Source organism: Budorcas taxicolor, chromosome 2 (assembly GCF_023091745.1).
Source record: "Budorcas taxicolor isolate Tak-1 chromosome 2, Takin1.1, whole genome shotgun sequence".
Taxonomy (NCBI): Eukaryota; Metazoa; Chordata; class Mammalia; order Artiodactyla; family Bovidae; genus Budorcas; species Budorcas taxicolor.
In genome coordinates, this window is record NC_068911.1 from 124,063,219 (window position 1) to 124,207,397 (window position 144,179).

Below are 144,179 nucleotides of genomic sequence, written 5' to 3' on the forward strand. Positions count from 1 at the left end.
AGCATTTGCAATAAAATCCAGTGCCTTCCTCCTTCCCTGTAGCGCCCTACACCCTCTGATCTTGCCTCTTTCTCCTGCACATCTCGTCCCTCTTTCTCCATGCTCCTCCGTGCTCCACACTCTGTAGCCTCTTTCTGTTCCTCAGGTACCCCCAGCTTTTACCTGCCTGCATCCTAAGAATGTGTATGCTCTTCCTGTGTTCCCAGCTGTGGAATGAACTTGCCTCTTCTCATTCTTTAGGTCTCAGCTCAGATGTCATTGCCTCAGAGAGACCTCTGACCATTTCTTTCAGTTACTCTATATCACATTTACATTCTTCACAGCACTTGTTAAATCTGTCCTTCATTATTTACTTGACTGTTTTCATCTCTCCTCACAACCGAGGGACTTTGCGCTGTCTCATCTCGGGTTCCGTGAGAGAATTAAGCCTAATGCCCGAGGCATCTGTGTATGACTTACCTTCTCTCCTGTTTCTCTAGAATGGCACTATGTACTATCCTTGGGAGAATTGAAAAGATAGTCAAGCAACTCACTTTGTGTCTTTAGGGCTCAGGGAGGAAACCCTAATTGCAAAAAGCAATGCCTTTTTAAATAAACAGCGCTGGGATAAGGACTCACAAGTTAAGTCAACCATTCAGACTTCAGCACAGGCTCCAAACCTTTTGAGCCAGAATTGAGGGCGAGGAGGATTAAGAACAGCTGTATTCTGAAAGATGTGCGTGAGAGCACTACTTCTCCACACCCCTCAAACTTTTCCATCTCCACCCTGTGTGGATGGCCTCTGGGGTTCTTTCCATCTGCAGCAGCCTGTGAGACGTCTAAATGGATGACGGTCAAGCCTAAAGTCGGAGAGTGTTGTGTGAGATTTTTATGGGGCTGGGAGTAGTAAAGGCAAAGAGTTTAATGAAGGGGAATTAAGGGTACATTTCAGGAACATTTGATTCATCTGCGAGTAAACAGATGCTTGGGATGTTAGGCACACATAAAACACCTAAATTAAAGGGAAGTTACAGTGAGCTAGTGGACAGTCTGATTCCAGAGCATTTCTATTGTGTTTGAAAGTCATGAATGAGGTGAAGTAGAAAAAACGTCCTATGTTTGAGCAGTGGCAAGTGTGTTTTGATTAATCAGTTTGAAGTATAATATTTGAGACTGTTCCACAATTGTAGAGTTTGGAGGATTATAGAGGAAGTTCTAGCTTTCAGGCAGATCAAGCAGCAAAGGAAAGAAAAGAACGAAGTATTGCTCTATATTTCCTTTGGTTCAAACACTGAATCATTAACAAATATTTGTTAATACTAAGAGGCACACTGTGGTAGATTTTAGGGAAATAACTGTGAACCAGGCGTTCTTGGTCCTTGTACATACAGAGCTTGCTTAGAGTCTAATGAAGACAGATGTTTGCCAAACATTTACAACCAAGGTGGTAAGAGTGGTGCTGGGTGAGGTGGAGGATATGGAGGAGGCATGATGTGAGCTGAGCCCTACACGTGTGTACCTGCATGTGTGTGTGTGTGTGTCTGTGTGTGTGTGTGTTGGGCAAGAAGGCTTTTCAAAGCCTGAAAGATGTGTGAATGTTACTGAGATGAGAGGGTAGGTGGGTTGGGTTTTGAGATCTGAGAGGATACAGCAGAGGGAGGCAATAGTAAGTATGAGCCATCAAAGAAACTAAAAGTAGTTCAGTCTTATGTATATTTTGAAGGATTAGAAGCTATTGTTGGGGAGAAACGTTGAGAAATGAATTGAAGACTGAGAAGAGACTAGAGGATATATGATTTTGGAAAGATCTATTGAGAATTAGAGCCTTCATCCAGAGCTGGGATTCTTAACTAATTTTTTTGTGCCGTGGACCCCTTTTGGCAGTCTGATGAAACCTATGAACTCTTTCAAAAATTAATGTATTTTGTTGAATAAAATAAAACACATAAGATTAAACAGGAAAACAACTACAATGAAACAGATCAAAATATTAATACCAACTTTGCAATAAGTAATATAAATGCTTCTTTATTAATGGCATCGAGTAAGATCTAGCAGTAGGTCTGGATGAATGCAATTTCAAAATTATGCTTAGCATAAGCAATATTTTGAGATAAGTGTAACAACTGTAATGTGACAAAAATGTGGTGTGATTTATGGTTTGTTATCTTTACTCTTAATTGAAGGAAACTCTAAGTTTCTGTTTGAAGTTTGGGAAAATAAAGCTCTCACTTTGCCATTCAAACTCCGGAATTCTATGTTTACAGCCAAGTTACAAACTGTCAACACATGGTGCCACGAGCCCTTTGAAGATCTTAAGCAGGAAGGTAAATGATCTGATTTAAGTAAAGCCCTCTGTCTACGTAGAAGGCCACCCGGAATTCATTGTTGTATTTACTCTAAGGATATTTTCGTGAAATCTAGCAGTAGGTCTGGATGAATGCAATTGCATGATGTTTTTGTAGTGTCCTCTTTGTGAGGACTCTGGTGGAAAAATATTCTAGGTCTTACACATCCATACACATACAACTGTATGGGTTTACCGGAAAAGGGTGAATTTTATTATGTGTAAATTATGCTTCAATGAGCCAGACTTTTAGAACTGCAGTCAGTCAAATCAATCAGTGTTTACAGTTCATTTGGAAAAAGTAAAAAGAGTCGGACCGAAATTGGAGTGTGTGCACATGGAGGGCAGTTTGCTCAGTCTGGACAATGATTGTCTGCTGCTGGAACTCCTAATTCCGTGCCTGCTATTGCAGGGAATGCATGGGCCCCCTGCACCATCTGAGGGACAGAAAACCCCCTCAGCTTTCCCAGACGTGGCTCCTTCTTGATGGTTCCTTGGGGAGCCTTCCTGACTACATTACAACTTGAAGAAATCCACTGGCAGCTGCCTTCTTTAACCATTTATTCCAGATAAACACATTGCTATTGAGTACAGTTGGTCAAAGTGTGTGTTGACATTATAAGGAGTTTGCAATGGAATTAGGAAAATGGACATCTGTGATTGGTCTTGGATGGTTGAGGGGAGAAGTGAAAATAATTAATACTTTGAAAATAAATTTACATTTTGCTTCTATACATGCTGCTTATTTGCTACTCAGTTCAGTTCAGTTCAGTCGCTCAGTCGTGTCTGACTCTTTGCGACTGATGAATTGCAGCATGCCAGGCCTCCCAGTCCATCACCAACTCCCGGAATTTACTCAAACTCATGTCCATCAAGTCGGTGACGCCATCCAGCCATCTCATCCTCCGTCGTCCCCTTCTCCTCCTGCCCCCAATCCCTCCCAGCATCAGGGTCTTTTCCAATGAGTCAACTCTTTGCACGAGGTGGCCAGAGTATCGGAGTTTCAGCTTTAGCATCAGTCCTTCCAATGAACACCCAGGACTGATCTCCTTTAGGATAGACTGGTTAGATCTCCTTGCAGTCCAAGGGACTCTCAAGAGTCTTCTCCAACACCACAGTTCAAAAGCATCAATTCTTCAGCACTCAGCTTTCTTCATAGTCCAACTCTCACATCCATACATGACCACTAGAAAAACCATAGCCTTGACTAGATGGACCTTTGTTGGCAAAGTAATGTCTCTGCTTTTGAATATGCTATCTAGGTTCGTCATAACTTTCCTTCCAAGGAGTAAGCGTCTTTTAATTTCATGGCTGCAATCATCATCTACAGTGATTCTGGAGCCCCCCAAAATAAAGTCTGACACTGTTTCCACTGTTTCCCCATCTATTTCCCATGAAGTGATAGGACCAGATGCCATGATCTTTGTTTTCTGAATGTTGAGCTTTAAGCCAACTTTTTCACTCTCCACTTTCACTTTCACCAAGAGGCTTTGTAGTTCCTCTTCACTTTCTGCCATAAGGGTGGTGTCATCTGCATATCTGAGGTTATTGATATTTCTCTCGGCAATCTTGATTCCAGCTTGTGATTCTTCCAGCCCAGCATTTCTCATGATGTACTCTGCATAGATGTTAAATAAGCAGGGTGACAATATACAGCCTTGATGTACTCCTTTTCCTATTTGGAACCAGTCTGTTGTTCCATGTCCAGTTCTAACTGTTGCTTCCTGACCTGCATATAGATTTCTCAAGAGGCAGGTCAGGTGGTCTGGTATTCCCATGTCTTTCAGAGTTTTCCACAGTTTATTGTGATCCACACAGTCAAAACCTTTGGCGTAGTCAGTAAAGCAGAAATAGATGTTTTTCTGAAACCCTATTGCTTTTTCAATGATCCAGCGGATGTTGGCAATTTGTTCTCTGGTTCCTCTGCCTTTTCTAAAACCAGCTTGAACATCTGGAAGTTCACGGTTCACATATTGCTGAAGCCTGGCTTGGAGAATTTTGAGCATTACTTTACTAGCGTGTGAGATGAGTACAATTGTGCAGTAGTTTGAGCATTCTTTGGCATTGCCTTTCTTTGGGATTGGAATGAAAACTGACCTTTTCCAGTCCTGTGGCCACTGCTGAGCTTTCCAAATTTGCTGGCATATTGAGTGCAGCACTTTCACAGCATCATCTTTCAGAATTTGAAATAGCTCAACTGGAATTCCATCACCTCCACTAGCTTTGTTCATAGTGATGCTTTCTAAGGCCCACTTGACTTCACATTCCAGGATGTCTGGCTCTAGGTGAGTGATCACACCATGATTGTCTGGGTCATGAAGATCTTTTTTGTACAGTTCTTCTGTGTATTCTTGCCACCTCTTGTTAATATCTTCTGCTTCTGTTAGGTCCATACCGTTTCTGTCCTTTATCGAGCCCATCTTTGCATGAACTGTTTCCCTTGGTATGTCTAATTTTCTTGAAGAGATCTCTAGTCTTTCCCATTCTGTTGTCTTCCTCTATTTCTTTGCATTGATCGCTGAGGAAGACTTCCTTATCTCTCCTTGCTATTCTTTAGAACTCTGCATTCAGATGCTTGTATCTTTCCTTTTCTCCTTTGCTTTTCACTTCTCTTCTTTTCACAGCTATTTGTAAGGCCTCCCCAGACAGCCATTTTGCTTTTTTACATTTCTTTTCCATGGGGATGGTCTTGATCCCTGTCTCCTATACAATGTCACGAACCTCAGTCCATAGTTCATCAGGCACTCTATCAGATCTAGTCCCTTAAATCTGTTTCTCACTTCCACTGTATAATCATAAGGGATTTGATTTAGGTCATACCTAAATGGTCTAGTGGTTTTCCCTATTTTCTTCAATTTAGTCAGCAAAAAAAAATATTGTGTAAATGTGGTCTAGATTCCCTTCACGTTGCATTTCCATCTCATGCAGCATACCCTATCCTGATCTAAATAGGTATCCCTAGGAATTCCCTAACAGAACCCTATTACTCCCACAAAGATGGTTTTTGGAATGTGAGACTCACACCCCTAAGGGTGTGAGTCTTTACCCTGGAGTCAAGAACTTGATTTTGATTTTCTGAATCTAAATTAAAAAGTCACTTATTGGACTCATCCTTACTATGATTTCTGCCTCTGTTATGGGGAGGAAACTACAAATGTTCTTGTACATCAACTAAGGTGGCTGTGACCACATATGAAACCTTGACATTCTTCTGCCAGGCTCTCTGTTTACAATCTTTTCAAAATTTCTTCTGAAATAAGCTAAGAGTCATCATACTTTTAATATTTTCCACAGAATAAAAAGCTCCTGCAGCATTTTTTGATATCTAAATCCAACTATTTATGAGTATTTCCTGGTAAGGAATTACCTCCTTAAAGATAAAACTATAATGTTCATTTTATAGTTCTAAGGGCTTCCCTGGTAGCTTAGACAGTAAAGAATCGGCCTACAATGCAGGAGACCTGGGTATTCTTGCCTGGAAAATCCCACAGACAGAGGATCCTGGCGGGCTACGGTTCATGGGGTCACAAAAAGTCAGACATGACTGAATGACTAATACTTTTGGTTTCACTTATAGTTCTAAATATTTCCTCCACTTCTGCTGTCAATTAATATATTTGAATTTCAGAGAACTTGGCTTGTGGAGAGAAGTAGAGACTGGAAAATGCACCTTGAATTAGCTTGTGGTCCTACATCAAACTGACACCTTCACCCAAAGAATACTGTCAAGAGCTTGCAAAAGAGTAAGAGGAGTGGCCTTGGGACAGGTGCAAAGTTTCTCCCATAGAGTAATCTAGGATCATGTGGGTGGGTATAAAGGATCAGAGATAGGATGGAGCTCAGTTGTGTCCAACTGTTCATGACTCTTTGGACTGTAGCCTGCCAGGTTCCTCTTCTGTGGATTTTTCAGGCAAGAATTCTGGAGTGAGTCATCGTTTCCATCTCCAGGGGATCTTCCTGACCCAGGGATCAAACCCACATCTCCTGCATTGCAGGTGGATTCTTTACCTACTGTGGCATTGGAGAAGTCCAAGGGAGAAGGCAGGTTATATTAAAAGCTTTTTTTTCTTTGAAATCTTCTCCATCAAACATTAGCTTCTTCTTGTTTGACCACCTAGAAGATGGGAAATGGGTGAGAGAACTTAGAGAGGAGTCCCCCACAAGGAACTGTCATCTCTGACTGCAGTCAGGGTTTACTTTGGACACCAGCCTCAGGACTTTAGGTAGCTGGTCATGGCTGATACTTCAGTATCAGGACTTCCTCACCTGGCTCAGCAGCTTCTCTGGAGCCTGGAGACATGGAGAGCTCCCCAGGGCCCAGGCACTGGGAGGGCCCACACTGTTACTAGGGTCAGCAGCTGGGCAGTGGCACCACTAAGCATCCAGTCCCGGCAAAGGAAAGATCAAAGTAGATCTGTAGCCCATATACATATATTATCATTCAGTCAACCACTCCCTTCCTGCATCACCAAGGATGGAGCACCTCATCCTAAATTCCTTCCTCCAGGCTCAAGTTGGATTCATGAGACCAGAGACCATTAGAGCTGGGAAGGACCATAGCCTACCTAGTCCAACCTCTTCTAGAGGTGAAGAACATACAACCCAGTGATCAAATTACTAACCAAGGCCAGTGTTGTTATTTTCGTCTTGGTCTTCATTTCATGGGAGTTTTACCCATACATCTGCTTTCAGTGTAATTTGCCTGAGATTTGCCACCATGGATGACTCTGGATCCTTCCCCCTAATAGGAGAGGTGTCCCTGGCAGTGATGCCAGCAGCTGTGAATCCTGAAGCTGGAACAGTGCTGACACGGCAACCAAGAGGCTTCCTAATTCACCTGGGAATTGCTGCTGTTAATGCCCTGTTGTTGCTTCCATCTTGTATCCAGTGTGATGACTCTTACTTGCGAGAACTCAGGACATTCGCTTATTCAGTTTCCATCAAGCCTTCCTGCTGGTTTGTGAGTAATGTGTATGTGACTTTGTTATTTTTCACTTATTGTGCAATCTTTGCACTTAAATCTTCTAGAGTCAAAATCATAAGTAACACAACAGAAAAAAAAACCAGAAATGAAACACATACAAATGAGTCTTTCATTAATATTATATTAACACTTGTTTCTTAAAGTGTTTTATCTCACAAGTTTATCAGAAGCTTGGGTCTCTAGCATTTCAATGACATTCCCATTTGGGTGTATCATAAGAATGAGAAGAAAGCTTCATATTTAATCATTTCCTAGAAACTGGTATATACAAAGCTGAAGAAACCAGATATGATTGTCGGCAAAGATCAGTCTTTAAAACTTTTTCATTAGCTTCCTTCTTTTGAGTGTCAAGAGTTTATCTTGTCATTCGGCAGAATAGGGAGACTTCATCTAAAATTGAAAAATGAAAAGAACCTTTGAGCAAACTATTGTTTTGCAAATATGTCACCGTTTCTTAGGTAAACATTCTCTTGTCTACTAAATACATACTTTACTTCATAATCTTTCTCCCAATTAACTACAGTACTTGCAAAAGTAACTGAGGTTGGTCAATCTAAAATAAAAGGCATTTTTTAAATAAATAAAAGCTATTTTTAAGAAGGCCTATTCATCCTACAAAAACATAATGAAGAATTGAGTGTAAAATGTAACAAAAGTTCTCTTATAACTGAATGATTTAAGGATGACTAACACTGGAGAGTAAGTTTTTCATCCCTGGAAATTTTCAAGAGAAAAACTAAACACCACTTGATTTATAGCCAGATATAAATTTCTTGGGGCTCATGGTCTCTGCAAGACGCTATTATTCTGATGTACATGCATCCTCATGTAATTGGAGTTTTGAACTGCTTGACAATATTGGGGGACAATAATAGACTGCATCCTAGAGCATATAGTTGCATTTAACACTATGATTTAGTTCTCAAAAAAGCATTTTTATGCTGCTATTGATTGTTGTTCATATACTACTTGAAGAAGCTCCCAGGACAGGACAAATGAGGCAATAATCAAGAAAAATTGGCATTTTTGGTGCTTGAACTGCTAACATAAATATTATACTAGACTTACATATCTAATGACTGATATGTGTTATCTTATAAAGGGGGGACAGTGGTAGGGACTGGTGGGGCTGATGGTGGAAGTAGGGATGAAGTGTACTTAGGTGGGGAGGTATACAGGGATATTTTGCCTTTGGGCAGCTTTTGATGGGAGACCTTAAAGCAGTTCAAGTCAGCATAGGTGTCTGCTTTCAATGCCCACAGTAAGAGCAACACATAGAACCATATAGACATCCCTTGTATTAGGTCCATGAATCAAGGCAAATTGGAAGTGGTCAAACAGGAGATGGCAAGAGTGAACGTTGACATTCTAGGAATCAGCAAACAAAAATGGACTGGAATGGGTGAATTTAACTCAAATGACCATTATATCTACTACTGTGGGCAAGAATCCCTTAGAAGAAATGGAGTAGCCATTATGGTCAACAAAAGAGTCCAAAATGCAGTACTTCGATGCAATCTCAAAAACAACAGAATGATCTCTGTTCATTTCCAAGGCAAACCATTCGATATCACAGTAATCCAAGCCTATGCCCCAACCAGTAACACTGAAGAAGCGGAAGTTGAATGGTTCTATGAAGACCTACAAGACCTTTTAGAACTAACACCCAAAAAAGATGTCCTTTTCATTATAGGGGACTGGAATGCAAAAGTAGGAAGTCAAGAAACAACTGGGGTAACAGGCAAGTCTGGCCTTGGAATACGGAATGAAGCAGGGCAAAGACTAATAGAGTTTTGCCAAGAGAATGCACTGGTCATACCAAACACCCTCTTTCAACAACACAAGGGAAGACTCTACACATGGACATCACCAGATGGTCAACACCGAATCAGATTGATTATATTCTTTGCAGCCAAAGATGGAGAAGCTCTATATAGTCAGCAAAAACAAGACCAGGAGCTGACTGTGGCTCAGATCATGAATTCCTTATTGCTAAATTCAGACTTAAATTGAAGAAAGTAGGGAAAACCACTAGACCATTCAGGTATGACCTAAATCAAATCCCTTATGACTATACAGTGGAAGTGAGAAATAGATTTAAGGGACTAGATATGATAGATAGCATGCCTGATGAACTATGGACAGAGGTTCATGATATTGTACAGGAGACAGGGATCAAGACCATCCCCATGGAAAAGAAATGCAAAAAAGCAAAATGGCTGTCTGGGGAGGCCTTACAAATAGCTGTGAAAAGAAGAGAAGTGAAAAGCAAAGGAGAAAAGGAAAGATATAAGCATCTGAATTCAGAGTTCCAAAGAATAGCAAGGAGAGATAAGGAAGTCTTCCTCAGCGATCAATGCAAAGAAATAGAGGAAAACAACAGAATGGGAAAGACTAGAGATCTCTTCAAGAAAATTAGACATACCAAGGGAACAGTTCATGCAAAGATGGGCTCGATAAAAGACAGAAACGGTATGGACCTAACAGAAGCAGAAAATATTAAGAAGAGGTGGCAAGAATGCAAAGAACTGTACAAAAAAGATCTTCATGACCCAGATAATCACAATGGTGTGATCATTCACCTAGAGCCAGACATCCTGGAATGTGAAGTCAAGTGGGCCTTAGAAAGCATCACTATGAACAAAGCTAATGGAGGTGACAAAATTCCAGTTGAGCTATTTCAAATTCTGAAAGATGATGCTGTGAAAGTGCTGCACTCAATATGCCAGCAAATTTGGAAAGCTCAGCAGTGGCCACAGGACTGGAAAAGGTCAGTTTTCATTCCAATCCCAAAGAAAGGCAATGCCAAAGAATGCTCAAACTACTGCACAATTGCACTCATCTCACACGCTAGTGAAGTAATGCTCAAAATTCTCCAAGCCAGGCTTCAACAGTATGTGAACCGTGAACTTCCAGATGTTCAAGCTGGTTTTAGAAAAGGCAGAGGAACCAGAGATCAAATTGCCAACGTCTGCTGGATCATCAGAAAAGCAAGAGAGTTCCAGAAAAACATCTATTTCTGCTTTATTGACTATGCCAAAGCTTTTGACTGTGTGGATCACAATAAACTGTGGAAAATTCTGAAAGAGATGGGAATACCAGACCACCTGACCTGCCTCTTGAGAAACCTATATGCAGGTCAGGAAGCAACAGTTAGAACTGGACATGGAACAACAAACCGGTTCCAAATAGCAAAAGAAGTAAATCAAGGCTGTATATTGTCACCCTGCTTATTTAACTTCTATGCAGAGTACATCATGAGAAATGCTGGGCTGGAAGAATCACAAGCTGGAATCAAGATTGCCAAGAGAAATATCAATAACCTCAGATATGCAGATGACACCACCCTTATGGCAGAAAGTGAAGAGGAACTAAAAAGACTCTTGATGAAAGTGAAAGTGGAGAGTGAAAATGTTGGCTTAAAGCTCAACATTCAGAAAACGAAGATCATGGCATGTGGTCCCATCAATTCATGGGAAATAGATGGGGAAACAGTGGAAACAGTGTCAGACTTTATTTTGGGGGGCTCCAAAATCACTACAGATGGTGATTGCAGCCATGAAATTAAAAGACGCTTACTCCTTGGAAGGAAAGTTATGACCAACTTAGATAGCATATTCAAAAGCAGAGACATTACTTTGCCAACAAAGGTCCATCTAGTCAAGGCTATGGTTTTTCCAGTGGTCATGTATGGATGTGAGAGTTGGACTATGAAGAAAGCTGAGTGCCAAAGAATTGATGCTTTTGAACTGTGTTGTTGGAGAATATTCTTGAGAGTCCCTGGACTGCAAGGAGATCTAACCAGTCTATCCTAAAGGAGATCAGTCCTGGGTGTTCATTGGAAGGACTGATGCTAAAGCTGAAACTCCAATAGTTTGGCCACCTCATGCGAAGAATTAACTGATGCCAAAAGACCCTGATGCTGGGAGGGACTGGGGGCAGGAGGAGAAGGGAACAACAGAGGATGAGATGGCTGGATGGCATCACGAACTCGATGGACATGAGTTTGAGTAAATTCCGGGAGTTGATGATGGACTAGGAGGCCTGGCGTGCTGCGATTCATGGGGTCACAAAGAGTCGGACAGGACCGAGCTACTGAACTGAACTCTATTATGCTCATGGGTTTGTTCTGACAAATGTGTTTTCTCACTGCCCCGGCATATCTTCACCCCCCTTTAATTCACACACCATCTTCACTCCTGAGAAATGCCCTTGACAGCAGTGAAAAGAAAGGGAACATACTGCAGTTTCGATTGTTGTGGGACTCAGGTTTTCTCTCAGCACTGCATATACACTTGGCGACATGGGAAGAAGGTCTGATGGAGAATGTGGCTCTGTAGAATCACTTCGGCTTGAAGAGGTAACAGAGTAAATATTGAAGAGGATTAAACATAACAGCTTGTGGTGACTTACTGTGTTAGCAACTGTTAGGGCCCAGAGGAAGCCACCCCAAAATGTGCCTCAGTGGCATATTGGTTATTTTGAATTAAATGATTTAAGTTACTTTAAAAAGATGCAAAGCAGGAGGGACACTCAGACCCTTGTCTCTGCCTGCTGGGAAGCAGGAACTAAGTCTCTTCTGTGAGAGGTGCCCTCCCAGTTCTGGAGGTAGAAGAACATCCTTTTTGCTAGAGATAGGGGATTCATTTGGGCCTAAGATGCCTGTACAAGCCTGGACCTTGTTACTTCTTTAATTTAATATCCCAGACCCAAACTCTGTTTAGATTCTTTACTACTTGAGCACCCAAAGCGTAAGTATCTTTTTCCTGTCAATTCCTCATAAAGTTATTGATTTTTTGGTGTGCAAAAAGTATAAAAGCTGCCTGTTTTGGCCACTTCTTAAGTCCCATTTCTATGAGAATTCTATGAACATCAATTAAAATGTTTTCCTTTTTCCTGTTAATCTGCCTTGTATCAATTTTATTATTAGTCCAGTCACAAGAACTTGAGGGGGTAATTTCTACCTCCCCAAAAGAACCTTTTTAGGGTTTCTTTTATTGTGACACTGAGATTATTGAATTTCAAATAATTCATCATTTGAAAACAGAGCACTCAGCCCACTAGGGAATAAATGGCATATGAACTGAACTGAAACGGCAACATTAGAATTCCTTCATGATGGACTGTGGTATATCCTAAAGACTTATGGGTTAAAGAAAATGGGACATTGAGCATTAAAATGCTTTATTCTAATTTAGATGTATGCTGTTTTATCCTTAAGTTCCCAGCTTTTTCGATAAGTTTAATAATAATTATCTTATATGTGGCTAAGATTACTTACATTGTTGAGATGGGGATAAAAACAGAAGGGACATAACCTTTGTCTCCCTTTTCTGTTGGTCTTGAAACTGGAAAAGAAGAGCATGTTGGGGGAAAATATTATTATTGATAAAATTATAAATCTACAAAAGGTTCAGTAATGCTAAAAGGAAGAGAGATAATATAACTGTTTAGTGATTCACGTTTTTCAGTTGAATAGATGAAACGACATTTCACATGAGCACAAAATGTGCAAGAAGAGAAAAACAAATCTCTTGGCAGGCCTGATCTAACTTCACATATTAATGGTCTGAAATAAGTGAGCAAAATTGGGAATCAACTATATTACCTGTTCTCCATGTAGTATTTAAGTTTAATTATAAGGACAGATATATTCATGGATTGGGGATTTATAGCAATGCAGTTCTTTTCATTAAAACTGACTCCAATTATAGTATTATAATGACACAAAGTTTTGAAGCACAGACTTCAGTGTTAAAAGTACAATATTACTGCATTGTAGTAGCAGTAATATTGTGTGCAATCCTCACCCTCAAATTTCTCTGGTTTACTCTATTGATCCAGTTGTAAGGACCAACTGTAATTTTTCAAGTGTAATCTGTTGCATTGACATTTATTATTTCATTTGATCAGATATAGAAACAATTAAAAGCCTCAAGGTTTTTGTGGCTGTTGTCTTTTGCTAGTTTCAGAAGGGGATGAAGGAGGGTGGCAGCAAGTCACTGCCGTGAGTGACAACTGTGCCATATTCCTCAAGATGATGCTCATATATTAAGTTGCTATGGATGACTGTTTTAATGTCTTGTATATACTTCTGGGCTTCCCTGGTGGCTCAGACAGTAAAGAAACTGCCTGCAATGCAGGAGACCTGGGTTTGTAACTTGGGTCTGGAAGATCCTCTGGTGAAGGAAATGGCTACCCACTCTAGTATTCTTGCCTGGAGAATTCCACGGACAGAGGAGCCTAGCGGGCTACAGTCCACGTGGTCACAAAGAGTCAGACGTGACTGAGTGACTGACACGTTCACACATTCACATATATACTTCATTTAAAGAAACAGAATGGTAAACATATTACAATTCGCTAGTTCGTGAATGTTCTTTTCACGTATCCAACAAATATTTACCAAATGCCTATTTTGTCCAGGTATTGTTTTCAGCCCTTTACATACAACCAGGAAAGGCAGGCATGTCAAGACTTGTTATTGATAGGCTGGAAGGTGGGGATGAAGCATAAAGACCCCCTTGTCCCCTCCCTGGCAAAGGAACAACAGTCTCTGAGTTGTGAGACTACAGTAAGTAGAAAATACAAAGCTCATCAACTCTGAGCTTCTTTTGTAGGAAAGGAAAACAGCCTTGCCTGACTTTTAACAGCTTTCTAACCATTACTTCTTCTTTCTTTTCTCCTCCCCAGGCATAGAGGTAAAATTAGTGCCACTCCTACTTTAGAAGGGAGAAAAAGGAAACTATCTGTGGCTGAGAAGCTCCCATAGCCATGGTGAAGTCTAGCTACTGATTACTAACCACTCTGCTAGCTGGACAATCCCTGCTGTTCTTTTCAGGAACTGCTCACACACTACTTCATGTCTAAGGCTTGATCTTATAATGATCAAAGTCAACATAAAGAGAGGAACTTCATTTACTTTACTCCAATCTGAGATTGTTCTCCAAAATCTTAAGAAGAAAAAGCAAATGGAAAGAACCTAACCTTCGCATGGCTGGGAGCTGTAGTGTTTACTGAAGGCTTTGTCTTTGGGAATATCAGGATAGAGGTACTTCAGAGGGTTTTCAGGGATGTTTTCAGCCATAATAACCTTGTAGTCTCGAAGGATGTCAGCAAACGGCAGGGCGGACAGCCGGCCTTTGTTGTAGGGTTCCACGGAATGGAATCTTACTTCTCCTGGAAAAAGAGAAAACAGAGGTAATATTCAGGATCCTGCAAGCATTCTTTGTGGCCATTTTTCCAGCCTACGTTCTCTTCATGTCACTGGTTATAAAACAAGGCCAGCCCTTCTCTACATCTGTAGAATACAGATGGCCACACGATAGAGGACACCCACATAGGCTGTGAGAAAGTCATGCTACATTCTTCTGGAACAACCGTAACAATTAATATTCAAACCCACCAAACACATGAGAAATAGAACAACAGGCCACACACTTCTGAAGATGGAAAGACCAATAACCAAACTCAATGCTAATTTCACATGAATAAATAATAGTGAGCATGTACCGTTTTCAGAATGGTCCACCCAGGTGAAAGTTATTCCTCCAAGGTGGCTTTCACTGAATCTTAACAAAAAGGTCCCAGGCATTTTATCCTTTAGTAAGAGTCGTTCCTTTTCTTTGCTAACAAAGCCCATGATGTACCTAAAAATAGAACATGGCACAGTTTCATCTGATCAAAGAATGTAATTTGTTGCATTCACAAAGAACAGACCTGGATTTATTTTGATATAATCAAAAGTCAATAATGTCTAAAATACTCTTATACAGATTAAATATCAATATGTGATGAAGAATGTAAGAAACTGCAACTATTTTCCATTCTATGACACTAAATATGCTTATGAAGGAAAGAAAAGAAAAAGTGACTACTGTAAACAAAGAAGCTATGAACAGTGGAGTGCATGCATCTTTTCAGGTTAGAGTTTTTGTCTTCTCTGAATATAAGCCCAGGAGTGGGAATGTTGGATCACAAGGAAGCTCTATTTTTATTTTTTAAAGAAATCTCTACTATGTACAACAGTCAAGATATGAAAGCAACATAAGTGACCATCAACAGACAACTGGCTCAAGAAGATGTAGTATAATATATATATATATCATATATATAAAACATATATATGATATATATACATACGATGCAATCTTAGCAATTTAATAAATGAAATACTGCCATTTGCAGCAACATGGATGGATCTAGAGAATATCATACTAAGTGAAGTAAGTCAAACACAAATATTATATGATATCACATATGTGCAATCTAAAAAATAATATAAATGAATTTATTTACAAAACAGAAACAGACTCACAGATATAGAAAACAAACTTATGGTTACCAAAGGGGGAAGTGGGGTGAGGGGAGGGATAAATTAGGATTTATGTTGGAATTAACATATACATACTACTGTATATGAAAGAAATAACCAACAAAGACCTATTGTATAGCACATGGAACTATATGCAATATTTTGTAATAACATATAAGGGAAAATGATCTAAAAAGGAATATATATGTACAACTGAATCACTGTGCTATACACCTGAAACTAACAAGATGTAAATCAACTACTCTTCAATTTTTAAAAAACTGACAGTATAAAAATAAGAATTGAATGAATTCATAATGAAAAATATAATCTTCCATATTATTCCATGGAACTTACCCATCAATCCAAAGGGGAAGAATGTGTTTCTTAATTAGGTCTAAAATTGCTTCAAGCCAGGTCCAAAAGGTAAATGATTTACCAGGCAAGTGTTCCTATTGGAATAAACAAACATGTTAGGACAATAATTGTGTCAACAGTAATGTTGGTATGATAGTTCAAGTTACTTTTTCCAGTGAAATATTTATTTTAAATGAGAAAACACTTTAGAGGTTCTTGTTAAAATAACCTTATCAAGAAAACCCTCAAAATCTCAAATTATGATAATGGAGGCTTAAAAAAGAACACTAAAAAAAAAAATGTAAATGATACTATCCTTTCCCCATCTGTACCTTGCAGAACTTGGCCCAGGTGAGATGACCATCATTGTAGCTAGACTGGACTAAAATGAAAGAAAAGAATGAGATTGAGATTTTTATTAAACAGTTAGACTCTTCAATTTGGTGCTCAATTTGAATTGTCCTCCCCCAAGCATTTCCTAAGCACCTGCTATGGGTTTGGAGTGTATTTAATGCTAGAAACAGTAAAAATAAGATGTCATGAAAATTTTTATCCAGGAAAGAAACTCTTCGATGGAGGAGCTAAAGATAGCCTTAGGAAGTGGGTTGGTGTCTAGAACCAGGCCTCCATGAATGGATAGGATATAAATTGTCAAAGAAGGAAGAGGCTGCTCCAGTAGCAAAAATAATGTAGGTTGAGGCATCGTGGATATGAACAAGGCTTATATATGAGACCATAAGAGCAGCCTAAGAATAATTTGATGAAGATCTGAAAAAATATGGCTGCTATTTATACTATATATTTAAAAGCTTTATTCACTCATTAACAAACATTTATTGAATGCCTGCTAGTGTGGTTTATGAATTAAATAGGATCAAAAACAATATTTACATTAAGTAAATTTTGTAATGTTCCCAATTTATTTAAACATCAAGTGCTCAGATAGTAGATCCAAGGGCAACCCAGCATCCCTTTTCAGTCAAGTTTATCCAAATCACACATGACTCACTGCTGCTAATCAAATACATCTTTGGCTGTACTTCAACTAGAAATGTATACAAATTCAATTTTAACTCTTTTCTTGGTGCTAAATGTGTTCACCCTAGGTTTGTCAAAACATTCATATCTTCTAAAATTCTTTTAGAAAAAACTTACACTGTAGTCACTATATGGAGTACCAATGACTACTTTGCAAACTTTAGACATAGTCGTCAAAACTGAAATTTTCCTGCTATGAAGAATTAACTATGACCAGGCACTTCCCTGGTGGCTCAGATGGTAAAGAATCTGCCTGCAATGCAGGAGACCCAGGATTCCATCCCTGGGTTGGGAAGATCTCCTGGAGAAGGAAGGGGCTACCCACTCCAGTATTCTTGCCTAGAAAAATCCATAGAGGATACAGTCCATGGGATCCCAGAGTCAGACATGACTCAGTGACTACCACTTTCACTTTCACTTTGGGTAGTTTTTTAAATTTCAAATAAATTTCCTGACCCTGGGATCAGCTGTTTTCCAGTTGGTTAATAACCACTGTAATATTAATACGAAAGATCAAGGCACCATTAAGGCTTCACAGTACATTCAGTGGAAATGGCATAAAGAATATCCTAGAGAGTACAGTGCCAAGTAGAAAGGAAGGTACTTTAGAACTGGACAGTCCTGGCCTGCATCTTGTTTTTACTACGTAACACCTGTGGCAAGTCATTTAACCTCTGAACTTAGGTATCCTCATGTATAGAATGGATAGAATATAAACAATAGAACAATGAGTTATCCTCAATATTCTGCCTTAAGGAATTTCTGTGAGAAGGAAAATGTAGCATTTAGCCCTATATCCAGCAATATAGTAGGCACTCAATAAATTGTGATGAGCATTATTACTATTAATAGTAATATCACCCTCATTCTTTAAAACTCTTGAGTACGAGAAACAGGGGCAAGTCCTCCATATATGCCAGCTCTTACCTGTTAGCTTCTCGGCCAGCATGTTGAGCTGATCTGAGTTCAGGCCACGACCAACGTATGATGAAAACTGCCAGCTCATCACTTCCAGGAGTTGACTCAAAGTGGCAGATGGAGGATTATTAAAGAAAACCAAGTTCTGAAACAGAGTTGTATTGATGATTGTATGTATTAATCACACTGAATGTGATTAATTGCAGCTCAATATATAAGGTTCCTGATTTAAACTTTTCAGGTTAACCTAAGTTAAAAATACAAATCTATTGTCTCATCTCTGTTGTGCTTTTAAATTGACTGATTTTGTCTTTTTCTAAAGAGTTCCTGGTTCTTTGAGTCTAATGTAATATATGGTTCTATCTTATCCCTAAAGGAATCATTGGGCAGCTCTTTAACTTTCCCTGGACTATAGACTATCATCAATCAACTCATACAAGTACTTAACACTGTCCAACAAATAACTAAACAGATACTCTCTTCTGAAATAATATTAATCTTTTAAAAAATATTTATTTTTGGCTGTGCTGGGTCTTCACTGCAGCGCGTGGGCTCTTAGTTGCTGCAAGTAAGTAGTCTTTCTCTAGTTGTGAACGGGGGCTGCTCTCTAGTTGTGGCACACAGGCTTCAGCAGTTGTGGTTCACAGGCTCAGTTGCCTCAAAGCATATGAGATCTTAGTTCCCAGACCAGGGATCAATCCTGTGTCCCTGGCATTGGCAGGTGGACTCTTAACCATTGGACCACTGGACGAGGGAAGTCCCCTGAAATAATATCAATCTTAAACCAAACTTGTATCATGATATTTAATTGGTTTATCATGGGTTGCTGCTGCTAAGTCGCTTCAGCCGTGTCCGACTCTGTGCGACCCCATAGACGGCAGCCCACCAGGCTCCCCTGTCCCTGGGATCCTCCAGGCAAGAATACTGGAGTGGGTTGCCATTTCCTTCTCCAACGCATGAAAGTGAAAAGTGAAAGTGAAGTCGCTCAGTCGTGTCCGACTCCTAGCGACCCCATGGACTGCAGCCTACAGGGCTCCTCCGTCCATGGGATTTTCCAGGCAAGAGTACTGGAGTGGGCTGCCATTGCCTTCTGGTTTAGTACAAGTTATATCTTGATCAGAAGAAGCATTCCAAAGCACAAAAATAGTTAAGTCCCAGGCTAAGGAAAGGAATCCTGTAATATGAATTCATAATTAACTTGGGACTCCTGTTTTAGGATTCTCTTTTCTAATATTGTTCTAGACAAGAGGATCTTTTGTATGATCAACTGCAAAAGATCAACTGTTTATAACAGCAACTGGGTCAACAATGGCAGAACAGAAGACTTCACCTCAGATTACTGGAAAGGAGAAGGTGAGAAAGTCAAGAAAGATATTTTAAGGAAGAAGGTGGGGGAGGAATTAAGAAATCCTTTGCAATATGGGGAGAAGGCCTTTGGCAGACATGAACCAAGCTGGGCAGCAAGAAAAGAAACCAATTCAAGAGACTTCAGAAGGTGGGAATAAAAGAAGACATGGCTTTCTGTAAGAAGGAGTGAGAGACAGGAGAGGGAAGAGTAGAGAGAAAGAATTTCCTTGAACATGATGATTATATCTGGACAAATGACCAAAATGCATAGAACATAATTAAGATCTAGGAGCTTAGGTTTTGAAGCAGAATAGTTAAGAGAAGCCAGAGTTAGCTGTTATGCTGAACTCTGTAAGCTGGCTGTGCATTTACGTGTTAGGAGCTGTATATGAAATACATCTCCAGGTTCCTTATCTAAAACTAGAGCAGAATCTGAGATGCTAAAGCAGATATCTTTGGTGGCTTTCTCATAGAAGAAGGATGCTGAAGAAAGCTAAGGGTGGTGGCACTGCACTCTGAGGCTAGTCCATCTCCTTCTTATATCCTGGAATTGGATGAAATGTTCTAAACGTGTAGTTTCTAATGGAGACATTAAATCTCAGAAGTGTTGGCTGTTATTGACTTTACAGACCAGGTAACTTTTCAGAAATATTCTAGAAATAACTTTGGGAGAAATATCAATAACCTCAGATATACAGATGACACCACCCTTATGGCAGAAAGCGAAGAACTAAAGCACCTCTTGATGAAAGTGAAAGAGGACAGTGAAAAAATTGGCTTAAAACTCAACATTCAGAAAATGATTTTAAAGTCATGGCATCTGGTCCCATCTTCATGGCAAATAGATGGGGAAACAATGGAAACAGTGTCAGACTTTATTTTTTGGGCTCCCAAATCACTGCAAATTAAAAGGCACTTGCTCCTTGGAAGAAAAGCTATGACCAACCTAGACAACATATTAAAAAGCAGAGACATTACTTTGCCAACAAAGGTCCATCTAGTTAAAGCTAAGGTTTTTCCAGTAGTCATGAACAGATGTGAGAGTTCAACCATAAAGGAAGCTGAGCGCCAAAGAACTGATACTTTTGAACTATAATATTGGAGAAGACTTGAGAATCTCTTGGACTGCAAGGAGATCCAACCAGTCCATCCTAAAGGAAATCAGTCCTGAATATTCATTAGAAGGACTGATGCTGAAGCTGAAACTCCAATACTTTGGCCACCTGATGCGAAGAACTGACTCATTTGAAAAGACCCTGATGCTGGGAAAGATTGAAGGCAGGAGGAGAAGGGGATGACAGAGGATGAGATAGTTGAAAGGCATCACCGACTCAATGGACATGAGTTAGTTTGAGTGAGCTCTGGGAGTTGGTGATATAGAAGCCTGGCGTGCTACAGTCCACGGGGTTGGGAAGAGTTGGACTGAGTGACGAACTTTTCTAATGAGTTCTGTTCTTCTCACTGCAGGCTGAGAGGAAGCAAGGCACAGGACACTGTGCACAGCCTTCCTCTCTGCAGTTAATCTGACTCAGATGCAGGGCACCAGAGGATGAGAAGTTACAAGGCTGAGGCATTTTCTATGCTGTTTTCTTATTAAGCACATTAGACAAAAGGGAGGGAATGCTTGGAGCTGACTCATTATGACTATTCCTACTGCTAGGACCCGAGGTAGACAAATTCTTCCCTTTGGAAGGCACATTTACTTTGCATCAAGAAGAAATAGTTATTTACATCTGATCTATTTTCTCTAGACCTTGGTGGTTTCCAGGACGACACACTGGGGTTTTGTTAAGAGAGAATGGAGGGAAATCCTGACTCATCTTTTTTGCCACGCCCTGCCTTGGTGGTCTTAATAGAAGCTCTTTTAAGAAGTGCTTCTACTCTCTACTTCCTTTGAAACTTGAGACCAATTTTTCATCCATATCTTAAATAACCACCAGATGGCATTAGAAGCCAATTTGAGCCTAAAATGGATTTAAATCTATAATCAACTTGAAAATCTGTAGTGTTGTTAGGTGAGATTGGTGAAAATGCTAGTCACTTATTTGAAACCAATTCTCGACCTTTGTGGAAGAGCCAGTGTGGAGAGGGTGTGGCCAGAAGTAGTTGAGGAGGTAAACACAGCAGTCAGACCTCAAATTTTGGAGAAGGGATTCTCCAGAGTCATGTGAACAGAGCAACTGGATGTCCCTAGAACCCTCTGTGATGCACAGAGTTGGGAACTGACCAGACCTCAGAAATAAAGAACATCTGTATGTCACTTCTGCTAGCCAGAACTCTCTCATGGTCCAAGTATATCAGAACATGTTATTTTAAATATGACACAAGGGAAGAATCACACAACTGAATATATTGGAGTTTTGAAATAAACAACCCACAAAGATATGCCAAAATTTATACACACACATACACTCATACCTTTTGGGGCACATGGGTTTTGTTGACCATAAAACAAACCAAATGGAATTAAAGGGGGAGAAACAAGAATAGGGTCTCTACCTGGGAATCGTTGGTTGACACATTGTACCAAATGATGGATGCCCAAGCATTAGGTAACTGACTGACGTTGGAAATCATCACCACAGGTAATGAGCAGGTCTGGTTTTTTTTTAAAAGAAAGGCACAGTTATTACAGGTAGTAGCATCTTACATTGATTTTATACTTGGGTCTTTCCCCTAAAGGGCCGTCTCAAGTCAACCCCACTCCTCCAATCCTGGTGTCTACACTGCTTTGGTACTAAAATGATTCATGAAGGCAGTGGAACCATCTGAGCATACATGAGTCAAAGTACAGGGAGCAAAGAAGCAATAAAAATAGGGATCCTTTCAGAGTGCTTGGTCAGTCGGCTCCAATATCTTCCCTGATATTATGTAGATATTTTTAACTTTCTTGTATCATGTACTGCCAAAAATATAACTAGAGCTTGTATTGACTTAGCAACTTTCTTAATAAGTTACATCAAAGAATCTAATTTAAAATTTATCTCTGGAATGGATTAATATATTCAAATTATGATCTAACATCTCATTAATGTCAGTATCAGATATGGGGATTTTAGAGGGAGAGGTGCATGACCTTGGAATACAGAACACTATGGGAGACAGAGCTGCTGCCTCTATTGTCATAGCACTCAGCTTAGTACTGTTGGTGCTAACGATCTCAACCTTATGGAACAAACAGGCTTCACAGATTCATCTGGGAAACTAATCAACTTACATTAGTCCCTTCGCATGAACAGAAGTTATATTGTTTGTAGACAGTGAAATGCCCACTTGAGGAACTCAACAGCTCATGGAAGCAGACATTTAGGGAAAAGGGATGAAGGAATCTCTGGAAAATTTTATAAATATGTTCACATTCATTAAGATACAAGAGTGAAGGCAGAATGCTAAGATAATCTATTCTACAAATAGGACCATATTCAGGTGTATGAAGTTGTGTTTATCCATTCATGCACTCATTCATTCATTTACTCAACAAATGTTGAGCATCTGTTATATGTCAGGCACTGTGCTGGGCACTGGTAATGGAAGGATAAAGGTGTGATATCCTGCCTTCAAGGAGCTCATTGTTAATTATGTTCAATTTAATTCCCCATTTCTTGATTCCTTCTTTGAGTTCAGTGGTGATTGTTGTCAGAGAATCAAAACAATGTGCTATTAATGTTCCTATCATTGGTCTTTGCTCATCACACTATAAATACCTTTCTTCTGAGGCAATTTTATGTACAAATTAAAATTTTGAAATCATACATGACATGATTCAAGTATATTTATTTCTCTTTAAGCTTTCCACTGAGTATCTGTGACTCTGGGAATCCCAGAAAACAAACAAATATACAGTCTCAGCAACAAATTATTCAATATGTATTGAATTATAACGACTGAGGTTTTATCATTTATATATATATATAATTAAAAAATTATTTTTTGGCCATACCACATAGCTTGTGAGATCTTAGTTCTCTGACCAGGAAACAAACCTGGGCCCTTGGCAATAAGAGTGTGGAGTCCTAAACACTGGACAACCAGGGAATTCCCTTATCATTTATATTTAATCAGAATAATATATGCTGACTAATGAGTGAATATTTCACATATTGATTTCCTAAATTACAACAAAAATAATGAATAACGAACGTACTAAAACCTAGAAAATATTGGGTTTTCATCTTCAAATACTAACCAATTCCTGAAAATGTTATTAGTAAATACTAAATATTCCTTGAAACACCTACCTCCAAATCTATGGTCAGTCCATAGAGGCAGATCTGTGTCTCAAATGTTATGGAATGAAGCTCCTCAGTCACCATGTGACAGCCCTAAGGGGGAAAGAAATAAATTGTTATCTTACAAATGCATACACGTGTGTGCTAAGTCACTTCAGTCGTGACTCTCTGCCACTCTGTGTATGGACTGTAGCCCGCCAGGCTCCTCTGTCTATGGGAATCCTCCAGGCAAGAATACTGGAGAGGGTTGCCATGTCCTCCTCCAGGGGATCTTCCCCACCCAGGGATTGAACCTGTGTGTCTTATGTCTCCTGCAATGACAAGTAGGTTCTTTACCACTAGTGCCAACTGGGAAGCCTTCTACAAATGTGTATAGTTGTTACCTATTATTAGATGTGCTTTTATAAAAACTAACAACTTTTTAAAGTATAAAGTATAAAATACCCTCAAACATCTTCTGTTATGGAACATTCCTTATTTTAAAAAGTCAAAAGATATACAGAGTTTGAGAAATCTTCCTTTACACAAACGAATGATATTGTTTCCAAAACAATTTCTAGCTTCAACAATTCCAGCATATTTTCATCAGTTGAAATCCAGATAAGTTGCTCTCTATTTTTACTTTTGGAAATTTGTCCTTTTGACTTATCAACTATTAACAAAAGAAAGCCAGATGTGTGTAGCTATAACAAAAACAAGTCAGTATCATAATGGATTTTTTAAAAGCAATATCAAACATGGTTAAACATGGTTAAGTGGGAAAAATATGTACTTTCCTCAGCTTCTTCCAGAAACTTCAATAAAGTAACAACTGGGGTTTTGTTTACTTTCCAATAAAATAAAACTGTAGCCTAGGTCTGGGAGTGAAAGCTAGGGGAGTCTGGAGTGAGGGTGGCAGTTAGGGGCTGTGTGTTTCAGAACCAGGGGTGGAAGCATTGAGCCCCCAGAAGCTGGAGAATGAGGGCTAAACAGGAGGGGTAGTTACTAGCCTCAGCCTAGGCAATGAGGTTCCCAACTTCCCTGACCCTGGTGGGGTTTTGGTTAGTTAATACATCCAGTGCTTGCATTACTATGATTATTAAAAAAAAATGTTAACAGCTGAACCATGTAACAGTATGATTGTATTTCCATTCTTATATTATTTTTAGTTTTCCCTGGACTTATTAGTTGCCTCAGACGTTTTACTTAATCAATTTGTTTTATCTACCTGTTACTAATGTTACCCGAAATACTGAATATATTAAATAAACTAAATGCTATACAATAATATTGTAAAAAATGGGTAAAATTCATGTGTATGAAGAGCTGGTATATAAGAGCCATAGTTTAATTTAAAATAGATAACCATCAAGGACCTACTGTACAGAACAGGGAACTCTGCTCAATATTACATAACAACCTAAACAGGAAAAGAATTTGAAAAAGAATAGATACATGTATATGCATAACTGAATCATTTTGCTGCACACCTGAAACTAACACAACACTCAGGGATCCAATCCAGGTCCCCTGTACTGCAGGCAGATGCTTTCACCATCTGAGCCAGCAGGGAAGCCCCTAATCAATCATACTGCAGTATAGAATAAAAAGTTTTTAAAAAAGAGAGCCACAGCTTAATCTTTTTCTAGGAATAATTCAGAAGTATAGAAAATAAAAATATCAAGAAATATCAGTATGATCTTAACATAATATTTAGAACTCAAAAAGTGATCACCTCCGAGGAGTGGGTTTGGAGTGGGAAGGAATGGGACAAAAACTGCTGTTTTTCCCAGGATGAAATCTGACAGAAACTTGCTGTATGCCAGAACCAGCAGTACTGTCATCATCTAAGAGCTTGTTAGAAAAATAGCTTCTCTGGCCTCTTTCCAGGCCCACTGAACCAGATTCTGCATTTTAACAAGAAGCCCAGGTGGAATTTATGAGGCAATTATTCTCAATATGATGTATCCACATTGTGTTTAGTCTCAAAAGGGATGTAGAAAAATTGGAGATGATATAGAAAGCTTAAACGATTTAAAAAATAAGTCCTGTGGGAACATATGAGCAGAAGTGGAATTATCTAGATTAGAAAAGTCAGGGTGGGGTTGTGGGTGGCTGAGTCAGCTCTGAAAGGGAGCTCTTGCTACTGAATATAGTTAATAACAAGCTGGAGTCCTTTTGTGTTAAATTTTTAAAAAAAGTTCTAATATGATGATATGAATGACAACTACAAGAGGAAGATTTTATTGACAATGCTGCTGCTGCTGCTAAGTCACTTCAGTCATGTGCAATCCCATAGACGGCAGCCCACCAGACTTCCCCGTCCCTGGGATTCTCCAGGCAAGAACACTGGAGTGGGTTGCCATTTCCTTCTCCAATGCATGAAAGTGAAAAGTGAAAGTGAAGTCGTTCAGTCGTGTCCAACTCTTAGCAACCCCATGGTCTGCAGCCTTCAGGAGGGAGGTTAAAATAGGATTTGTTACTGAGAAAAACTCCTCTTTCCCTTGGGCCAGAGCATTGTGGTACCTTCCAGTGCCCGGAGGTGTAGATTGACTCAGTGAGACTGCTTCTTACAGATTAGTAGAAAGTTATGTTACTGAAAGTTCTTTCGAAAATTCTCTTAGACCACCCCTAAAATTACTCCAAACTCACCAAACGACCAGCCCCCTCCCCCAATTTACTTATTATGTAGAACTAAATTGTTCTTCCTTTGATTGACCATGAGATGAAACGGTCATCTTTAGGCACCAAGTTAACAAAAACCACATTTTTTTTTAAAACAACAGAAAATCTCACTGCCCTCTGGGAGGAGGTGTTTACACTATGCAAAGTGAGACAACAGAAGAATCCACAAGCCCATGGTCACTAACGGGTGCCACTCACATTCTCACTGAGTTCAGCGGTGGAAAGGATACAAGCCTGTGTTTGTACATTTGAACAGAACATTTGAGAGGCCTGCGGCAAGCACACAGAGGGAGATCACATACCATATGTCTAAATATTTAGCCTTTATAAATCAAGTTAACAAACGTTAAAATATGGGCTAGTCTCCTGCCTCAACAGCTAAGCTTTCACATGACCTAATTGGCCAGGTTTTAACTCCTCAAAGTCCTGCTGAAATATCCTGGCCTGGGGAGAGCATGACCTTCTGGGACCACTCCCATCCTTCTTTCTTATTCCTCTGTGAGGGGCTGACCTGACGAGTGTGGCCCTGAGGCCTCTCCTCATGCCTGGAAATGTTTGCACTGACGGTTTCATCTGTGCTTGAGAGAGCAGACCTGGGGAAAAGGCCTTGTACAGCCCTGAAAGTGGGCTTGAGGTCTTCTGGGCTGGGAATCCTGAAGCCCTGGGCTCTGGTGAGCACATGGCCTTGACTACCCAGACATCTCTCTCTGTGGGGAGGGCCACAGTGGGAGGACTGCCGAAGGGAGGCTTTGGATTTCTTATCCCTCCTTCATTCTAATCTCTGCAGTTTAATTTGTTTAATTAAATGTGTGTGTGTGTGTGTATAATAACAATTCATCATGGATATAATTCCCTCACACCTTTGGGTTATGGCACTTGTGTGCTCACTAGTCCAAGTGGCAAGAGTCTCTCAAAGTGTAAGAAATCAGGGCTCTGCAGAGCAGTGACACACAGGGTTGTCCATTAACTTTGGAACAAGACTCTGTACTTTAAATATTACTTTGTTGAACCGTAATGTGGATGGTGAGAGGTTTACATAGGGATTCAAACTAATTTCCAGTGTTTGCTTTAAACTTTTGATGCAACTGTGAGGTACATTTAGAATGCAATTCAACAAAGAAGCTGACATCAGCTTCAACATGTCTATCAACAATATACAAGACTGGAGGAGAGCAGCTCTGACAGAAGACAGGGTCATTAGCTTTCCAAGCTCGCATGGCCACCAGTCATAGTCTTTATTATTTTATCAGTGCAGTCCAAGCTAGAGACACTATTCAATCTCACATTCCCAGGGTCCATTCCTTACAGACTGAAAATATCATAGATAAGATGTACCATTAATGTTTGTATTAAAAGCCATTTCAACCATCTGAGATGATTATAGATTTAAAATATCCATAGTTTTGATATTTATATTAATGACATTGATGATATAACTGGATTGACTGTATGGCACTTTTAAAGAAAAGTACCCACTGGATAATCTGCTAAGAAAGTGAAAAACTGGCTAAACAACCTGACCAGGGCTCCACCTAGGGAAATATATGGAACCTAATGAAAGGCAGGTATAGATGTCACCATATTCTTTTTGTTACCTCTGTGCATGCATGTTGAGTCACTTCAGTCATGTCCAACTCTTTGCGACCCTATGGACTATAGCCAGCCAAGCTCCTCTGTCCATAGGATTCTCCAGGCAAGAATATTGGAGTGGGTTACCATGGCCTTTTCCAGGGGATCTTCCTGACTCAGGGATTGAACCCATGTCTCTTATGTCTCCTGCATTGGCAGGCAGGTTCTTTACCACTGCACCACCTGGGAAGTCCCCAATAGAGTAGGACATTGTTGTTTATCTTGCTCATCTCTTAACAAGCCATAATCTATGATAATGTTGCACATGGAAAACTATGTGGAATAGAAAACAACTGCAATAATCCATTCGCTTAATGAGTATTTGCTGAGTCCCTATCATGCATTAGACCCTGGCCTAAATCCTGGGAAACAATAATAAGAGGGAAAAAAATGGTACAGTCATATGAGAGAGAGATCTTAATCACAGAATCATAGGAAATAAATTTAAAGCAACAACTAATTCTCAATCCATAAAATAAAGGGAATGTATGGAAGATATTGCCAAAAAAAAAAAAATCTATGTTTCTAGTGTTATTTGTGCACCAGTCTTTGTCTTTAAAAAGCATTGCAACTACTTAAATTAGTTCAGAAGGCAATCGACTTCCTGTGAAAATGCTTGAGCCAGTTGGAGTATGAGTGGTGGATCTGTGTTTGAGAACACTGAACCTTGAAAGAACATCTGTTTGGCTATTCTGTTAAATGAAACTCAAGTCAGCCAGGCTTTACTAATAGCTTCTTTGTGCTTCATGACTTTCCACCACATAAACAAAATTACCTAACACCTCAGTCTGTGGCTAAAACTGTCATTTATCAGTTAAAGCCTACTGACAGAACAAACTCAAGAGACTGCAATTTCAGCCTCCCTGTTCAAATAGTTTCTGCCATTTCAACAATCACTCTCAAGCCAGATCTTAGGACCTCCAGGAAAGGCTGCTTCCTGGGAATGTTTATTTTATAGAGATAGACTGAAGCTTTCACCAAGTTTGGCAACTTGCTAGACGATGGATTCTTATCTTCAGCATGATTATTGCAAGGAAAAAACAAAGGTGGGAGAAAGAAGCAGTAATTGAAAACCTTGAATTTGTGACAGCATGTCAACAGATTCCTCATTCCAAAGCAAATCTTTTAAATTAAATGCATTTTGAAAAATTACCTGATTCTCTGCTGCACTTCTGAGGATTATAGAATCTCTGTCAAAGGAGTTTCAGACATTGTGTAGTCTAATGGTTCTAAAATCTTTTTTTTTTAACCCTGGAACATGTTCTTAGAAGTAAATTTCCCACCTGGACCCCTATCTGTAAAATACTTAAAATAGGGCTGATTGATTGAAATAGGGGTGGAAAGTCCAGAGCTCCACCGCTCACCAAACCAAAACCAAAGAGGGGACTTCGCTGGTCTTCCTAGCCTTCTAGGGACAGCATGGGTCTAGAGTAACTTCCTTCTTTCACCCAGTGCTCCTGAGAGGAGCCCCTGCGCATCCCGAAGTTCACTTCTGCCCAGATAATCTCAGAGTCAAACGCCAGGGGGCGCTGAAGTTCGAAAGAGGTTTGGATTGGCAGGCTTGAGGAAACTGTTATGGTATGTTCTCAATCATTTAAAGAGTATTCAATCTAACCTCTCTAAAGTAGGAGAGGAGGACGAAAGTTGGGCAAGTTGTAGGGCAGCAGGCATTCGGAGTAGACATGCAAGCCTATAAAAGGGGTGTACATAGTGGTCTGAGGTTTCATGGACCTGGACCCAGAAGAGGAACATGCTCAGTGGCCCTTAAAGGGAATGTTTCCAGCAGAACACCTGGCAGGTGGGCGGAGAAGGGATGTTACGGATTCGTAGTTTATCCTAAGCCAGGAACCACCTTTAGAGTCATTTCCGCACCTGTTACGGAGGGGGCAGCCTGGAGGGCTGATCAAGAAGCCCATGGTAGACAGCTGCACAGCACATTGCAGTTGACTCTCACACACTTCATCCTGTTTGGTCCTCACAACTACCCTATGAAGTGCAGACGAACATGAAACCATTTTATAGTTAAGGAAGTTGGGAGTTAGTGAGGTAAAGTAGCTGGTGTAAGGTCAGCTGCCTGTAAGAGGCAGAGCCATCGGCAGTGCTATTTCCACTATTGTACCAATGTGCACAGGAGATACAGGAGCAGCGAGAGTTTTCTTGGGAAGCATGATTTTAAATTCTTCTAAACTTTGTAAGGATTCTGGTGTGAGGTAGCTACATGATTTCTGAGCAGGTGGGTAAAGTGAGGAAAACAGTAGCTTAAACAGAGGAAAGAATGAGATGCTCTCCACAAACCTGCAGAGATCTTTCTTATAGGAATCCCAGCAAATGCGTGTGTGTGTGTGTGATGAGATAAAGGGGTCAAAGCAGAGTGACAACCATCAAGGCCTCTGTGTGTGTGTATGTGATGAAATAGGTCAAAGCCGAGTGACAACCATCATGGCCTCTGTGTGTGTGTGTGTGTGTGATGATATAAAGAGGTCAAAGCCGAGTGACAACCATCATGGCCTCTATATATGTGTGTGTGTGATAAGAGGTCAAAGTGCAGTGACAACCATCATGGCCTCTGTGCATGTGTGTGGGTATGTGTGTGTGGGTGTATGAGTGAGTGTGATGAGCTAAAGAGGTCAAAGCGAATGTCAACCATCACAGCCTCTCCCAGGGAAGGTTTTGTGACTCCAGAGGCAGCGTGGCACAGTGGCCAAAAGCATGGACCCAGGAGCCAGATTGCTGAGGTTTGAGTCTAAGCCCGAGCACTCAGTGCCTCAGTTTCCCTGGCCGAAACAAGAATGACACTAAATCATGTAGCTATCTCACACCAGAACCCTTACAAAGTTTAGAGGAATTTAAAATCATGCTTCCCAAGAAAACTCTCGCTGCTCCTGTATCTCCTGTGCACACTGGTACAGTAGTGGAAATAGCACTGCCGACGGTCTCTACCTCCTGGCACTGTTGAGACAGTTACATCAGTCAATGCCAGCGAAGCTGTTAGACAGTGCGATACAGAGTAAATGCCACAAAAGGATTTGTCAAGTAAGTTCTTATCAGGCTATGAACTCCTGCTGCAGGTACATAGATAAGCGATAAGCAACAGCTACTGTCTGAAATTTGAAATGAGGTTATAACATCCTGGCTTCCCGTTCTCCCTAAATTTTGGTTACTGCAATTCCTGGCCCCATGACTTTGTGAATCCCACTTAATCACCAGATCCTCCCCCACTCTTTCCTGACTCTCCTTTTGTCACCCCTAAGTTTGGCCAAGCTCCTGACTCCCATCTCATCTTTCTGAGTCCACTGCATATATTGTGTGACTTTTCAATGGTTCCTATAGCACATACAACAGCATTCAAGTCTATGGTTTGTTTTGAATGTACCGAGGAGTCATATTAAAATTCTGTCAACAGGGGGAGCTCAAAGAACAACTTAAAATAAAATTATCCAGTTCCAGCAAACTTGGGGGGGAAAAAAGAAAATCATTCTGATAGAACTGCATGATTTTGTTATTAATCAGAAAATGAGAGGAAATAAATTCAAAATGAGATAAATAGGCAGTGTTAATGAGACATTGTTTTTCTATAGTGGAAGCTGATTTACTTAGATCTCTGTCTCTAGAGAAATTCAAGTAGACTCTGATTTTACATTCACAAAGATGACAAAGTACTGAAAAATTCAGCTATTTAATTTATTCCCACTTGATTTGTTTTCCTTAAGAAGAGTTTAGAAGCCTTGTGCTTAGTAAATACTATTCAGAGAGGTCACTGCATGAAATGCTGTTTGCAACTTCGGTGAAAATTCCAAGATTTGTGAAACAGACTTTTATTTGTAATGTGCTAATGTTTTAATTAGGAAGTTTAGAAAACCGTTATGGATTTCTCTAAGGTGGGAAGAATACCCCCTATTTGTTTGGTTTATTAGAATATTCTTAAACTCAAAAGCTTTGTTCCTGTTGTATCTGGGCTGAGAAACCTGTTTGACAGTCTGCTGTAAGCCAAGGTTGTACCTTGGGAAGAAAGCTTAGCTCATCCTTGGTGGAGTGGCAAGAGAACTTTAAGACATGGGTAAGAGAATGACGAATTCTTGGAAGGGAAAAATGTAGAGCATGAAAACTGTTGTGATGGGTCTTTGTGGTTTTGTGGGGTGGGCTAGATCGGCTGTAATCGAATGCTAGATTTATAAAGTGTATTTTCTTCCAAATAATTTGAAGAAATTTCTCATAGAGTTGTAACACTAAAGCTAGGAGATTTAATCCATACCAACCATACCAGAAATAAGCCTCATTGCTTTCTAATTGCATCATGTAGGTGGTCTTACACATGCAGTTTCTCTGAGCATGGAGCATTGGGCATTATGACTCTATCTCTTAGAGGAAAAAAATGCAATATTTCTCTATCAGATCATTTGCCAAGGGTCATATTTTCAGTCACTGTCAGAATGGACTCAAGCCCAGGTTTTCTAATTCCAAATACGTAGGGGATAGAGAAATGCCCTAGTATCTGCTAAGTTGCTTCAGTCGTGTCCGACTCTATGCCATCCCATAGACGGCAGCCCACCGGGCTCCCCCGTCCCTGGGATTCTCCAGGCAAGAACACTGGAGTGGGTTGCCATTTCCTTCTCCAATGCATGAAAGTGAAGTCGCTCAGTCATGCCCCACTCTTAGCGACCACATGGACTGCAGCCTACCACGCTCCTCTGTCCATGGGATTTTCCAGGCAAGAGTACTGGAGTGGGGTGCCATTGCCCTAGTATCTAGGTCAACTAGATAGATGATTCCCAAAGCCACTTCCAATTCAGGATTTGGCAACTCTATTATTTACTGACAAACTCGAACACCTGGGCTGCATCAGTTTGTTCTTTTAATCGATTCATCCACTGAAGTGCCAACCTTAGATATACGAGTGAAGTAATTGATACCATAAAGTAATAGAACTGTTTTTCACTTGTGATTTTCACATACTGGGTCATGATGTTCCAAGACTTACCTCTTACCCGTGGAAAATGAGTGATGTTATGATATTCTATAATAATGAACTGACTAAAGAAATTACAGCAATACAATGCAACCACTTTAAATCATGTCCTCCAAGAGTAAGTTAATGGAAAACTGTTCACTTCACATTGCTATGTGATGGAAAGCAGGTTATGAAACATTGTGTGTATATATACATTTAAAGTAATGTATACATATAAAGTTTAGAATGATGTGAACCAAAACATTAACAGTTGTTTGCTTAGGAGGATGTTATATGCAATTTCTGTGCGCTTCTTTTTAAAACAAAAGTTCTTATACAGTTGGCAATTATCAAGTTTTACATTTGTAATTAAAGAAACATGAATTTGATTTTATATAAAAATACAAAGGGCAGTTTAAGAGCTTTTGCCTTTTCATACCGTTCATGAGTTTTGTAAAAATAAGACATTATAGGATTTTTTCCTAGAAAAATGCCTTTGGAGAAAACATTTCCTACCTCATTTCCTTTGTTTCCAGCACTAGACTTCATTTCCTTTGGCTGCTGTGGAAAAGGAAACAACAGTGTTTGCATGGAGAAGCATTATCTGCTAAATACCAAGTTGGTTGTACCTATTATAGCAGTTTTCTCAGTCAGAATTTTGACTTCTGGAACAGTAAGCCAGATGTCTTCTAACACACTGAAACCTAACATAGCTGCCCAGATTCAACAGAAAGAGCTTCCTGTTTCATCTCATGGGACTCCACTTCAGGAAGTTTCATTGAGATAAGGGAGCAAGCCGGTATAAGACTGTTTTTCAGCCACATTTTGGAAAGAGGAAATCATATTGGGATGTTTTAGAATATATTCAGCACTCTTCTGTACCTGGAAAGTATCATCTGAGCTAGGCCATGACGATTCTCAATGCCTATGAAATCATATCTAACACATAGGCCTGGGAAAATAGACACGGGCCAGTACGCACATGGCGTGGTGAGCTACTAAATGCCATGAGAGGAGAAGACACAAAATGTTCATGACATAGACTACTCAGTGGGAAAATAGGACAGAAAAAAAATTAATGTGTACAATCTGATCCACTTAAAAAAAAGAATATATACATATATATATTATATAGTGAAAGTGTTAGTTGCTCAATTGTGTCTGATTCTTTGTGACCCCACGGACTGTGGCCCGCCAGGCTTTTCTGTCCTTGGAATTCTCCAGGCAAGAATACTGGAGTGGGTAGCCATTCCCTTCTCCAGAAGATCTTCCTGATCCAGGGATCAAACCCAGGTCTCCTGTACTGCAGGCAGATTCTTTACTGTCTGAGCCACCAGGGGAGGTCTATATATATGTATACATACACATATACATATATATATGAATGAAAATATAAAAATAAGGATTTCAATAGTGTTATGTCAAGGTGTTGGGATCATATAGGTGGTTTTTAATTTTTAAAATTTTGCTTCGCTGATTTTCCATATTTACTTTGGTATTAAAAATTGATAAAAGCTATTATATAAAACGTAATATATGTGAAAATGCTTTGCAACTAGAAAAGCCTCATGAAAACTAAAGTTTTGTTATTTTATATTTTATCCTTCCTGGAATAGAGACTCGACCACTTTTTGGTATGTTTCTTGTCCTTCCTTTTTCAAATGACTCTTTTGAGAGACAGGTATCTCTAAGTTAAGAGCCTTTTATGGCTTCACTTATTAGCAATCATTGGCCATTAGTGAAAGTTTCTTGAGAATAGGAATTGAACTTAAGCAAAAAGAGTGCTAGTTATAAGAATGTATACGAACAAAGCTAGTGGAGGTGATGGAATTTCAGTTGAGCTATTTCAAATCCTGAAAGATGATGCTGTGAAAATGCTGCACTCAATATGCCAGCAAATTTAGAAAACTCAGCAATGGCCACAGGACTGGAAAAGGGCAGTTTTCATTCCAGTCCCAAAGAAAGGCAATGCCAAAGAATGCTCAAACTACCGCACAATTGCATTCATCTCACATGCTAGTAAAGTAATGCTCAAAATTCTCCAAGCCAGGCTTCAGCAATACATGAACCATGAACTTCCTGATGTTGCTGGTTTTAGAAAAGGCAGAGGAACCAGAGATCAAATTGCCAACATCTGCTGGATCATGGAAAAAGCAAAAGAGTTCCAGAAAAACATCTATTTCTGCTATATTGACTATGCCAAAGCCTTTGACTGTGTGGATCACAATAAACTGTGAAAAATTCTTCAAGAGATGGGAATACCAGACCACGTGACCTGCCTCTAGAGAAATCTATATGCAGGTCAGGAAGCAACAGTTAGAACTGGACATAGAACAACAGACTGGTTTCAAATAGGAAAAGGAGTATGTCAAGGCTATATATTGTCACCCTGCTTATTTAACTTCTATGCAGAGTACATCATGAGAAATGCTGAGCTGGAAGAAACACAAGCTGGAATCAAGATTGCCGAGAGAAATATCAATAACCTCAGATCTGCAGATGACACCACCCTTATGGCGGAAAGTGAAGAGGAACTAAAAAGCCTCTTGATGAAAGTGAAAGAGAAGAGTGAAAAAGTTGGCTTAAAGCTCAACATTCAGAAAACAAAGATCATGGCATCCAGTCCCATCACTTCATGGGAAATAGATGGGGAAACAGTGAAAACAGTGTCAGACTTTATTTTTTTTGGGCTCCAAAATCACTGCAGATGGTGATTGCAGCCATGAAATTAAAAGACGCTTACTCCTTGGAAGAAAAGTTATGAGCAACCTAAGAGAGCATATTCAAAAGCAGAGACATTACTTTGCCGACTAAGGTCCGTCTAGTCAAGGTTATGGTTTTTCCTGTGGTCATGTATGGATGTGAGAGTTGGACTGTGAAGAAGGCTGAGAGCCGAAGAACTGATGCTCTTGAACTGTGGTGTTGGAGAAGACTCTTGAAAGTCCCTTGGACTGCAAGGAGATCCAACCAGTCCATTCTGAAGGAGATCAGCCCTGGGATTTCTTTGGAAGGAATGATGCTAAAGCTGAAACTCCAGTACTTGGGCCACCTCATGCGAAGAGCTGACTCATTGGAAAAGACTCTGATGCTGGGAGGGATTGGGGGCAGGAGGAGAAGGGGACAACAAAGAATGAGATGGCTGGATGGCATCACTGAATCAATGGACATGAGTCTGAGTGAACTCCGGGAGTTGGTGATGGACAGGGAGGCCTGGCATGTGCTGCAATTCATGGGGTCGCAAGGAGTCGGACACAACTGAGCGACTGAACTGAACTGACTGATATATATGATCACTCATCATTACATTTAATTGATTTAGCAGTCTCATACAGAGGGATTCAAGGATTCACACAAAAAATAGAAACTGAACACCAGTATAAATTTTTGTATGCAGCTATCTTTCTGTTAACATAAATTTTATCTTTTAGAAAGTAGACCTCTTGAGGCTGCTTCAGTGGTCAACATTCAGGTGAGGTACATTCTCAATATTAATAAGCCAGGTAAGAAACATGTTTTTGGCTAGACAAGCAATAGGGTGTTTGGGAATCTAAGAACTATGTGACGAATTAGAAAGGAAGCAGGAAGAGAACTCCAGATTAAGAGGAAGTAGTAAAAACAAGAAGTAACAGCATGAGGCTGGGTCAGAAGCTTTCTAGAAATGCCAAGGCCAACTGTGTGCATCTCACACCTAAAACCATCCTATTTCCCCAAGCCAATCCTCCTAAAATGACAGAGATTTTAGCCAGACCTGCCATTATTGGGTATCAATTGGAGAGATTTTTAAAATGAAGCCAGGAATGCTTATCTACTTTAAGACATATTATCTCTGTCATCATGACCAAAATATTTTGACTAATTAAGACATATATTTAGGTGCAACATCACCATTGTTAAGAACGCAGACTTTCTGAGTTAAGGTTCAATTTTTTTTTTTTTTTACCACTTTAAATTCTTCAAAGATGGCATGTTTTATTTCTCAATACGATCCTTAATTCACATAAGAAACACTAAAGAACAAAACACATTAAATTATAAGGTCTATTAGTTTAGATGTGTCTGATTTGGAGGGGTTGGGGGGGAACTTCGGTCATTTCACTACTTAACTCACCAAATGTCGAAATTCTACAGAGAGACTCCCATTGGAAGATTCTTCAATGGACATGGCTTTGACATGAGTTCCGCAAAGTACAAATCTTCGATTGCTAGAGAGGAAATCTTAGCTATTTACAGTGGTCTCAGGTAAAAATGTATTTATGGGAACAACAAAAAAATCTAAAGTAAATGTCTTACCTTAGAGTTGAGGCATTCCTGTAAAACCAAGAAGATTCTTTAAAATGCATTATTTAATAGATCTAGAAAAAGACTTTTCTATGCTACTTTAGAGGATGAGGATAGTATATAAAATTTCATTTCATGTCTTTATATTAAAATTTATAAAGTCAGTCTTCATTTGAGTCTGTTAAATGTTTGAACTTTAAAGTCAAATATTGAAGTACATTGATACATTATGTTAGAGAAGTAAAATTAAAAGTTAAAAATTATCCTATAAAATAAGGACAGTTCTTCTTAAAAAGTCTTACTATTTCATGTTTCAAAATGGAAATTAAAAACTTACTTGTCAATTGATGCTTTCACCTTTACCTGATAATTTAGTTCTGGTAATTTTATTAGCAGTCTGGAAAAAACACATAAAGAATTAAAGATAAAAATTTTCATGGCTAAAAGCCTTTTTATATGTAAAGATTTAAATATATTTATGCCAAATATATATAAATCAAGCTCACATTATTTCCAGTCTTATGTTCATGTGTTTTGAAAATGTCAATTCCTCTTTACTTTGTCATTTTACTAATATTGACATCACCCACTTAATAGAACACATATTTGGAAAGTATTTTCATGTTGCGTTAGTTGATGTGTGTTAGATAATACATTGGCTAGATCAGAAAAATAGCTACATATTTTGGCTAAAGCCTAAATTTGGGTTAGACATATAAATAAAAGAAAAAAACTTTTGTAAATCTATTTATGTGGATTCATTTAATTCTCATATTATAAAAAAATTGTAAGCTTAGTAAAACTAAATGTTTTGATAACTGTTTTATGGTAAAATACTGAGAAAGACTAGGACTCTGATAGAATACGGAAAATTCCACTTCAAATGCATTTGCAGACTTTAAAGACATTACATGTAAGTAACAGCAAAAATTTTATAACTGAAAAAGACCTAATTTCACACAAACAAATGATTAAAGGTCAGAATAACAATTTCTTTAATTCCTTCAGGTGTCTCCTTAGCTTTCCCCAAACTTTCTAAGCTGTACCCTCTGACATAACCTCTCTGCAGGTTCAGTTTAGTTTCAAGGTATTCATTCAGTCAGTCACTCACTCATTCATTTACATATACACTCATCCCAAACATTGTTTATTCACGCAGCTGCATTGAGCTTCTTATATAAACCCAGTACAGCCCCAGGCAGTGGGAAACTGGCATAATGAAGATTAAGGAAGGAGCACAGTAGACATGGCGATACATCAAAGGAAGAAGTGTAGCTAAACAGATGAAATTTAAAGAATGGTGGTAAGCAGCTGAGTGACATTAGAGAAATATAACCATAGATAACAAACAACCCAAACAAAACAAAAAGAATGTATCAAGGTTTCTTAAAAATCCTGCCAGAACTGGTTTTGGGCTTTGGGATATGATAATATAGCTGCTGGTAGTGAGGAAGTCATATGAAGTAAGATGAAATGATTTCCCTTTTTGCCTTCCTCTCTATCCTGTATCAAGAAGGATCTGACTCACTTTAAGTGCTGATGACAAAAGGGAGTCCCATGTCACCTCTTTCCTTTGAAATAGGAGGATGAAATGCTTTGGTAGAGTGGGGTTTTAGGAAAAATCTTGAATACTAAGTAAAGGATCAGCTGTCAAGACAGTGGGGGAATTGGGTACAGAAAAGAAGAATGGGGACTGAACAGTTAGATGGAAGAGGAGGGCAGAATACCCTCGCCAGGGACTAATGGTCTATGCCTCTGGCAGTCAGTTTAAACAACATGCCAGGTGATGCCCATTCAAGGACTTCTTCCACTCAGAGTTGTTTGTTGAGCAATCCCTACTCATCTTCCCTTTTGCCCCAGAGAACATCTTAGACTGAATATATCATATACGGGTGTCTCAAGGGAAAGCAGGATATATGCACTACCCCGCTATCCTATTTCCCTTTAGTGTTACAATTTTCTGGGTTGTATAGAGATGTGGGGATGAGAAAGGAATACATTTGAAAATAAGAAAATTTTAAAAAGGAACCTGGTTTTTATTTTCTATTTTTGTATCTTAGTGTGGTGGTGCAAATTCACACAAAGGAAATGATTCAGAATTTCAAGTAGGGTTTCCGAAATGCAAATGAAAGACAAATGCCTTCCTTTAACAAATGAAGTTCCTAGGTGATGGATGTCAACTAAACTTATTGTAATCATCATTATGCCATTTATGCACATCAAGTCTTTATGCTTAAACTTACACGGTGTTGTATGTCAATATGTCTAAATAAAATGAAACTGAACTAAAAATGGAGTTTCAATAGTGCTCTGTGACCAAGGATGCTACCATGGGATCTTAACTACCATCTACCATGGCATCACAGCCTCCTGTACTGGTCTGGAATTTCAGCTTTCCAGAGATGACCTAGTGATTAGGAATTTAAAGCTTTGGGACTTAGAGATTGAGGCATGATGACAATATCTTTGAAAGTCTGAAGTCAAACTCGTTATTTTAAAAATGTCATTAGGAAAGCTGTATGTGTTAGTTTGCTCATGAAAATGAAAAGAATCACATACATAGATAAAGCAGCAACAACATAATCATTTCTCTTTAAATCAAGTACATAATAAGGATGTGCTGAAGATCATGGTGTTGAGAGTTTTCATGGAAAATTCAATAAGCTAGCTTCTGGGTGATCACAGGTAAACAATGTGCCACTATATGCCTGGATAGGATATTCGAACCTTCTACAACCTGTTCCAATCCATCTTCTCAATTCTCTCTCTCCCCGCTCCCCATGCTTATAGAACAGTGACTCCTTATTTTAGAAAGTCCTTATTTCTAATAGTGTCTCTCTCACACCCCTGCTTTTCCCTCAAGGTCCTTCCTCACAGCATTCTCTAGGCTCCCCAGTCTTCTTCTCAAGCAATCATTGGCCATTCTCTAGGCTCCCCAGTCTTCTTCTCAAGTCAATCACAAGCATTCTCTAGGCTCCCCAGTCTTCTTCTCAAGTCAATCTTCTGAGCAATTAATCCCATGTCATCTGAAATTGTGACTTCATACTTTCATGCTAATAACTCTCATGCCCTCATCTTCATTGCTCCACTCTTTATAAGTAGGGCTCTCACGTTAATATTTCTGTGGGTATTTAATTTACCATAGCTGGGCATGCAGGAGTCACTCGATAAAGAATAGTTGCCTGAAAGCCACATTGAAAGAAATGGGCCTTAGTTACACAATGACCATAGCACCACAAATATGAAACAATAGAATACATTCTGCCTACCTTAGCTTTACTGTAAACTGAATGAGAGTCTTAAGTACCATCGGCCTCTGAGGGTGGGTTGGCATGCATGGCTGTCGTTCAACCACAAATGAGCTGGGGTCAAAGGAAATAAAGCGTGTCATTTGAAAACACTGAAGACATTGACAGGCTGAAAACCACAGAGTAACAGGATGCTGTCCTCTTATAAAATAAAAATTTTCTACACTTATAAGACATTCAAACTCCCATTAGGCTCAAATCTTTCCAAGACGTCACATAAATAATTACCAAGAGATGGGAAATGCCTAAAGATTTCCGTAAGTAACAACAGTAAATAATTCTTAATTATTATATTTAGGTCAAGAATAAAAGCCCCAGTCTCTTTTTATCATAATAAACATCAAGTAGAAAGTTAATTTCATGCCATTTTTGACCTAGATATCAGGATTTCTGGTACACAGTAATATTTTTTTCTTTAGATGAGCTTATAAACATAAACATGTTCTCCACCCTTTATTTATTGAATATGTATTGATACTTGAGTAGAAATCCTAGAAATCTTTTTTTCTAAAATATGAAAAATGAACTTTGGGTGGGCAACATGGTGACTCATGAAAAACTGGGTTAGGTGGTGGAAGAAGTGTTGATGAATAAACAGTGATGAGTAAAAAAATGTTTCTGGAACTCTCTGGAGCTTTATTCACTGCACCCTAAAGCTCATTGTTTAACACTTCTCTCCCATTCCTTCATCTGAACACCAAAACCAAACCAGGGTGTCCTCCCAACTACATAGAACTAAAGCTGCCAGGAGGCATCTAAATGGATAACACTTGACTTACCCTCTTTTTTTAAGCTGAAGTATAGTTGTACAATTTAAGTTGCAGGTGTAGAGCAAATTGTTGACTTACTTCTTAAAAAGGTTGTAGATCAAGAAGGTGACTCTTTCTAGCAGATGTGGTCTTTGCAATGGGATAGGATCTCCTTCGTATGTCATTTTCGTAGATTGCTCCTCTAATTTCTCCAACTGCCTTCTGAGTTGGAACAGACTTTCTGCCAACAGTGTAAAGCTATTGAACAGTCAATGAAAAATGCAGATAGTTTTTTTTTCTACTAAACTCACTGTTTTAACTATTTAGCAAGTATTACTAAATAATTATTAAATGAATTAGTCATTTAATTCCATTAGATTAGTGACAGTGTTTTTTACATTTATTTTCCTAACACAGTTTTTCTCTAAAATGCTGATAGATGTTAATTGTTTTCAATGTTTTAAAACTTTTACCTTCAGTTTTATACAAATCATTTAGAAAATTTTGTGAATGTCTGGGTTCAAATTCCTTTGTTTTTGAAGTATTTTTATGTATTTGGCTTCCCTGAGTCTTAGTTGTGGCACACAGGGTCTTTAGTTGCAGTATGTGGGAACTAGTTCCCTAACCAGGGATCAAACCCAGGCTCCCTGCATTGGGAGCACAGAGTCTTAGCCACCGGACCACTAGGAAAGTCCCCCCAAATTCCTTTTATTATCTTTTTTAGAAGTCTATTAAACACATATATTTTAAAAAGATGGTACTCGCTAAAGGGCAAAGAGAGCAAATTTAAAACTTTAAAAACATATTTTATGAAAAAAAAATATATTTTATGAAGAATCTTACGTGTAAGAATAGTGACGGAAAAAATAATGTGACCTCCCTCCATATATATTTATACAAGTCCTAAATATTAACCAAAAGATTGTCAATGGATCTTTCTGAAGAAAATTATTTGCTTAGAGTTTTACACCTTGGATCTCACTTAAGAAATGGAGGTGGCAGCTTGGGCTGGAAGTCTGGGAAAGGGGGAGATTGAAAGACACACAGAAAGGGCCTCCAACTAAGAGGAGGCAGACGTCTCATCACACTTACCTAAGTCCATGTGCCCTGACAGCAGCTCTTTCTAGTTAAACTTTATTCCCCACAACATGGTAGAAAGAACTGTCAACCCCTTACTGAATTTGGTATAAACACCATTTCTGCTATGCTCTCTATTCCTCCCTTTATTGTTTACCTTGTGTTCACAACAACAGTGAGGTTAGTGAATCAAAATATTTCCCCAAGGAAATCAACAAATTTTAAAAGGAGCCCAGTTACTTTTCTTGAGAAGTAGTCGTGGAAGTGCAGAGCTTTTAGTGCAAGTGTGCCCAGTTATATGTGTTTTCATCGCATTGGATTGTACCCCTGGAAAGCAATTTTTGATTCAATCAAAAATTTTCCTTCTTTTTCATCATATTTTCTAATTGCTCCTTCACTCAGAGAATTTTCTTTTGCACTGATGAAGGGGAAAACCCTATAAACCGTTGTTTAGTAGAAAGGATAATATCTGTACATGATTGTACGCATGTGTACACAGGCAGGGGATGCCATGTTGTATTAACCACTTGAGATTTGTCATTTAACTACAAAAACAAATCATTTTGTTAAAAACACAAAACCAATGCTTAGTTTTATGTGGACATCTTAAGATACACATTTTACAAATGAGATACAGTGTTTGAAGCCAGTGCTTCTCATGCTCTTCAAGAAAGTGTATTTATTGATGATTTGAAAAAAATTCATTTGAGTCTTTTCAGACTGCATGTTGACATATTATATATGAGAAAATGAGCAATTCTTATGCATTCTGTAGATTTCTATAGATGCTTTATTTTTCTCCCCCAAGGAATGGGAATTCAGAACACTTAGACAATTACATCTATTTGTATTCAAGAGTTCCAGCTGCTCATAAACCATCAACAAGCTGAATGAACTGATGCTAAGGTCTAAGCCTGCCTTCTCCAGCTCAGCGACACTGAAACTGTGTGTGTACTTCCTGTGGTTTTCACTAGAAACTAAAGTCAGCGCGTTTTACCAGTTTTGAAGCTGGTCGAGCCCATTGTGGAGTGGACCTCCAATGCAGGCGATTTGCTGTCTCCTCTTCCAGTCTTGCAGCTCCTCCACCAGCATGCTGTTCATTAACAAGTCCGTCTCATTCACTATTTGTGTCATCTTACTCAGGGCTTCCTAAAAACAAAAGTGACTACTGAGAAGATTCTTATGACAGGCAACCGAAGTCACTCACAATTCAATCTAGAATACAGTCTGCCTAACCTGGGAGATAAAACTTTGGGTTAAAATTTTGACCAAATATTTTACCAAATACTACCTTCTATTTGCCATAGGACTGCCTTTTCAAATAATTTAATTATGGCAATTCAATAACATCATGAAGAAAAAAGCATGATCACAGTTAATATTCTCATAATATCTCACAGTAGCCTCATGTCATTAATATAAATATGTTGAATTTGTAACTCCTGTGACAATATTGAATCCTGTAGTCATAGAAGCCATTTATCTGCTTTTTAAAAAGCCATTTATAAATTGAATTTACATTCTTATAAATATCTTAATGCATTAATTCTTAAATGTACTGACTAAAATTTGAGCCTCTCTGTGTTAGTTTTTGGGCTTCTCAGATGGCCCTAGTAAAGAATCTGCCTGCCAGTGCAGGAGACTTAAGAGAAGCAGGTTTGATCCCTGAGTTGGGAGGATCACTGGAGGAGGGTATGGCAACCCATTCCAGTAGTCTTGCCTGGAGAACCCCATGGACAGAGGAGCCTGGCCCAGCTATAGTTCATGGGGTCACAAAGAGTCAGACACAACTCAAGCATTATAGCACACACAAATGTTAGTATTTATCATCACTTTATCTGGGTTTGGGGAAGCATAGTGGGAGAGGATAATTTTCAAAGGCTTAGGGATTAGAAGATGTGAATTTCTACCCTGGCTTGGCCACAGGCTATGTAAATTTGAACAAGTCATTTTACTTTGCTTTCTCATCTATACATTCAGGTTAATGGACTGAATTATTTCTGAGGTTCCCCTTCTCCTTAAAATTTTATTTAAAGTAGAATAAGATAGCATGCATAAAATGTATAGCATAGATTCATTATGTATAAAAGTATTAAGCTTATCTTAGGTTAAATATTTACATATTTAAAACCTGACATATGGTTGTTTAAGTTTATAATTGATTTAGGGTGAAAATAATTTTACATTTATTTGTGCTTACACAAATTCCTGCACAAAAAAGTGAAGCCAAACTTTTAGAAATAAACTATCGATTTCAGTAACTGGTTAATTTCAGTTGTGTCTCTTTTCAAAGAGAGGTAGAATTGAAATTGAGATATTTCCCCTCTTTTAAAATATTTTATTGAGCCAGAAAAATATCCTTCCTCTCATTGGGAAGAGATGAGATTGAATATGTTCAGGATTCAGTGGACTATTCTGAAATCTACAAAATTATTTAGTATGTCATTTCTCATAATAGAAACTGGGACACATTTCTGCAATAAAATTTTAGTAGTCATCAAGTAATATCTTAATTATACATGTACAGTAGAACACATCTCAGCATATTAAGTACAGCAACTAAAACAGTCATGTCTGAAATAATGGCAAATAAAAACTGGGTAAAATGTTCTTGAAATTAATGGTAGCTATAGTACCGGTACCACATAAGCAGAATAGACTCTAGAGACAGTCTGCTTTGTAAACTTAGGTAGAGAAGCATGGCAAACAGTATGATACTCTTCCTAGAAACATTGCATAAGTGGAACTGATAAAATCATTCAGCCTAAACAGAACTGATAAAATCAAAGAGCTTCTTTTCAGTAAGACTAGATATACAAAAAGGAGAAAAATAGACAAAAGGCCAAATTAGAGTTCTTCACTAGCCTTTCTTTTGAAGTCCAGGCTGTTCAGCATTTCCTGCAGAGTTAAAACTTCCTGATTCATTAGGGCACTGTTCTTGTCACCCTGATCTGTGAAGAAGAGATCAGATTTAGAGTCCTCTCCAAGGAAAAGGTCTTTGACGTGAAAGCCAAGCTGGCTGTAACCTGCCATCCTAAGATCCAGGATGTAAGAGCAGAAATGGGGCCATTAATGATGAGCTTGGAAGTAAATCCTTGACTGCTCATATTGCCAGGAAGGATTACATCCAAGCACGCCAGAGATGAACTCTCTATCTTACAAACCTTGAGAGAACACCATTCTTCACGATATTCCTTTTAGGGGCCGGTAGAGAGAAGATACAAACGTTTTTCTAATGGATTCTTTATTAGATCATCTCTACATTGACAATGACTTTGGCTGGTTGGCATGTGTAAGAAAGGAAGAGGCCTTTCTTTGTGCCCATGATTAAATCATATTGACCCCTCCTGATGTCTTGACTCAATCTCCTGCAAGGGTTGTACTTTTATACACAGTCTCATGAACTAATAATGACTAAATCCTTTGCTTTCTCTTTTTCTTTGCAAAACAAGCTAGACTCACAGTGAAACCAGAAGAAGTGGGAGTTGCAAATTAAGAAAAATCTCTGGCTGAAAAAACCCCAAATGATTTATCCTCTTAAATGGAAAAAGTACAATAAACATCATATTATTTAATTTGAACTTAAAAATGTATTGGTATACAGTAAGTGACTATATATACCAACTGTTCATTATCTAAATGAAGGCCTAACTGTTCATATACCTAAATGAAGGTCTGGAACACTGATAGGGCTTCAGTAATTGTGAAAAAAAGGCTCCTGAACAACATTGTAGCAAATTTCTCTACAAAATAGCACTGGTCTCCAAGAAGTATTTCTGGCTGTATTAATTCACAAATTCACTAACTCCTAGATCCCATGTATAGCAAACTCTTGCTTAGACAGCATTTTATCAACTCAAAACTTAATTAGCTAATACTTTTCATTCTTCACCAGCAAGGATATAACTTATTTCCCATGTATCTTTCATTTCACTTAAAACATTTCCTTTCACTTATAACCAACAAAATAAATACTTGGTGATTTAAGTGATAAAATAATCATTTTTATTCTTCATACTGCTTATGAAGTACTGAAAGATATTAAAGTAACTAATTGTAAAATAAGTTCAAAAATAATGTTATTGTTATAATTTATTTTATCATATTCTAATTCATAAAATTGGTAGTTCACATATGAAATTTAGAGTGAGGCTGCTTTCAATGAAATGTAATAGTTGATTAAATGTGCAGTTGTTCTAAACCTTTTTAAGATCATGAACCCCTTTGATAATATAATCTGACGAAACCTGTGTTGTGTGAATTTCTCCAAAGGAAAAAAAATTGTACATACAAACAATTATGCATGTACAAAACTGTACACACAAACAATTGTACATACAAATTCATGAACATACTTATAACATAATAATCAACATTTCATGGGAGTCAAGACATCCTGAAGGTGCCAGGAGAACATGTCACATCTCACCTATGCCAGGAAAAAATAATATCCTCTCTTTGAAATATTAGATAGGAAGTTAATAAGCATTTGATCACAATCATCCATATTATTTCCTTCCAGATAAATTTTAAGCTAGCATTTCAATAGTTAAGGATGATTTTGTAAATCATCTATAAAAATAATTTATATCTAATGTGTTTTTAAAAATTGTTTTAAAATAATTTTAGAATTACAAGAAGTTACAAAAAATAGTATAAAGTTCCCATATAGACTTCACACAGCTTCCTCTAATGTCTTACATAACCATAGTACAATGGTCAAAGCCAGTTGATTAACACTGGTACAATCCTATTAACTAATCCAGACCTGATTAAAATTTCTCTAATTGTTCCACTAATTGCAGTGCACTTTAAGTGACCAATCTATTATTACTTGTAAATCTTAGATCTTTGTAAATATTCTCATTCTTTCCTTATATTTCTTTAAAAACACCTAATTGTAACATTGCAGGCAGACGCTTTAAACTCTGCACCACCAGGGAAGCCCCAAACAACTTCAATATTTAACCACAAAGAAATAGTGAAATAAATTGCAGTGTTCTTACATTTTGATATTTATATAATTATTGAAATTATATATGTGGAGATTATTTTAATCTGAGGAAATATGTAAAATAAAAGTTTAGCTTAAAATACTATTCAAAAACTATGTGCAAGTTGATTTCATTTTTTGTAAATAAATCTCTATGGATGTATTTTGAACATGTAGAAAGGGCTGGAGGAAAATATGCTAGCGTTTTGATGGTGTTTTTGCGTGATTTTTAAATTTGTAATTTTTTTCTACTTTCCCAATTTCCTACAGTGAATAACATTTCTACTTTTAATTTTAAAAAATTATAGTAAAAAACTCACCTAGAGATAATATTAGTAATTTCCTGATCATAATAGACAATTATTAATCCTTTTCTTAATTATGATAATGATATTTTGATTCTACAAGAAAATGTTCTTAGCTTTTGGAGAACCATTCTGAAATAGGGGTTATTTCTCATGAGCTTTATAATTTGAATAGTTGGTAAAAAAATATATATTTATATGAAGAGAAAAGGAGGAAGTAAATTAAGTTCTCTTCTCCTGCATTCTCTCTTCAAAAAAAAAGGGACTAATTTATCAGTTCTTTCAGGAAAGAAGAAACCCTAGTCATGTCCCTTTGTGGAATTGTAGACAAAACAAAAACTTACCCATTGTCTGAATTGTTTTATACCTGTAATCAAATTCATCTTGTAGATCTTCTAAATATTTGGTGTCTTGTTCTGTCATCTTTTTACAAAAGAAAACATACTCTGTTGTTGCAATTAATCATGCCAATGAAATAATACCATCCATCATCAGTATTTCAAAATACACTGTTTAGTGCTTCCAATCTCCAGTAATATCCCAGACTAATTATATATTATAGAACCACAATTTCTAAAGAGCTAATTCCCATGAGAACTGAATATCTCTGGAAGAACCAGACTGAAGTTGCTCTTCCATTTTCTCTTCCTGAGTGTTTGTAAATTTCAGCATCTTGTCTCTCATTTCTCAGTAAATTCCAAATGATGCTACTAACATATTTTTTATAATATAGATACTTTATCCACTTAGCTCCATATAGCTCTGTATTAATGTACCAACTATCTTTTTGCTTAAAGTCTCCTTTATAAAAGGACATATATGACAATACAGTCTATATTTTTTCCTCTGAACCTCTTAGAAAATATTTATGCCTCCTCTGTGTCTCCTGTTCATTTCTGTCTTTGAGATTTTTGGTTTTACTCTTCTCCAAATCTAGTGATGTTTTTGCTCAGACATAAAGATGTCAGAATCTAAGCTAAAGGCTTTTCATATAGTATTAAATCTCATGTAGTCCTCCCAACCAGCCTGTTAGAGTGGTTATTCTTACTTCTACAGATGAAGAAGCAGAGGCTTGGAGATGTAAAGTAACTTACTTGCCTGAAGCCACATGGCTTCTCATTGATGGAGACTGGTGTGACTCCAATTTTCAGTAAATTGAAGTTCAACGCTTTCCCCAAAGAAATCTTTTCTAATATGAACATAGTGTGTGAGAGATATTTATCTTATAACCAAGTACCCCATGACTTCTGTACACAGTAACTTTGGGCACACAAGAGAAAGGTGCCTAGAATGGGGACCACTGCTCGCCTTTTCTACCATCTATAAGAGATCACTCACCTGCACACTATTTTTAATGGCAGCCACTTTGTGCTCCACATTCCTCTGTCTTTCTGAAACTGAAGAACTTTGTAAGGATTTCTCCAGAGGTCCCTGGAAAAACATTTTGAAATTTCAACATATTAAAAATTTTTTTTATATGGACCATTTTTAAAGTCTTTATTGAATTTGTTACAATATTGCTTCTTCTTCTTTTTTTTAATGTTTTGGCTTATAGGTTGCAAGGCATATGAGATCTTAGCTCCCTGACCAGGGATCAGACTTGTACCCTCTTGCACTGAAAGGCAAAGACTTAACCACTGGACTGCCAGTGAAGTCCCTGAAACTTCAACATGTTGATGAAACAGGCTTATGATGAATGTAGTATATGTAATATACTTTGAACTGAGGTCTGGATCAGTATGATATGAAATATTCTACAGCCATTAAAAACCATGCTGTAGAAATATTTAATGACATACGTGTATGTGTGCTCAGTTGCTTCAGTCTTGTCTGACTCTTTTCGACTCTTATGGACTGCAGCCCACCAGGCTCCTTTGTCCATGGGATTTCCCAGGCAAGAATACTGGAGTGAGTTGCCATTTCCTTCTCCAGAGCATCTTCCCAACCCCAGGATCCAATCCATTTCTCTTGCATCTCTTGCAGTGGCAGGTAGGTTCTTTACCACTAGCGCCACCTGGGGAGCCCTTAAGGACCTACAAGTAGTGTCAAAGTATGAAATAGAGCAAATTATAAGACACTATATGTTTGTGATCTTTGTTGCTTACGTATGTATGTATTTATTTATAAATATCTAGATGTATGTATAGACATGTAAACTCAAGCACATGTGATTGGAAGAACACATATACCAAAATATAATCATTTGTTATCTTTGAACAGTGAAATTACAGATGATTTTATGGTTAAAATTTTTTTCCTGTTTTTCTACATCAGACCCATGTGACTTTTGAGATTCTATAAGATGTGAAACTACATTATGTTGTACTTGAATTCAGAATTAAGGATGTTGAATCTGCCAGGATGAAATTTATTTTTATTTTGGAACAAAGAGAGTTTGCTAAAGAATATGTAAAAATGTTAGCCTGGTTAAGTATTAATGGAAAGACTAACCAGCTACTCCAAGCCATGTTTCTTGGTCACTCTAATAACCTATCTGAGTTTGTTCTTGAGATATAACGTTTACATAGATGGCTAGAGTTGAGAGAATGTCCATAGACCCTTCACCTTATACTTGGATAGGGAGGTATGGTTAGAAAGGGTGATGACTAAGTAGAAAATGAGTCCCAGAACCTCAAGTGGAACCCAGGTCCTTAACTTTCAATCAAATGTTCTTTCAACTATATCACATTCTTCAGATGATTTGTGAAATTGCCTCTCTCTCATTTTGGCTCCCATTATTTCTGTGTGTGTGTGTGTGTGTGTGTGTGTGTGTGTGTGTGTGTGTGTATGTATCTCCATATATTGTCTATTGCTTTGACGTTTATAAACCAGTGCTTCTTTTGTGGTAGTATGTAGTACTAGAAGATTGAGGAATGATTTTGAAGAGCATCTATTCAAATAAATGTTTCTAACTTGGCTGATATCTGATATGTGAAGAGAACAACAACAATAATACGCACTCACACACACATATATAATGACTAGAGATAAGAGGGCTACAAAAAAGGACAACTGAGAATATATGAAAATATCATATATTAGTAATAGAATCTTAATTTTCATCTAAATTTTCACTGAATCAAACTATGTTTACTTTAAAAACTTACTAACTTTAGATTCTAAAATTAAAGATGATACATTCTTATTCATATCTAAAAAATAAGAACAAGTTGTTAAAACTTCATACTTCTCTAGAAACAACCATAAACTGACAGCAAGCAAATCTGAGAATTTTTAATAGTTGAAAAAAAGATAGTTTTGTTGGATCTTCAAAAATAAATACAACATTGTGAATCACTAAATTATTCAGCATGACATTTGGAAAGCTGATTATCTACATGCTCTTTCCTTTTTAAATGGAGTATTCCCAAGGTCTTCGTTAACTCCTCTACTTATCTTTCTTGGGGACTCTGAATTCATTCAGCATAATGGGATAAAATGTACTCTAAAATATGGCAGGGCAGAGCACACTGAAACAGACAAGAAGTATTTATGGAGTTTCTATAAGACAAAATTCCTGCTTATGGACTAGTTTGGACCTGTGGTGTAAGAAACGGGGAAATACTGAAGGGTTTCGAGCAAGATTGTCCCTGAGGATAAACATGCTGAAAGAAACAGAGCCTAAATGGTACTTAGGAATTTAGCCAGGAAGTGGTTACTCTGTTCCTCAGCTGATATTGTAAGACCACAGATCAGAGTGTGAGCAGTGGAAACAGAAAAGAAGGTATAGATAAGATTCTAGAAACAAATTCTGGAAAGACTTGGTAACTATCTCAGTAAGAAGGCAGAGAAAAGAAAGCAACTATTCAAAGATGATCCCAAGAACCTTGATTCCAATTGGCTGAACGGATGATGGCACCATTAATGTAGACAGAAGAAGACGGTTGGAAAGAAGATTAGAATTTCTGTTTTAGAAAAATTGAGTTCTTGGTGAAAAGGTTGCAACTCGAGAAAGTATTACCTGAACAGGCATGTTGGCAGCAGCCAATATTCTCCTCTCTTCCCTTAAACAATTTGAAATAACCACAGCTACATGCATTGGGTTTCCATGAAATTTTCCCTGAAAAAAATTGAACAAAAACAACAAAATCTTAAACATATACATCACTATTTGAAGATTAAAATAACCTCCCAATAAATATGTGAAATTGTTTGGGATTTGTTTCAACTATCTATTCTATTATAAAGCCACAGAAACTTATATTGTGAGTGTAGACATCTATGTAACATATTGTTCTGTCTCCAGAAGTTATTCTTAATTATTAAAAATACTTCTTGAGCACCTTTGTAGGAAAGGCTCTGAACACACATTCAGAAGGATTGGTTTACCTGGGGCTTCGGATAAGTTCTACAAAATTTACTTCTTTGTAAATTATTATTAGGAACCATGGTGGTCCCAGCTGTTCATTTGTTAACTGTTCTTCGTGACTTGTTTTACACATTGTTTTTGGTCCCTGTTTGATGGTCTTTGTATCAACTAGCTCATAATTATGTCAGTATGCTAGAGCAACCCTCCAGGTGGCTCAGATGGTAAAGTGTCTGCCTGCAATGCAGGAGACTTAGGTTCGGTCCCTGGGTCAGGAAGATCCCTTGAAGAAGGAAATGACACCCCACTCCAGTACTCTTGCCTGGAAAATTCCATGGACAGAGGAGCCTGGTAGGCTACAGTCCATGGGGTTGCAAAGAGTCGAACACTAGTGAGTGACTTCACTTTCACTTTCATTTTTATGACATCTAAGCATATACATGTTTTATTACCAATGCTAATGTAAACTGAAAGCCCGTGGGCCTAATTCAGCCATAAGGCATGATGTGTAAGTTGAAATATTGTAATTCCTTCAGGAGAGCTTGTACTACAACAAATTGCCATAATATCCGTCACTGAATGACCCAGGCACTCATTTCCTTTACCTGCTAGGCTCCTATAGATGTCTCTGTTTCCTTGGTTTATAGGACTAATTTGAACAGCATCATTTTAGTCAATAGTGTTAAACTTTGTTACTAGACCTCTCCATGGTAGTATTAACAGGAAGCACAATAAATGTAAACAAATGCATTTATTTTTTTATTTAGTTTCCTTCTCCCTCCTCTCTGAAGGAGGTGCTAATTATCCACAAAATGGCCAAAAGATCAATAGTAGAAAAGATAAAATAACAAACCACAAAGTGGAAAATTAATAATCAAAAGTAGATTATACAGACTAGTAAATCAAAGGGTATTTCTGGGAAAGAAATGGGGTTATTGTTTGTAAACATTTTTATGGCCTTGACCATTGCTACAATTTTATTAGATGATGCTTTCTAATTAGCATTTCTATTGGTAAAGTTAGGGTAAACACCAAGTATCTGGTTTCATATTCTATTGCTTTCAAAACATTTTCCCCCTTTAAAATCAGAAAACTCCAAAAGAAACAAACAAAAATGAATTGACAAAAACTCTTAAGAAGTTAAAATTATCCTGTTCATTAAGCTGGGATACTAAAAATTCTGATTTCTGCATGCTAACAATTTTAGATTCTCCTTAGTTTGAATTTATTCCTGTTAAAATTTTCCTATCTATTGATTTTTCCCCATATACTTTCTATTGAACTCTCCAAGAAAAGCTTTGTTTTCTCATTTTGCCCTTATTTTCAAAATATTCCACTGAAAATAATAACGGGTTTCTCCCAGGACTAGTTTGGAGGCTCTGTTATTTATGTTAAGTTGAAAGATTTTTCTATCCAAGATCAGGAGTTCCTCTAAGATCCTAAGAATCACCACTATTTGTTTTTCTCAGTGTTGTAGAACTTCTTCATTGTTGATCATTCAGATACTATCTTTCAACATTTCTCGGCTTCTTTGTCTACATTTCTTCCTTTTTCTTTCCTACTTGAACTTCTTTTACCTTCCCTTTCACATTTCAGTTTCCCCCCTGTGAGGTTACATTATTCTTTTTTTTTTCTGCTTTGTTAAGAGCAAAGAATCACAGTTTTTACCCAGGCTATCTTTTCACTTTCCTTTTGTATTTTCCCAAAACTTTATCTCACTTAAATATATGAGATGAAAACATCTTATGGAAAATTGATCACTATAGATTCAAAACAAAATTAGCACTTTTTAAAATGATCAGGTAAATTTAAAAATTTTATTTTTTATTGAAGTATTGTTGATTTACAACGCGGTGTTGGTTTCAGGTGTATAGCAAAGTGATTCTGCTGTGTGTGTATTAAAAGATGTAGTTATGTTCACTTTTCAGTAGTTACTGTGTATATGGGCCATGGACACTCCTCTTACCAGAAAGCAACAACAAAAAACAGAAATAAAAGAACAGAAAACCAACCCCTAAGTGTATGTTGGTGGAAGGAAGGAAGGAAGGGAAATTACGCTTTTTCTAGCATGTGTGTGTTTCTCTTCTGTGTGTGTGCTGTGTGCTTAGTTGCTCAGTCGTGTCCAACTGTTCACAACCCCCATGGACTGTAACTCACCAGGCTCCTCTGTCTGTGGGGATTCTCCAAGGCAAGAATACTGAAAGGGGTTACCATACCCTCCTCCAGGGATTGAACCCAGGCCTCCCACAATGCAGGTGATTCTTTAGCGTCCGAGCCACCAAGTTGGAGAGATGAAGGGAAATTACCTTTTTTCTAGTGTGTGTCTGTTTCTCTTATGTGTAGGTATTGCAAATACTTTCTATCTCTGGCTGTCTTTTCACTATCTCTTAGTGTCAATAAAGAGAAGTTTTTAATTTTAGTGAGGTCAAATTTATTAATTCTTTTGTTTATAGCTAATTTTTTATGACTTAATCTTTCCCTAATCTATAGCCATGGAGACTTTTCCCTATATATATATATAGTAAGCCTTTAGAGTTTTTCCCTAACTGTAATTCACTTGGGGCTTATTAATATGAGTGGTCCCTTTTACTTTTTTATATACAAATATTAGTTCCAATGATATTTTTGAATATTTTAGTTTTTCACCACCACTGCTGGGTGAATTGTCATAGCCAAGTGCCCATATATGGATGGATTGGCTTCTGACTCCATTCCACCTTATGGTTCTATCTGCTTTATCAACAGACCGTCTTAATTACTAGAGTTGTATAACAAGTTTTTTGATGTCAAGTATAACAGGCTTTCTCTGCATTTTCACATAAATTTTAGAATCACTTCATCAAGCTACAAACACACATACACACAACCCTGTTGAGAATCTGAATGGCACTAAATCTTTAGATACTTGGTATCTTTATAATTGTGTTCTAATCTATTTATTTAGGTCTTCTTTAATGCCTATTATTATATCTTTCCACAGAGATCTTACACCTTTTTTTTAAGCTTATTTCTATGTAGTTGGTATTTTTGATAACGGATAGTATCTTTCTTTCTTAAGTGTTCTCACTAGTATGTAGAAATATATTTTACTTTTATATATTGACTGAATCCAGCAGTTTTGCTAAATTCCAATAATTCTAATAATGTACTTATAATATCTCTTACCAAGTATAAAAATTTATCTGTAAATTCTTTTGGATTTTTCTGCAAATACGAACCAAATCTTGTATGACTATTGATAACATTTCTCCCTTTTCCTTTATCTAATTTCCATAGAATTTCACCTTTACATTATGACTTGTTTATAAATGCATTGGTTAATTTCCAAACATAGGGATTTTCTATTATCCTTTTAACTAATTGTTATAGATTTTTTAAAAGTCTGATCAGAACAGATTTTTGAATGACTTCAGTCACAAAATTCACTGAGAATTGTTTTGTGGCCCAGCATATGGATTTTCTGTAAATATTCCATGTGAGCTTGTAAAGAATGTGAATTCTGCGGCTGTTGGGTGCAAATGTCTCATACATGTTCATTAACCTAACTTAAATTGTTTTGTTCAAATTTCTGTATCCTTGCTGATTTTTCTCTCCCTCATTAATTTTATCAAATATTGAAAATGGCATGTTAAAATCTAGTTTGTGAATTTTTCTTCTTGTGGTTCTTTCATACACATTCATACTTGTTATATATTACTAGTCAAATCTTTCATTACTATGAACTGATCTTTATCTTTAAGAATGCTTTTTGCCTTGAAACAAAAATAGTATAGGCCTAGAAGTAGGATTGCTGGATCATATGGCAACTCTATTTTTAGTTTTTGAAGGAAACTCCACACTATCCATAGTGTTCTCCATAATGATTGCACCAATTTACATTCCCACCAACAGTGTAGGAGGGTCCCCCAAATAGATCCTTAAAAGGATTAAGAGAGTGAGTTTGGATTATGTGAAGCAGTGTAAATGATAATAATTAAACACATAATTTAATTTTTCTTCAGTGGTATCATGCTGTAAATTAAGGGCATTCTGTTCAAAGGTAGCAGGAAGTTTCTGATAAATGTATATTGTACATCTTAATAATAGTCCTGTGCAGTGCATGATTCATTTCCTCCAGCCTGCTATTGTGCTGATATTTTATTCATCTATCGTGAAGCATTTGGTGATTTCTCTTACCACTGTTGCTCTGTCTATGATAGGCAATCCTTTTGCATGAGTCTCAAAAATAAAATATAATTCAACTTCTAATAGTGGGCATCTTCTTCCCTTTCTTATATCTTGTAAAGTACTTTATTGTTGCTTTCTAAGAAAACATGGAATTTAGGACCATCCACCTAGTGACAATTAACTTGCTTAACAAATATCAAACTTATGCGTTGCTGATTTGTTCCTGTCCCATCCTGCATGTGAGCAAACTCCAGGAGATGGTGAAGGACAGAGAAGCCTGGCATGCTGCAGTCCGCGGGGTCACAAAGAGTTGGACACCACTGAGCAATTGAACAACAACATTCTGCATACATGAAAACTTTGTTTCAATCCTAAATCACAGTATTATATTAATGACACTTAAACAGCAATTAAATTCATTGTCTGTATCAACAGTGCACACAGTTCAACCAAAGTGACATGAAGAGCTATGACTTAATTTTACCTCACAGGAAATGGCCATAACATTGTGACTGCTGCCTGACAGTAGTAACTAGAGATGCTGTTGATCATAAGATGCATTTCGATTTCAGAGACGTTAAAACGCAGGAAAAAGTGTTTTAGAATCAACGTGCTCAGTTGCTCAGTTGTGTCCGACTCTGTGACTCTGTGGGCTATAGCCCACCAGGCTCTTCTGTCCATGGGATTTTCCCAGCAAAAATACTGGAGTGGGTTGCCATTTCCTCCTCCATTAGAATCAACAAATGTGCTATTTTATTATTCTTGCTGCTTTTGGCTAAATTCCTTGGCTTTCCTGCAAATTTTTCTTATAGTGCCTTCCATTTAATCTCTAAATTTGACTTGTCATTAAACAATGACTAGTTTCTCTGCTCTCTTTTTCCCATATAGTCCAAAGAATACCAGAGTCAGAGGTAAAGGAAGTGATAAGGCTGCTCAAAACGATCTCCTTCATTCGGGTGGCATGAAATCTGAGATTTCATCGCTAGACTTTCAGTCTTCCCAAGGATCCCCTTTAAAATGCAAAGACATAAGGGAGAGTTAACACTGCATTTACGTAATTCCCTCTGCACTGTGAAGGATTTATCAGATGTGCTCTCTGACTTCAGCGACCTGGCGCCTGCAGGCTGAGTGTAATGGATTCCAGGGCAAATAAAAGGGGAAGTTTCAGGACAGCCTTGAAAGGAGGAGGCACAGCAACTAAAGGGGATGGAGGATTCTGAATAAATGTGTAACCAACAACTGTCTGAGCCTGGGTTGATCTAGCAGCTAACCCTGAGACAAAGATGCCAGTGCAAGAAGTATAACTGAAAGTTCATCCCCCGAAACAGTTATGGGAGTGGGTCAGTGAGATGAAGAAGAGAAGGCATCCAGTAAAGGGTGCGCCACCCAGCCATTGGCTCAGATGGGCTGGAAGCCCCCAGGATAGGATAGAACATGTGCCTTAGAGTTATTTGGGCTTCCCAGGTGGTGCCAGTGGTAAAGAACCTGCTTGCCAATGCAGGAGACAAATGTAAGAGACGTGGGTTTGATCCCCGGGTCAGAGAGATTCCCCTGGAGAAGGAAATGGCAACCCACTCCAGTGTTCTTCTCTGGAGAATCCCATGCACAAAGGAGTCTGAAGGGCTATGGTCCATAGGGTCTCAAAGAGTCGATCATGACTGAACTGACTTAGCACAGCACAGATTTATCTATGCCAGGGAACTGGAGTATTTTTATATCAGCTTTTGTCATTACTAGCCCTAAAGCAAAAACCCACAGATGCCGGCACTTTGAAGTCCACTCAACTGAACTAAAGCCATAAGGTCCAAGGGGCTATGGGCAGGGCAGCCTCTATCTCTGCTCTACCAGCTTTCCTCCTAACCTCAATTTCAGAAATTTTCGATTTCTTACTTTTTTAAACTACCTGCAACCACACTACAGTCAAATGTTGATATTTCTTTTTTATGGTATCTCTGAGATATGAAGCAGTCATTTCCAACTACTGGGTAAAATGTTTTCATTCATGTTTTTATTGGCAATCTGCAATCTACTGCACACTTCTGGCTGCCAGCTCACACTATCCCCTTTTATCATCCTGAATACTGCTGTTAAATCATGTTTATCCTTGCTCCTTACCAGCAGCAAACACACTGGCCATGACAACACACTCTCAGCTTCAGCTTCTTATTATTTCCTTCTCTTTGTTCTAAGCACATGATTTTTCTTAAAGGCTTTTCCTAAGATTTCCTCACTAGAATTATAAGGATATGTCTAAGGTGAAAAAAAAAAAAACTAAATTGAAGAAGACCTAACCCAGTTGTCTTAAGGCTGATTTAGACTGGCCAGTCTAATAGATTTAAAAAGCAATTCTCTTTCATGATAATTAGAACAATAATGAAGTACCACTCCACATCTGTTAGGTTGACACTGACCACACCAAATGCTGGTGAGGATACGGTGCCACAGAACTGTCAAATGTGGAAGACACTTTGGCAGTTTCTTACAAAGCTAAAAACACCTTTATCATACAACCCAGCAATCATGCGCCTAAGAATTTACCCAAATGCATTAAAAGCTTATGTTCATGCAAAAATCAGCAAATGTTTATAGAAACATTATTTATAATTATCAAAACTTGGAAGCAACTAAGATGTCCTTGAAAGGGTGAGTAGATAAGCTGTGGTTCGTACCTCCATGAGGGCTTCCCTGGGGGCTCAGAAGTTAAAGAACCTGTCTGCAATGCAGAAGACTCAAGTTCGATCCATGGGTTGGGAAGATCTCCTGGAGAAGGAAATGGCAACCCACTCCAGTATTCTTGCCTAGAAAAATTGTGTGCTAAAAATAGGAGCCTGACAGGCTACAATCCATGGGGTCGCAAGAGTCAGAAACGACTTAGAGACTAAACCACCACCACATTTCTATGATGGAATATTATTCGGTGATAAAAAGAAATGAGCTTTCAAGCTACACAAAGACATGGAGGAAACGAAAACATATTACTACCTGAATACTGTAAGGCAAAACTGTGGAGACAGTAAAAAGATCAGCGGGTGCCAGAGGGTTGCAGGGTTGGGTAGAAGGATGAATAGAAGGGCAGCACAGGAGACTTTCAGGGCAGTGAAACTCATCTGTATGATACAGTAATGGTGGATAGATGGTATGAGGCATATGTTAGAACTCAAAGAACCATGTAACACAAAGAACAAAGGGTAATGCAAGCTATGAACTTTATCTAATAGTAATGTATTATTGTTTCATCAGTTACATCCAATACACTACACTAATAGTGCAAGATGTTAACAACAATGGAAACTCTCTGGTGGGGGCAGGGGGAGAGGCTAAGGTAGTATTTGGGAACTCTGTACTTTCCACTTGATTTTTCTGTAAACCTAAGACAGTTCTAAAAATATTAAAAAGTCTATTTTAAAAAACCATCATTCAGAAGTCACAGTTTCCACATATCCTTATGCTTTTCCTTTGACCAAGAAAGAGAAAATTCAAATGACAATAGTTGCCTGCCTCTGTAGTTTAGCTGGCTTCACATTCTCTTGAGAGAAGTGGGAGAAAATAATAGCAAATGAAGCAACTGACAAACAACTAATCTCAAAAATATACAAGCAACTTATGCAGCTCAACTCCAGAAAAATAAACGACCCAATCAAAAAATGGGCCAAAGAACTAAATAGACATTTCTCCAAAGAAGACATACGGATGGCTAACAAACACATGAAAAGATGCTCAACATCACTCATTATCAGAGAAATGCAAATCAAGACCACAATGAGGTACCATTTCACACCAGTCAGAATGGCTGCGATCCAAAAGTCCACAAGCAATTAATGCTGGAGAGGGTGTGGAGAAAAGGGAACCCTCTTACACTGTTGGTGGGAATGCAAACTAGTACAGCCAGTATGGAGAACAGCATGGAGATTCCTTAAAAAATTGCAAATAGAACTGCCTTATGACCCAGCAATTCCACTGCTGAGCATACACACTGAGGAAACCAGAATTGGAAGAGACACATGTACCCCAATGTTCATTGCACCACTGTTTATAATAGCCAGGACATGGAAACAACCTAGATGTCCATCAGCAGATGAATGGATAAGAAAGCTGTGGTACATATACACAATGGAGTATTACTCAGCCATTAAAAAGAATACATTTGAATCAGTTCTAATGAGATGGATGAAACTGGAGCCGATTATACAGAGTGAAGTAAGCCAGAAAGAAAAACACCAATACAGTTTACTAACACATATATATGGAATTTAGAAAGATGGTAAGGATAACCCTGTATGTGAGACAGCAAAAGAGACACAGATGTATAGAATGGACTTTTAGACTCTGAGGGAGAGGGAGAGGGTGGGATGATTTGGGAGAATGGCATTGAAACATGCATACTATCATGTAAGAAACGAATCGCCAGTCTATGTTCAATACAGGATACAGGATGCTTGGGACTGGTGCACGGGGATGATCCAGAGAGATGATATGGGGTGGGAGGTGGGAGGGGGGTTCAGGATTGGGAACTCATGTACATCCGTGGCAGATTCATGTCAATGTATGGCAAAACCAATACAGTATTGTAAAGTAAAATAAAGCAAAAATAAAAATTTTTTTTAAATGTTTAAAAAAAAGAAAAAATAAATAAATAAATTCTCTTGAGAGTCTCTTGGATTGCAAGGAGATCAAACCAGTCAATCGTAAAGGAAATCAGTCCTGAATATTCACTGGAAGGACTGATGCTGAAGCTGAAACTCCAATGCTTTGGCCACCTGATGCGAAGAACTGACTCACTGGAGAAGACCCTGATGCTGGGAAAGATTGAAGGCAGGAGAAGGGGACAACAGAGGATGAGATGGTTGGATGGTATCACTGACTCGATGGACATGAGTTTGAGCAAGCTCTAGGATGGACAGGGTAGCCTGGCATGCTGCAGTCCAGGGGATTGCAAAGAGTCGGACACAACTGAGCAACTGAACTGAACTGAAATTTTCTCATCATCACAAAGATTTTCTTAATAAAAAAGAAGTGAGGTATAGATTCTCCATGGATACAAATTATTAATGCCCCATTTCTATTTATGCTAATAATAATACATACATCTTAAATGAACTTAAGATTAGCTGTAGATGTAAATAGTTTGTCTTGGTTTACTTTTTATTTTTGTGTTGGTTTATTTTTTAAACTAAAGAAAATACTTCTTAAAGGCATAATCCTTAAATTCTGAGTCTATTTCTGGCGCCATGTTCTGTGTCTGTGAAGGCTTAGCTTATCCTAGACAACTGCTCTATGAAGTGGTGGGAGAATTCTCTATATAAAGTCAGGGGAACCTGAGTTTGTGGTTGGCACTAGCTGTGTGACCTTAGGCAAGGGACTTCTTAACCTTCATTACTCTAATTGCTCCTTGAAAGTGAAAGTAAAGTCAGTCAGTTGTGTCCAGCTCTTTGAGACCCCATGGACTGTAGCCTACCAGGCTCCTCCATCCATGGAATTTTCCAGGCAAGAGTACTAGAGTGGGTTGCCATCTCCTTCTCCAGAGGATTTTCCTGACCCAGGGATTGAACCTGGGTCTCCCGCATTGCAGGCAGACACTTTACCATTTGCTCCTTAGTCAGCTAAGATAACAATATTGGTATCAGAGTCATTGTGAGGGGCATGCCAGACAATTGAGAAAGAGCTTTGTAACTTGTGCAGGCTCAGTTGCTTCAGACTCCTTGCGACCCCTCAGACTATAACCTTCCAGGTTCCTCTATCCATGGGATTACCCAAGCAAGAATACTGGAGTACGTTGCCATGTACCTCCTCCAGGATCTTCCCAACCCACGGATCAAACCCACTTTTCTTGTCTCCTGCATTGGCAAGCAGGTTCTTTACCAGTAGTTCCACCTGGGAAGCTTGTAAAGCATGTAACTTACAAAGTGCTCTAAAAATAAAAGAGAGTTATTTTTGTTGTCTCATGGGGGTGTTGCTGCTGCTGCTGCTAAGTCACTTTAGTTGTGTCCGACTGTGCGACCCCAGAGACGCCCCCCACCAGGCTCCCCTGTCCTGGGATTCTCCAGGCAAGAACACTGGAGTGGGTTGCCATTTCCTTCTCCAAAACATGAAAGTGAAAAGTGAAAGTGAAGTCGCTCAGTCGTGTCCGACTCCTAGCGACCCCATGGACTGCAGCCTACCAGGCTCCTCCATCCATGGGATTTGCCAGGCAAGAGTACTGGAGTGGGGTGTTAGAAGAGTTTAAAGATCATAAATGGTAAATCAATGGAAAGAAGATAAAAATCTTCCTATTAGTTTCACAAAAAGGAAGAAAACTGACTAAAAAGCCAAAAAGACCAATTTGTTTTCTGGGAAATATACTTACATGAATATAAAAGAAACTCCAAAAAAAGATAGACTATGTATGGGGGCCTTTCAAAACATTAAAGAGCAGGGACTTTCCCAGCATTTCTTTAGGATTAACTTGCACATGTGCACAAATACATAGGTGCTTTAAATTTTAAAAACCAATGCATACAAGCTAGCAATAAAAAATAATAATACAGTGCTCCCACCTGAGCATAATTCATAGAATCTTTGGAAGATAATAATCAATACTACATTTTCTAAGCAAATAGAAAGGCCTGAGAAGAAACATGATAAACTCTCATTAATGATCATCCTTGGGGAAATGAAATTGGGGGGGCTGGATACTTTCATTTTATCTCGATTCTTTGGTATTGTTGGAATTTTAAAGATACTTAAGTGTGTGTTACTTTTATGATTAAAACAAAACAAATAGTGATAAACCACTCATATATACTCCATACCATATCTTTCTCTTGGCTTGATTTATGCAGAGGTTTTCGTAAAAGATGAATGTTGGTTTTGAAAATGTGTCATTCAGGTGAAAAGAGAAAAAAGGAGAGTCAGAGTCTAGTGAGATCATTATAGTGACTAAATTTCAATGCTCTTGGGGAACTCACAGTCTTGTAATTAAGAGATAAATGAATTGCTTAATTCAAAGTGACAGGAACAGAACAAGGTAGATGCTAACAAACTCTACTTATCATTTATATGTTTGAACATAACAATACTAGAACCTGCCGTTTACTGAATACCTATTATATGTAGGGTGTATTATAAAAGGTGACAATAGTCTGCAAAGGTACCTTTTAGGAAGCTCAGAGGTCATGTCATTTGTGAACGGCACTGAACTCTAAAGTTAAGGCGAAGGAGTGCTTCAAAAGACAGGTGTATCTCATTCTATAAACCATCACCTTTCCAAATCACTACTTTTTCAAAATGCATTTCTTATTTAACTGGACTCCTCAGTCACAGCTGCATTCAATTTTACCCTCCCTGAAAATTATCTTTATAATATTTCCCATGATAAATCTGTTCAAGGATTAACCATTCTTTATGGAACCTCAAGATAGTTGCAGTGGTTAAACCAACCAACAGAAAATTACTATGTGTTTGATTGTAAAATTATTGAATCACATTTCCTGAAATGACTTCAGTCTTAATAACCTCTGGTTATTGTACTTGCTATTCATACAGGCAATCTGCCATGGACCCTGAGTGCTCCTGTGTGATCTTGCTGGTGTGCCAAGAATACAAAGCCTTGACCACTCATCACTCGTCTCATTTTGGGTGGGGGGGGGGGGGGGGGTGTATTTGCAGCAGGCAGCCTAAAGTTATGTGGTAATGTCTCCGTCTAGAGCAGGCTGGCCTCGCCTAGCTGTAAAAGCAGTGAATTCCTCAAGTTCAATGTTCCTCTCCTGTGACACAACCCATTGAGTGTGTTGACAATCATGGTGAGCACCCTGTAGTACCTGTGTTACTGTTGTAGGACCCAGAGGACAAAGGAAACTAATGCAAATGAGCCTGAAGCTCTGATTACTACTTTTGCCATGAATAATAAAATCTTTATTATCCGGAAGTCTCAAGTCTTTAACTGGCACAGGAAACAATAAGCTCATTTGTTAAAGAAAAGGGTAAAATTCCAGATCTTCCATGCTTCTCAATACCAATTTGTATTATAAACTTGTAACATTTCCATTATTTGTTCCTATGTCTTATTCCCAATCTATACTGGCATCTTCCAAAAGATGGAATTGGCTTTCTTCAAGACAAATCTTGTAGTAGCAGTCACCTTACAGGAACCTTGTAAATGCTTGCTGAATGATCGAATAAGATGAGTAAATTACAGTAATTCCCACCTAACTGAGAAAAAATAGAAAAAGCATATTATTCGATCTCAGTGTTAGCAAAGAGATTGTCTTTAAATTCTTCTGGAGTTTTTATTAATCACCTAACCCTATTAACCAGGAATATATAATACTAGAGTCTTGAGATTAGTTGGAAGAGGATAGCAAGGTATGAAATACTCCTGGAGATGGTGACTTTGCTTCAAAAAGCCCTGGTGGGATCTTCATCCTGGTTGACCACTATCACTGGTAGTGAGGCTGCCTTGGGGAGATTTGAATAGCAGGGATGATGCTCTGAGAGTCTCCTGCTCTGTGTATGGTAAGACACATCCTTTACTTATAGTAAAAGAATTGATGTCATTTGCTTACGACTAGTAGAATCCTTTAGTGACCCTTCCACCTTTGCTCTCATGATAGCAAGAATACATCACCCTTATAATCAAAGAATATTTAGATGAGACTATAAAGACAAGAAAATGAAATACTAAATGTTAATACTGATAAAGAAGGTATACACACATCTCTCTTGTTGATATGTCTTTATCTAGAAAAAATAAGAAACTAATAAAAAATTCTAGAATGATAAACAAGATGACACTTTTTTCTACACTGGTAATAACCATCTCAAACTGAAAATGGAAATAATATTGCATTCAAAATAGTAAGAAAATATTTTTAAAACTTAGGAATAAATGTAAAAAGAAAGGTACATGTTTTACATCAATTAAACTAGGGTCATACTGAAGACTGTAAAGATCTGAAAAGGTATAAATTAAAAACAACATAAAATAAACATAACAGAATTTTAGGATGTGGGACTTTATCCTAAAAATGTTAATCATCCCAAAATGAATACACATTTTTAATGCAGTTAGACTTCCAAGTGTTGATTTTGGAGAGTTTGGATTGAAAGAAAGAGGTAATACAATTTATATGAAAGAAATGTTTCACAATGGTTAAGAAAATTACAAAAGCTACTTAATGTTTCAGTGCTTAAAATATATCAGGGAATTTTCTAAGTGTTCTATGTTTTATTTCACTTAATCTTCACAACAATTGTTTGTGATCAATGCTATCACCCTGGTTTTACAGATAGGCACGATGAGAGAGAGAGATGAAGTAGCTTGAAGCCAAGGTTCAATCTGACTCCAGAGTGTGTGTTTTCAACCAATTAACCACCAAGTCATTGTCACCAAGTTGGGAGGAGAAGGACTTGCCATACAGGATGCTGAACTATACTACAAAATATAGTATATTTATAAGGTATAAATATACTATGTAAAATACTTTATAATCATTAATTTTGACATATATCTAGACTAGCAGAGCATAACAAGAGAGTGGTAGAGAATTATAATATAAAAAATGAACATACAAAAAGCATTTCAATTCAGTGGGGAAAAATGATTATTTAAAAGTCTTGCTGGTATAATTGTCTATTAATCCAGAAGAAAAGTTGGATCTTTATATAAAGAATTCTAAGTAGATTAAAGATAATTTTTTTAAAAGTAGAATAAGTCAGGAAAACATGTATAATTTAAGAATTGGGAGACTTTTAACCAAGGCTAGACCCCCTGAAACTATACAAAAATGTGAATTTTTCACTACATTTGAAGATTTTTTTGGTACGGAAAAAAGATGTCATAAAGCCAAAAGACATATAGTAGATTGAGGTAATTATTAGTAACTGTTATTTAACATGAAAAGTATTCTTAGTGTTTTTAATATATAATCATTTGAAACTGATAAAGGATAGCCCAATAGAAGAAAGTGAATGGAAAATTGACAGAAGAGCACATCTAAGTAACAAATAAATATGAAAAAGGATGACCAGCTTCACATGTAGTCGGAGAAAAGCAAGCAAAGTAAAGGGAGATATTATTTCCTGACAATCAGGTACGCAAGATGAAAAGAAATGAAAATTCCTACTATTAATGAAGATATGGGAAAGAGGGTCTTCATAGACTTTGCTGATGGAAATGTGAACTTTACAACCTATTCAGAAAGCAATCTTGACAATGTCTATTAAAACTCAACTATATCTTTGGACTAGAAGGTCCATTTCTAGGAATCTATCCCATAAAAATAAGGGCATTAGCCCATAGGGACACACGCACCAGGTTGTTTGTTACAACACTATGGTAGAGAAAAGCTGGAGGGAGAAGGGGATGACAGAGGATGAGATGGCTGCCTGGCATCACTGATTTGATGGACGTGAGTCTGAGTGAACTCCGGGAGTTGGCGATGGACAGGGAGGCCTGGCGTGCTGCGATTCATGGGGTCGCCAAGAATCGGACACGACTGAGCGACTGAACTGAACTGAAAGTGCCTGCTCCACTCATGGGAATGGCTCGATGAAGTACAGCACATCCACTTCATGGACCATTTGCTACCATTAAGATCTAGAGATTTCTGTGATGTAAAGTTTAGAAAGTAGAGAAGTGATTAACACAGCTTCATTTTTTTTCATGACAAGATCCTGTCTTCTCATTTACAAAATTTCAGAGAACATACAATGTTCATGGGGATAAATTACATATGTTCTTATTTTATTTAGAAATGAGATATAGGTATGGAATAGTGCCCATTGATGTTAACACTGATGTCTTTGTGGGGTGATGGTGTGGATGGGGGTGAGGAAAAAGAGAAATCTGTAATAAGAAAGCAGCATATATTATATCTAATTTATGGTAGACTATATGTGAGTGTGCAGTAAAAAGATGAAAAGATAATGACCAAAATGATAGCAGTAGTAATTTTATTTTGGTGGAATTTTAGGGAATTTTTAGTTTCTTCTTAGATTTTTCATTATTGTCTGAATTTTCACAAAGACATGTTATTTAAGCAATTAGGGAAAAATTAGAAAGCTATTTCCATGATATCAAAAAAGTCCATTAGTAAAACACTTTTAAATTAATTTACATATAGTGTGAAAATTAGAAAATTAGACCTCTTACATCTAGAAGTGGAAAACCATTCCAATCGGAAGAAATAAAACCATTCTCTGAAGACTGCTGACACTTATGAAGCAACCCTCAAAGTGACCATTAAACATTTTCCATTGAACAAAAATCCGGAATCTATTTGAATTGTAGCGGAGGCATTAATACTGTTCAGCTACTGAGAGAAATGGAAACTGAAGGGTTGCTAATAGCTCATGAAATGGAAAGTGATGCCCAAGTGACTTATTACTCAACTGTGACCATAAGTTGGTCTAGAACTGGTCAGAGCCAGTTCTAAAACTGGGAATCCTAATGTTGGTTTACAGATACCCAGAGTGACACTTCAAAGTGGTCTTGAGGCTTAAAATGCAAGTCACGATAACATGTTTATATTTAAAGGGTCACTTTCTTTCAAGGCCACATTAGTAAAGATACTAACCCGGTGGAACTTGTCCTTCAAGGCCTTTTAAACTGACTAGCTCTGACTTCCGGAACTATTTGTACCATCAGCATCCATCAAAATGTATTCGTCTCATTCCTACACTCCTTGCTCATGCAGTGCTAATAATCAGTGTAGTTGCCTCTTTTTCCTATCATCTTGGATGAAAACTCCTATTAAGCTGTACAGGTTTACATAGTTTACTACCTGAGGGCGTGAATCACTTGAGGTGCTGAAGCCAGGCCATTGTGGAGACATGGTTTACGCAGAAGGCACTGGAAAGTCCTCAGCATCTGAGGTCAGAATCAGGGTTTTACCCAGCCCCACCATTAACTGTGACATTAAAAAAAAAAAGCCACTTTACATTTCTGAACTTTGATTTTTCTCCCCTTTAAAATCTGTACCCTGCCCTCTTAAGTTGTGAGAATCAAGTGGGATGTTCAGAATATCCGAGTCAATCATTAAACAAAGGTCAATTATGTTTTGCTCAGATTGCAGAGGCAAAAATATCCTTTGAAGAGGAATTTTTAAGTGCAAAAATACTAATACTAATAAAAGACACCCATAATCACAAGATCTAGAGATAACTGATATTAACATTTAATGTGCCATTTAGTTTATATTTTCCATGTGCAGACATTTAAGAAAACAAAATTTAGACATACTTTATATATTATTATATATCTGCTTTTCCATTTAATTGATAATTAAATTACAATGTCATTAAAACATCTACAATATCATTTTTAATAGCTGATGAATGGCTACTTTAGCCCTAATCTATTGAATAAACTCTCCACTGTTGACATGTAGATTATTTATAATTTGTCACCATTAAAATGCTGTGATATATTGATTAAACGAACATTGCTAAATTACAGTATTTAGATCTTGTTCATTTATGGTTTTCCTACTTGATATGTCAGAAACTAAGAGAAGTTTATTAAAGTGTTTCACTTTGATGTCTCTTATTTCTTCTTGTATTTATAGTTTTTACTTTATATTTTGATTCAATACTATTTGGTGCATACCGATCTGTGAATGTTACATTTCTATTTGAAATTGTCTCTGATAAAATATTTGTCCCGATTATTGCTTTTGAACTGGAATTTGACATTGTCTAACCACCTCAGAACCACCAAAAGGATTAAATGTTATACATTCGGAGTACTAAACCAGTGTCAGCTCATTTCTATTTTATCAGGATCAACCTGGTGGCTCAGAGGGTAAAGTAGCTGCCTACAATGCAGGAGACCTGGGTTTGATCCCTGGAGAAGGAAATGACAACCCACTCTCTTGTCTGGAAAATCCCATGGACTGAAAAGTCTGATAGGCTACAGTCCATGGGGTTGCAAAGAGTCGGACACGACTGAGCAACTTCACTTTCACTTTCATTTCTATTTTATTATTTTTATTATAACAATCTATAGTGACCATACTCTCTTTTTGTCTGCATTATTTTTACCCAACCTTTTCCTCCTTATACCTCATTTTGGGCTTTCCCAGGTGACTCAGTGGTAAAGCATCTACAATGCAGGAGATGCAGGAGACCCAGGGTTGATCTCTGGGTTAGTAAGAGCCCCTGAAAGAAGGAATGGTAACCCACTCCAGGATTCTTGCCTGGAAAATCCTATGGACAGAGGAGCCTGGCAGGCTGCAGTCCATGGGGTGGCAAAGAGTGGGACATGACTTGGTGACTGAGCACACACATATATCTTTTTAGGGGTTGTTGGTAAATAGCATGTCACTGAATTTTCTGTTTTGAAATCTGAAATTTCTGTTTCTAAATAAGAACTTTCTTACCCTTAAGAAGAGTTCAATCCACTTGCATTTACTGCCACATTTATACGTTCAGTTGTACTCTGTCACCTACTTTTCTATTTCCTTTGCCTGTCTTTTGTTATAGATAGCCCATACTTCTTTTCTGTCACCTTCTCCACTATTTGGGAAGGTACAAATACTGTTTTACATGCTTATAGCAATTATCATTGAATTTACCAAAAGTTCTTTTGTGCCCAGTAGTTCACAGCCTAGTTTTCACCACCGTCTCCAGGCGGATTACCTCCCACCCGCCCCATACCCCTCTGTGCACTGCTGCATTGACAGAAGAGGAGGTACGACTCCCAGTCTGCACCATCTGTAATTCCACCATTTTCACTTGCACCAATCACAAGATGCCTTGACTGTGTGATACTACCATTGAAACTTCATTTTAAGTATCTGAAGTAGAAGTTAACTTTCATTATTTTGAAATTCCCATGTCAAAAATTTACCATACTTTCCATATCTAAATGATTTCTTTATCATCCCAAGAAACTATTCTAGGGATGCTGGAGCAGCCGTGAAGAGATGCCCCACCATCCAAGGTAAGAGAAACCCCAGTAAGGCGGTAAGTACCAAGAAAGGGCATCAGAGGGCAAATAGACTGAAACCACAATCACAGAAAACTAGCCAATGTGATCACATGGACCACAGCCTTGTCTAACTCAGTGAAACTAAGCCATGCCATGTAGGGTCACCCAAGATGGACGGGTCATGGTGGAGGGGTCTGACAGAATGTGGTCCATGGGAGAAGGGAATGTCAAGCCACTTCAGTATTCTTGCCTTGAGAACCCCAATGAACAGCATGAAAAGGCAAAAAGATAGGACACTGAAAGATAAATTCCCCAGGTCGGTAGGTGCCCAATATGCTACTCTAGAGATCAGTGGAGAAATAACTCCAGAAAGAATGAAGGAATGGAGCCAAAGCAAAAACAATACCCAGCTATGGATGTGACTGGTGATAGAAGCAAGGTCCGATGCTATAAAGAGTAATATTGCATAGGAACCTGGAATGTTAGGTCCATGAATCAAGGCAAACTGGAAGTGGTCAAACAGGAGATGGCAAGAGTGAACATCGACATTCTAGGAATCAGCGAACTAAAATGGACTGGAATGGGTGAATTTAACTCAGATGACCATTATATCTACTACTTTGGGCAGGAATCCCTTAGAAGAAATGGCGTAGCCATCATGGTCAACAAAAGAGTCTGAAATGCAGTACTTGGAAGCAATCTCAAAAATGCAGAATGATCTCTGTTTGTTTCCAAGGCAAACCATTCAATATCACGGTAATCCAAGTCTATGTCCCAACTAATAACGCTGAAGAAGCTAAAGTTGAACGGTTCTATGAAGACCTACAAGACCTTTTAGAACTAACACCCAAAAAAGATGTCCTTTTCATTATAGGGGACTGGAATGCAAAAGCAGGAAGTCAAGAAACACCTGGAGTAACAGGCAAATTTGGCCTTGGAGTACAGAATGAAGCAGGGCAAAGGCTAATAGAGTTTTGTCAAGAGAACACACTGGTCTTAGCAAACACCCTCTTCCAACAACACAAGAGACTCTACACATGGACATCACCAGATGGTCAACACTGAAATCAGATTGATTATATTATTTGCAGCCAAAGATGGAGAAGCTCTATACAGTCAGCAAAAACAAGACCAGGAGCTGACTGTGGCTCAGATCATTAACTCCTTATTGTCAAATTCAGACTTAAATTGAAAAAGTGGGGAAAACCACTAGACTATTCAGGTATGACCTAAATCAAATCCCTTATGATTATACAGTGGAAGTGAAAAATAGATTTACGGGACTAGATCTGATAGACAGAGTGCCTGATGAACAAGGGGGGAAGGTTTGTGACATTGTACCAGAGACAGGGAGCAAGACCATCCCCATGGAAAAGAAATGTAAAAAAGCAAAATGGCTGTCTGAGGAGGCCTTACAAATGGCTGAGAAAAGAAGAGAAGCAAAAAGCAAAGGAGAAAAGGAAAGATATACCCACTTGAATGCAGAGTTCCAAATAATAGCAAAGAGAGATAAGAAAGCCTTCCTCAGTGATCAGGGCAAAAAAAAAAAAAAAGAAAAAAAAGAGGAAAACAATAGAATGGGAAAGACTAGAGATACTAAGGGAACATTTCATGCAAAGATGGGCTTGATAAAGGACAGAAATGGTATGGACCTAACAGAAGCAGAAGATATTAAGAAGAGGTGGCAAGAATACATAGAACAACTGTACAAAAAAGATCTTCATGACCCAGATAATCACGATGGTGTGATCACTCACCTAGAGCCAGACATTCAGGAATATGAAGTCAAGTGGGCCTTAGGAAGCATCACTATGAACAAAGCTAATGGAGGTGATGGAATACCAGTTGAGCTATTTCAAATCCTGAAAGATGATGCTGTGAAAGTGCTGCACTCATTATGCCAGCAAATTTGGAAAACTCAGTAGTGGCCACAGGACTGGATAAGGTCAGTTTTCATTCCAATCTCAAAGAAAGCCAATGCCAAAGAATGCTCAAACTACTGCACAATTGCACTCATCTCACATGCTAGTAAAGTAGTGCTCAAAATTCTCCAAGCCAAGCTTCAGCAATACGTGAACCATGAACTTCCAGATGTTCAATCTGGTTTTAGAAAAGGCAGAGGAATCAGAGATCAAATTGCCAACATTCACTGGATCATCAAAAAAGCAAGAGAGTTCCAGAAAAACCACCTGGGAAGCTCACTTCCCACATTACTTATTTATTCTCCATACTATCAATTATGTCCTTTCTTACATCCCATATGTTTCTCGTTCTACTGTTTCTCTTTTTCCCTCCTTAAAATCCCTTCCTATATCTCCTTCTTTTCATATTATCTGTTTGCAATTTGTATTTAAACCTGTTTATCTCTTTTATATTTCTGTTGTTATTTTATACACATGGTTTCCTGAAAAACTTCATATTATGCAGTAGATCATTTTCAGAAGTATGTGGTTTTTTTTTTTAATACATTCTTTTGAGCTTGCCAGTCTATTGTTATGAGGATTTTTTTCACAAGATTCAAGCATGTATCTTTAGGCAGTGTTTCGATGGATGAATATGGGGTTGATATTCCTAATTTAGTTTTATTTATGTGTCTGATACTATAAAGATTTTACTCATATTTTTGTATTTAACTGTCCAGTTGTTTTAGGTTTTAATGTTGTATGTCTTTGTCCTTTTCTCCTCTAATGTATTTTATCCAGAAGCTTGGAGAGATTTTTATATACAGTTGTAAACTTGAAGTCTTCATTACCAAAGTCAAAGGCATGATTTCCAGGCACTATGGTAAACTGGAAAGAAAAATCTTTAGGGATGTGCTGAAATTTAAATCTCTTGTCAGACTTCCTAAAAGCAAAAATAGAAAGCCCTGTTTCTCTTGCTTATAGGGTTGCTTCTATTCCAAGCTGAAGCATAATTTGATTTTTAAAAATTGCTTGTCACTATTTTACCGTATTAGTCTCATGATATAGTAATATGTCTTTAAGGTCAATTAAGCTCTATTTTAATTTGAATGAATTTTCTCAGACATTGGGGAATCTGTAGTTTTTCCCATGCATGTTTTTCATCACCCCAGTCTTTCAAATATATGTAGTTTCATTTGCACATTTCTGATAAGCAAACTAGATTTGAGAGTATGAGTAATGGGTTGCTAAGTTTTCTAAGTATCAGAGCCTCTATAATAGCTTTTTGATGTAATATACCAAGGAAACAACCATGTAATCTCCATTTTGTGAAAAAAAATACATGCATCCATCTCTAATACATTTCAAAAGATAAGAAGAAATATACTAAAGTATCAACCATGGTTGAAATCTGCATGTTAGCATTATGGATAGTTTATTCTCTGCCATATTTTTCAAACTTCTTATAATTAATATGTATTACTTATACAACCAAAGTAAAAATTACTCTATTCTAACTGAACAAAACTTTAATGATGAAGGAATTAAACCAATGAATTTTGCTTTTCCCATGTTCAGTTCCAACTAACATTTATTTTCTGGGAAAGGATAAAAGTAGATTGTGGATACAAAATTTTAGTGGTCATTTCTCACTCAGTTACCAAAAAAAAAAAAAAAAAAAAGGCATTCACAATAGGCATATATGAAAAGATTTTGCCATACAGATTAATGCTGTGCTTTTCAGACATGAGCATTTTATGGACCAGAAACAGTAGAACTTTCGGTGACTAATATAAAGTTGCAAACTTTTTATTCTGCTTAAATGAGTATATAAGGTAAGCTTCACAAATATTGCCATGCACATCATCATTTCATGAAAACAGAACATTCTATCCCAAGGATACAAAATGTTACAGAATTTTTAAAAAATCCCTTAAAAGGAATAAATTTGACTTTGTAAATTTTCTTATTTTGCTGCTGACCAGTGAAGATTTTATTAAGGATGGGCCCTAACTGATGCTTGATGCTTCCTGGACTAAGACTTGGTTCTTCTGGTGACTAGACAAAGAAGTCCCAAAGGAATCTTACCTGGCTCCATAGAGATAGAGTAATGGTTGGTATAGAAGCAGGTGTTCGAGAAGGAAAGGAAAAATCAGACTTGGTGTTATTTTCATGGAGAAGACCTATCGCCCAATGTTTTTTCAGTTCCTCATAAATTCTATTGATAAAATATATTAAATACATATTTAAATCCCCATATAATAAATGATAGATTGTGGGAAAATAGTTTTCAAAACCTAACACTGTGATGGATAACTAGCTAGAATCCAAACCTCATCACCTCTACCATGACCAGCCTTGTTCAGTATGGCTAAACAGTGTGATCTTGTTAAAAACTAAGCGGGATCAAACCACTCCACAACCAAAACCTTCCAGCGGTTTCTCATTTCAAAATAAAGGCCACAGTCTTTACACTGTCCTAGCCAAGCCAAGGTCATGAGTTCACGGGTACATATGTCCCAATTATTTTTCATTGTCATTAAACAGTCTTCAAAAACATGATGTTAAGTAAATGTGTGTTACTGAGTTATCTGGCAAGGCCACAGTTATGGTACTAGTTTCCTGTTATGAATATTCAGGGTGTTCCTGATTTCTAAATGGTAGTATTCACTATCCTTGCTAATCAGGCTTCCCAGGTGGCTCAGTGGTGAAAGAATCCACCAGCCAATGCAGGAGACTCAGGCTTGATCCCCATGTTGGGAAGATCCCCTGGAGTAGGAAATGGCAACCCACTCCAGTATTCTTACATGGAGAATCTCATGGACAGAGAAGCCTGGCAAGTTACAGTCCATGGGATAGCAAAAGAGTCGTACACGATTGAGCGACTGAGCGCGCGTGTGCGCACACACAGACATCCTTGTTAATAATATGAATGGAAAATAGCTAACTCCTAGCTTCTGGAGGGGGACAGGGCTGGCATCAGCAGAGAGGCTTATGATAGTCTAGGTGTATCACTGGGATTTGCTGTGAGCTCTGCAGAAGAAAGATCTCCCATCAGCTTTTCTGTTACTGAGGAATTTTGATCAGGTCATTATAGCCTCATCAGTAACATTAAGAGTTGGATTAAATGATGTTAGAATTCCAGTTCTCCTAATTTTTGTTCTGTTATTAACAGGTCTCAAGCCAAAAATAATTAGCCATCCATTAGAACACAGATATTACAAAAGCATTTGTAACCCTTGGGGTCTCATTTGTGCTTTTGTGGCTTTGCTGGCAAATAAATCACTCAGTACTGGGAACTTTTCCAACTTGGCAGAGCAGGAGACAAATCAAAACACATGCCTAATTCTGTTTAAGTTTTATGGTTTAGAGACTGCATAGGAAAAAAATTAAAATGTTCCAAATTTAAGGAGCTTTCTGAAAAAAATGTGTATGAGTCAACAAATCATTTTAGGAAAAGCAAACATACATCCTTCAGGAGCAGAGCAAGACTGCATTCGTGTGACAGCATGCCTACACCCAGCATTAGAATTAGGCCAGATCCCGTTAGGAATATTACAGTATGTGGTGTGTATGCGTGCTAAGTCACTTCAGTCATGTCCATCTCTGTGTGACCCCATGGACTCTAGCCCACCAGGCTACTCTGTCCATGGGATTCTCCCGGCAAGAATACTGCAGTGAGTTGCCATGCCCTCTTCCAGGGGATCTTCCCGCCCCAGGGATCAAACCTGCATCTCTTCTCTCCTGCATTGGCAGGCAGGTTCTTTATCACTAGGGCCACCTGGGAAGCCCACAGTATATGGAGCAACCTCATTTTTATGAGAGAGCATTCCTGGAATCCTCTAGTGAGGAAGATATTGTAAAGCAAACTGTACAGGATGTTGCTGTCTGAAGAGGTGCCAGGCTTAGAGCTCGGTGCTACATCTATTGTGTCAGTCAAGTGATATTGGATTTGATAGTGATCTGCTGATCAGCATATCTGCTGAATTCAAGTACATCTATACATTTAACACCATCAGCAGAAACTTGTGACTGCACAGAATATAGGGTTTTGGGGAGGCGGGTTCTTTCTTTCTTTTTTTTTTTAATGCAGTGTTCAGGGAGGTCAGTAAGACAAAAAGTGTTCAAAAGTTTCAGAGGGACTTCCCTGGTGGTCCAGTGGGTAAGAATTTGCCTTGCAGTTCAGGAGATGAGGGTTCAGTCCCTGGTTGGGGAATTAAAATCCCACATGCCTCAGAGCAACTAAGCCCATCAGCCCCAACTACTGAAGTCCACGTGCCACAACTAGAGATCCCAGGTGATGCAGTGAAAATCCCGAGTGCTGAAACTAAGACCTGACATAGTCAAATAAATGCATATTTAAATATTTTTTAAAAATGTATATACATAGACCAATTTTGAAAAGTTTCAGAGATCAACTTTCTTGTTCTGTGAGATCTGTAGTGTAATGCATGCATGCTAAGTTGCTTCAGTCATGTCAGACTCTTTGCGACCCTATGGACTATAGCCCCCCAGGCTCCTCTGTCCATGGGATTCTCCAGGCAAGAACACTAAAGTGGGTTACCATGCCCTCCTCCAGGGGATCTTCTTGACGAAAGGCTCAAACACACATCTCTTATGTCTCCTGCATTGGCAGGGAGGTTCTTTACCACTAGCACCACCTGGTAAGCCTGTAGTCATTTCTCATCCCCAACGTCAGATCTACTGTGATGACCTCAATATGTACTGCAAGCATGTTTATGAGCTGAAATTCCCCCAAATCATCCTTATTTCCTCTTTGTAATTATCCTGCCTGTTACTAGTCTACCGTGTCATTTACACTCAGTTCTAGATATGGCAATATTTATAAAATAACACATATTGAGGGATTTTTGAGTGCCAGGCACTGTTCTAAGATCTTTAGATGAATTACATCCTCTAGCCCACAACAGCCCTATGATAAGGGGTATGGCCGTACCATTGATCAGGCAGAAATGCAGATATAAGGATACTGAGGTGCAGAGGGATTGAGTAACTTGTCAAAGGTTACACAGCTTGTAAATCAGAACCAGGAGTCCATCCAGGTAGTCTGATTCATGAATGCATATACACTTAAAGATTATGCTGTTATTTTTAAATTGTCCCCACTTCTTAGTTTAGTTTTGATATATATATTTGAAGGGCAGTGATTATGGCTTAGCCACTTACCCAGGTTAAGCAGAAATATTCAGAGTATAATTCTGTTTTTCATTGTCTCAATCTGAATTATTATCCACCCTTCCTGCTGTTCTACTGTCTGGTCACAGAAAGAGAATCTCAATGATAGCTCTAGATTTTTATCAGGTATTTATGATGTGGGGAAGTCACACATTTTCTATAGGCTGAAGCATCTCAATTTCTATAGAATATTTCTTACTTGATCGATGCCCACATATTACAAAAAGAGGTAGTTTCTATGATCTCTGAAAACAAAGAGGTAGTTTCTATGATCTCTAAATTATATAATTTATGAAGCATACAAAAATGAAATAAAGAGATTATCTATCATTTAATTTATGGAGACATAACAGAAAAAGGGGAGCTTATTTATCTGTAAATGTAATGATAGCTGCAGTGCTGTTCTGCATGAATATCTGTTCTTCTGGAAACAGATACTTTTTCACTTACTTGCAGTGATGCTTTGAGAAACAGAATCAGAAACTGATTTTGGTGTGTTCAGGATAAATCAGTCAAATATGAAATGAAGAGGAGGCGGTGGGGGAAGAAGAAAGGGACGTGAAATAAGGTTTATTTCACTTCAGTTTGTGCATGCAAGTTATACGAGGCTAAGCAGATGAATTTTTCTTACTTAGCAAAAGGAAACCTTTTGGTCAGCATCAGCAAAACAGGGGTGATGAACAGACTAAAATGAGAAAACAAATTGTGTCTTGGGACCATGATTCTGTGGTTGGACCCAACAGGTTTAAACCAGCCAAAAGGTCACAGCCAAAGCAAGTGCTATTCACTAATGGAAACTCACCTAAAATTCTAAAACTCTGGGTACATACCCTTAAAAATTTGATAGAGATTCACTAACAAAATAGCTTTTTAAAATTGAATTTTCCATGTCTACTAAACTACCTGAAAAATAAGACTGCATGTGACAAATCTTTTTCCGTTTGGCAAAAACAGAAACCTCCTGGTTTCTAATGGAAAATTACAAAATATTAGCTTTATTTACTTTCCTATTTGTCAAAGGCACTCTCCACCTTTCTGAATGGTTCACATACTGACTAGTATTAGCAATCAGCAGTGTGTTTCTGCTCCTGAGAAAAAGCAGTGCTTTTAGATACTTGTTGAGTGGTGGTATGCTGGGTATGCAGTAAGCACTTTCCCTGATTACCTGTGGTTCTCACACACACCTTGGGAGGCAGGTGGATTTATACTCATTTTACAGATACAGAAGAGAGGCAGAAAAGAAGTTCTGATGAAAATTCAGCTTTTCAGTAAACTTATAAAATATAAAGAAATATTTTTAAAGAGAAGGAGCAAAGCCTGAATGATGTTCTCCATTTGTGCAGCTAAGATGAGGAGGCTTTTTGAGGGGCAGTCATACAACAAAAATCTGTTGAATACTACGTGCTAAGTCCTGTGTTCAGTTTGTCTGTCCTCCCTTTGATCTCATTTAGTTCTCTTCTAAGTAGTCTGATTAAGACGAATGCCATGAATCACTAGTTCACAGAGGGGGAAATGAGCATCCTCAAAGTAAAGTGGCTTCCCTGTTCACTGACCTTGTTAGAAGCTGACCTGAAATCCAGACCAAATTTTCCTGTTCCTCCGGAAGTCCTTCTATCATGGTGAAGGGAGAAGGTTACACAGGTTGGCCATTCTTTAAGTTTTATGTCGCATTGAATTTATCTTACGCCAGCGGTTTTTAAAATGTTCTTGAGAACATTTTATTTCTCAGTCCTGTTATTTCCCATGTCCTACTCCATCTCTCAAAACAACTCCAGTAGTTTTATGTGTTTATGTTTTCATTTAGAGTTCGATTCTGGCTTTCTTTTTTGGAGTGGGAGCAAGTGCGGTCGACGGAGGCTCAGCACACACAGAACAACCATTGGTGGCCAAAGGGCTAATTGTAGACCCAGAAATATTGACTAAGGAAACCTATTGATGTTGACAACAAGTTTGCCATTTTTCACTTTCTCACTCAACATGGTCAATTTTCTAAGACTTAAAGTCTCACAAGGGTCTCTTGATCAACTCCCTGGAAACAAATATTCTGACTTTGCACAATGGCAAGGTACTTGGTTTATTCATCACTGACTTTGAGGGTGTGTCAACACCCAAGCTATGCTACACGGCCTTTGATAAGCTGTTATATTTCCCGGGGGGGGGGGGGGGGCGGGGCGCTATTCACAAAGAAAGATCATAATTAGCAAACCTCTGGTTTCTAATCTGAGCTGTCACCTTCCACCAAAGATCCAACAACTAACAGTACCATCTACAAGGCCCCTGCAGCAAATGCCAACCACACAATAACCTCAGTCTCCCCAGAGAGACAGTGCTTCATGCCTTTCCTGGCATGGACAGTCCCTCCCAGTCCTCAGTCTGCACAACTATTTGCCAGTGCTAGGATAAAAAGGTCCCGTTCAGGCATTTATTCAACAAGTATTCCAGCACTAGTTTTGTGCCTGTCTCTGTGATAGGTGATGGGAGTAAAGTATATGAAATGTGCTATACCAGGAATGGTAAAAGGAGTCCTTATTTTCCCTGGGAACCTAAAGAAGTCTCTAGAAAAAAGGACTTGGGGTGGACAGGGAGAGGAAATACGATTTTAAAGTGGGAACATTTATTGGCCACTTACAACTATATTATCAAGGAAAAGATGTATGTTTTTCAACAGATACAACTGAAGCACTGGATCACAGAGTGAGTTTTCATAGTTCGTAGCACCATATTAGATTAATTTAATTATAAACATAATATTTCAAATGCAGAATTTTATGCACAGAATTCAAAAATACAGATTTTATGTGCATGCCTGTGAGGGTAAAATTTCAAAATTAACTTATGGTTTTGAAAGACCAGAGAGATATCACATCTGGGAGACCAACTCTTATCCATCCTGTGCTCTCTCCCCTCGTAACTCTCTATCTTATTCTTTTTCAGCTTAGACATCTACTTAATATTTCAGGGAAACATGGCATGAGTATTAAGAAAAATATAAATTAAGGATCAGAATATCACAAGTTTTAAGAACATAATTTGCTTTTGTACTTCCTGCATATTCTAGAGTATGGGAAATTATTAAAACTTATCATAGACCAAACTTATTACAATATGTCCATGCTGCTGGAATACTACTCAGCAACAGAAAGGAATAAACTCGAGTAATTACAATGCATTAAAGATGCCATAGGGTCACAAAGAGTTGGACACAACTTAGCGACTGAGGGTGCCAGTTTAAATGGACAGTACAAGGTGTGGTTATATTTACATAAAAATGCAAGGGTGTCCCTGGTGGTCCAGTGATTAAGAATCTGTCCGCCAGTGCAGGGGATGGGTTTGATCCCTGATCCAGGAAGAGCCTACATGCCATGGAGCAACTAAGCCCGTGTGTGTGTGCGTGTGTGTGTGTCTGTGTGTGTGCACGTGCAGGTGTGTGTGTGCGTGTGTGTGCATGTGTGTGTGCATGTGTGTGTGTGTGCATACACTCAGCTGCTAAGTCATCTCCAATTCTTTGCAACCCCATGGACTGTAGTCTGCCAGGCTCCTTTGTCCATGGGATTTTCCAAGAAAGAATACTGAAGTAGGTTGCCATTCTCCAGGGGTTCTTCTCGACCCAGGGATTGAACCCAGGTCTCCTGCATTGGCAGGTAGATTCTTTACCACTGACCCACCTGGGAAGCCCAGCTAATTCTGTGTGCCCAAGCACCACAACTACTGAGCCTGTGCTCTAGAGTCCAGGAGCTGCAATGACTGACCCCACTGCTGCAACTACTGAAGCCTGAGGGCCTAAAGCCCATGTTTGGCAGCAAGAGAAGCCACTACAATGAGAAGCCCAAGCGCCACAAAGGAGAGGAGCTCTGGCTCACCACAGCTAGAGAAAGCCCATGTGCAGCAACAAAGACCCAGTGCAGCCAAAAATAGTAAAATAAATAAATTAGTAAATCTTAAAAAAAACACAACTTAATTCTATTTTAAAAGAAAAACAACCTCTAAGAAATGCAAGCTAATCTTTAGCATGCAAAAGGAGATAGGTGGTTTCCTGTGGAAGGAACCCAGGGCAGGAAGGGGTATACAGGAGGACCCAGGGAAGTTTTTAGAAGTGATGATGAATATGTTCATTATCTTGACTGTGGTAATGGTCTCATGAGTGGATACTTATGTCATAACTTCTCAAATTGTACACTTTATGTGTTTACTATATGCCATTATACCTCAATATTATTAAAACTATCATAAACTATACTTTTCAGAGAAATATAAACTCAGAATTGGGGAAAGTACCTATGTGTGTATGCTATTTGAGGCACAGTCTTTAGAGTCAGAAAAGCTGAGATTGAATCTTAGTTCTCTCACCTCCTAGCTGTGTGACCTTTCTACGCCTCCATTCTCTCATCTGTGAAATGGGGATAATAACAGTAGCTACCTCAGAGGATTGTTGTGAGGATTAAAAGAGCTAATGAAAGTAGGTATCAGAATGGACTCCACATACACTAAGCATGCACCGTTATTCTAAGATGTATTCAAGAACATGTAGGAACATGTATGGACATGTAAGCAGATAATGTGGCACAATCGACATAGAATATAGGATAGTAATGAACCTAAAAGAAGCAATGAACTGATCTATGAAAAATGAGACTTTTGTTATTACTGTTATTACTTTCTCAAACATCATCTTAGTTTTAACAGCCATGTGAGGTAAGGCTTATTAGTACCCCCATTCTATAGCTAAGAAAACTGAAGCAGAAGGGGGGTAAGTCATCAGCTAATGAATGGAACACAGACACTCTCACTTCAGGTCTAGGGCTCTCGAGCACCTTAAACCTGAAGAAATCACAAGAAGGAAATTCAAGGTCATTTCTCAAATGTAGTTAATAAGTATTCTGGGACTCAGAGTAAACAGACAATTTGTAGTCCTATGTCTATATCTATGTATTTGTAGAGCAAATATTAAGGAAAAGCATCTTTCTCCCCTGCACCCCACTGCCAGTCCCCTGTGCTCCCTCATGTGAAGAGCACTCATATAGTCCTCCATTGCTCTGACCCGTCTTCCCAAGACTCAAGTGCACGAGTCAAGGGTGACCACAAATCACCTAGTCCAGGTTCCTATGTCTCTTCACATTGCTTTCCTACCTCTGTGCCTTTGCATACATGGCTTTGTACATCTTTCACACCTCTGTTTATGAAAATCCTGCCAATGCTTGCAGACATTACTGACGCAACTTATTTATTCATTCATTCATTCCACAAATTTGTATTAAACAACAGGTATTGCCAGGCACTGATCTGGATGCTCAGAAAACCACACCAAATAAGCATCACCTCCTCCATCTTTCCCTTCTTTGAATCTGACCTTCACTTTTATACTGTGAAGTGAAATGAAATGAAAGTGTTAGTTGTTCAGTCCTAGCCCACTCTTTGTAACCTGTGGACTGTTTCTCCAGTCCAAGAATTCTCCAGGCAAGAATACTGGAATGGGTTGCCATTCCCTTCTCCAAGAGATCTTCCTGGGATTGAACCCAGGTCTCCCGCATTGCAGGCAGATTTTTTTACCATCTGAGTTACCAGGGAAGCCCTATATTGTAGTTGTTCCTTTAACCTTACAGCTATGACAGGTTCAGGATATAGCACTTGAGATGTGGGAGACAAACTCTTATTTGAAATGTATTAAGAGAAAGGAAAGTGTTGACTTTGATACAATTTTTAAAAAGTTTGATGTAAACAATGCTCAGAAATTCACACAAGGGAGCCAAACTTGAACAAGGATGAACTGGTTTATGAAACTCAAGGAAACTTTTGGCCTCCCCAGAGAGATGCAAGAAGGCAACTAGATGTCACTAGGGACAACCCTCACCATCTCTTGTCATTTGGAAGAGGGATTAAATAGGTTAAGGACAAGAATTAGGGAGTTTCAACAAAAGAACTCGGGAAATAGTATCAAGGAAAATAATTACAGAGATCAGTATAATGAAAATCTGTGGAAATTTAAAATGTTTTTAAAAGCAGCTTTTCACAGAGAAAGTTCTCCCCAAGAGCCACAGAGAATGTTGTATGAACGTTAGAGGTTTTTAAAACAGAGAAAGTGAGTTATATAGAGAAAATGTTTTCATACGTATTTTTACGTCTTTTTCTTCTGCCCAGAACTGCCACAGACTGGAGGTTCCCCTAGACTCTAAGGCCTAGAGTTTATGGTTGATCAAATCTGATGTTTAAAATACACTGTTTCTTAAGAAAGCTGTGGTCTGAGCAAAGGTGTGATATACAGGAAGCTGCTGTTAGAATTTAGTCTGGGTCACAGTTGTTTTACAACATAGGTAGCTTTTTAGACTTTGTTTAAGCAACTAAATTACAATATAGACAGGAGAATAATTATCAGTGAAATTAATGAAATACCCCCAAGCCTTAAGTGTTGTTGTATGTAATGCTTGGCTGCTAATAGCATTTCTAAAATTGAACAAGACATAAAATTTTTAAAAATGTATAGCCTGAAGTTTTTTCAAAATCATGATAATGAGACTGTTAACAAAACAATGTTCAAAACCAATACAGTATTGTAAAGTAAAAAAATAAAAAAAAAATTAAAAAAACTATTTTGCTGGTTATTTGTTACACACATATTCATTTTTCTTATGGTCTCTTCCATATCTAAAATATTATTTTTCTAGGATGCCTATACATATACTGTGATAAATAGATAATATAGTATTCTCTGTGTATAGTATAGATAGTAGGAAAAACAAAAGAAGAAACAATATGTTAAAAAAAAAAAGCACTTAAAGGTTTCTCTCTTACTGTTCTTTTATCACCTCCTCCATGAAGTTCAACAGGAAGTTACAACTCTCAGTTGCATAATTTGTGTTTTCCATTTTCTGTTTTTCAGCTGAGCCTTTATTAGAAATATGAAGTCAGTTCTAGTGAGAATACCACGACACAACTTATCACATATGATGTCACCTTCGTCTCAGTCAGAGCCCTGGGGCTCTCCCTACTAAAATATATCACTAAATAGTGTTATTAATAATGTCTTCTTGAAGGGTAGAGAAATTAGAGATTCCTTTGGAGGAGGAGACAGCAAATATGACAATAGAAGAGGACAGAGTTCTGCTTTCATTCAATTTAGCAATGAACCGGCATTTTGTTGGGTCAGGGGAAGGTATGTTCCCACCCCTAATGGCAAAATTTCATATGCTTTGTTTTCAGCATGGTCATCATTGCTACTCCAATTTTGGGCTCCAAAATCACTGCGGCTGGTGACTGCAGCCATGAAATTAAAAGACACTTGCTCCTTGGAAGGAAAGCTATGAACAACCTATACAGCATATTAAAAAGCAGAAACACATCACTTTGTCAACAAAGGTCCATCTAGTCAAAGCGATGGTTTTTCCAGTAGTCATGTAAAACCATGACATCATGGTGTGAGAGCTGGACCATAAAGAAGGTTGCATGTGAGAGCTGAACCATAAAGAAGGCTGAGCGCCGAAGAATTGATGCTTTTGAACTGTGGTGTTGGAGAAGATTCTTGAGAGTCCCATGGACTGCAAGGAGATCCAACCAGTCCATCCTAAAGGAAATCAACCCTGAATATTCACTGAAAGGACTGATGCTGAAGCTGAATTTCTAATACTTTGGCCACCTGATGCAAAGAGACAACTCATTGGAAAGGACCCTGATGCTGGGAAAGATTGAAGGTAGGAGGAGAAGGGGGCGACAGAGCATGAGATGGTTGGATGGCATCATTGCCTCAATGGACATGAGTTTGAGCAAACTCTGGAAGATGGTGAAGGACAGGGAAGCCTGGCATGCTGCAGTTCATGGGGTCGCAAAGAGTTGGACACGACTGAGTGACTGAACAACATCATCATTGCTAGTATTATTTTTTTTGTTCTCAAAACTGATGTGGTAGTATATATTAGTTTGTTTGATTAAAAGGTAAATTTGTTGATATTTTCCTCTATATTCCACATTTTTTTGACAAGCATGGAAGTGCATTACTTTTATAAACATAAAAAAAAAATTACCTGGTTTTCAATTCTTCCAACACTTAAGGAACATCTGCTATGTGCCAGAGATTGTGCTAAGTGATGGGGAAAGTTGCATAAAACACAATTCTACTGTCATATAAATTCAGTTCATCAAAAAACAGTTCACTAAAAGATCATTTGTTAAAGTGATTTCAGGCTGTTTGCTCTCAAAAACTCACAATCTAATAGAAAATATAGATATGTAAACAGCATGACATGTCTGCTTTATTAGTGGTGTGGACAAAGATACTTTTCAAAGCCCAGAGAAGAAAATAGCTCTTCTTAGGAGTGAGAGATCAATCCAATGAGAGAGTATGATTTGATCTGGGCTCTGAAGCAGTAGCTGGATTTAATCTGTATTGTGTCCTCTAGTTTTTCTTCATGACTTCAAGCAGGATGATGAAAAGGGTAAAAGGCTAAACTCTAGGTTTTGTTTCAAACTAAGCACTGAGGTGTACTTCCTTTTAGTTTATGTGCTTTTACCTTGTGCTTATAAGAATTTTTTTTTCATTGAAAGGCATTTTACTTTAAATATAGTAGTATGTACATGTCAATCCCATACTCCTAATCTATCCCTCCCCACTACCCCATAACCTTAAAGTCTGTGAGTCTGTTTCTGTTGTGTAAATTAATTTTTATCATTTTTTTAGAAGTATTTGAACACAGCCTCCTCACACGTACAGCCTCACTGAAGCAAAAAGAGCAACTCCATTCTCCCAGCTCCATAATTTCTTAGTTAAACAGACACAGCCCTGAAGTTGGACGAGTTTTAAGTCCTGACCTCACTCAATAAGATGCCTCAACTGCACCTGGAGTAGTCATGTGTACACTGGACTCTCCCTTGTGGCCGGTGGTCATGTCTTGCCTCATGATGTCAGATAGGATCATAAATAATGCCAACCCAAGAGGATGAAAAACTGGATATGTCTCGGTTGAGGAAGGGTCAGGGCTCACAGGCAGGTAGGACTTGGCACTATCCTGCAAGCCATGTGGTGCGAACCAAAAAAAAAAAAAAAAATTGTTTAAAAAAAAACAAGAAAAACACAGCAGCTGTTGGTCCCTAGGACGACTTACTGTGACTTGTAATAAAACAACCTAGGCAGTCTCACACCAGGACACACAGTGTCATACAAGGGATCCCTGTTTGTCCCCCAGTCTCATGCATTTGTGCAAGGCATAGCCTGTCAACCATACTTCAAGACTTGGAAAGTTCTACTGTTTTGAAAAGCATCTGCATTGGCTTTGTGCTTAATGCTACTTTATCAGACTCCCCAAAAGCCTATGCATCATTTTTATCGTGTCTCATTAGGGTCTTTATTCACCTGTGTACAGTTGGACAGGATGATGCTCCCACTGTAGCAAAATTGCAATAGCTTATAGTTCCATGTTTCCAATGAGGATCTTAGGCTACATTTAACTATTTGGGGGCCCAGGCTGGTACATAACCTTGGTCCTCAGAAATAATGACTTCCTACCAATGCACAGTGAAGAATTCCTTAATAAATTAGGAATCATTTTATGTACATTATACCAAGAATATAATAATTGTATACATCAATTCTTGAGGGATCAAAAAATGTACTCTGACTCTACATACTAGGTCTTCTGTTGCCTTTTCAAGCAGGATTAAGTGAAAATGCCAGAGAAGGTTGTGTCTTTTATGTAGTAGTGCTTAATTCTTGCAGGAATAAGAGATTGGTCAAATGGAATTAATGGACCTATGGTCATGGAACCCATGTTCAAATGAACCTTATGATCATGAGATAAACTTTGAATGACACTGGATTATCAGAAAAAAAGCATTTGCTTGGAATGTATCCTGCTTATAATGTGAAATACTTAGGTAAGGGCCATGACTGACAGATGGAAATCTTGATGGTTCCTTCCACTGTTTCCATCCCCAAAGCAAGACAAGTACACATGTACCCTTGGTCCATTGGTGTTGACAAGAGGGAAACAGTTTGATAATGTAATAGTTTTAGACCTAGGATCTGGAATCCCCTTCTCTACAGGATCATACTGGCCACTACATTCCAACCTGGACTCAAGCCATCATCAGCTGGTCTTGTTGATATACAATTACTTTGCAATCTAAAGTTTACATAAAGAAGAATCAGCTTAGTCATAATAAAAAAAACTATAGCCTAACTAAAGTTGAGAAATGTTAAAAGCTGAGAGTAGTATAGAAAATTATCTTCTAATAAAATAACTGATTTATAATAAAATAGAAGAAATAACCTCAAAGAATTAGAAAAGTTGTTCTTAAACACACTGCATTCAATTAAGACAAAGATGGCATATTTTAGGAATGGTCCATAATGGTTGAAGCCTACTCACAGATTCAGCTCCAGTGTAATTACTTGTAATTACTTATTTAATTTCCATCTGCTCTGGTAGATTATACACACCATGAAGTCAATATCCCCAACATCAGCAGACTGCTGACAAAGAACCTCCTCAATGCATACTTGTTGGATGAATGAATAAATGAAAGTAAATTTACTCCAAGTTCTCATAACGGATGACAACGGATTTCAGGGAGATGGTAAATAAACCCTAGGGAATCATTTCCACTGGAAAAGCAACTCACTTATCCCCTACATTTAAAGTGGCAAAAAATAATGAAATCCATTATATGTGAGATCTACACCTGGTTGTTTTGCATTACTTTTGACGAGTCTCCATCTTGGCTACACATTATAGTCATCTGAGGAGGTTTAAAAAAAACCCAGCTGAAACAATCTCTGGGGTGGGGTTGGCTGAGCATGGTGAATTTTTCAATGTGTTTCTGATGATTCTAATAAGCAGGCAGTGTTGGGAACACTGATGGAAAGGCACTCTTTCCCAGACTTGTCTGATTATAAGAATCACCCAGGTTGCTCAGTCTGCAATCAGCCCGAGTGGTTTTTAAAACTTTGCCAGTTTGGAAGATAAAACGTGCCCTCTGTTTTGTTTTGACAGAGACGCACTCATTTCTAATTCTTTAAGTCCATTTGACTTCAAATTTCAGCTTCTACAGAGTTGCAATGCTTCTAATTTAGTGTCAACACAAAAGTAATTTACTTCAGGATTATGTTCCAGGCTATCCTAGGGCATTTCTTTTTGTCCTGAAACAATACTTCTACAACTTTCATAAGACTGTATCTTTATTACTGTAAGTCAATGCCAGTCTATCTAAAGTAATTGCAGCATGTGATTATCAGGGCAAGTTGTTTGGACACAAAGGGCTGGGGGAGTGGAGAGGAAGGAGAAATCAATGTGGATTTTTAATGACACAGAAAGTGGTCTTGGACTGGAACTTAATAGATGATGGAAGGAAAGGGGAGCAGAGGGCAGGGCAAGTCATGAGCAACGCCTCTATTCTAGGCATATGAAACATTCATAAACTACACCCACCATTATTCATATTGTCTTCTGTTGCTTCTGCCTGGAATGTGTTGCTCCTTTGTAAACTTTGTGAATCTTACCTTCCTATCCACATCCCCAAACCACATTCTTGACCTGCTCAGTCAGAATTGGAAGTGGGTGTTAGAAGTTTTTAACAAGTTCCCCAAGCGATTTTTATAATGGAACACTAATTTAGCATGATGAATCTTTCTACACAATTCAAGAGGAAGATAGATGGGACAGAATGTCCCCAAAGAGAACCAAATGCAACAAATAAGTGCTTCTGTCGAAATAAATCAGATATACCATTTTTCATTTATCAGCCTGGCAAAGATTAAAACACTTTGCACCACTCAGCATTGATGATGGAATGAGCTTTTACACACTGCTGGTGGGAATGTGAATGGTACATTACTAAAGGACAATTTAGCAACTCTGATCAAGAGCCTTGACATTTTTCATACCCTTTGACATAGTAATTCCACGTTTAGAAATTTACCCTAAGGCTGTGGTCTCAACCCTGCAATTTATCAGAATCACTTGTGAGGCTTTTATATGAACTACAGATTTCTGGGCCCCACTCCCGGGAGATTATGATTCTGTCGATTTGGGACAAGGTCTGGGAATCTGGGTTTTGAAAATACTCATATCTATTGGACTTTTTTAAAATTTCAGGTAATAGAAAAGTTAAAAATTGCTGACAGCTCCATATTCTACTTTCCCTCACTCCCTGTGGGTAATACACAGAATATGTTGTTCTGCATTTTCTTCACCCCATAACATATATCATTATTCCACTTCAGCATATTCAGATCTAATATTTTAATAACTGTTTATCCAACAGAAATAATTCAACTTATTTAAGAATTAAGAGTTGGACTATAAAGAAGGTTGAGTGACAAAGAATTGATGCTTTCGAACTGTGGTGTTGGAGAAGTCTCTTAAGAGTCCCCTGGACTGCAAGAAGATCAAACCAGTCAATCCTAAAGGAAATCAACCTTGACTATTCATTAGAAGGACTGATACTGACGCTACAATACTTTGGCCACCTGATGCAAAGAGCTGACTCATTAGAAAAGACCCTGATACTGGGAAAGATTGAGGGTAGGAGGAGAAGGGGATAACAGAGGGTGAGATGGTTGGATGGCATCATTGACTCAATGGACATGAGTTTGAGCAAACTCCGGGAGATGGTGAAGGACAGGGAAGCCTGTTGTGCTGCATTCCATGGGGTCTCAAAGAGCTGGACACAACTGAGTGACGGGACAATGACAAAAGAATTGAGATTATTTAAAGATGGACATTTGAGATCATTTTCACATTTTGCTATTATAAATAACAAAACAATGAACATAATTGTATGGATATCCTTCTTTTTACCTGTGTAAGAATGTCTATAGGATAAATACCCACAAATGGAATTCATGAGTTGCATTAAACATTGATACTGACAAACTGCTTTTCAAAAATGGTTTTACCAAATGTGGCAAACACACCTACTTGTTCCCCCAAATTCCTGCTTCTTTTCTCCCCTTTGAAGTGTGAAGTGGCAGTCCATCCAGAGATTACACTGCTTAGCATTCCTTGCATGGTGTGGAAGGTGTGTAACTAGTTCATGCTAATGGGATATAGATATACTGTGTCATTTCTAGGCCAAGGAATGTTTGATGTGGCTGTGAGTTCATGCTCTTTCTCTTTCTCCAGCTCCTGCCTATCTCTAAAGAGATCCCTTTGGAATAGCCAAGCCCTGTGTGGAAGGAACTTGGATCCCTGAATTGTAATGAAAATGAAAGCCATCCACTTATCTACAGACTAACCAATACTAAACTGTTATGTGCATGATAAAATCCTACTGTCTGATAGTTTAATAAAATAACTAGTATTATTCTCATTAATATATCAGTTTACATTCATGTCAGCAGTGGGTGTATTAAAAACAACTCTATAAATGATTTTGATGTATAGTGTTTAAACCCACCATTTAACAGAATAATCATAAATGTGAATGAAACTTTAATAACAGGTATGTGTACTTTGGGGCTTTCCTCGTGGCTCAGTGGTAAAGAATCTGCCTGCAAAGCAGGTGATGTGGGATCCATCCCTGAGTTGGGAAGATCCCCTGGAGAAGGAAACGGCAACCCACTCCAGTATTCTTGCCTAAGAAGTCCCATGGACAGCAGAGTCTGGCAGGCTGCAGTCCATGGGGTCACAAAAAGAGTCAGACACAACTCAGTCACTAAACATGTGCACTTCACTTGTTATATTGGTGAAAAATAAGGAAAAAGTAGTAAATATCCAAATAATAGGTGAATACAAATAATGCTGAAAAAGAATATTTAATGGCATGGAATGCTATTCCATGGTTGGTTGGTTGGTTGGATGATTATTTAACTGTATTAAGCTTCCCAGGTGGCGCTAATGGTAAAGAACCCGCCTGCCAATGCAGGAGATTCAGGTTTGATCCCTGGGTCAGGGAGATCCCCTGGAGAAGGACATGGCATCCCATTCCAGTATTCTTGCCTGGAGAATGCTCATGGACAGAGGAGCCTGGCAGGCTGCAGTCTACCGGGTCTCAGTTGGACACGACTGAAGCAACTTAGCATGCACACATGCATGCAGGCTTAGGAAGGATATAAAACAATATCAATTTTTTTAAGTTAAAAGATATATTTGAGTGGAATCATCGGCAGGAAATATACTATATAATATACTATTTTATAATACTAACATGTTAACAATGGTTATCAGTTAAAGATGGGATTACAGATGATTCTTTTTCCTTTTTATCTATGTTTTCTAAACTTTCATTATTGGATATGTATCCAATACACAAATATTTTTGTGATAAAAAATAAAGTTCTTTAAAAATCAGTAGTTATAATATTGAACTACAATCAACAGAAAGATATAATCTATAGGAACTCAGAGATAAACCACCTATAAGGCTCTTGATGTGTGTTGTTTGAGGCTTAATAACTCAGGAAAGTTGGCTGCCTCTGAGAGGAGACCTGAAGCTAGAGTGTTCACATGCTTATTAAAAGGGCTCCTATAGAGCAGATTACCAACAACTGCATGGTTATTAGTTGATTTGCAAGGTTGGAGTTTAGGACCAATATGCAGAGCTAAAAAGAGTTAAAGACATGGGAAATTAATAGGGCCCCCAATCCAGTTTGTTTTCTAATTCATGGAGAACTATTTTTAAAAAATAAAAATAGATATTCTTCCATTCAGTGATAAGTTCTTTCATTCACTGACAAATGAACAATGGGAAAATGGGTTTAATTTATAGCAAAATGACAAAAGAAGGCATTTTCTGATAGCCAGGTTGGTACTGGAAAGCTACAAAGTCTGTTCATGCAGTAGCCTTCCCTAGAGATTTTAAATAACAGGAAATAGATTGAAGTGGTTCAGCTGTGGTTTTAAAAACCAAAGGGTGGGACACCATTGGTAATGTGTTTTTGCCCTTTGGCTTCTTGCTTATAGACGAGAATATAGGAGGGGGAGAATGGATAGTGTTTGTTAGCAACACAGCACTTTAAGATGATAATTATAGCACTTTAAATGACAAGCAAAAGACAGACATGAGGTTTTAAATTTTATTATACTTGTAGAGATGCAATGGGGTGAAAACTGCAAACTAGATGCCCCGTTCTAGAAGACTGGGTAAAGTACTGCTAAGTCACTTCAGTCGTGTCCGACTCTGTGTAACCCCACAGATGGCAGCCCACCAGGCTCCCCTGTCCCTGGGATTCTCCAGGCAAGAACACTGGAGTGGGTTGCCATTTCCTTCTCCAATGCATGAAAGTGAAAAGTGGAAGTGAAGTCTCTCAGTCGTGTCCGACCCTCAGCAACCCCATGGACTGCAGCCTTCCAGGCTCCTCCGTCCATGGGATTTTCCAGGCAAGAGTGCTGGAGTGGGGTGCCATTGCCTTCTCCGGGGTAAAGTAAGGTACATCCATAAGATAGGAAAGACCTACAGAAGAACGGTGAAAAACATTGCCAGGAGAAATGAAAGATTTAACCATATGGATGTTTTAGGTGACTGCCAGAAGTTTGGGGGTACTGGAAGAGTGGAGAAGTTGCAATTATGTACAGCAAGATTGACTATAGTTAATATTGTATCTAATAATGGAACTACACTAAGAGAGTAGATTTCTGGTGTTCTTGTCACACACACGAAAGTGATACCTGAGATAATTTTAGTTAGCTTGACTGCAGTAATCTTTTCATTATGTACATGTATATCAAATCATCATACTGTGCATATTAAATATATATATATATGAATAAAAACTCTAGACTGTGGTTTTGTATCCTTTCCTCAGAAGTTTCTCAGCTTTTTCTGCTTCTGGTCCCATCCAGTCCAAATTCTTTCACATGTACAACACACTCTAAAAAAACACATCTTCCCAAACCCAATCCCCTTCATCTTTAGAAACTGGTGATTTCAGCAAGAAAGTTTTATTATCAAGGTTGAGTTTAAGGACGCTAAACTGCAATCGCAATGATGACATGACATTTGCTCCACTTATTTAGGATACTGATTGTAGCAAGGAGAGATTCACATTTTCAACATCAACTACACTGTTTATTAAATGAGACACTGAGCCCCTACTATGTGCTGAGCTTGTGTTAAATTTTGGGAATGCAGAGATGAACATGCTAAGGAGATCACAGGTTTGTGGAGAAAACAGGTAAGTATGCAGACACATTAGTTCTAGTTACTTTCCATTAACTTTCTGCTGCACTCCACTAGAATTTAGCAAACTTATCTTGTTATCCCACTTCCTGCCCCAAATGTAATCATTATGCATCAACATCATACAGTAACTCAGACTAAAACTCTCAATCATCTCTGATTTCTTGCTCTGCCATCTCACACATTTCATATCTATCCACTCATTAAGTGATACATTCTTTTACCAAATTATCTCACAACTCCAGCACATTTTTTTCATCCTTGTCATTGCCCAGCTCAACATCCCTTGAGCTACTGCAGTAATGTCCGGACAGGTCTCCATGCCTAAGTGGTCACCTCTGCCACTCTTATGCTGCACACTGTTGCCATGAAGCCTCTGTCTGTCTGTCTATCATCTCTTTCTCTGGGAAGACTATTTATTGTTGAGAGAAGGATACAGAAGAGTCTAGAGGAGGAGAAATACTGAGTTGATGGTATACTGAACTACAGAGAACCAATGAGATATTAATTTTTCCCAAAGAAATCTTGACAGAAATGAGGTAAGTTATGAAAACCTGGTAAGTAGAAAAGGCAGTGGCTGGTTTTTATTTTAGTTTGATATGACACTGCTTATTTTCTCATTTCCACATCTTGCAACTGAGACAGAGGTGACAGATTAAAGGACAGAAAACAGGCAGGTTCTTGACTCCCCAGGCACACAGGAGGGTCTTCATTTCTCTGGAAGCATAGTTCTTGGCTGCCTGTACCATGTCAGCACCTCACTGCGTACTCAACACACAGAAGGTGATGTCATTATGTTCTTGACCAAGGCAGCCAATCACAGGATTACTGTTTCCACTGTTTCCCCATCTATTTCCCATGAAGTGATGGGACCAGATGCCATGATCTTCGTTTTCTGAATGTTGAGCTTTAAGCCAACTTTTTCGCTTTCCTCTTTCACTTTCATCAAGAGGCTTTTTAGTTTACTTTCTGCCATAAGGGTGGTGTCATCTGCATATCTGAGGTTATTGATATTTCTCCCGGCAATCTTGATTCCAGCTTGTGCTTCTTCCATCCCAGCGTTTCTCATGATGTACTCTGCACAGAAGTTCAATAAGCAGGGTGACAATATACAGCCTTGATGTACTCCTTTTCCTATTTAGAACCAGTCTGTTGTTCCATGTCCAGTTCCAACTGTTGCTTCCTGACCTGCATATAGGTTTCTCAAGAGGCAGGTCAGGTGGTCTGGTATTCCCATCTCTTTCAGAATTTTCCAGTTTATTGTGGTCCACACAGTCAAAGGCTTTGGCATAGTCTATAAAGCAGAAATTTATGTTTTTCTGGAATTCTCTTGCTTTTTTGATGATCCAGTGGATGTTGGCAATTTGATCTCTGGTTCCTCTGCCTTTTCTAAAACCAGCTTGAATATCTGGAAGTTCACGGTTCATGTATTGCTGAACCCTGGCTTGGAGAATTTTGAGCATTACTTTACTAGCGTGTGAGATGAGCACAACTGTGCAGTAGTTTGAGCATTCTTTGGCATTGCCTTTCTATACCCTGATTTTTTTTTAAAGAAAGTGGTGTGAGAGATAAGTGTCAACTGAGCCAATCTTCTGTCTCCCAGGTCATTTCTGGAGAAATCAGTAAGATAAGCCCAGAGGGGAACTGGTGACTTGGTGAGAAAATAGCTTCTTCCCCAAACAATGAACTTTTCATTGACAAATTACAATTGATACCTTTAAAATTATTTGGATCAATTAAAGGCAATCATTCAATGCCTATGAACTAAGAACTTCCCAGCTGTTGCTAGTGGTAAAGAACCTACCTGCCAGTACAGGAACATAAGAGAGACAGGTTCTATCCCTGGAGCAGGAAATGGTAACCTACTTCAGTATTCTTGCCTAGAGAAACTGCATGGACAGAGGAGCCTGGTGGGCTACAGTCCACAGGATCACAGAGTCAGACATGACTGAATTGGCTTAACACACAGGTACTATGAGCTAAATCTAATTATATACTAAGTTTAGATAGCAACTTGACCATTATTCACTCAGATCACAGTTTTAAAGCTAACATAAAATGGTTTCTTACAAACTTGGATTATACTGACTAACTTGTTTACAAGTGGATTGTTTATTTTTGCTCCAATTTTTATGCTTTTACTAAACTTGTACAGAAATATTTAAAGCAGCAAACGCTAAGGTAACAAACAAGTCTTATAAATTATCTTGGTTTTTACTAACTATCTCTTTGGAAAGTTTCCAGGTCACAGTGGATTCAGAAAAGTTTAACTAAGGTTTCCTATAAGTCTGCATATCCATGAGATGGGGACAACTGAAAAAAGAAACTAATTTAAAAAAAGAAAACTGCTGGCAGAATGATACAATTATTCCACTTTTAAGATGAACATCTGCTCAGCTTTTTCTTCAGTCACCATGATGCCACCAGCAAATGGAACCCATGGATAGTGAACATCAGCTTATGACACTTAACATTTTCATATCCTCTGCCCCAACTGGCATCTGTGTCTCTCCACCCATGTTCTCAATGGTGAGATTAGTCATCATACTAGGGGCTATAGAAATCTATTTCATTATATTCTTGGGGGTGACTGCTCTCTCTGGGCTTTGGCAGCTCCTCTAAAAGTTTCTGTTACAGTCTGTCAGGCTGACAGACTCAGGCCTCATCCCTATGTCTGGACTTTTCATGATAGTTCTTGGATAAATTTCATTAGCTTCATGTTTAGTTTTGGGACTTCTCTGGCAGTCCAGTGGTTGGAACTTCACCTTTCATTGCATGTGGGTGCAAGTTTGGTTCTTGGATAGGGAGCTAAGCTTCCACATGCCTCGGGAGCAAAAAAGCTGAGAAACATTGTTTAAAAACCCAGACACGATATTGTAACAAATTCAATAAAGATTTTAAAAGTTGGCCTACATCAAAAAATCATTAAAAAAAAAGAATGATTTTTTTTTTTTTAATTTTCTTTCCCTTGGGAACACTATAGCTAGGCTTTGTATTAGGGGAAATAAAACTTATCCAATCACTAAATTTAGATGATTTGAGAAGAGGGAGAATAGGGGCTGGAATGAGGAAAGAAAAAGCTTTAAGTCTTAGGATAATTCTCCAAAATTATTTTGCCTACAGCAGATAAGGGATGGGTCTTTCTAGAGAGAAAGATTGCTCTATATATGTTTTCAAAAAAACCTACATTCATGTCCCACTTGGCTTAAAAACCTTTGATGGCTCCCCATTGCCAAAGCCCAAACTTCTTCAGTTCAGTTCAGTCGGTCAGTCATGTCCAACTCTTTATAATCCCATGAACAGCAGCACACCAGGCCTCCCTGTCCACCACCAAATCCCAGAGCCTACCCCAAACTCATGTCCATTGAGTTGGTGATGCCATCCAACCATCTCATTCTCTGTCATCCCCTTCTCCTCCTGCCCTCAATCTTTCCCAGAATCAGGGTCTTTTCAAATGAGTCAACTCTTCGCATGAGGTGGCCAAAGTATTGAAGTTTCAGCTTCAACATCAGTCCTTCCAGTGAACACCCAGGACTGATCTCGTTTAGGATGGACTGGTTGGATCTCCTTGCAGTCCAAGGGACTCTCTAGAGTCTTCTCCAACACCACAGTTCAAAAGCATCAATTCTTTGGCGCTCAGCTTCCTTTATAGTCCACCTCTCACATCCATACATGCTGCTGCTGCTAAGTCGCTTTAGTTGTGTCTGACTCTGTGTGACCACGTAGATGGCAGCCCACCAGGCTCTGCCGTTCCTGGGATTCTTCAGGCAAGAGTACTGGAGTGGGTTGCCATTGCCTTCTCCCATCCATACATGACTACTGGGAAAACCATTGCCTTAACTAGATGGACCTTTGTTGACAGAGTACTGCCTCTGCTTTTTAATATGCTGTCTAGGTTGCTTAGCATGGCATTCAAGGTCCTCATCAGTTCAGTTCAGTTACTCAGTCGTGTCTGACTCTTTGTGACCCCATGGACTGCAGCATGCCAGGCCTCCCTGTCCATCGCCAACTCCTGGAGTTTACTCAAACTCATGTCCGTTGAGTTGGTGATACCATCCAACCACCTCATCCTCTGTTGTCCCCTTCTCCTCCTGCCTTCAATCTTTCCCAGCACCAGGGTCTTTTCAAATGAGTCAGTTCTTCGCATCAAGTGGCCGGAGTATTGGAGATTCAGCTTCAGCATCAGTCCTTTCAGTGAATATTCAGGGCTGTTTTCGTTTGGGATGGACTTGTTGGCTCTCCTTGCAGTCCAAAGGACTCTCAAGAGCCTTCTCCAACACCACAGTTCAAAAGCATCAATTCTTCAGCACTCAGCTTTCTTTATAGTCCAACTCACATCCATACATGACCACTGGAAAAACCATAGCTTTGGCTAGACGGACCTCATACAAGGTCCTCATACAACCCCCTTTTAATGGTTGAAGTGCCAAGCTTGTTTGAGGGATGGGGATTCATTCCCCTGTCGTGTTCCTGCTCCTGCTTTTCCTCTGTACGTGATTCCCTTCCCTCCCTTCTTGTCAGAGTTCTGAATCATCCTCTTAGAACCAGCTCAAATGTTCCCAACTCTGTTGTGACTGTAAGAAATCCAAATCATCATTTGGAATTTAAATACATATGGACTATAAACAAATAATTATTTCATAAGAAGGAAAGAACAAATCATTACGGACACTTGATACACTGTGAGAGAAGACTTAATAAGGAGGGAGAGCAATCCTGGCAGGCCTGGATAAGATAAAGGCTTGGAGGAATATGCAAAAAGTGATCCATGAATGAAGTCTCAGGTGGGTGGGATCTTGAGTTGATCCCCTGGGATTTCCAGTTTAGTGTGATGTGCATGAGCATTGTGATTTACGCTATCCACCTTTTGTTGGCTGTCCCAGATTATGCAGCAAACAAAATTCTGACACTGAACTACATTTCATCTTAGATGGCATGACTTGCAGGTCTCTTAGCCTTTGAAATGTGAGCATTGTGATACTGGCATCAGGTAATTATCTCAGAAGGAAAATAGGGATGTGTCCTGAGGATTTGGGAAAATAACTGTGGCATGAAAATGGCAAATTGGCTGCTGCCCATATGTAGAAAATAACCTGAAGGACTGAAGCTTTCATTTGGCTCCTTCAGACTTGAGAAATCTGTATGCAGGTCAGGAAGCAACAGTTAGAACTGGACATGGAACAACAGACTGGTTCCAAATAGGAAAAGGAGTATGTCAAGGCTGTATATTGTCACCCTGCTTATTTAACTTCTATGCAGAGTACATCATGAGAAATGCTGGACTGGAAGAAACACAAGCTGGAATCAAGATTGCCGGCAGAAATATCAATAACCTCAGATATGCAGATGACACCACCCTTAAGGCAGAAAGTGAAGAGGAACTAAAAAGCCTCTTGATGAAAGTGAAAGAGGAAAGTGAAAAATTTGGCCTAAAGCTCAACATTCAGAAAACTAAGATCATGGCATCTGGTCCCATCTCTTCATGGGAAATAGATGGGGAAACAGTGGAAACAGTGTCAAACTTTATTTTCTGGGCTCCAAAATCACTGCAGATGGTGACTGCAGCCATGAAATTAAAAGACGCTTACTTCTTGGAAGAAAAGTTATGACCAACCTAGATAGCATATTCAAAAGCAGAGACATTACTTTGCCGACTAAGGTCCGTCTAGTCAAGGCAATGGTTTTTCCTGTGGTCATGTATGGATGTGAGAGTTGGACTGTGAAGAAGGCTGAGCACTGAAGAACTGATGTTTTTGAACTGTGGTGTTGGAATAGACTCTTGAGAGTCCCTTGGACTGCAAGGAGATCCAACCAGTCCATTCTGAAGGAGATCAGCCATGGGTGTTCTTTGGAAGGAATGATGCTAAAGCTGAAACTCCAGTATTTTGGCCACCTCATGCGAAGAGTTGACTCATTGGAAAAGACTCTGATGCTGGGAAGGATTGGGGGCAGGAGGAGAAGGGGACGACAGAGGATGAGATGGCTAGATGGCATCACGGACTCAATGGGCATGAGTCTGAGTGAACTCCGGGAGATGGTGATGGACAGGGAGGCCTGACGGTCTGCAATTCATGGGGTCGCAAAGAGTCGGACATGACTGAGCTACTGAACTGAACTGAGTTGACACCGACTGGCTACACCGGGCTTTGTTCAGATTGGAGGCTGAGGTCACCTTGTCGCCTCTCTTGTATACCGTGTACAGAGGGGAAGGAAGAGGAGTGAACTAAGAAAGCAGCACGAGTTAGAGGAGAGCATCTGGTAGATTCAGAGCCACTCAATAGTTTAAAAAAAAACAAACTTTTTTCTCCATCATATTACAAAAATGTGCTTCTAATCTTCCACCTTGTCATGTTAAAAATCTCACTTTGCTCGATACTCAGAACCAAGAGTAGGGTTTTTACAGACTGGACCAGAAGGAACCACGGTTTACCCAACTTTAGAGGACCTTTAAACCCCAACATGTATTTTTGTTCAGGCAAATCCAAACACCTCTGACAAAGAGGCCACAAGAGTGCAGAGAATAGAACATGTCAGGTGTGGTTTGCACTTGCTTGTGCTCCCTCACACATAGAGTCTAAAACTCTCACTAACAGACTCATTACCCTGGTGGGTAAAAAATGTTCTGTAGTTGATGGGACTACTAACCACAGAGTTAATCACCAAAACCCTGAACTCAGCCTTCTAATGGAGGTTTTTGTTTTTTTTTTTAATCAGACAAGTTTGCTATTGTCTGTTTCCCCTTACTTCCAGATACTAATTTGTGATGGACAGCCATTGAGGCTTCTGTAAGTTAAAAACAAAACATAAGAGGTGTGTATTTTTTATACTGTAAACTTCATGACTTCCTCCAATTGTATTCCTAGTACTTAAGATGTAACTGATAATATAATAAGAACTTGTCTAATATTTGTTGACCAGATAATAAGATTGGCTATGTGATATTTATAAAATATTCAGTACAAAGTGACAAAGTATGAAAATGGAAAGATAGAGTCATTTACCAGTTAGCAAACAGTAACAAAAAGAAAGCCACACAATAAAATTTCAAAATGCAAATATAATAAATGAGTCAAAGAGAATATTTTATATGAATTTTTTTAAGTTGAATTCACCAATATTATTTTGTACTTATGCTCCTCACAACATAGTAACAAATGCACAAAGCAAAAACTTCTAGAAGTTTAAGAGTTGATAAACCCCAATAGCAGAAAAAGACTGACTCAGTATACTGCTTTCAAAAATCAATGGGATTTTCTAACAGGTTGCCCTGATTCTTTCTTGACTAACTACAGTTCATTTAAAGATCAGAGAAAGCTTTGAAAAACAGAAATCTGTTCATGTCACACCTTTGCCCAAACCTCTCAATGGCTCCTCATCATACTCAGAATAAGACTCAGAATTTTGACCAGCGCCCACAAGATTCTATACAAGGCAGCCCAGGCTCACGTCTTTGATCTCATCACTTTTTTATTTCATGTTTTAGATACATCCTTGTAAAAACTATAGTTGGTCTTAGAACTGCTAAGTTTGATACACACAGTGAATAGTTTTTTCTGATATATTATTGCACATTTTGATCCTTTCATGTACTCTATTTTTACTTTTTTGCAGTGAAACTTTTGAAATTTTAACATGTGTGCTTACCATCTGCGTCTGATTTCCTTTAGTAATTCCTTCTGTGAGCATACCGTTGTAGATTTTGTATAGTATTATACAAAACTTTTAATTTTGAAGAATGATTGAGCTGGGTATAGAATTCTGTTTTTGGATATTGTATTCTAGTGCTGTGAAGATATTACACTCTTATCTCACTTGATACTCTTTTAAATTTGGCTTTCAGTTTTTCTCATTTCCAAGTAGTTAATACATTTGGGCTCTCTTGCCACTTTCAGGATCTTTTCTTTCTCTCTGGTGTTCTATACTTTCTTTTTATTTACTATGTTTGGGGCCTGTATTTCTAGAGTCTAAGGATATATGGATGTGAGAGTTGGACTGTGAAGAAGGCTGAGCACTGAAGAATTGATGCTTTTGAACTGTGGTGTTGGAGAAGACTCTTGAGAGTCCCTTGGACTGCAAGGAGATCCAACCAGTCCATTCTGAAGGAGATCAGCCATGGGTGTTCTTTGGAAGGAATGATGCTAAAGCTGAAACTCCAGTACTTTGGCCACCTCATGCGAAGAGTTGACTCATTGGAAAAGCCTCTGATGCTGGGAGGGATTAGGGGCAGGAAGAAAAGGGGATGACACAGAATGAGATGGCTGGATGGCATCACTGGAAATTAAGCATTTGAATAAAGAAGTTAGACAAAGAATAAACTAAACTGAAGAAATTAGATGGATATAGAACCAGATTGGTACATGATATATGTCCATTGGGCTTCCCAGGTGGCTCAGTGGTAAAGAATCCACCTGCCAATGCAAGAGACACAAGAGACAAAGGAGATGCAGGTTCAGTCCTTGGGTCAGGAATGTCACTTGGAGGAGGAAATGGCAACCTACTCCAATATTCTTGTCTGGGAAATCCCATGGACAGAGGAGTCTGGAGAGCTACAGTCCATGGGGTCAAAAAGAGTCATTGGGCGTAACTTAGCAACTATGCATACATGCACGCATGTGTCCATTACAAGTATGGACAAGAATACCAGAATTCTTACTCTACTGGGAGAGTATAAAGTTGTATAACTATTTTCGGAAAACAATTTTGGCATGATCTAGTACAATTAAAGATATAAATAACCCAAGATTCATTGTTTCACTCCTAGGTCTATGTCTCAGGGAACTGCATGCACCAAGGGCACACCCAAGAATATTCAGACCACAGTGTCTGAAATAGCAGGTGAAGTGAAGTGAAGTGAAGTTGCTCAGTCGTGTCCGACTCTTTGCGACCCCATGGACTGTAGCCTACCAGGCTCCTCCCTCCATGGGATTCTCCAGGCAAGAGTACTGGAGTGGGTTGCCATTTCCTTCTCCATGGAAATACGGAAATAACCCAAGTGCCCATCAACAGTAAAATAAATAAACTATGACATAGTCACATGATGGAATACTATGTAGCAATGAAAATGAATGAACTACTGCTATATACATCAACATGGGTGAATCTCAGGAATTATGTTGCACGAAGAAAAGTCATGAAGAATAAACATGTGATCCTATTTATGTGAATAGGATAAAAAGTGTGATCCTATTTACGTGATATTTGGTAACTTGCAAACCTATATATCGTCTAAAGATGCCAATATATGGAAACTGTAACAAAAAGAAAGAGACTGATAAATGCAAAATTTAGATTAGTGATTACTGTGAGTGGGGAGAGAGCAGAGAGGAACTGGGGGTGGGGAAACAGCAGGCTACAAAGATACTGATAGCAACTGAGTATAAAATGTCAAAAGTAGCCTGCTCTACTATCCATCCATATATATATATATACACACACATATATGGAATGAGAGAGAGCGATGTTAGGAATGATGTTTATCAAATATTAATATGGTTATATCTTAGCAGTAGATTTTGTATTATTTCATATTTTCTTTGCATATTTTATATTGCTTCAATTTTTAAAATTATGAATATGCACCATTTTAATTATTTTAAAGTCATTTTATCTGAGGAAAAGAGACAGTAAAAGGTTGCTGGAAGATAAGTGTTTGTGCCTCCCCAATTCATATGCTGTAACTCTACCCCCTAAAGTGATGGTATTTGGAGGCAGAGCCTCTGATAAATGATTAGACCGTAAGGGCAGAGCTCTCTTGAATGGGATTAGCATTCTTTTAAGACAGAACCTAGAGAGCTTCCCTGTGAGGTTACACTAAAGCTGAATCAGACAGTGAACAGGCCAGCACCTTGATCTTGGGCTTGCTGTCCAGAACTGTGAAAAATAAATGTCTTTTATATAAAATTTACTCAATCAACTGTATTCTGTTATAACATCCAGAACAGACTAAGACCCAGACAGGAAGATGAATAAACAAAAGAGATTTTCAACTGAAAATCGAAGAACAAAGATTCAGTAATAAAATTCCAAGGTGCTAAAAATATGTTAAAAACTCAACGCACAAAAACCTGCACATAAATATTAACATGTTTTGTTTATAATTCCCCAACACATATAAACACACTGTAGTACCTCCATAAAAAGGAATTATCATTCAGCGATTTTTAAAAAGCTACCAAGCTACAAAAAGCCACAGAGGAAACTTAAAACATATTAATAAGTGAGGAAAGTCAATCTGAAAAGTCTACATACTGTATGATTTCAACTATATGACATTCTGAAAAAGGTGGAACTATAGAGTAAAAAGATTAGTGATTGCTAGGATCTTTGGCATGGGGAGGGAGGGAGGAATAAATTGGTGGAGCAGAGGAAATCTTTAGGGCAGCGAAACTGAAATAGTGGATCCAACGCATCATGCACTTGCCAAAACCTACAGAATTGTACACCACAGACAGTAAATGCTAATGCAATCTTGGACTTTGGTAACAATGTACTACAAGAGGTTCATCAACTGAAACAAAATACAAAAAATTGCCAGATAATAAGAGAAAGTAGGGAGAGGCAGGTGGAGAGAGAGCATATACAGAATTCTACTTTCTATTCAATTTTCCTTAAACCTAAAACTGCTCTAAAAAAGAAATTCTATTAGTTTAAAAAATAAGCCCCAAGAACAGAGTGAAGCGTTCTTGAAATATCTGGGCCAGATATTTAGCTTTATAAAATCCTAACACAGTCCTTACCACATGTTCTACAATTTTTGAATGCTCCTAACATCCTCGTGGGGTCAATACCACTGTGATTCCACTCATACTGCTGAGGAAACTGAGGCCAGAGAATGTGATCATTTTGCCCTGGGCCACACAGCAAGCAAATCATAGAACCAGGATTCAACCCAATACAGTCCCACCTCCTGATCTTGATCTGAGGCTGGCTCCCCTTAAAAGGACTAAGGTAACCTGGGTATCAGTGTTCACTGCTTCCCGCTCAGAGATTGCCTTGACTCTTGATTCAGTGGTTTTGTTTAATTTGTATTTTATAACAAGCCATCCCATATTTTTATCAGAAATAGGTGGGATATAAATAGTAAATTAAAATATTGAAACTGGAGACCTCAGTTGCTCTGACAACAGCTAAAATAAATTTACCTTACACCTGCTTAGTTCCCCTGGGACCATGTTGTTTGATCTTTTATGCTATGAAAGTTAAAATAGATTGCATTTAAAATCCCATAGGATGAAAATGTTCAAACCAAATAAACATAGTGTCAATATTCTTTCAGCAGCAGGTTTTTCTTTTTTTTCCTTCGTTTTGGGAGAGGGGATCTTGCTTTACCAAAAACATTTGTCTTAATTGGTGATGTTCTTTATCACTATTTTCTATTGTTTTGAATCAATACAAATATCAATAAGTATAGTTTATAAGACAAAGGAAGAGCAAGTGATTTTGTCCATTCAAAATACCCTAACCAGCCAAACTATTTTTGGAGTTTCTAGTTTGTTTCCAGTACCACACTGGGTACTGGAGGGAAGAGGAAGGTCACAAAACGAGCTCAGATATTTACTTTCAAAGAGCGTGTGACCTTCTTGGATACATCCCCCACAGATGAGAGGCTGGTTATCTTATGGCCCATGCTCCATGGGGAATGAGGAAAAGCAGTATAGATGAAGATTCCCTTGCTGCCCTGGGGCCTTCACAGGTCCTCTAGGAATGACTGGGAGCTGGGCTGGAGGAAGAGAGATGGCAGAGCATTCCTGGCCACCAGATTGTCATGGACAAAGGCTCAGAGTCATTCACGAGTGAGCTTGCTGTGCTCAGGAACAAGGAGTAGACCTCTGGTTTCTAGGGCAGGAATGTGGAGGAGCTTGCGGCAGTTTATTGAAAAGGTGAATAGAGACAAGATGCTGCAAGGTCTGTGACATAAGCAGAGACGTTTGTGCTTGAGCTGAAATGTGACTGGGAATTACCACGGGTTCTTGGGCTCCCTCACAATCTTATCCCCACTCAGAAAAATGATGGGTTGGACACTTACTCTTGAATAACACTAAGAAGATCTTGCTGTTTTCTCTATCAACAACAAGATCCATTATTGAAAGCCTTTTTTTTTTTTTTTTGCCAGAATAAAAGCTCCAGTTTTTCTTATAATCTCAAATAATTATCCTCATTTACATGAAAAGATATAAGAATTTAGAAAAATTAAGTGACTTGCCTAAGGTCAAATTTTGAGACTCAGAATTTCCAAAGACCACGAATCACCCATTTTATCCATCTATGTCCCTCTAGCAAAGACCAAGGGTCAGTAAACTTTCCTATAAAGGGCCAGATAAGTATGTTTAATACAGACACACACACATATACACAAGCACACATTTTTAATTCAGGCTGTGGGTCCATACAGTCTTTGTCACAACCGCTCAACTGTGCCAGTGCAGTGCAAAGACAGCCAGAGTCAACACATAGCTAATTAAGTAAGCTACACTCCACTAAGATATAGAAATTTGAATTTCCTATAATTTCCATGTCACAAACTTATTTATTTTAATTTTTAAACATCTAAAAATGCAAAAATCATTCTTAGTCATGGACCTCAAAAGCACAGGCAACAGCCACATTTGACTTGTGGGTACCAGTATGCCAAACCCCTGTTTTAGGTCCATTGATTAGAACAATGAAGCCAAGATTAAATGTCTTATCCCTGGAAGAGATAGTTTGCTTTACACTGTGAAAAACTCTGTTTTGCTGGCAACTAGTTCATTTCCTACCCAAGTCTCTTGCAAATTTGTAGGGGATTACAAAGGCAAAGATAACAGTAAAAGGAAAATGAAAAAAAAAATCCAATCCTAACAACATAAAACATTAACAACTTAAAAAACAGCAATCCAAACAACAATAAAAAATTAATATCTATTTCCCTCTCACAGAGGTTAGTAATACCAAGAACATTTCTATTATAGTCTAGGAAAAGTCTTCTAAAAATGCTTTCATTGTAAGTTTGAGGTTCTAAAGATGTATCACTAAGAAATGTACATGTACATTTCATGTTCTCTAATACGTTGTATAGGCACTTTGTAAATATTAGAGCAGTCCATGTTCAGAGTTTGCTTCATTAGCATCTCTGCATTTAGGTCAATAATAGCCTGCTCCTAATTCTTTAGATCCTTGTTTCACTTATTCATTCACCTGTTTAATCAATGAATATTACACATCTACCATATGTCCAGCTTTGTAGTGGTCACTGGGAATTCAAAACTGAATGTTGAAGTTCTTGCCTTAAGTAACCCACGATTTGAGGGAGAAGAAATACAGAAGTAACACTAATGTAGAATACACTAAATGCTACAGTACAGATGAGTTGCACTTGTTATGGGAACACCTTGGTGAACTTTTGGAATGAACTTTTGGAAAGGGAAGCTTGGACGAACTTTTGGAATGGGAAGCTACAGGACACCAAAGAATGCTTTCGAAGGTGAAGTTTGAAACAAATCTGGAAGAAGACATACGACCATAATGCCTCCACCTATGAATGAGAACAATACCAACTCTGATTTGTTATATACAAGACAAAGATAAGAAAGGTTTGGAGGGACAGCTGTGAAATGAACATCTTTCAGATCCCTGTCCCAGACTCTCATCAATTTGATCATAACTAGTAAACAGTCACATGCAAATCATACTCTCCCCTTTGTGGGCATCTTAAGATTCAAAAGTTGGTAAAAAACAAACGCTGGGTAATGAAATTAAATTGAGCACAAAATGCAAAGTCGTAAGAGAATTCAGCTTTTTCCCTTTTAAATCTGATACAGAAATACAATAAGACTACATTTTTTAAAATTGAATTTAAGACTTATAAAGACAAATATTTTGAAAAAGTAGAATATATTCTCACCTGAAGGACTTTCCTAATTCTTTTCAGATTGTGTATTAAAAGTAGGTTTTTCTCTTTGGAAACACGGCCTAACTGTTCATCCAGTTGTATTAACAAGTTTTGAAGAAGAATCGTTGCCATAGTTTCATTGTTAGATGCTGCCTCCCTAAAATGCAAAAATGTTATTACACAGCGGGAAACAACTTATAAAAATGCCTACTTTTTACCATAATCATTTAAAAGTGATAAATATATCCCACAGTGATAAGCATTTAATGGTTTTAAAAACTAAATTGTATACACATGACAGTATATTCAACATCACTAATCATTAAGGAAATGCAAATCAAACCAGGAGATACCACTTCACACCTATTTGGATGGCTATTATTGAAAACACAAGATAAGTTTTGGTGAGGATGTGAAACTGGAACCTCCTTGCATATTGCCAATGGCAGTGGAAAACTGTACAGCCAGTGTAGAAAACAGTATGGAGATTCCTCAAATTATAAAGATAAAATTACATACAATTCCACTTCTGGGCAGATACTCAAAAGAACTGAAGCAAAGACTTGAGTAGATAATTTGTACATCAACATTTAAATCAGCTTTATTCACAATAGCTGAAAGAAGAAATCACTCAAATGTTCATTGAAGGATGAATATAGAAATGTTGTCTATGCATACAACAAAATATTATTCAATCTTAAAAAGGAAGGAAATTCTGATACATGCTATATGAATGAACCTTGAAAGAATATACTACGTAAAATGTAGTATACTACACTTATGACTACACTTATATGAAGTACCTAGGCTACTTAAATTAAGAGACAGAAAACAGTGGTTGCCAGGGGCTGGGGTGGAAAGAATGAGGGGTTATCATGTAATGAGTACACAGTTTCAAGATGAAAACATTCTGGAGATGGATTGTGGTGATGGATGCACAACAATGTGAGTATGCTTAAAGCCACTAAGCTGAACACCTAACAAATGTTAAAATGGTAAATTTTATGTTATGCATATTTTATTACAGGAAAAATTTTAAGAAGACAAAAGCAAATAAAAAATTAATTGTACAAGGTGAATGGAGCTTCCAAAAATGTTTGTAAAACATATTAAGAAAAAGTGTTTATTTTATTGAGTCTATGATGGAGAATTGATATAAACAATAGACTAACTTCTTGGCTTTTTAATACTTAGAAAATCACTGGGGGTTGGCTTATAAAAAACAAAGCACTAGAACCATAAAGTTTTAATCTACAATGGATGAAACCAGGAAGGACAATGATTCTTCTCCCTTAAGGAAGCTTTCCAAAGCCTCAAAGAAAGTTCTTTACCTGAAAAGAATGTATCTACTGAGTTAAAAGTGGACCACAGAGTAAGTCCATGTGTAAGTCCTCTAGGGAAAACACAATAATGTTTGATCCTACCAGTCCTGATTTTCAATCCACTGGGCCAACAGATGCCGAATTTCCATAGGAAAGTTGTCATCATAGAATTGATCAACTTGCTCCAAAAATTTTATTTCTAACTGTTGGACTTGATTCCACTGAGACATGCTATAAAGAAGAGGAAAAAATAGAACTTAAAAATAATGTTAATTAACAACTATGGTACATGTTTTCTTTTCCTTTTTTTTTTTGGATTTTGGACAAAAACAATGTTATCCATTAAATAACTGGAGAAAAAAATTTATTTTATAATCACTCAAAGAAAACAGAAACAAGAAAATGTTTTCAATCCAAACATAATGCAGTTCTGAGCTTTTTCCTAAGGCATTCCTAAGGAAGGAAAAAGGATTCTTCTTCTACCCCAAGCCATACTTTTCTTTGTTCTAAAAGAAACGTCTGATCCACCTTCTCTAGAAAGCTTTCATTCCCCCTCAAAACCCCTCACATCTGTCTACATAGATGTGTATTCTCAACAATCTCCTTCCCTAGTCTGTGCTCCCTCTCACTATTAATTAGACTTTGAGCAACCTGAAGACAAGCAACAAACTAAACTATATCTCCTAAGATTCTCTTAAGGCTTTATATGTGCTGCAGCACCAGTCGCTCAGCCTTTCCAACTCTTTGCGACTCCATAGACTGTAGACCACCATTCTCTTCTGTCCATGGAATTCTCCAGGCAGGAATACTGGAGTATGTTGCCATTCGCTTCTCCAGGGGATCTTCCCAAACCAGGAACCAAACACGGGTCTCCTGCATTTCAGGTGGATTCTTCACCATGTGAGCCACCAGGGACACTTGATGTGAGGACTGCCCAATATAAGCTTCTTTTATATAAAACTGTCCAATCCCTTTTTATTTCAGATCTGTCTGGCTTCTAGAGTCAGTCATATTCCTAGACTTCTAGTCTCAGTCTTACCTATATAAAGAGTTTCCTGTGGGCTTTTCTTTCAGTTCAAAATACCTCTGAACAAAGAAATATTTTCATTTCTCTCTGGAATGATCAACTATTGCTGGGCAAAGCTTTTAAAGCCTCCTTTTAATCCGTCTCTGATGTGTATCTGACAGTGGTTAAACCCTCAACATACTGAAGAAGAAACCACTTGATACGTAGTTGGCAGTGTGTCATAAAACAAAAGTCTGTGTTTCCCCAACATAACCCCATTCTGTCCAATTTAGAAGTTTTAGACGTATTTCTTAACTCAAGGAAATGAATATGACATCTCTCCTTGAAATTACAGTATTTTATTTTTCCCAAAGTCAAATTTTTTATTGTTTTGTCACTAATTCTAAATCAAACAAAGAAACCATTTATGTGATCAATCACAATGGTGTTTCAACTTACCTTGTAGGTATATTAAGATTTCCTTTTGCTTACAGAACATTATGATGAGAAATTTCTCAGGTTTCAAAGGGAACCATTTCAGAAGCAACTTTTGTATTTAAAAAAGATTAATGCCAATGTTTTGCTAAAAGAAAGTGACTGGAAAATTTTTTTCACTTTCCTATCACTTTATATTTATACATATAATTCTAGGCGAAAGTGCTCAGTAAGTACTCATTAAGAGAAGAATGAGTGGGTCTCTGGATGCTGTAATTAGCACAGGTGGCTAGTATTATTCTGGCTTTAAAATGAAAAAAAAAAAATCTGAGGGACACATAGGCAAAATGACTCTTGCCCAAGACACACAGCTCCTAAGGAACAACCTGAGGTCTCCTGACACTATACATGGTTGTCTTTCCTGATGCTGGGTGCATACACATTTGTTGCCATGCTACTATCCCCATGGCTCTGCTCTATCAGTTTATTCTAGTGAATGACAAAAGAACAGGTGCTGAGAATAGCATTACAATTGTAACTGCTACTATTGTTCAATCTCTGCTATGATCTGGATGAAAATCTATTTTCTAACTAAGAATTAACTGGACTGAACCCATCCTAAAGTTAGATCACTCCTAGTATCTGAGTCCACCTTTCAGAGAGCTGAACACAAGGCTGAACGGGGGAAAGACAGGTTTATAGACTCAGGACACTCTTTTCTGTTGCAGCCTCCAGTAACGCCTTTAAAGGACCTAAACACACCTTCACTCTCTAAGGGCTAATTCTTCCCATCCCAAGAAAACTACCGAGCATTTCTTTTGAAGACTGAGCGCCTGCCTAGTCTCTTTGAATGCCTGGCCCTAGAAGAAGCCTGATAAACGGGCGTTTTGTCCCACGGCCTGGGGGCTAACGCTGCCGCTTTGGGGTTCTGTGAAAAGGGGGCGACTTGTCCTAAAACATCACTGCTCTTATCAAAGCCTCAATCACTGGCTACCTCAGTTGCGAGCTTCTGGCTGAAACCCAGGCAAGCAATCTAATGCCAGGCATGAGAGTTCAGAGCAGCTGGCTAAGAAAGTGAAGCGGGGGGCCACACTCGGCGCGGACCCACCCCCGCTGCAGCCACATGGGTCGCACCCACCCAAGTTTACGGTCTCCGGGGCAGAGTGCCTGGAGAGACCCGCGCCAACCGCACACCTTTGAATCATGGAGTCGACCGCTTGTTTCTGAAACTACTCTTCCTCAGCTAGGACCATGAAGTAACTGTCAACACAGCACGGGCGCGGCAAAACTTCGGCAGCGTCCTGCAAAACCACGTCCTGGCCCGCCCTCCTCCAGAGAAGCCACGCCAAGGTGCGGTCTGCCTCCTTACCTGGCTCCCTCTGCCCGCGTCCCAGGCGGTGCTCAAGTCCACGGTCGGAATCGCCCTGCACGGTCCCCCAGGACCTAGCCGCTGACGCCTTCGTCAGACGGGATTTGCATTTCTCCTCCTACTTGAGGCTTTCCTGTGCGTCAGTGTTAGAACCTCCGGTACTTTACTAGGGTCGTTCCCACCCACTGCGTATTCTAGAAACGCTGAAGAGCAGAAACAGGTTGAAGCCACCACGCGGGGCGCCCTCTCCTCATCCCCATCAATCACTCCAGCCACTCCCTGTGGCCCGAGGGTGTCAGAAGGGGGTGGGTGGGGGCCACACGCTCTTTCTCTTCCGGTTTCCCCAGACTGAGAGCCCTTGCAGACTTACTTGTGCCGCGCTTAGTCGCTCAGTCGTGTCCTACTCTTTGCGATCCCATCCATGGACTGTAGCCGGCCAGGAGGATTCTCGAGACAAGAATACTGGAGTGGGTTGCCATGCCCTCTTCCAGGGGATCGTCCCAACCCAGGGATCGATCCCAGGTCTCCCTCATTGCCAGCAGATTCTTTACCGGCTGAACCATCAGGGAAGCGCAGACTGACTTGCCCCGACCTAAATTCCAGGCTTCCCGGCTTCCTCCCTACAGACTCCACTCACCACGGCGGGAGCCAGCCCCTGGAATGAAAGGGGTGGGTCGCCAGGATGAAAACAGCCAATGGAAGACTTCACTGTGAGCGGATTCTAACAGGGTCTGCTCACCAGCAAGACAACCTCACCCAGAGGCTGGGACCAGCTCCTGCGCAGGTGGACACCTGCCCTTACCAGCCCAGAATCATCCTCCCCTACCCAGTAGCTACGCCTGGTTGCAGGGGGATGTGTTTCTCCCTTTGTGAGGTGGACTGGTTCTAGAACCCCAGAGCTGGAGGGAGCCTTGGCCTCATCTGGTTCTGACTCCTCTTTTCTATCTGAAGAGACACGGGGCCCACAGAGGTGACCCGAGTTACTCATTGATTTACCTGTGAAGACTGGATAAGAACCTGGAGGGTTCAACTACCTCCTGAGTGCTGTTTTCTTTTCATCTCTGAGCCAGATGTTAACATCCCCTGACATGCAGTAAGAGTTCTACAAAAGTTCAGGAAAATAGACACAAAAACAAAAACGGACGCAGGACTAAAGCAGGTAGAAAGAACAGAACGACTCAATCTGTTTATGTACATGCCTAGAGAGATCTGCCAAGGTCAAAGGCCTTGCTTCACAGCATGGTGCTAACCAGCATCACAGAGGATTCTCCTCCTCTTTCGGGAGATCTCATCATGTGATTAAACTTACCACCCCTCTCCCTCACCGACAAAGAACAAGTCAATCAACCCCAAAGTCAGACATCTAAATTCAAAGTCATCATCTAAATTCATTTGTCAGGTAGAGCTGGTCCTGGCTGCTTGCTCACTGGGTGGTTTCCAGGAGCTTATGCTGCTCTGTCCCCACCTGAAGAAAGTGCCTCACCTGGGCTGTTCCAGCAGCCGTGGGACAAAAGCCTGGTTTCCTTCTGGGGACACAGACACTGCCTATAGGAAAAAGTCCAAATTCTTGGCACTCAAAGTTCTGTTCAACTTGGTCCTAACCTCTTTCAGAAACTCCTCTCCCCCACCCTCCTGGCCCACCCCGAGAACCCATGATCTGATGTAAATCAGTCTCCTCTGCTCTCTAGATTATCTCTCATATTTCAGTACTGATGCTCCCTTCAGCTGTAGTTTCTTCCCCAACTTGTCTACTCACTGAAATCCTCTCCTTCTCAGTAAAGATTTCATTGATGACTCCAACCCTGTAAGCAATTTTTCCCTGACTGAATTCTGATCATGTCCAAACTAATACTGTCCAAGAGAAATAAAATGCAAGCAACATATGTTCACTTTTCTAGTAGCCACATTAAAAAAAGGAAAAAGCAACAATTAAATTACTTTTAATACTGTAAATAACCCAATATATATAGAATATTAACATTTCAACATATAATCAGTATAAAAAGTTATTAATGAGAGACAGCATTCCATAAACAAAAGATCCCACTATATAGCACAGGGAACTATATTTAATATCATATATATGTATATTATATACAAAACTGATTCATTTTGCTGTGTACCAGGAACTAACACAACATTGTAAATCAACGGTACTTCAATTTTTAAAATGTAAAGAAAAAAGACTGAGAGACAATATTCCTTACTTCATACGAAATCTTTGAAGTCTGGTGTGTACTTGCCATTTAGTTAGGAGTCTCCACATTTCAAGTGCTTAACAGCCACATGTGGCTAGTGGTTACCATATTGGACAGTGTAGAACTAGCCCACTCATTTAACACTTTTCACTTCCTGCCTTACAACATTAGTCACATTGGTTTTGTGGGTCTTTATCATCAGTATAGTCAACTATTGAGTGACTGCTATAGAAAGCTGAGAGTTTGTTCCCTTCTTTTAAAAACCTCACCTTGGGATACTCCCAGTAGTATGCCAACTGTTTGGTCTCAAGACACCTTTATACACTTAAAAAAATTGTTGACAACCTCAAAGAATTTTTGTGTATTTCTATTCTGTATTTATTTTTAATTATTGTGCTCAAAATTAACTCTGAAAAAAAGTCAAAACATCTATTCACTTAAAATTATAGTCATAAGCCCATTATGTGCTAAACATTTTAAAAGGGAAAACAAGCATATTTTCCAACAGACAGGCAAAATAGAAGATTGGCGTTGATTTACATTTTTAAAAATCTCTTAAATGTCTTATTTGAGAAAAGACAGCCTCTTCTACATTTACTTTATTGCAAAATATTGTTTTGCTTAAAGTATCTGAAGAAAATCTGGACTCACATAGATATGTAACTAGAAAAGGGAAGAACATTTTAATAGCTTTTTCAGATAATGTTGGTATTCTTCTTTGGTACCACACCAAAACTCAACAAGTGGTAATTCCTTAAGAGTTAGTTGTATTGTGGAATGTGAAGCCGTATCAGCAAACTTTACATATACTGTTACATTAAAATCCATTGGTATACCCTGTTTTTTGTAATATCACACATTGTTCAGTTTGGAAAATATTGGTTCACTGAATTACACAACTCTTCCAAATGCTGACACATTTTATCATACAATAACAGAAAATCACGGTAGTTAACATCACCACTGATCTCTTTAGAAAGCTATTTTAAGTATTGTTGTTTAGTCGCTAAGTAGGGTCTGACTCTTTTCAACACCAAGGACTGTAGCCCACCAGCCTGCTCTGTCTATGGGATTTCTCAGGCGAGACTACTGGGGTAGGTTGCCATTTTCTTCTCCAAGGGATCTCCTTGACCCAGGGATCAAACCCGTGTCTCCTGCATTGGCAGGCAGATTCTTCACTGCTGAGCCACAGGGAAGCCCCATTTTAAGTATAAGAAAGCTGTTAAGTTCATGATAACAGATAAAAATTTTCCAAACTTGCTTAAAAGCTTCTGTTTTGTTAATGGCAACAGATATTGCCAACTGTTTTTCTTGAAGTGATAGCTCACTTTGTTTTCAGGAAAATGTCTTCCAAATATCCAAGTCTTCATAGCCATACTCAATCATTTTTTTTCAAGTAAAAACTGCCAGGACAGTGGGTGGACAACTTAAAGAATCACATAATTGCTTTTCTTTGAAGTGACCATTGTATATTAGTATGTGTATGTCCCATTTCATCACACAGAATATTAAAGAGGCATGGATTCAAGATCTGAGATTTTGGGAACTCATGTACACCTGTGGTGGATTCATGTCAATGTATGGCAAAACCAATACAGTATTGTAAAGTAAAATAAGGTAAAAATAAAAATTTAATTAAAAAATAAGTATAAAAAATAAAATAAAATAAAAAACAAAAAAATAATATGTTTTCCTGCTTTATTGAAAATTTTTAACTCAAACTGGCATTTAAAAAATTTTAGGGGCTTCCACTGTGGTCCAGTCGTTAAGAATATTCCTTGCAACACAAGGGACACTGATTTGATCCCTGGTCCAAGAAGATCCCACATGCCACGGAGCAAGTAAGCCTGTGCACCACAACTACTGAGCCCTCAGGCTGCAACCAACTAGAGCCTGTGCTCCACAACAAGAGAAGCCACCACAATGAGAAGGCTACACAGCACAGCTAGAGAGTAGCCCCCACTCTCCAAAACTAGAGAGAGCCTGTGCACAGCAACAAAGAGCCAGCACAGCCAATAAATAAATAAGTGAATAAAAACTGAAGTGTGTGGTGGTGAAGAATGCAGTGAATACTAGGATAATTTGGCATTACAGTCTTGGTTCATTCTAAGGTACCAAGATTACCCATCATGGTTTTGGTGCAATCAGCGTAGATGTCAACAAAGTGAAAAGGCAAACCAGTATTATGATGAAATAGTGCTACCCTGGAGGACAGCCTGAAAAGACCTGGAGGACTACTCTCAGGGGTCCTCAGACAACACTTTCGGAATCCTTGCTCCATGCACCATCTCCTGTCTACTGTAGTCAGTTACCCAGAGTTATGGATCATGAGGGAATCTCCACTCGAATGAACAGTCTCTTGGTTTCAAACATACACTTAAATTCTGGTTCTTTTCCTATTTCATGAACTAAGCCAGGCTTCTGGGAAAGGGTATCTCTATATCCCCCTTGCTTTTCTTTCTTAGAATAAAATCTAAAAAGCTAGGTTCCCAATTTATTGACCCTATGCTGGTCTTGGCCTTATCAGCGCCTCGTCAGAAATAAAACAAAACAAAAAGAGACAGCTTCAAACCAACCTTCCCCAAAACAATTCAAAGCAAATCAAACAAAAGCATTCTAAAGTGAAATCCCCATAAAGTTTCCTAAACCCAGAGACCTTCAGAGATTTCTCTCCGCTTTAAATTGTCCCCTAACTGCCTTCTTATAAGCCCTACTGCTGTGGGGTTTTTTTTGCCTCATCTTAAAATGGAAATACCAGATTATAAAGCTCCTGAAATATAGATTCTAGTGCTCATTTTGCCACTTTCTAGCAGTACAAAGTTGGATTAGCTGCCTAACCTCTGAGTTCTAAACTACCTGTAAAAATGGCAATATCATAGCCCACACAAAATTGCTGAGAAGATTCAAAGGTCTAATGTCAGGAGTGAGATAAGGAAAAATGCTCAGTAGCTGTCATGAATAGAGTAATAAACATAGACAGATTGGAAGAAACTGTGGAGGTTACTAGGTTAATAAACTCCATTTTCCCTTCCCCCTGGTTGTACAGACAGGATTTCAAATGGAGATGGGATGAAGACAGGTCAGGTGAGGTAAGCAGGTTCACATCTGTAAGTTGGTGGCAGAGAGGATTCAGTCCGTTCTTCTGACTACTTTTTCCGCTAAACTCAGGAGACATGTTTGCTTTGGAGGCCATGAGACAGGAAGAGAAGGGGTGTCACTTTCCCCCCACAGGATACAAGCCACCTCCACCTTCTCCCCAATTCCAAAGAACATAAACATTTGTTTGTTTTGATTTTTGTGGTGGCACCTTACCTCTCTGTCCAAGCTTCCTCTAATGTGTGTCCCAAGGGGACAGGGGTAGGTTAGAGCTGATTGGACCAACAGAATACATACACAAGAAAAGATACACTGGATTCCAAGGTAGCTAGTATCAAATGAGTGGTACACACGATTATTGGAACAGGCAGTCTGGTGTGGGTCTTACCAGCTCATCTGTGTAGGTCACTCAAGCTCAGTCAAAAAAGGGTTTCAGTTCAGTTGAGTTCAGTCGCTCAGTCGTGTCCAACTCTTTGCAACCCCATGGACTGCACCATGCTGGGCCTCCCTGTCCATCAATTTACTCAAACTCATGTCCATCACATCGGTGATGCCATCCAACCATCTCATTCTCTGTCGCCCCCTTCTCCTCCTGCCTTCAATCTTTCCCAGCATCAGGATCTTTTCAAATGAGTCAGCTCTTCCTATCAGGTGGCCAAAGTATTGGAGTTTCAGCTTCAGCATCGGTCTTTCCAATGAATATTCAGGACTGATTTCCTTTAGGATGGACTGGTTGGATCTCCTTGCAGTCCAAGGGACTCTCAAGAGTCTTCTCCAATATCACAGTTCAAAAGCATCAATTCTTCAGTGCTCAGCTTTCTTTATACTCCAACTCTCACATCCATACAAGACTACTGAAAAAACCATAGCCTTGACTGGTTGGACCTATGTTGGCAAAGTAATGTCTCTGCTCTTTAAGATGCTGTTTAGGTTGATCAATACTTTTCTTCCAAGGAATAAGGGTCTTTTATTTCATGGCTGCAGTCACCAACTGCAGTGATTTTGGAGCCCAAAAAAGTAAAGTCTGCCACTGTTTCAACTGTTTCTCCATCTATTTGCCATGAAATGATGGAACTGGATTGCCATGATCTTTGTTTTCTGATTGTTGAGCTTTAAGCAACTTTTTCACTCTCCTCTTTCACTTTCATCAAGAGGCTCTTTAGTTCTTCTTCACTTTCTGCCATAAGGGTGGTGTCATCTGCATATCTGAGGTTATTGATATTTCTCCCAGCAGTCTTGATTCTAGCTTGTGCTTCATCCAAACCAACGTTTCTTATGATATACTCTGCATATAAGTTAAATAAGCAGGGTGACAATATACAGCCTTGACGTACTCCTTTTCCTATTTGGAACCAGTCTGTTGTTCCATATCCAGTTCTAACTGTTGCTTCTTGACCTGCATACAGATTTCTCAACAGGCAGGTCAGGTGGCCTGGTATTCCCATCTCTTTCAGAATTTTCCACAGTTTATTGTGGTCCACACAGTCAAAGGCTTTAGCATAATCAATAAAGCAGAAACAGATGTTTTTCTGGGACTCTTTTGCTTTTTTGATAATCCAATGGATGTTGGCAATTTGATCTCTGGTTCCTCTGCCTTTTCTAAAACCAGCTTGATCATCTGGAAGTTCACGGTTCACATATTGTTGAAGCCTGGCTAGGAGAATTTTGAGCATTACTTTACTAGTATGTGAGATGAGTGCAATTGTGTGGTAGTTTGAGCATTCTTTGGCATTGGCTTTCTTTGGGATTGGAATGAAAACTGACCTTTTCCAGTCCTGTGGCCACTGCTGCGTTTTCCAAATTTGCTGGCTTATTGAGTGTAGCACTTTCACGGTATCTTCCTTTGGATTTGAAAGCTCAATTGGAATTCCATCACCTCCACTAGCTTTGTTCATAGTGATGCTTCCTAAGGCCCACTTGACTTCACATTCCAGGATATCTGGCTCTAGGTGAGTGATCACACCATTGTGATTATCTGAGTCATGAAGTTCTATTTTGTACAGTTCTTCTGTGTATTCTTGCCACCTCTTCTTAATATCTTCTGCTTCTGTGAGGTCCATACCATTTCTGTCCTTTATTGAGCTGTTTCATTACATGAAATGTTCCCTTGGTATCTCTAATTTTCTTGAAGAGATCTCTAGTCTTTTCCATTCTATTGTTTTCCTCTATTTCTTTGCACTGAAAACTGAGGTAGGCTTTTTTATCTCTCCTTGCTATTCTTTGTAAGCCAAGGGCTTTGTAACCTAAGGGCTTTGTAAGCTAAGGCCTTACTACATATCTTAAGTCCAATTCCCAATGACAGTGCTCCCTCTACTGTCCCCTCTAAAGAACTGCAAATTATAAATATGCCTCCACCCCACCTCCCACCCCCTTAGCCACCCAACCCTCCCCCCCACACCCCCCCCCCCCACCCGACCCTACAGTAGAACTTTTTTTCGGACACCTGTTGCGAGGAACCGACTCATTGAAATAATGGCTGTCTGGGGAGGCCTTACAAAGAGCTGTGAAAAGAAGAGAAGTGAAATGCAATGGAGAAAAGGAAAGATATAAGCATCTGAATGCAGAGTTTCAAAGAATAGCAAGGAGAGATAAGAAAGCCTTCCTCAGCGATGACTGCAAAGAAACAGAGGAAAACAACAGAATGGGAAAGACTAGAGATCTCTTCAAGAAAATTAGAGATACCAAGGGAACATTTCATGCAAGGATGGGCTTGATAAAAGACAGAAATGATATGACCTAACAGAAGCAAAAGATATTAAGAAGAGGTGGCAAGAATACACAGAAGAACTGTACAAAATAGATCTTCACGACCCGGATAATCACGATGGTGTGATCACTCACCTAGAGCCAGACATCCTGGAATGTGAAGTCAAGTGTGCCTTAGAAAGCATCACTATGAACAAAGCTAGTGGAGGTGATGGAATTCCTGTTGAGCTATTTCAAATCCTGAAGGTGATGCTGTGAAAGTGCTACACTCAATAAGCCAGCAAATTTGGAAAAAGCAGCAGTGGCCGCAGGACTGGAAAAGGTCAGTTTTCATTCCAATCCCAAAGAAAGCCAATGCCAAAGAATGCTCAAATTACCACACAATTGCACTCATCTCATATACTAGTAAAGTAATGCTCAAAATTCTCCTAGCCAGGCTTCAGCAATATGTGAACCGTGAACTTCCAGATGATCAAGCTGGTTTTAGAAAAGGCAGAGGAACCAGAGATCAAATTGCCAACATCCGCTGGATCATCGAAAAGCAACAGAAAAGAGAGTTCCAGAAAAACATCTATTCTGCTTTATTGACTATGCTAAAGCCTTTGACTGTGTGGATCACAATAAACTATGGAAAATTCTGAAAGAGATGGGAATACCACACAACCTGACCTGCCTCTTGAGAAACCTATATGCAGGTCAGGAAGCAACAGTTAGAACTGGATATGGAACAACAGACTGGTTCCAAATAGGAAAAGGAGTACGTCAAGGCTGTATATTGTCACCCTGCTTATTTAACTTATATGCAGAGTACATCATGAGAAATGCTGGGCTAGAAGAAGCACAAGCTGGAATTAAGATTGCCGGGAGAAATATCAATAACCTCAGATATGCAGATGACACCACCCTTATGGCAGAAAGTGAAGAGGAACTCAAAAGCCTCTTGATGAAAGTGAAAGAGGAGAGTGAAAAAGTTGGCTTAAAGCTCAACATTCAGAAAACGAAGATCATGGCATCTGGTCCCATCACTTCATGAGAAATAGATGGCGAAACAGTGGGAACTGTGTCAGACTTTATTTTGGGGGGCTCCAAAATCACTGCAGGTGGTGACTGCAGCCATGAAATTAAAAGACGCTTACTCCTTGGAAGAAAATTTATGACCAACCTAGATAGCATATTCAAAAGCAGAGATATTACTTTGCCAACAAAGGTCTGTCTAGTCAAGGCAATGGTTTTTCCTGTGGTCATGTATGGATGTGAGAGTTGGACTAAGAAGAAAACTGAGCACCGAAGAATTGATGCTTTTGAACTGTGGTGTTGGAGAAGACTCGAGAGTCCCTTGGACTGCAAGATGATCCAACCAGTCCATTCTGAAGGAGATCAGCCATGGGATTTCTTTGGAAGGAATGATGCTAAAGCTGAAACTCCAGTACTTTGGCCACCTCATGCAAAGAGTTGACTCATTGGAAAACACTCTGATGCTGGGAGGGATTGGGGGCAGGAGGAGAAGGGGACAACAGAGGATGAGATGGCTGGATGGCATCACCAACCTGATGGATGTGAGTCTGAGTGAACTCCGGGAATTGGTGATGGACAGGGAGGCCTGGCATGCTGTGATTCATGGGTCGCAAAGAGTCGGACACAACTAAGTGACTGAACTGAATGGGAAATATAGAAGGTAGAAATAGAACGGGACAGCAGAGGATGAGATGATTGTATAGCCTCACCGACTCAATGAACTTGAGTTTAAGCAAGCTGGTGGAGATAGTGAAGGATGGGGAAGCCTGGCATGCTGCAGTTTATGGGGTACCAAAGAGTCTGACATGACTGAGCCACTGAATAATAACAACTTTTTCAGCTCTAACTCCTTGGCAGGCAAGGGCTGAGAACTTTACATGCATTGTTTTACCTAACCCTTACAACATACCCCAGGATTAAGTATCATTCTTATGATCAAGTGACAGATTAGGAGATAATGAGGTAGGAGGATTTGGTAAATCTTAATCAGATAATAAGGGGACAGTTTAAGGATTCAAACACCGGATTGTCTGACTCCAGAAACACTTGTAACCACTCAGCTTTACAAAAAAAAACCTTACCTGCTCTGATAATAAAAGCAATAAATTGCTCAGAGAGTTAAGAAAGAGGTAAATTTAAGGATCTAAACACAAATTCCAAAATATACTCATTACATAGTCTGTTGGTTAGAGATGATGCATATCCTCTGATTCTCCAGCATTCCTATGGAGCATATGGACAATTAGCCATGCATTTAAAAGTCCTTGATGTATCACGATGGTAGGCACAGTACCAACAGTGTTGCAAAACATTTAGCAAATTACATGCTTCTATAGCATCTTGTTTATACTGTACATGACATGAGTGTTTTTATCGAGCCACAAATGAGACAATGAAGTCTGATAGCAGGCTGGGATATTTGAGTTGTAGACTTTTCCCAAAAAATTCTGCTTATGTGGACAGTTAAATAGCCCTTAACCACCTCATTTTATTTTGTGTATTTTTCATATGCGATTCTCTCTCTGGACTGAATATTTAGGACTAAATATTTATTTAGTCAGGACTAAATGTTAGTTTTCTTTGTGTTTCAGTGTTCAGCTCAGTGCCTAGAACAGAGCAGGCACGTTTACTGAACAGAAGAAGAGCTGATGAAGGACACCATCATCAAAGTCTGCTCTGAAAATGGCTCTTTCTAGTGACTTTCCTTCTCAAGTCCCCACCAAGGTTGACTCTACACTTTATTATTATAACATCTCAAGTTTATACATTTATTAGCAGTTATGCTGCTGTTGTTGTTCAGTCACAGGTCATGTCTGACTCTTTGTGACCCCATGGACTGCAGCACACCAGGCTTCCTTGTCCCTCACCATCTCCCAGAGTTTGTCCAAGTTCATGTTCATTGAGTCAGTGATGCCATCCAACCATCTCATCCTCTGCCACCCTCTTCTCCTTTCGCCTTCAATCTTTCCCAGCATCAGGATATTTTCCAGTGACTCAGCTCTTCACATCAGGTGGCCAAAGAATTGGAGCTTCAGCATCAGTCCTTCCAGTGAGTATTCAGGGTTGATTTTCCTTAGGATTGATTGGCTTGATCCCCTTGCTGTCCCAGGGACTCTCAAGAATCTTATCCAGTACCACAGCTTGCAAGCGTCAGTTCTTCAGTGCTCAGCCTTCTTTATGGTCTAACTCTTTAGTTCAGTTCAGTTCAGTTCAGTCACTCAGTCGTGTCCGACTCTTTGCGACCCCATGAATCACAGCACGCCAGGCCTCCCTGTCCATCACCAACTCCCGGAGTTCACTCAGACTCACGTCCATCGAGTCAGTGATGCCATCCAGCCATCTCATCCTCTGTTGCCCCCTCTCATCCTGCACCCAGTCCCTCCCAGCATCAGAGTGTTTTCCAATGAGTCAACTCTTCACATGAGGTGGTCAAAGTACTGGAGTTTCAGCTTTAGCATCATTCCTTCCAAAGAAATCCCAGGGCTGATCTCCTTCAGAATGGACTGGTTGGATCTCCTTGCAGTCCAAGGGACTCTCAAGAGTCTTCTCCAACACCACAGTTCAAAAGCATCGGTTCTTCAGGGCTCAGCCTTCTTCACAGCCCAACTCTCACATCCATACATGACCACAGGAAAAACCATTGCCTTGACTAGATGGACCTTTGTTGGCAAAGCAATGTCTCTGTTTTTCAATATGCTATCTACACTGGTCATAACTTTTCTTCCAAGGAATAAGCTTCTTTTAATTTCATGGCTGCAGTCACCATCTGCAGTGATTTTGGAGCCCAGAAAAATAGTCTGACACTGTTTCCACTGTTTCCCCATCTATTTGCCATGAAGTGATAGAAGCAGATGCCATGATCTTCGTTTTTTGAATGTTGAGCTTTAAGCCAACTTTTTCACTCTCCTCTTTCACTTTCATCAAGAGACTTTTTAGTTCCTCTTCACTTTCTGCCATAAGAGTGGTGTCATCTGCATATCTGAAGTTATTGATATTTCTCTCGGCTATCTTGATTCCAGCTTGTGCTTCTTCCAGCCCAGCGTTTCTCATGATGTCTCTGCATAGAAGTTAAATAGGCAGGGTGACAGTATACAGCCTTGATGTACTCCTTTTCCTATTTGGAACCAGTCTGTTGTTCTATGTCCAGTTCTAACGTTGAGAAACCTGTATGCAGGTCAGGAGGCAACAGTTCAAACTGGACATGGAACCACAGACTGGTTCCAAATAGGAAAAGACCTAACTCTTACATCTGTACAAAAGAAAGACCATAGCTTTGACTATATGGACCTTTGTTGGCAAAGTGAAGTCTTTCCTTTTTAATATCCTGTCTAGGTTTGTCTTAGTCTTCTTTTCAAGAAGTGTCTTCCAATTTCAAGACTGCAATTTGATGTGCATTAATTCTATTTGAATACCAAGTTGAAGAGAAGAAGTGATCTTTCAATTTCTTTCTTTCTTATTTTCTCAAATATTTTAGGGAGAGAAAAATCTTTACTTAGGAAAAGAGTTTGGTTACACTGTTTGGGGTGATAGGAAAAAGAAAAACAGCTAAAGGACACCACTTACAGACATAAACAGAAATTGGGACAATGGAATAGATAGGAGAGAAAAATAAGAAAAGGAAGGAAAGAAAGAGGAAGATACAGGAAGGTAAAAGAAGCTGGAAACAGGGAAAGAATGAGAGAGAGAACAAAACATGGCACAAAACTTGCCTCAAATACTCTTTTCATTTCCTTCAATACCACTGCAACAAAAACCATACTGATCACTCATGAAGTCTGGGGGGATGGAGGAGGTGACAACAAAGACAAAAAATAACTTGATATAGATCATTAGACATGGGTCATTAGACTCTACTGCTCAAAACTTTCCATTGACCCCCATTTTGAAGCAAATCAATCAGACCAACTAAAGGCAGCACTCAATGAAAAGCATCCAAAATTAGTCAACAGAAAATGTATCATCTTCCATCAGGATGGCAGAAGACCACACGTTTCTTTAATGACCAGGGGGAAATTGTTGCAGTTTGTCTGGGAAGTTCTAATTCATCTGCCATACTTACCATACATTTCACCTTTGGACATCCATTTATTTCAGTCTTTACAAAATTCCCTTAATGGAAAAAATTTTCAATTTCCTGAAAGATTGTAAAAGGCACCTGAAAGAGTTCTTTGATTAAAAAGATGAAAAGCTTGGGAAAATGGAATTATGAAGTTGCCTGAAAAATGGCAGAAGGTCAGGGAACAAAATGGTTAATACCTCATTCAGCAAAGTTATTGGTGAAAATGAAAGCTGTGTCTTTCATTCTTAAAAAACTGAAGGAGAGTTTTGGCCAACCCAATATTTTCTTTTGTGTGAACTTTGATAGTTTGTATAATTCAAAAAATTTATCCATTAATGTGATCCCTACCAAATTATGCATGACATTTTTCACCAAACTAGAATAGATAACCCTAAAATTTATATGGAACCAAAAAAAAGAAAAAAGAATTGCTGCTAAAGCCTGGAAAAAAAGAACAAAGCTGGAGGCATAAACCTTCTAGACTTCAGATGATAAGACAAAGCTACAGTAATCAAAACAGTGAATCAGAACTTCCCAGTCAAGCTGCAACAGTTTTTGCCTGGTCATCAAGGAACATATGATCTTATGCTCCACTGATGGAAGACAATGTACTTTCTTTTGACTCATTTTGGATGCTTTTCATTGAGTGCTGCCTTCAGTTGGTCTAATTGATTTGCTTCAGTAAATCAGTTCAGAAACAAACCCACACACCTATGGTCAATTGATCTTTGACAAAGAAAGCATGAAAATACAATGGAGGAAAAAAGTTTGTTCAGCAAGTGGTGTTGGGCAAGTGCAACAGCCACATGTAAATCATTGAAGCTAGAACACGCCCTCATACCCTGAACAAAAGTACTTGAGATGGATTAAAGACTTGAATATAAGACCTGACACCAAAAAACTACTAGAAGAGAACACAAGAAAACATTCTCTGACATAAATCATACCAATGTTTTCTTAGGTTCATCTCACAAGGCAATAGAAATAAAAGCAAAAATGAACAAATGGAACCTAGTCAAACTTGTAAGCTTTTTTACAGCAAAGAAAACCATAAACAAAGAGCAATCTACAGACTGGGAGAAAATATTTGCAAATGATGCGATCAAGAAGAGTTTGATTTCCAAAATATGCAAACATCTTATACAACTCAGTACTGAAACAACCCAAACAACCCAATCAAAAAAGAGACAGAAGATCTAAATAGACATTTCTTTAAGAAGACATACCAATGGGCACATGAAAGATGCTCAATATCACTAATTATTAGAGAAATGCCAAACAAAACTGCAACAAGGTACCTGCAACATTCTCACACTAGTCAGAATGGCCATCATTAAAAAGTCTACAAATAATAAATGCTGGAGATATGGAGGAAAGGGAACCCTCCTACATTGTTGGTAGGAATATAAATTGGTACAGTCACTATGGAAAACTGTATGGTGGTTCCTTAAAAAAACTAAAAGTAGAGTGACCATATAATCCAGCAATCCCACTTTAAGGCATGTATCTAGAGGAAACTGTGTTAAAAAGATACGTGTACTCCAATGTTCACTGCAACACTCACAATAGCTCAGACCCGGAAACAACCTAATTGTTCATCAACAGATGAATGGATAAAGAAGATGTGGTACATATACACAATGGAACACTACTCAGTCATAAAAATGAATGAAATGATGTTATTTGCAGCAACATAAATGCACCTAGAGATTATCATACTATAAGTGGAGTAAGTCAAAGACATATATCACTTACATGTGGAATCCAAAAAAATAATAAAAATGACCTTACTTACAAAATAGAAACAGACTCAGATATAGAAAACAAACATGGTAACCAAAGGCGGAAGAAAGTGAAAGTAAGAGTTGCTCAGTTATGCCCAGCTCTTTGTGACCCCACAGACTGTAGCCTACCAGCTCCTCTGTCCACGGAATTCTCCAGGCAAGAATACTGGAGTGAGTAGCTATTCCCTTCTCCCGGGGATCTTCCCCACCCAGGGATAAAACCAGTGTCTCCTGCATTGCAGGCAAATTCTTTGAAGGGAAAGGGAAGGAGGGATTAATTGGGAGTGTGAGATTAACAGATGCAGAGTATCATATATCCAAATAGATAAACAACAAAGATTTACTGTATAGCACAGGGAACTATATTCAGTATTGTGTGCTAAATTATAATGGGAAAGAATAAAGAAAGAATATAGATAAATACATATAAGCATGTGTGCAGGATTTGTCACTTCAATTGTGTTTGACTCTTTGCAACCCTCTGAATTGTAGCCTACCAGGCTCCTCTGGCCATGGGGATTCTCCAAGCAAGAATACTGGAGTGAGTTGCCATGCCTACTTCCAGAGGGGATTTTCCCGACCCAGGGATTGAACCTGTGTCTCATGTCTCCTGCATTGGTAGGTGGGTTCTTCACCACTAGCGCCACCTGGGAAGCCCATATACATGTATATATATAAACAAATCACTTTGTTATATATGCCTGAAACTTATACAATAGTATAAAACAGCTATACTTCAATTTGAAAAATTATCTTTTTTATATAAATAGTTACAATTATAGACATAAAGTTGTTCATGTTCTCTTCTTGCTCTTTTTAATATCTGTAGGATATATATATAATGTCACCTCTGTCAGTTCTGATACTGATGGTTTATGTCCTCTTTTTCCCATAACAATCTAACTAGATTATCAATTTTATTGATCATATCAAAACAAGCTTTGGATTTCATTGATTTTCTCTGTTTTTCTATTATTTTATTGACCTCTGTTCTGGCTTTTAAAATTTCCTTTCTTCTGTTTACTTTGATTTCAATTCACATTTTTTATGTGTCTTAAGGTGGATGGTTCAGAGAAAGCAATGGCACCCCAACTCCAGTACTCTTGCCTGGAAAATCCCATGGATGCAGGAGCCTGGTGGGCTGCAGTCCATGGGATCGCTAAGAGTCAGACACAACTGAAGTGACTTAGCAGCAGCAGCAGCAAGGTGGATGCTTAGATCATTGATTGGATCTTTCTTCTTTCCTAGTACACTGCAAGTTGCTCAGTGTCCAACTGTTTGGGACCCATGAACTATACAGTTCATGGAATTCTCTAGGCCAGAATAATGCAGTGGGTAGCCATTTCCTTCCCCAGGGGATCCTCCCAACCCAGGGATCGAACCCAGGTCTCCTGCATTGCAGGTGGATTCTTTACTAGCTGAGCCACAGGGAAGACCAAGAATACTAGAGTGGGTAGCCTAACCCTTCTCCAGCGGGTCTTCCCAACTTAGGAATCGAATCAGGGTCTCCTGCATTGAAGGTGGATTCTTTACCAGCTGAGCTTACCAGGGAAGCCCCAGTATAAGCATGTATATATTTCCCCTTTACCACTGCTTAAGCTGTATCCCACAAATTTTTATGTATTGTTTTTAATTTTTATTCATTCAGTTTAAAATACTTTCTAATTTTCCTTATGACTCTTTGACATATTGGTGTTTTTGAAGCAGTGTGTCATCTAATATTCTGATATGTGGAGGTTTTCCAGGTATCTTTCTGTTTATTATCTTTTTAATAAAAGATAATATCTGGTATTATCTTTTTAATTTAATTCAATTGTGGTTGTTGTACTTTGTGTTATTTGAATTATTTTAAATTTAATGAACTTTATTACAGCATAGACTATGATTTATCTTGTTCAATATTTAGGATGTATTTTTAAAAATCTAGTCTCTTTTGCCATTGAGTAGAGTATCCTATGAACATCAATTAGGTCAAATTGGTTGATAGTTTTCTGTATAATTTCTGATTTTTTTTTTTTTTTTTTTTTTTTTTTGCCTATTTATTCAATACCTTGTGGCTCAGCTGGTAAAGAACCTACCTGCAATGTGAGAGACCTGGGTTCAATCCCTGGGTTGGGAAGATCCCCTGGAGAAGGGAAAGGCTACCCAATTCAGTATTCTGGCCTGGAGAATTCCATGAACTGTATAGTCCATGGGGTCACAAGGAGTTGGACACAACTGAGCGAGCTTCACTTTGGGACTTCCCTGGTGGCCCAGTGGATAAGACTCTGTGATTATAATGTAGGGGGCACAGGTTCAATCCCTGATTAGGGAACTAGATCCCACATGCCACAACTGAGAGCTGGTTCAGCCTAGATAAAGAAATAAAATAGCCTAAATAAATAAATATATGTTTTGGCTTCCCAGGTGGCACTAGTGGCTGGTTTAGGAGACATAAGAGACCTGGGTTCGACCCCGGAGTCAGGAAGATCCCCTGGAGAAGGAAATGGCAACCTACTCCAGTATTCTTGCCAGGAAAATCCCATGGACAGAGGAGCTTGGTGGGCTATAGTCCAGGGGGTCATATAGTCAGACATGACTGAATCGACTTAATCTTATTAGTATCAGAGGAGTATTGACATCTTCAGCCATAATTCTGGATTTGTCTATTCTCTTCTTAGTTCTGTTCTCTTTTCTCATGTTTTAAGAGCACTAAGTGCATAAACATTTAAGATTATTTTGTCCTTGTGATGATTTCCACTTTTATCATTATGAAATCCCTCTTTATCCGTGTTTTGCTCTGATAATGCATATTGCTCTGAAGGCTACTTTGTCTTATATTTATATAGCCACTTCACTGTTCTTTGATTAACATTAATGTGGTATATAATTTCCCTGATATTTTACTTTTAACTACTTATTAATATTGGAAGCTGGTTTCTTACAGGTACCCTATCACTGGGTCTTGGCTTTTTTTAACCAGTTGGCCAATTTCTGCTATTATCATGTGTTATATACTTCCTCCACTCTGGCTGTTGGGAGTATGTTGGGACTATGCCTAGTCCTCTGTGAACTCCAGAAATTGTTCCACCCTCTCCTTTCTAGTGGTTTTCCCCCAACTTTGGGTAATTGCTTCACACACAGATACTGATCAGTACTCAGCTGAAGAGTCAAGGGGAACTTTCTACAGTCTCCTTTCTGGTGCTCAGCCCTCTGGATTCTAGCCAACTTGGCCTCCTCAAACTCTCAACTCCAGTTCCCTCTTACTGTACTGCAGCCTGGAAATTTTGTCCTTTTAAAAAATAAGCTAGGGCAGTCATAAAATTCCTTCATTTTTTCACTCTTCCCAGGGAATATTATTCTCTTGCACTGCCTGTTCACTATGTCTGAAAACCATTGTTTCACATATTTTTCAGCTTTTTCAAAGTTGTTTAAAGCAGGAGGGTAAATCCATACATGGAAGATTTGCCAGATTTAGCAAAACACAAGGCAAAAAAAAAAAAAAAAGGCAAAAAACCCTACAAAAACTACAAGGAAAGACTCTTTTAAATCTGAATATCAGACCAACAGCAAATACTTTTTATTATAACCCATACTTATAGTACAATTATATCTGAAATTCAAATTTAATGGGGCTTCTTGGATTTTATCTGGTGACCTTAACCTCTATTAATCCATCATGTCCGAAGCAGAAGTCCCCAGAGACTCTTTTAGGTACAGGAGCTGTATTCTTGTTTGTAAATCCACTGACTTCAGTATGAAATATTCACTAAGTTCCTATACTGCACTCATCAGAATGAGAAGGATGCAGGGAGGGATCTCCCTGAGGAGATACCAAATTGACAGCAAAGACCAAATAAGCATATTTAAGACTAATAAATTCTCAGTTGACCTATAATACTAAGCATGAATGCCACAGGAATTCAGAAGAGTTAAAGACCAAGATGAACTGAAGTAGCCAGAAAACCCAGGAGACATGGTTAACAAGAAAAAGTGAAGGAAGAAAAAGCTGTATTCAGACAGGGGAGGAACAATGGCACTCAGTCTGCCTAAGGAAGTAAGACACAGATGCGGGAGAGGGTCAGCATCATTCTGGACAGTGGCTACAGTAACCTGTACAGAAGATGCTGTGGAAGAGTCATTATAAACAAGTGAGCTGGTCTCAGGGCCTCTGAGAAGAGCAATCAACTGGTTCACTGCACAAGGGGAACTGGATGGGAGGATGGGTGAGGACTGAAATCTACACTGCTTCAATTTCCAAGATACTAGCCTCTGTGCTGGGGCTCATCCAGTCAGAGCAAAGGAAGACTTTTCTAATTTTCAGGTGGTTATGGAACATCTGATGCTCTGGGTGGCAGCTTTGGTGCCTTCCTTCTGAGTGAAGTGAAGTGAAGTTGCTCAGTCGTGTCCGACTCTTTGCGACCCCATGGACTGTAGCCTACCAGGCTCCTCCCTCCATGGGATTCTCCAGGCAAGAGTACTGGAGTGGGTTGCCATTTCCTTCTCCAGGGAATCTTCCCGACCCAGGGATTGAACCTGGATCTCCAGCATTCCAGGCAGATGCTTTAACCTCTGAGCCACCAGGGAAGCCCCTCCTTCTGAGTAGTCACAGTATAATTACCTCTGGACAGCTGACCCAGATTGTTCAGTGTGAGTACTCCTTGCAGGGAGAGGTAGGTGGAGATGTTGGAAGCACATCATTGTAAATCAACTGTATGCCATTTAAAAGAATGAAAGAAGAAGAATGGCCTTAAATCCAGTGCTGTGAATTCAAAGGCCTCTTGGGGCAGGAAGATAATGCGCTTGTGGAGAAGCTATCTAACAGATAGCTTTTTTCTCTGGGAAGTTTTTCAGAAGAAGCTGCAACTCTAGATTTTTAAGAAAAAATCTCCTGAATTTCAATTGTAGGCATAGTTTAAAAATATAAACCTGCCTCCCCACATGCAAAGGTACACCCCACAATACACAGTGCAGTCTTAACACTGTTCTAACCAAATAACACTCATCTGCAGGCATGAATGCTACTAATGTGCTGTATTTCCTGGCCCTAGTCATTCTACACATAGGTACATTATCCACTGGAGGTCCCCCAAAAAGGAAGAGAAAGGGAAGAGGGAAGAAGAGGAGAACCAAGGCAAAAACTACCCAACTTGGCAACATGGATGAATGGATTTTGGAAGACATGAACTGAAATATCTACTTTCTCTCCCCTCTCATTCATCAGCTTGTTCTTAAAAGAATGAAGTGGGGCTTCCCTGGTGGTCCAGTGGTTAAGAGTCTGCCTGCCAGTACAGGAGAGAGGGGCTCGATCCCCTGGTCTGGGAAGATTCCACATGCTACAGAGCAACTAAGCCAGTACACCACAGCTACTGAGCTCACACTGCAACTACTGAAGCCCGGGTGCCTAGAGCTTGTGCTCCAAAACAAGAGAAGCCGCTGCAGTGAGAAGCCCTCACACAGCAAGCAAGCATAGCCCCTGCTCCCTTCAACAAGAGAACGCCCAAGTGCAGCAATGAAGATCCACCACCACAGGAAAAACAAAAAAAGAATGAAGCAACAGATGCAGACTTAACTGGTTGGAGCAATAGTTTTGTATTTAGTTTCACCACCAAAATTTCAGACTAGTAGTCCTCTCTGGAGATCTGGAGATTATGAGTTGTGATGACGAGTCTTTACAGTAAAAAAAAAACCTGTATCACATCTTCACCAGCTTGAAATTCCTTGCAACAAGAAAAAAAAAAAATCCCTAAGGCAAATGACCACCTGTGACAGATATCAGATTTGTGAAAAGACTGTCAGCAGTAGGGTATAGCATTTTTCTCTTCCACGTGTAGAAATGACCAATTGTGCCGTCTAAAACAGTACTAAACTGAATGATATTAAACTAGGGACTCCCTCCCAGGTGGTGCTAGGGGTAAAGAAGCTGCTGATAATGCAAGAGGCTCAAGAGACACAGATGCAGGTTCGATCCCTGGGTCAGGAAGATCCCCTGGAGGAGGGCATGGCAATCCACTCCATTATTCTTGCCTGGAGAGTTCCATGGACAGAGCAGCCTGGGGGGCTACAGTCCGGCGAGTTGCAAAGAGTCGGACATGACTGAGTGACTAGGCACAAAGGCACACAAACTAAACTAGATGCCTCCAGGGAAGGTGAACCTATATCTGTAGCTCCTCTGGGAATGAAAATAATGAACTCAGTCTTAAAAATGAAGCATTGCTATCTTCTTTCTCTTAAGAAATACTTGACTTTTCAAATCACTGCTGCTGAGCTTCAGTAAATGTAAATCTTATCTGTCTGGCTACTGCCTGCATTGATATATCTGTGTGATGCTATATTAAAGCAATGGTTGGGAGGGGTGTCTAATGCACTACTAAAAACACAATTTTTAATGAAAAAGTGCAATTTTAAGGACAGCCAATCCTATTACCTAAATTTTTCTAGTTAGTCACCTTGTAAAGATTTTCTCTTCCTTCACCAAATTGAAGGCTACAACATAAAAGAAGCGCCAGAGGGCACTAGTCTCACAGGGAAACCAGCTCACAGAACCACTAAAGATGGAGGCTGCCTCTGAACTTATCTGTAAGTGTTCTTTCACATTTAAATAAGACAAGTGTTCTCTAGGCTTTTGCCATTTGTGAGTGAATAACGACCTTGTTCCTGAGACATCACAAGCTTAATAGAATTAATATGCTAGGCCCAGCAACTTCCTCTATGGCAAGTGTTTTTTTGTCACTAAGTTGTGACTTTTTCGTAGCCCGCCAGGCTCCTCTGTCCAAGGGATTTCCCAGGCAAGAAGACTGGAGTGGGTTGCCATTTCTTTCTCTGGGGGATCTTCTTGACTCAGAGATCAAACCCACAAGTCCTGCATGTGGGATTCTTTGCCGCTGAGCCAGCTGGGAAGCTCCCATGGCAAGTGGCAACTGTATTGGATAGTATTTCACACAAGGTTAGATATGGGGGCAGGATGCGGGAGGAGGCAGGAGGACAGATGGTGATGTGAACTTAGGTCAAAGAATTGTGGAGATTTATTCTTGTTTTTGCTTAATTTGCATACCTGACATTGTCAGGTTCATACCTAGGTGAGATCTGAGCCAGGAATTTGGTCAGTTTTAGATAAAATCTTTGCACTTGACTTAAGTTTCTCAAGTTTACACAGAATGATACTGCCAAGAGATCAGGAATCTCTTACCTCCTTCCTAATGTTCACCATGTCACCTCACCCCATCCCCAGAAAAATGTATCATCTAATTAAAGATGATATACTTGCTATGCAAATGCACCTTCAAGACAAATTCTTTGGCTGTCCCTTCCAGAAAAGGTGTTACTTTCAAGTTCTCTCTTTATGGAAATCATCATATACGCATCACTATAGAAGCATCACTACTGCTTATTTGTTGATTCATTGGTTTTTCCAGAGAACTTTCCCTAATAATCCAATTCATTTGTCATATAAAGGCAAGGCCTCTGCATCCACTTCCTCATTTGCCACAAGGGGCAGAAAAATTCACAAGGAAATTTGCGTAGTAGTCATCTTTATCAAGTGTTACTGTGACATAAAAGATTAATTACTAAAGATAACATTCATTCTCAGAGTACTAAGGTACATGGTGATGTATCCAAACAGCCAGCTAGCTAGTTAAACTCCTTTTTAGATGGCGTTCAGCCTGTAGATTTTCTCAAGGCAGAGAAGCTTGTCATGATTGGCCATATCGGAAGCAGCCAGTTAACCAGATGTAACATGAAACTTTGATATGATTACATAGTGGCAACTTGTACTGTAAGTGTATTGTCCTATCGCCCGCATGCTGCGATACTGCCCCATTGTAAACAAGATGTCTGGCTTAATGGGGATATCCTCTAAAAACATTTAAACTAAAACAGGCTGACATCATAGGGGAAGGCTGTATTCCTTGTGTTTGTATTTCTAATTTCCCATGCCGTGCCCGAAGAAAGCCACTGGATGTTGCTTAATAAAGATAACAATGGATTACATACAGTGGTTGGCAAAGGGAGAGCAAATGATTAGATCATCCAGGCAACTCATTTTTCTAGCCAAGCAGAATCCCCAGATAGGGAATCTAACACTTTTTTTAAGGCAGAGGGCCAAGTTGCAAGAACCACACTGACTTCGTTGTGCGGTCTTCTCTGGCAACAGACAGAACGCCAAATCTGTTTTAGTTGGCTGCACTCATGTCCTACTTAAGTCCCTAAATGGGAGCTTCCAGCTCAGTACTGCTCTTTTCTTTAGAGATAACCAATGTTGAAAAGTAATTAACTCTTGTAAATGATGCCGGCACAAAACTCAAGGTCAGGTTACCGCAGAGAACACCTTGACAGGACAAGACCAACAAGGGGAAAAGTCCTAGAGAGCCCTCCCATCTGGACAGGCTGTGGACTGTATTGTGTAAACTCTGGCTCAGAAAGGGCTATTGTTCCAGGCTTATTTATTCACCTGATTGGATTTAATCAATAGCCCAGCTGAAATGCTTGATCTCTCACTCCCTAGGCTTTGGTCTTTTTACGAACTAGGGAGTCTACCTTGTTTCCAAGTATATTTTCTTCTTAGAGCCAAATACATATATGGCTAATTCAGATTCTCAAAGTGTATTTTATAATATCTGGAGGTGACAGGCTGGGACTATCCAGACTGGCTGTCAGATTCCCACTCCAATTTGGGTTTTTTGTGACGACCACAGTAGTCTCAGTCAAACAATGTTTTGTACCTCCGAGTCACCCATGCTTTTAGACTCACAGTGGGACCCAGGATGGTGAGTCAGGGCATTCGCTCTCTCTGGCTGTCTCTTTCTTTGGGAAGGTGAGTGGTAAGGACCATGTGATCCTGGAACTCTCAGTGGTCTCCTCCCCTGTCTGTAGAAGATGTTATTCAACAAAGCCAACAGATGTCTCTGGATCTAGTTGTATCTAAAGCCCTAGACCATTGGACTTCCCAGTTAACCTGGGAAATGACTACCCCCTTTTCTCCCTTAAGCAACTTGGAATTGAATTGCTATTAGAAGCAACATGATTGATAGAAAAAACCATCAAGATAGTACCACATTATGGACTAGAAATAAGGGCAGACAGCCCCAGAAAGGGAACGGGACACTGACAGTAGATTGTTTATAAAGAAGCTGTATTCAGACTTACAATGAGTATGACTTACTTCACAGTGAACTTGCTGAATTGATTGAAGTTTTGCAGGGTTACATCTGTTATGCTTTAACATTTCATGGAGGACTGAGGAAGTGCCAGCATACTGGGAAAAGAGCCAACATAAAATGGTTGTGTAATAAAAGGGAAAAGGTTTAGTTTGGAAAATTAAAGACCTATAAGCTCAATTTTTATAGCAAGGGAAAAAATTGCCACAGTGAATAATGTGACTAGAACAAGATATTGACTTTAGTGAACTATATTTCCCTCAGACCAATCTAATATTTTAATCTATTGACAAACGATAGGTAAATTATATCTGTATGTTAGCACTGAGACCAGCGGTACACAGCCAAGCTGAAGAAGCCGTGACAAGACTGGGTCGCAAGGTGGGAGTAAGGGGGAATGTAGACCACAGCTAGGGACATAATTCGTTCTCGGGTCTAAAGCCAAGGGGATTAAGATAATCTAAGATGTGCCTTTTTTCTGTTTCTTAAACAAATTGAATTTCCAACCAAAGTCCTATGAAGACTGTTCAGTTCCTCTGAGACCCTTTCTTTGCCCATCATTCAGAAAGCAGTCATTAGATGATGGCTTTGTGCAGTACTGATTTATTAATTCTTCATTCATTCACTCACCACTTACTAAATGAGGTGTAAAGAAAATAAAAATGATGAACAGTTGGTTAAGTTTTTTCCCAATAAGAAATATACGTCTGAGAACATTTTGATTATGATCTAATCATTACTGACTTTTATATTAAAAATTATCAAAAGAATAAACACAATTGAGATGTAACTACTTCCTTAAGTACTTTTACGATCTGGTGTAAACTAGGACAAGAATTCAAAAAAAAAAACCCACCTCTTTTTTAAATTTTATTTTTAATTGAAATTTAATTGCTTTACAATATTGTGTTGATTTCTGCCGTACAGCAACATAAATTACCCATAGGCATACATATGTCCTCTCCCTCTTGAACCTCCCTCCTACCTCCCACCCCATCCCCACCCCTCTAAGCTGTTAGCTCTACTTTGAGTTCCCTGAGTCATACAGCAAATTCCCATTGGCTTTTTAAAATATGACTTGGCTTCATTTCGACTTCTTACAGTTTAGAGTGTCATTCCAGTCTGGTCTATAGAACCTAGATTTCTGACTTTTTAACTTACTGCTTTATAGTTTCTTTATTTTGCAAGCCAGTGCCCTGCTCTTACCAGCTAGAAGTGCTGCTTTCTCCGCAGCTTTGCTTTTGTCATGGTCAGAGTAAAACCAATATGAAGCGAAACATATGGAGAAAAGATTATTTCAGTCTTTCCACTGCTTGCTTCTATTTTTACTTCCCTTGTAAATTAGTAAAATGTTATTCTTGAAAAGATGTTTCTACATCACTCCCACTTTCTGTGACTTTCCATTATTGTATATATTCTTTTGTAAAATAGCTCATTAAATAAGTTTCATTTAAAAATCTGGCAAGCTTAAATGAACTCTCACTTTTCACTTAAGAATTTAAAGTAAAACATCCAATTTGAATATATTTTAAGCAGTTACTATGTAATTTCCTTATGCCTGTATACCAATGTCTCTACAAGATGAGTCAATAGGTGGTTAATTTATTCATCTATTAATTCAGTAAATTACTGGGCGGCAACATTGAACAATGAGTTGTAATAGGTTAAATCCAGATGAGACACCAACTTGTATAAAACTCATCAAGAGAGTCAGAGGGTTCAAGAAATCTATGCAATGTCAAACAGCAGGTAAGTGGCCAAGTTGAGGCTATAACCCAGCTCTGTTTGATGCCAATTCCTCTACATATGCAGATTCAAAAGTCATCTTCAGAGACTGGGGAGTAGAATTTGTGAATGACAGTTCCAAGACATAGAAGCAGAGAAGTACAAGGACCTAGTTTCATCTGTAATACCTAGTTCCTGGCTGCATCACTTCAAAAGAAAACTATGGATTAAGGTATTATTAAAGCAAAGAATTGCATTCAATGGCTTTTCAAATCATCTTTCGCCACCTTAAGTTCATTATCCATTACCAGACTTCCACTTCTCCCTAAACATTTCAATTTCAAGAGTTAAGCTGAACAGTGAGGAGTTCTATCACATTTTGATTTTACAAAAATGTCTTTTACAGTGATGGGTGCCTATTTCCCCAAACACCAAAAGCAAACTTCAAATACTATTCCCACTGACACCTCTTTCAAAGACAAATAGCAGCAACAAAACCCAATAAAATTTGGCTCTAGCAGGCTTGACGTTTAAGCCAGATCTGTGCTTGGTTTCCCAGGCTGAAGAGGGATGCAGTTAGCTAGGTTTCAAGCACTTCACGGCACTGAAGAACAACGGAACAAAGAGCTTCAAAATAAAAATCATGCATTTGATAGAAAACAGCTCCAACTGGTGCTTGGTTTACTAACTAGACATTCTGTCTGTTTCTCACATGCTCTGAACAAACACAGGAAGCACCACCAGGTATGAATGGAGAGATGTTTTCCCCGGTAGGACCAAAAAGAGTGACATCTGAAGGTGTTAGGATCACCATGATTTTGGACACCATCAAGAGTCAGGGCTTATAGGGGTTCTCGTTTTTATAGCTTCACTGCTGCTGCTGAGTCGCTTCAGTCGTGTCTGACTCTGTGCGACCCCATAGACAGCAGCCCACCAGGCTCCCCTGTCCCTGGGATTCTCCAGGCAAGAACACTGGAGTGGGTTGCCATTTCCTTCTCCAATGCATGAAAGTGAAAAGTGAAAGTGAAGTCTCTCAGTTGTGTCCGACTCTTAGCGACCCCGTGGACTGCAGCCCACCAGGCTCCTCTGTCCATGGGATTTTCCAGGCAAGAGTACTGGAATGGGCTGCCATTGCCTTCTCCGTTTATAGCTTCACAGGGAGCCCATTTCTTTCCCAGGAATCCTCTCCAGAGGGAGAGGCTGTAGAGAATTTTCCTGAATGTGATGAATGTCAGCACATTCCCTGCTAGACCACACATTCCATTCTTATCAAATGAAACTGACCTCTTTGCCCCAGCTTGTTCTCCTTGTTCATCACTATGATTAATTTAAAGTTCTCAGTGATGCAGGTTTCTAGATGAATTGCACAGGTCATTTCAGATGGCAAATATGTACTTCCATCGTCTCCTTACCCTATGGAGGTCATGCACTGGCTTACAAGATGAGGATTTAAAAAATAGTTGGCTTACATTCAGATCTGTATCCTACAAAATGCTCTGCCCAGACTGGCCCCTCTGCTTTCAGTTGGCAGAGATCCACCTCTTCCTACTCGTTTTCTTTTAATACCAAGTGACTCAAGTGGGAGTCATGACCAAAATGAAACGTTTACCACATACTTCAAGTTTTGGTGTTTTTTTTTTTTTAATGAAAGCATTTTTTTTGGCCAATAGCAGCAAACAGGATACATGAGAGTCCTTGAGTTGACATTCAATAAGCCCCTGAGCCATGCTTAGCCACTAAAGACTTCCAAGTTCATTGGAACTGATACTTGCTGCTGAGCTTTTTCTGGTGAACAAAATTATTGTTCCATTCGCCATCACTGTCAAGGGGAACAAAGTACACCGAATAAAACCTGATCAGAAATCACTCTTTGCATGTACATTTCTGCATCAGAACGATTCAACAATGATTGAATTTGGATTTCTGCACCCTTAAACTTTGTTAGAGCTTTTAAGGGGTCCAGGTTATGGAGAATGGGTTAATTCATGTTTTCATCTTCTCCCTTTTAAGATTTGGTCTTCTTATTGAGGTACTTTAGGATTAAAAATAAAAAGGAAAAAAAAATTGTTCTTATGAACATCTAGGTAGTCCAAATATCCACATGGAGAGCAAATGCTGATGAAGGCTGGGACTAAGGCAGTGAAAACAGGATTAGAGAGGGGAAAAGCCACATTTCAAAGACATTTCTGAGAAGGAAATGACAAGATTGGTTGTGGATGAGGACTAAGAAGTCAACAGAGGTTTCTAGTCTGGGAAACTAGGTTAACGGTGGCAGTTCCCTCTCTGCCCATTTCTCTCTCTCTCTCTGTTTGTGTCCTTGCTGTCCACCTATTTTCTTCATGATGCTTCATCTCTGTGTCTCTCATTCTCTTGTTTGGTCAGCATCTGTCTACATTCAAGCTCCACTTCCCTTTCTCTGCAGGTCAACTTCTTCACCATCTACATTTGCTCTGCTTCCTGGTTGCTTTATATAACAAGTGCCTTTGACTTTCCATAACCCTCATTAAATCCCACAAAATTCTTTCATTTTCTACCCCAAGCTCCTTATAAAATCTGTTCTGTTTCTTTATTCAAATTTCCACCAAGCTCTAATCAGACAAGCTCTTCTTTCTATGATGGTTCATTCAGAGAGTGTTTTGTCCTGGTTGCTTATCAGAGTCAGCTAAAGTGCTTTTAAAAAACATTTGTGCATGGGCCCATCCTGGACCTACTGACTCCGAATATTTGGGGTTGGAAAGCACAGCATGTGTATTTGTTTTAAAATCCTCATGGTGATACTGATACCTAAATAGGCCTGAGAGTGCTGCCATAGGTTATAGCTCATGGTGAAGACCTTGGGTCAGTTTAGTTCAGTTCAGTCACTCAGTTGTGTCCAACTCTTTGCATCCCCATAGACTGCAGCATGCCAGGCTTACCTGTCCATCACAAACTCCCAGAGCTTACTCAAATTTACATCTATTGAGTCGGTGAGGCAATCCAACCATCTCATCCTTTGTTGTTCCCTTCTCCTCCTGCCTTCAATCTTGCGCAGCAACAGGGTCTTTTCCAGTGAGTCAGTTCTTCCCATCAGGCTACCAAAGCGTTGGAGTTTCAGCTTCAACATCAGTCCTTCCAATGAATATTCAGGACTGATTTCCTTTAGGATTGATTGGTTGGATCTCCTTGCAGTCCAAGAGATTCTCAAGAGTCTTCTCCAACACCACAGTTGAAAAGCATCAGTTCTTCGGTGTACAGCTTTTGTTATAGGCCAACTCTCACATTCATCCATGACTACTGGAAAAACCATAGCTTTGACTAGACGCACCTTTGTTGGCAAAGTAATATCTCTGCTTTTTAATATGCTGTCTAGGTTGGTCATAGCTTTTCTTCCAAGAATCAAGTGTCTTTAATGTCATGGCTGCAGTCACCATTTGCAGTGATTTTGGAGCCCCCCCAAAATAAAGTCTGTCACTGTTTCCATTGTTTCCCCATCTATTTGCCATGAAGTGATGGGACTGGATGCCATGATCTTCGTTTTCTGACTGTTGAGTTTTAAGCCAACTGTTTCACTCTCCTCTTTCACTTTCATCAAGAGGCTTTTTAGTTCCTCTACTTTCTGCTATAAGGGTGGTGTCATCTCCATATCTAAAGTTATTGATATTTCTCCCGGAAATCTTGATTCCAGCTTGTGCTTCATCCATCCCGGCATTTCTCATGATGTACTCTGCATACAAGTGAAATAAGCAAGGTGACTATATACAGCCTTGATGTACTCCTTTCCCTGTTTGGAATCAGTCTGTTGTTCCATGTCCAGTTCTAACTGTTGCTTCTTGACCTGCATACATATGTTTCAGGAGGCAGGTCAGGTGGTCTAGTATTCCCATCTCTTTAAGAATTTTCCATAGTTTGTTGTGATCCACACAGTCAAAGGCTTTGGCATAGTCAATAAAGCAGAAGTAGATGTGTTTCTGGATTTCTCTTGCTTTTTCAATGATCCAACAGATGTTGGCAATTTGATCTCTGGTTCCTCTGCCTTCTCTAAATCCAGCTTGCACATCTGGAATTTCACGGTTCACATACTGTTGAAGCCTGGCTTGGAGACTCTTGATCATTACTTTGCTAGCATGTGAGATGAGTGCAATGGTGCAGTGGTTTGAACGTTCTTTGGCGTTGGCTTTCTTTGGGATTAGAATGAAAACTGACCTTTTCCAGTCCTGTGGCCACTACTGAGTTTTCCAAATTTGCTGGCGTATTGGGTGCAACACTTTCACAGCATCATCTTTTAGAATATGAAATAGCTCAACTGGAATTCCATCCCCTCCACTAGCTTTGTTCATAGTGATGCTTCCTAAGGCCCACTTGACTTCAAATTCCAGGATGTCTGGCTTTAGGTGAGTGATCACATCATCATGGTTATCTGGGTCATGGAGATCTTTTGTGTATAGTTCTTCTGTGTATTCTTGCCACCTCTTCTTAATATCTTCTGCTTCTGTGAGGTCCATACCATTTCTGTCCTTTATTGTGCCCATCTTTGCATGACATATTCCCTTGGTACCTCTAATTTTCTTGAAGACATCTCTAGTCTTTCCCATTCTATTGTTTTCCTTTATTTCTTTGCATTGATCACTGAGGAAGGTCTTCTTGTCTCTCCTTGCTATTCAAATGGGTGTATCTTTCCTTTTCTCCTTTGCCTTTAGCATCTCTTCTTTTCTCAGCTATTTGGAAGGCCTCTTCAGACAACTATTTTACCTTTTCGCATTTTTTTTTCTTGGGCATGGTCTTGATCACTGCTTCCTGTACAATGTCATGATCTTCCAACCATAGTTCTTCAGGCATTCTGTCTATCAGACCTAATCCCTTGAATCTGTTTGTCACTTCCACTGCATAATTGTAAGGGATTTGATTTAGGGCATACCTGAATGGTCTAGTGGTTTTCCCTACTTTCTTCAATTTAAGCCTGAATTTGGCAATGAGTTCATGATCTGAGCCACACTAAGCTCTTAGTCTTGTTTTTGCTGACTGTATAAGGCTTCTCCATCTTTGGCTGCAAAGAATATAATCAATCTGATTTTAGTATTGACCATCTGGTGATGTCCATGTGTAGAGTCTTCTCTTGTGTTGTTGGAAGAGGGTGTTTGCTATGACCAGTGCATTCTCTTGGCAAAACTGTTAGGCTTGCTTCATTTTGTACTCCAAGGCCAAATTTGTGTGTTACTCCAAGTATCTTTTGACTTCCTACGTTTGCATTCCAGTCCCCTATAATGAAAAGTACATCTTTTGTGGGGGGGGGGGGGGGGGATTAGTTCTAGAAGGTCTTGTAGTTCTTCATAGATTCATTCAACTTCAGCTTCTTCAGCATCGCTGTTTGGGGCATTGACTTGGATTACTGTTGTATTGAATGGTTTGCCTTGGAAACGAACAGAGATCATGCTGTTGTTTTTGAGATTGCATCCACATACTGCATTTTGGACTCTTTTGTTGACTATGAGGGTTACTCTATTTCTTTTAAGGGATTCTTGCCCACAGTAGTAGATATAATGGTCATTTGAGTTAAATTCACCCATTCCAGTCCATTTTGGTTCACTGATTCCTAAAATGTCGATATTCACTCTTGCCATCTCCTATTTGACCATTTCCAGTTTACACTGATTCATGGACCTAACTTGCCAGGTTCCTATGCAATATTGCTCTTTACAGCATCAGACTTTACTTCCATCACCAGTCACATCCACAACTAGGTGTTGTTTTTGCTTTGGCTCTATCTCTTCATTTTTCTGGAGTTATTTCTCCACTCTTCTCCAGTAGCATATTGGGCACCTACTGACCTGGGGAGTTCATCTTTCAGTGTCCTATCTTTTTGCCTTTTCACACTGTTCATGGGGTTCTCAAGGAAAGAATACTGAAGTGGCTTGCCATTCCATTCTCCAGCTGACCATGTTTTGTCAGACCTCCCACCATGACCTGTCCATCTTGGGTGGCCCTACACGCATAGCTCATAGTTTCATTGAGTTAGACAAGGATGTGGTTCATGTGATCAGTTTGATTAGTTTTCTGTGATTGTGGTTTTCATTTGTCTGCTCTCTTATGGAGAAGGATAAGAGGCTTATGGAAGCTCCCTGATGGGAGAGACTGACTGATGGGGAAACTGGGTCTTGTTCTGATGGTGGGGCCATACTCAGCAAATCTTTAATTTTCTGTTGATGGCGGATCTGTGTTCCGTCCTTGTTTGACCCAGGGCTAAACTATGGTGGAGGTAATGAAGATAATGGCGACCTCATTCAAAAGGTCCAGTGCATGCACTGCCCACTCAGTGCCCCCGACCCTGCAGCAGGCCACCACAGACCCACACCTCCACCGGCGACTCCTGGACACTCACGGGCAAGTCTGGGTCAGTCTCTTATGGGGTCCCTGTCCTTTCTCCTGGGTCTTGGTATGCACAGTGTTTAGTTTGTGCCCTCTGACAGTCTGTTTCCACAGTCCTGTGTAAGTTCCGGAAGCCCTATTGTGGGGTTAACGGCGACCTCCTCCAAGAGGACTTATGCCATACCCAGGTCGGCTGCACCCAGAGCCCCTGCCCCTGTGGCGGGCCACTGCTGACCCATACCTCTGCAGGAGACACTCAGACACTCAAAGGCCACATCTGGCTCAGTCTCTGTAGGTTCTCCTGGTGCACACAAGGTTTTGTTTGAGCCTTCCGAGTGTCATGACAGGTATGGGGTTTGATTCTAAGTGCAATTTTGCCCCTCCTACTGTCTTTTTGGGGCTTTTCCTTTGCCCTTGGATGTGGGGTATCTTTTTTTGGTGGGATCCAACATTCTCCTATTGATGGTTGTTCAGCCATGAGCTGTAATTTTGGAGTTCTCACAGGAGATGATGAGTGCACATCCTTCTACTCCACCATCTTGGATATCCGTGGGTCAAGTGCTCATAGTTATTCCAGTTTCAACTGGGGAGGGGAAAGATAGAGAGGAGCAGGGTGCACAAAACATGACCACCCAGGAGCTCTGAGTAGAGGGATCCTCTTAGAACTGGCTGTGGTCATTCAGGCACCATGAGATATGTTTGCTACAGTAGTCTTGTGAGGGGTAATATGTTAAAGCATACACTTACAGGACCTTCTCATGGGTTCCACGGTAGAATACAGAGGAGGCTGTCTCTAGTTTAGATGGGAGGAGTAAAGGAAAAGCTTCCTGGCAAGGTGACACCTGAGCTGAGCCGTTGGGGAGCATTAGTGGTTAGCCTGGCAGATGAGAACAGCATATTCAAAGCACAGAAGGAGGTTTGGGGGGCAAGATAGCAAGATGAGTTCACACTTTGGACATCTTCTGCCACCCTTTTCCAAATCTGTATCAGAAAACTCTTCAGTTTCTTTATTCTGAAAGTGATTTAAGTCTCCAACAGAACTTGTAAGGCTAGTGAGAGATGAGGCTGGAGAGGTAT

The 144,179-nt window shown here is 39.1% G+C and overlaps 1 protein-coding gene across 1 annotated transcript; it reads right to left on the reverse strand.

Annotated features, from left to right (window-relative positions):
* Nucleotides 1-7,673: 7,673 nt before the first annotated feature.
* On the reverse strand, nucleotides 7,674-108,466 carry STAT4 (signal transducer and activator of transcription 4). The gene is made up of 23 exons (XM_052659794.1): nucleotides 108,333-108,466; nucleotides 106,921-107,065; nucleotides 51,426-51,524; nucleotides 48,803-48,895; nucleotides 47,809-47,887; nucleotides 45,032-45,117; nucleotides 43,164-43,315; nucleotides 41,189-41,347; nucleotides 40,302-40,394; nucleotides 37,370-37,429; nucleotides 37,045-37,062; nucleotides 36,863-36,956; nucleotides 33,271-33,315; nucleotides 23,523-23,606; nucleotides 21,784-21,882; nucleotides 17,947-18,082; nucleotides 16,314-16,363; nucleotides 15,982-16,076; nucleotides 14,823-14,959; nucleotides 14,298-14,489; nucleotides 12,592-12,658; nucleotides 11,553-11,661; nucleotides 7,674-7,700 (listed from the first exon to the last, which is right to left on the reverse strand). Exons 1-23 carry the CDS (start codon nucleotides 108,458-108,460, stop codon nucleotides 7,674-7,676), a joined length of 2,247 nt encoding a protein of 748 aa, XP_052515754.1. The 5' UTR covers nucleotides 108,461-108,466.
* Nucleotides 108,467-144,179: the final 35,713 nt, after the last annotated feature.

Coding starts and splice junctions, on each gene's coding strand:
- STAT4 (XM_052659794.1), bottom strand. CDS start 108,460: ATGTCTCAGTGGAATCAAGTCCAACAGTTAGAAATAAAATTTTTGGAG. Junction 23,607..33,270: donor CTGGAAACAAAGGAAATGAG/GTAGGAAATGTT, acceptor TTTCCCCCTTAG/GGCTGTCACATGGTGACTGA. Junction 21,883..23,522: donor GACTGACCATAGATTTGGAG/GTAGGTGTTTCA, acceptor AAAAAAAACCAG/ACCTGCTCATTACCTGTGGT.